Source organism: Haliotis cracherodii, unplaced genomic scaffold, assembly GCF_022045235.1.
Source record: "Haliotis cracherodii isolate W230 unplaced genomic scaffold, xgHalCrac1.p SCAF_14, whole genome shotgun sequence".
Taxonomy (NCBI): Eukaryota; Metazoa; Mollusca; class Gastropoda; order Lepetellida; family Haliotidae; genus Haliotis; species Haliotis cracherodii.
Genome location: NW_027266269.1, coordinates 33,433,162 through 33,577,340, shown reverse-complemented (window position 1 = coordinate 33,577,340; position 144,179 = coordinate 33,433,162). Strand labels below are relative to the sequence as shown.

At 41.4% G+C, this 144,179-nt stretch overlaps 4 protein-coding genes and 1 pseudogene across 6 annotated transcripts in view; all 5 read right to left on the bottom strand.

Moving 5' to 3' along the window:
* Window positions 1-6,310, bottom strand: part of LOC139460752 (fibroblast growth factor receptor homolog 1-like) — a 34,605-nt gene extending 28,295 nt beyond the window's left edge. The window contains exons 1-3 of the mRNA XM_071242223.1: window positions 6,250-6,310; window positions 3,127-3,241; window positions 1,200-1,348 (exon numbers count right to left, since the gene is read on the bottom strand). Coding sequence (XP_071098324.1) covers window positions 1,200-1,348; window positions 3,127-3,241; window positions 6,250-6,310 — 325 coding nt within the window. The remainder of the gene's footprint in view (window positions 1-1,199; window positions 1,349-3,126; window positions 3,242-6,249) is intronic.
* Window positions 6,311-15,326: 9,016 nt separating this feature from the next.
* LOC139460751 (retinaldehyde-binding protein 1-like) lies at window positions 15,327-23,300 on the bottom strand. The gene is made up of 5 exons (XM_071242222.1): window positions 22,499-23,300; window positions 19,896-20,011; window positions 17,896-18,117; window positions 16,957-17,067; window positions 15,327-15,578 (listed from the first exon to the last, which is right to left on the bottom strand). Exons 1-5 carry the CDS (start codon window positions 23,268-23,270, stop codon window positions 15,420-15,422), a joined length of 1,380 nt encoding a protein of 459 aa, XP_071098323.1. The 5' UTR covers window positions 23,271-23,300; the 3' UTR covers window positions 15,327-15,419.
* Window positions 23,301-46,989: 23,689 nt separating this feature from the next.
* LOC139461201 (phosphatidylinositol 4-phosphate 5-kinase type-1 alpha-like) lies at window positions 46,990-117,935 on the bottom strand. 3 transcript variants are annotated; one of them, XM_071242796.1, is made up of 19 exons: window positions 117,645-117,935; window positions 107,443-107,480; window positions 106,074-106,193; window positions 104,304-104,434; window positions 102,949-103,066; window positions 101,661-101,813; window positions 100,557-100,616; window positions 99,079-99,318; window positions 97,824-97,901; window positions 97,116-97,218; window positions 91,911-92,019; window positions 91,136-91,268; window positions 90,327-90,414; window positions 88,715-88,861; window positions 85,291-85,450; window positions 76,875-77,074; window positions 73,714-73,889; window positions 67,147-67,620; window positions 46,990-54,884 (listed from the first exon to the last, which is right to left on the bottom strand). In XM_071242796.1, exons 1-19 carry the CDS (start codon window positions 117,733-117,735, stop codon window positions 54,873-54,875), a joined length of 2,631 nt encoding a protein of 876 aa, XP_071098897.1. In that variant the 5' UTR covers window positions 117,736-117,935; the 3' UTR covers window positions 46,990-54,872. The 3 variants fall into 3 exon arrangements, with proteins under 3 accessions (XP_071098897.1, XP_071098898.1, XP_071098896.1); XM_071242797.1 differs by lacking the exon at window positions 67,147-67,620; XM_071242795.1 differs by lacking the exon at window positions 46,990-54,884 and having other exon boundaries at window positions 66,138-67,620.
* Window positions 71,012-73,049, bottom strand: LOC139461274 (uncharacterized; annotated as a pseudogene).
* Window positions 117,936-125,059: 7,124 nt separating the features above from the next.
* Window positions 125,060-139,907, bottom strand: LOC139460750 (uncharacterized). Its single transcript, XM_071242221.1, has 7 exons — window positions 139,859-139,907; window positions 136,947-137,010; window positions 136,160-136,242; window positions 134,651-134,722; window positions 129,538-129,769; window positions 128,834-129,004; window positions 125,060-125,399 (listed from the first exon to the last, which is right to left on the bottom strand). Exons 1-7 carry the CDS (start codon window positions 139,883-139,885, stop codon window positions 125,143-125,145), a joined length of 906 nt encoding a protein of 301 aa, XP_071098322.1. The 5' UTR covers window positions 139,886-139,907; the 3' UTR covers window positions 125,060-125,142.
* Window positions 139,908-144,179: the final 4,272 nt, after the last annotated feature.

Below are 144,179 nucleotides of genomic sequence, written 5' to 3'. Positions count from 1 at the left end.
GCGTCAATCGAACAGTGACAGATCAACAACATGCCAAGATTAACAGAAGTGCAAAGAAACAACGTCATAGGCCGGGGAATCCCGAACAACTGTTGCCATGGTTTTCAATGTAGCTCCCAGCACCATCACAAGGCTATGGGATCGGTTTCAACAGCATGGATTAACACGTGATCGGTCGAGGTCTGGACGACCAAGAGTAACCACCCCCACCAAAGATCGCTACACCCGACTGCGCCACCTACGTGAAAGGACGACCACAGCCACCTCAACCGCATCCCAAATTGCCGGACTGCGCAGAATCTCCGACCAGACCGTACGAATCCGTTTCAGAGCAGCATGTCTACGAGCAAGAGGTCCTGTTTGACGCGTCATATTGAGTCGACAACATCGTCAATAACGACTGCGTCAAAAAAGGAGTATGCCTCAACTGCGATGGAGTGATTTCTGTTTCAGCGAAGAATAAAGATTTCTCCGTCGAAGGGATGGAAGAGCACGGGTCTACAGACGTCGGGGAGAACGTTACGCCGGAAACTGCGTACAGGAAGTGGACAGGTTTGGTGGGGGTAGCGTTATAATGTGGGCGGCTATCTCTCAGCATGGCAGGCCAGGATTGGCCCATATCCAGGACAATCTTACGGCTCAACGATACATCAACGAAATTCTCCTACCACACGTCCTCCCAATTGCAGCCAACGGTGTATTCAAGAAGGACAACGCTCGACTGCATACAGCACGGATCACAAGAACCTGTCTACACAACAACAACGTTGATGTTCTCCCCTGGCCCTTCAGATCCCTGGATTTGAACCCGATTTGGGATGATTTGGATAGACGGCTACGCCGATGTCAACCACAACCCCAGACGTTGCAGCAGTGGGTTTTTGCGTTGTCGGCCGAGTGGGCTACCATTCCCCAGGATGTGATTCGCATACTCGTCTCTTCCATGGGCAGGAGATGTCAGGCCTCTTTCTTTTCCAACGGGGGACATACGCGTTATTAGCTGACCTTCACCTTGGATTTTCCCTATGTACCGATAACTAAGATGACTACAGTCACCAAGTGTTCTCTCCACAACAGTTTGGTTCAATACCTTGAACGGTTCTTCGTATAAATGCATTTTCCTACCTCACACAAATCTGGCTTTGTGTTTCTTTTTTGACGAGTATAACTGCACCAATCACTCACTTCGTGATACTCACAAACATGCCTGACATGGATGTTGTCACTTCTAGCTGTGCCATACTGGTTCTCAGCCACGCACTGATAAGTGCCCTCAGCGACGTTCTGGAAAACTCCCTGGTTGGTCGTGGTCAGGTTGAGTGTAGTTCTCATCTGGCTCAACTTTACCCTAAAAGCAATGTTTAGTGTAGTTCTCATCTGGCTTAACTTTACCCTAGAAAGCAATGCTACGTGAGTGAGTTGGGAAATACGATACTTTGAACAGTATTCCAGTCTTATTACGGCGTGTAAGATTATTGTGGGGGGAAAGCCCGACGTGATGAAGGTCATAGACATTTACCACTTCGGTGAAACCCACGAGCACGGGTATGGTGCTGACAAACCGAGAAACATAATCGGGGCCAAACGGGATTCGATCCCACAATCATAATTTTCTGGCCTACCCAAGGGGCACAACTGTGCACAGCGACTTGTTGCGCCTTAGGCGACTGGGCCATCCGTGCGCTCAAGTACTACGTGTTAATGATATTGATATTTCTTGTATATAACGCCAAGATTTATTTAGTTCCACACTGACATTACAGTCATTCAGTCAGTCGCCGAAGACCCGGGTTCGATTGCCCCCTTTTCTGGTGTCCCCCGCCCCGATACTGCTGTAATATTGCTCAATGCGGCGTAAAACCATACTCTCTTATTTGCATTCGCGAGGATTCCAGAGTAGAATTGGCCTAGAGCAACCTTTGCTGGTCGTAAGAGGAGGCCAAATTGATTGGGTGGTCAGACTCGGTGACATGCTTGTGTGTCAATCACCAGATTGTCTGGTCCAGACGCGATTATTTACAGACCGCCGTCATACATATGGAATATTGCTGCGTGTGATGTCAGTTAGGCAGATGAATAGGCATGCTTGAAACTAGGTCAACACAAGGTCACGTTGCAAACGTCTTTAGTGAACGACGTCTTTGGCCAAAGTGTGATCAGCAGGGCATGGAATCGATACCAGACGTTTGGATCATCTACCCCGCGACATGCAGATGGTCGACAGCTTTCCCCCACACAGCGGGAAAACAGGTTTCCGCTGTTCGCAGCAAGACGTCATCAGTTCGTGACTGCCACCACACTCAGAAATGAGTGGCATAATTGGATTGGGCTGAAGATCACACCAATTGGACAGACCAGGACAAGGCTCCAGCACTTTTCACTGATGAATCGAGACACTGTCTAGACTTCAGGATTCCAACGTAGCCGAACATAACAGCTATGGAGGGGGCTGAATCATGATTTAGGGTGGGATCAGTATCACTGGAGGAACAAATCTCCATGTTCTACAAGGGGCACGATAACAGGTGCGCGCTACAGGGATGACGTTGCTGGTGCAATCGGACTTAATCCTCATAGACGATAACGATGATAGTGTTTGGGCCAAATACACTCATTGGCGGGTGATCTGACTAGTTGTTGGTCACATGTTGTTTGTTGGCATTGTGTTGGCACAGTAATAATTGCGCTTAAATAGCCCTGTGTGTGTGTGTGTGTGTGTGTGTGTGTGTGTGTGTGTGTGTGTGTGTGTGTGTGTTGTAACGAATTTCCGTTAACCCATTAAACACAGTGAAGTAAAATGTATTAATTTATCTTATTCTGATGTATGACTTTCTATACAGTAAACTACGGTTATAACGAACTCAAAGGGACTACTTATTTTAGTTCGTTATAACCTTTATTCGTTATAAGCATATATACAGCATAACTACAGCATATAATCGGGACTAAAATGTCAGTTCGTTATATCCGTTAGTTCGTTATAAGCGTGTTCGTTATAACCGTAGTCCACTGTATATGATTTTGTATCAAGTGTTATATTTTATTGTTTGTCTACGTGTTTTAGTATGAAGTGTATATAACATGGGACACTATAATAAACATAACTCTCTCCGGTGGGCTACTCACATAGGGCTTGGGTTTCCGTTCGCTTCGCAGGTGACTTGGGCCCCGTCACCAGAGTAAAACACCTGCGTTGGACCAATAGCAGGGTCTGGATTAACGAAAGATGGCGGGGCCTTACCTTGGGATAGAGAAGAGAGATGTAATGTGAGAAACCAGAATATCAGGTCCAGAAGCTCACCTTTATTAGATGTTATAGAGTGAGTGAGTGAGTTGGTTTAACTCCACTTTGATCAGCATTCCAGTAATATCACAGCGTGTCAGCTTTATGTGGATGGAATTCCCGAAGTGATGCAGGTCTTTTACCACTTTGGTGAAACGAGAACGGGTATGATTTGGTTGGTTGGTTTGCTGTTTAACACCGCACTCAGCGATGTTCCAGCTATATGACGGCGGTCTGTAAATAATGGAGTCTGGACCAGACAAGCCAGTGATTGATATCATAAGTATCAATCCACGCAATTGGGATCGATGATATGCATCAACTAAGTCAGCGAGCCTGACCACCTGATCCCGTTAGTCGCCTCTTACGACAAGCATAGTCGCATTTTACGGCAAGCATGGGTTGCTGAAGACCTATTCTATCCCGGATCTTCACGGGTCAGGTTTGTGGCGTGCCCAACTCAGCACGACAAATTGCGGCGCCTGGGCCACTCGTGTCCCCACTGCACGTGACAGGGGAGGATGTGATTGACTAAAACCATACTTCCCAACACTGCAATTTTTCATTGATGTTATTCGTGTTCTCATAATGTCATCATGTACTTTGTATTGGCTGTAATCCCAACATCGAATACTCAATAAAACCCGAAAACATTCATTTTTATTTTCTATTTATGTTAATTTCCCGAGTGATGATTTTCTTCAATGGCCTCACCATTTCAGTGCTGTTTATCTTTACTACTAATGTAAAACAATGACTGCGAAGCGTAATTCAACAGTGATTCCTGATACTTATTATTAATAAAATCAACATTTTTTTCAAGACGAAAAAAATGGTTGTAACGGGCGAGCTAATATACTGAACCAAATTAAAAACTTCACAATCCTAAAATTTTAACATTTTGACCAGTTATCATTGTGGGCCCTTATTGTGTATTTAAACAGTAATGGCCACGTATTGTCTTCAGATAACACCCGTTTTTGTGCAGGTGAATCGATCAAAATCATGTGCACAGCACTATAGTGGAAAAAGTGTTTTTTCACGTGCAACTGGTCACGTGGCCATAATACCGCACGTGTTTTCAGCCATACTTGTTAGCAGTCATTAACAAAAAAAGAAAAACACAAGAAAACAAAAATCATTTGTCATGCCAAGCCTTTCAAATATGCAACGTGAACGTGCCATCGGCATGTTGCAGACGGGAACGACCGTAGCTGAAGTCCCAAGGACGATGGGTTGAGTCGACGGACTGTTTATGATTTACAGACGCGTCTACAGCAAACGGGTACCACCGCTGATCGCCCTCGGCCAGGTCGACCACGTGTGACGTCACATGCAGATGATCGTCAGATTGTCTTACGTCACCTCTGTAACCGATTTTTGACGGCTACATCAACCAGAAATGAACTGTTTAGGGGTAGACCGAGTGCGCAAACTGTTCGAAACCGTCTGAGAACTGCTCACCTTCAAGCACGACGGCCACACTGCGGGCCGACTCTGACTCAATTACACAGACGTCAACGTCAATTGTGGGCACAGCGACACTTACGATGGACTCAGAGGAATTGGAATCAAGTCGTGTTCAGTGATGAATCCTCATTTAATCTTCGATTTGCTGATGGTAGGGCGAGGGTGTGGAGGCGCCGTCATGAACGTTACGCCCAGTGTTGTGTACTGGAAGTTGACAGATTTCGAGGCGGAAGTGTCATGGTGTGGGGTGCTTTCTGTGGCAATGCACGTTCCAGGCTTCTTGTCATGCGTGGCAACCTCAACGCTGCTGCTTAGCGCGACCAGGTACTGGCACCAGAACTTCTGCCTTTTATGGCAGCACATGGACCCGGTTTGATCTTTCAACGCGACAATGCCAGACCCCACACAGCAATTTTGACAAGGAATTTCCTTCAGAATGCGGGAGTCAACGTCATGGACTGGCCGTCAAGGTCTCCCGACCTCAATCCCATCGAACACGTCTGGGATGCTCTTGGCATAAGTCTGGGCACTCTCCAGAACCAACAACAGAATTTGCAAGATCTTGGCACCATTTTGCAGCAACAATGGCGTTGTCTTCCCAATCATGTGTTCACAAGCATCACAAGGTCCATGCAGAGGCGTTGTGTGGCAGTTGTCAACGCACATGGTGGCCATACACGCTATGGAACTTGTGTGCCATCAGATTCTCGTGCTTGGGATTTATGATTTAAACTGTTGATGTTATTACCGAATACCGTAGGTGCTTGGAACAAATTTAGGGTTACCACCGTTATTTAAAATCCTTCCTTGGACATTAATGAATAAAAAATACCTACTCTGATACATTTGTCCGTTGCATATCATATATGGGATTACTTTTTAAAATGTGAAGTTTTTAATTTGACTCAGTATAGATCGGGTGGCCAGGCGCGGTGACTTGGTTGATTGTGTGTCAACGTTGCTCACAATATCGACCACTAGGTTGTCTGGTACAGACCCGATTATTATAGCCGTCATGAATTTGGACTATTACTTAGAGCGGCGTTAAGCACCAAATGAATAAACAACAAACGTATCAAGAAACAAATTGTTCCAGAAAATTCTTGCAAAAATATTATGCTTCACACTGTTGAACAAAATATATGTCATGAACTATATATTGTTGCAAGATGTTTGAAAAAAATATAAATTTAGGCTCTTTGTTTTGTCAGAAAAATAAGTGGTTTTGCTGCTGTAGATAACCTCAGTGTTGAGGGCAAACATTTACCTATGTCATTTTCTAATAGTATTGAGGGGCGGTCGGGTAGCCCAGTGGTTAAAGCGTTCGCTCGTCACGCGGAAGACCCAGGTTCGATACCCGACATGGGTACAATGTGTGAAGCCCATTTCTGGTGTCCCCGCCGTGATATTTCTGGAATATTGCTAAAAGCGGCGTAAAACATACTCACTCATTCCAACAGTATTGAGATTCAAACAAACATTGATTTTGGTCTCACCTTGTCCCTCAAGTTGTCCGCTCGACACAGCAACGACGCACAGCAACAGCAGCGTCTGCATCGTTGTCTGCTTGGCACAAATGCAACAGAGTGACAGTAACTTCACAAACCCCGGTCACTGCATCGGATTCGGGTGGATTTTTTTAGAATGTTGGAAGTGCTGCAATAATATATCAATCCACGGAATCTATAAACTGGCTTCAATGTTCGGAATCTATAAACTGGCTTCAATTTTCGGAATCTATAAACCGGCTTCAATGTTCGGAATCTATAAACTGGCTTCAGTGCCCGGAATCTATAAACCGGCTTCAATGCTCGGAATCTATAAACCGGCTAAAATGCTCTGAAAGTATAAATCGGCTTCAAAGCTCGGAATCTATAAACCGGCTTCAATGCTCGGAATCTATAAACCGGCTTCAATACTCGGAATCTATACACCAGCTTCAATACTCGGAATCTATAAACGGGTATCCATTATCAGAATCTTTGAACCGATTTCAATGCTCAGAATCTATAATTTATTTATTTGTTGTTCAACGTTGCACGAAGCAATATTCAAGCTATAAGACGGCGGTCTGTAAATTATCGAGTCTGGACCAGACAATCTGGTGATTGACACACAAGCATGTCACCGAGTCTGACCACCCAATCAATTTGGCCTCCTCTTACGACCAGCAAAGGTTGCTCTAGGCCAATTCTACTCTGGAATCCTCGCGAATGCAAATAAGAGAGTATGGTTTTACGCCGCATTGAACAATATTACAGTAATATCACGGCGTGTCAGCTTTATGTGGATGGAATTCCCGAAGTGATGCGGGTCTTTTACCACTTTGGTGAAACGAGCACGGGTATGATTTGGTTGGTTGGTTGGCTGTTTAACACCGCACTCAGCGATATTCTAGCTATATGACGGCGGTCTGTAAATTATCGAGTCTGAACCAGACAATCCAGTGATTGACATCATGAGCATCGATCCACGCAATTGGGATACGATGACATGCATCAACCCAGTCAGCGAACCTGACCACCCTATACCGTTTGTCGCCTCTTTCGACAAGCATAGTCGCCTTTTACGGCAAGCATGGGTTGCTGAAGATCTGTTCAATCCCAGATGTTCACGGATCTCGACAGAAGGTGCAAGACTTGGCTTATTGTGTGTCACCTTACCCCTTGGGCATGAGTAGTGGTAGTAGTGGTTTATTTCAGTAAATCAGGCCACAGGCCCATTTTACAATATATATTCAAGCATTCAAACATGTTGCGCCACAAGTGCATGTAGTAATATCAATACTAATCAGTACAAGGGTATCTGAGACCATATACATATGGTGGTAGAATTAGTAGTTTATATAATGGACAACTGCTTGCTCCTCATTTTAAGAGCAAAGAATGTAAACTTGGGAAGATTATTAATTGTGAAAGCATTACTGGTGGTAAATAAAATAATAAAATTTATGCTCTGATGGAGATGTATAATAACAGCTTGGCAGAAAGTTTCTTCTAAGATCGTCATAAAACGGACAAACTAAACAAAAATGGTATTCTGTTTCTACATTTGGAATGATACAAAATGGACAAAGTCTTTCACATTTTGGAATACCTAACTTTCTACCCTGTGAAACCATAAGATCACTGCTCGACGTGCGAAACTGTGAGAGAGTAAACCTAAATGCAGCAATATTCACAACACTTAAATCATTTTCATATTCATTTGATAGCTTTATTGTTTTATACAAATATAATGAAGATAATTTGTCAAAAGATTCAAAGAGACACTGGTTATCATGAGTTATAGCTATGGCGAAGACAAGGAGAAAGAATTCAGATAATTTACAAGCCAAATGAAGAGACTCGAACCAAGACCAGTTTGATCCGAAATCAAACACCTTGTCCACATGACCAAAGATGCTAACCCCGTCAAAGAAGACGCCATCTGTGGGATGACTCCAGCAAGCCGACAAGACAAGGATGCCATCCACTTCCTACTACAAAGGTTACTTACCACGACTGGACTATATCACCTTCTGTTGTCTCTATACTGCTGTCGTGTACGACGGGACGACCATCACACATAGAATGCAACGAAACTTTTCACAATAACCAATAACATTCAATCGTCATCGATGTTGGAAAGGATTAAGATAGATGGCTCACCACGCCAGAATGGCATTTGTCATCAACAGAACCCGAGGCCAAAAAAAGTACCATGTTTCTGGTCCTTGGTTTGGTGCGGGTTTCCTGTTTGCATAATACACTAACACGAACGCTGGTGGAAAAATACTGTTTTTATATGTATTAAAATACATTTTTTCGCAGCAATACATACATGATCAGTAGATTGATGCCCAAACGGTGTTTTAATACCTGCATCAACTTCACCCTATACAACCTGCATACACACTACATTCATCGTTCGTCGTGTGGAATTTGTACTTTCATTTCTGGTAAAACAGTTGAAATGTCTTTGGTTAAAACTCCGGGAAATAAAAAAAAATTCGACGCGAGGGTGGAAAATGTTTGTTTGTTGTTTAAGAAATCACTCAGCATTGTTCCAGCCGTTGCATCAACCAAGTCAGCGAGCCTGACCACCCGATACCGTTAGTCGCCTCTTACGACAAACACAGTCGCCTTTCAGCGCAAGCATGGGTTGCTGAAGACCAATTCTACCTCGGATGTTCACGGGTAGGGGGGACGGGTGGAAAATTAGGCCCAGAAACATGATAAATACTGTTGTGGCCTTTCGTTCCGAGGATCATGCCATTGTCGACTGATGTCAGCGTGGTCGTGAAGAGCACAGCAAACAACATTAGTCAACATCACGATGCTTTTCCACAGAACCCGCACACCTGAAACAACTCACGTAATCACAGGCTTAGCTATTTATTTGTCAAACAGTGCTCGTGGTGACTATCCCGGGATGACTACAGTGATCTGGTTAAACCAATCATCAGCTTGGAGCTGCAAAATGTCAAACTTCCATGCTAGCGTGGCTATAGAATTTGACCGCCTCCGTGGTCTGGTGGATAGAGTTGCCTTCGATCCCCGGCCGCGTCATACAAAAAGACGTTAAAAGATGGCACCTGTTGTTACCCTGTCTGGCGCACGGCATTAAGGTGCTAAAACAAGGACTGGTTAGTTCGGAGTTAGTATACTGTGTGTGAGTAGGGTACGCATGTTACGTTGCGGCAGAGACCATATGATAGATCTATCATATGGTCTCCGGTTGCGGTGACTGGGGTATGCATGTTACGGTGCGGCAGAGACCATATGATAGATCTATTATATGGTCTCTGGTTGCGGTGACTGGGGTATGCATGTTACGGTGCGGCAGAGACCATCTGATAGATCTATTATATGGTCTCTGGTTGCGGTGACTGGGGTATGCATGTTACAGTGCGGCAGAGACCATCTGATAGATCTATTATATGGTCTCTGGTTGCGGTGACTGGGGTATGCATGTTACGGTGCGACAGAGACCATGTGATAGATCTATTATATGGTCTCTGGTTGCGGTGACTGGGGTATGCATGTTACGTTGCGGCAGAGACCATATGATAGAACTATTATATGGTCTCTGGTTGCGGTGACTGGGGTATGCATGTTACGTTGCGGCAGAGACCATATGATAGATCTATTATATGGTCTCTGGTTGCGGTGACTGGGGTATGCATGCTACGTTGCGGCAGAGACCATGTGATAGATCTATTATATGGTCTCTGGTTGCGGTGACTGGGGTATGCATGTTACGGTGCGGCAGAGACCATCTGATAGATCTATTATATGGTCTCTGGTTGCGGTATCTCAGTGGGATGGCATTGTAAAACTGACATACGTCTTGATAAATACAAGCAGCCACACAGACACAGACACACACACAGACACAGACACCCACATAGACACAGACATAGACACAGACACACACACACAGACACACACATAGACAGAGACAGACACACAGAGAGACAGACAGACAGACAGACACACAGAAACACACAGACAGACACACAGAGAGACAGACACACACACAGAGACAGACAGACAGACACACACACACACACAGACACACACACGCACACAGACAGACAGACACACACACAGACACACACAGTCATACACACAGACAGACACACACACACAGACAGACAGACACACACAGACAGACACACACACACATGGCTATTTAAGCGCAATTATCATAAAGCAACGTCACCCATTTCACCTTATCCCGAAAAGTGTTGACCTTATCTAGGTGGACATTGGTTTGAACACGTGACATTTGAAACCATAGCAACAGAGAGTTTGCCAAGGTTGTGACGTAGTTGACAAATCTGTACCACCAATCATCAGTGATTAGAGGGTGGCCATAGGCTCAGACGGCGTGTTTCATAGTGACAACGGTTGCCATTGTAAACAAGGAAAGACAAAACCGGAAACAAATATAATCCTATAATTGGATGCTCCTAGTCTGTTATACAGATCCTGAAACTAATATATCCAATACAGTACATTCAAGTCTATGATATTTAGCAAGTCTAGATTACTGCAGTTTCTGAAAATAAAGAAAGTCTCTTGGCTCCTTTTTATAATATTTTATAACTATGATTCAACAACTGTCTTTTTCCGTATAATATGTTAATTTCAGAGACAAGATGTGAGTACCCGGCTCCCCGTTATTGTATTGTCATGATCAGAGTAAGTTCAAGTAGAGCATGGCATGAAATAGACATATAATTTGCATATGTCATGAATGATTGGTATTCGTTAAACCATAGTGATTATCACACCATTGTTGTTACAGCTGATTCCGAACCAGGAATTAATTCTCTGAAAGTGCATTTTGTGGAAATGAACATTGTAGGTAGGTCATTCTGCAAAATTACAGAGAAATTATATATCAACCATTACACATCTTCCCGAGGCAAGTGAGTTAACTGACTTATAAAAGTCCAGTTTCCTCCCTTGCCGAACTAGGCTGGTATTATGGAGTTACATTTTGGCTGGACTAACGAGTCTATGCATAGTCCAATCAAAATCGCGCCCCGAAATCGAAATCCGGTTCGTAAAGTGTCATGCAGATTTCGGTCGACTGCAGGATTTGCAAAGCATGTGCACCGCTAACTCGTTGGCAACATATATTTTCTAAATCTTTTCATTTTTTTAATCAAGGTGCTCACGTGATTTGATGCACTTCGCGATGTAAGACTCGTATTATCACAATATAGATCTTGGTTATCAATCAGATCGCCTTGACTGGGCGCCACCGTTTTGTTTGAAGCAAATGAAAGTGATACGAGAGGTTGAATCTGATTGGTCAATAGGAGAGGCATAGAAAGGACAAAACTCGTAATAGCCACTGGTGGCGCTACGATCGAGCCCAGGAATTCCAGCCTAGTTCGGCAAGGGTGGAAACTGGACTTTTAAAGTCAGTTAACTCTCTTGCCTCGGGAAGATGACCATTACATGGTTCAAGCAGGAAACTATCAATCAAATCTGTTCTGATGCTTTCTCCATGACGGGGTGAGGTGAAATGGGGTTTAACGTCGCGTCCAAGATTATTGCACTTATATAGCGACGTGCATGTACGCGTGTGTGTTTGTGTTGCTGCTTGTACTAGTCCGGACTGATGCCGATTCATAGTGCTAGCCACTACCCACTGAGATACCATGGTACAGTTTAACATGAATACCCCACTCATTCACATTATACTGACTCCGAGCAGACAAGTCCATCTTTTAACGTCTTTTGGTATGACGCGACCGGGGATCGAACCCTGGACCTTCCGCTCTCCGGGCGGACGCTCTACCACTAGACCACGGAGGCGGTCTCTCCATGACGGAATCGTAATCAATATCAATCCCATTTATAGTATGTTTTATCGTTTTATCAGCGAAAAAAAAGATATATAGAGAGAGATTATTGTGAATACTATTTATTCCTATATATACATAAAGTGGTGCACACAGGTGTACATATCGCATATGAAAAGTTCCTTGTCTCCCTGAAGATAAGGCTGAAACATGTAGAACAATTTGTCGTGTAATTATTTTGTGAATTTCTGAATATATATTCAGTTTCATTATTTACATTTCATTTTAGCAATATTTATCATTACCTCTTCGGTTCCCGACATGGGTACAATGTGAAACCCATTTCTGGTGTCCCCGACGTGATATTGCTGGATTATTCAAAGCGGCGTAAAACCATACTCACTCACTCACTCACTAACATCACCTCGGTAATCAACATGTTGAGTTGAGGTTCATGTTTCCATCTTGTTCCATTACAGGGTACAGCAAACAGACTGAACACAGATAAGAGATAATCACTGCTATTAATATAGGTCTTCCGACCGAGGTAATAGAAAACACGTTTGTTAAACATCGTGTTGATCAATATTTCAGTTTTATCATGGCGTGTCGGCTTAATGTGGACGGAAAGCTCAACGTGACGGATGTTCTTTAGCGATTTAATGAAACGCTCGATCACTGGTATAGAGCTGCCAGACAAGAAGCATAGTCGGATCCTGGTACAAGTAAGGGACACAACTCTCAACAGCTAATTCTATTGCCTTTGACGACTAAGCCTATTTCTTGATCACAGATAAACATTGTTTTCATTCGGTTTTAATCACATTCGGTTTAATCTCATTAAAACAATGAAATGGTTACTGGGGTTTTTTCTGTCAAACATTCCCATCTTTTTTGTGGTATTTCAATGAAATAAATAATACAAACGGCAATTTTACGGCCAGGCGGTCTTTGATGCTCATGATGTCAATCACTGGCCTGTTTGGTCCAGACTCGATTGTTTGAAATAAATAATACAAACGGCAATTTTACGGCCAGGCGGTCTTTGATGCTCATGATGTCAATCACTGGCCTGTTTGGTCCAGACTCGATTGTTTACATTCCCATCTTTTTTGTGGTATTTCAAATAAAATAAATAAATAATACAAACGGCAATTTTACGGCCAGGCGGTCTCTGTATCAGTTTGATGTTGCGACCGCTTCACTTGACCCAATCCCTCACCCAATGTGTTTATTGCACCGACTATGCTTGTCGTAAAAGGCGACAAACGGGATCGAGTGGTCTGGCTCGCTGACTTGGCTGATGCATGTCATCGTATCCCCATTGCGTGGACCGATGCTCATGATGTCAATCACTGGCCTGTTTGGTCCAGACTCGATTGTTTACATTCCCATCTTTTTGTGGTATTTCAATGAAATAAATAATACAAACGGCAATTTTACGGCCAGGCGGTCTCTGTATCAGTTTGATGTTGCGACCGCTTCACTCGACCCAACCCCTCACCCAATGTGTTTATTGCACCATCTGTTGCGCGACATTCGCACATTTTGTTTCTTGTCCAAGAACCCATGACGTGATGGCGTCACAAACTTATCATCGCCATCAGTGTTGACAGTTAAAAAAAGTCGGATTTTGGTGTTTCCGAACAGGAAACAGGAAGAGCTTCGACAAGTCCACTCGCGAAAAGTATTCACTATGTCCATCAGTCGTTACACTGTCTAGCTGTTGTTACACTGTCTAGCTGTTGTTACAGTGTCTACCTGTCGTTACACTGTCTAGCTGTCGTTACACTGTCTAGCTGTTGTTACACTGTCTAGCTGTTGTTACACTGTCTAGCTGTTGTTACACTGTCTAGCTGTCGTTACCCTGTCTAGCTGTCGTTACACTGTCTACCTGTCGTTACACTGTCTAGCTGTCGTTACAGTGTCTAGCTGTTGTTACACTGTCTAGCTGTTGTTACACTGTCTAGCTGTCGTTACACTGTCTAGCTGTTGTTACACTGTCTACCTGTCGTTACACTGTCTAGCTGTCGTTACACTGTCTACCTGTCGTTACACTGTCTAGCTGTCGTTACACCGTCTACCTGTCGTTTTACAGTCTAGCTGTTGTTACACTGTCTACCTGTCGTTACACTGTCTAGCTGTCGTTACACTGTCTACCTGTCGTTACACTGTCTAGCTGTCGTTACACTGTCTACCTGTCGTTACACTGTCTCCCTGTTGTTACATTGTCTAGCTGTCGTTACAATGTCTACCTGTCGTTACACTGTCTACCTGTTGTTACACTGTCTAGCTGTCGTTACACTGTCTACCTATCGTTACACCGTCTAGCTGTCGTTACACTGTCTACCTATCGTTACAGCGTCTAGCTGTCGTTACACTATCTAGCTGTCGTTACACTGTCTACCTGTCGTTACACTGTCTAGCTGTCGTTACACTGTCTAGCTGTCGTCACAGCGTCTAGCTATCGTTACACCGTCTACCTGTCGTTACACTGTCTAGCTGTCGTTACACCGTCTACCTATCGTTACACTGTCTACCTGTCGTTACACTGTCTAGCTGTCGTTACGCTGTCTACCTGGCGTTACACTGTCTACCTGTCGTTACACTGTCTACCTGTTGTTACACTGTCTAGATGTTGTTACACTGTCTACCTGTCGTTACACTGTCTAGCTGTCGTTACACTGTCTACCTGTCGTTACACTGTCTAGCTCTCGTTACACCGTCTACCTGTCGTTACACCATCTACCTATCGTTACAGCGTCTAGCTGTCGTTACACTATCTAGCTGTCGTTACACTGTCTACCTGTCGTTACACTGTCTAGCTGTCGTTACACTGTCTAGCTGTCGTCACAGCGTCTAACTGTCGTTACAGCGTCTAGCTGTTGTTACACTGTCTAGCTGTTGTTACACTGTCTAGCTGTCGTCACAGCGTCTAACTGTCGTTACACTGTCTAGCTGTCGTTACACTGTCTAGCTGTCGTCACAGCGTCTAACTGTCGTTACAGCGTCTAGCTGTTGTTACACTGTCTACCTGTCGTTACACTGTCTAGCTGTCGTTACACTGTCTACCTGTCGTTACACTGTCTAGCTCTCGTTACACCGTCTACCTGTCGTTACACCATCTACCTATCGTTACAGCGTCTAGCTGTCGTTACACCGTCTAGCTGTCGTTACACTGTCTACCTATCGTTACACTGTCTAGCTGTCGTTACACTGTCTAGCTGTCGTCACAGCGTCTAACTGTCGTTACAGCGTCTAGCTGTTGTTACACTGTCTAGCTGTCGTTACACTGTCTACCTGTCGTTACACCGTCTACCTGTCGTTACAGAGTCTAGCTGTCGTTACACTGTCTACCTGTCGTTACAGTGTCTGAGCTCCCCTCTGTAGAAGGCTGTCCCGGAGTTCGTCAATCAGCGGCTGAGGGTCGTAGTCTTCCCCGATACCTCCGTACTTCTCCGGCAGGTGCTCGGGGCTGATCCATTCATACAGCTTCTTCAAATTGTTACCGTGAACGAAAATCTGAAGTGAAAAGAGTTATCATTGAACAAGTAATTACCCTTGCCCAGATTAAAATGCGAATACAAGGACCCTATGTGCTAGCGTGGCTATAGAATTGGACCGCCTCCGAGGTCGATCCCCGGCCGCGTCAAACCAATAGACGTTAAAAGATGGTACTTGTGGTTACCCTGCCTGGCGCTCGACATCCAGAGGCTAAAACTAGGACTGGTCAGCTCAGGGGGTCCGGTCAGACCGCCTAAGGGGTCGGGTCCTCGGGTCCTTGTTTTCCCATATTTACCTCGTCAAGAGAAATCATTCGTTTGGTTATTCCGAAATTAACTTTGAAGTTTAAGTCTATAAACCGCTCTCATTACATTACAGTAACTCAGCTGAGAACCGTGAAATGTTCGTACCAGACGCCATCTTGTTTTCTAGCAGACGAGTATTCATCACGTGACGAGTCACGTGATCGTAACTCGCACGCTTTAACATAGACTTACGACTGTTGTAGCTCTGAGGTGATCGTATCTCCCATACTTTAACATAGATTACGACTGTTGTAGCGCTGAGGTGATCGTATCTCCCATAATTTAACATCGATTACGACTGTTGTAGCCCTGGGGTAATCGTAACTGTCATACTTTAACATAGACTTACGACTGTCGTAGCGCTGAGGTGATCGTATCTCCCATACTTTAACATAGATTACGACTGTTGTAGCCCTGGGGTGATCGTAACTGTCATACTTTAACATAGACTTAAGACTGTTGTAGCGCTGGGGTGATCGTAACTGTCATACTTTAACATAGATTACGACTGTTGTAGCGCTGATGTGATCGTAACCCACATACTTTAACATAGACTTACGACTGTTGTAGAGCTCAGGTGATCGTAACTCCCATACTTTAACATAGCCTCACGACTGTTGTAGCGCTTCAGTCACCTTGTGAAAGGGTGTCCTGGTCATTATTTTTCCATCAAAATTGCAAAATTGCAAAATTATATATACATGTATTACATCCCATTTTGCCGTAAAAAGCGACTATGCTTGTCGTAAGAGGCGACTAACGGGATCGAGTGGTCTGGCCCGCTGACTTGGCTGATGCATGTCATCGTATCCCCATTGCGTGGACCGATGCTCATGATGTCAATCACGGGCCTGTTTGGTCCAGACTCGATTGTTTACAGACCGCCGTCATACAGATGGAATATTGTTGAGTGCGGCGTTTAACAAACAAAAAAACAACAACAAAAAACAAACAAACAAAAGGGGGTAGCTGGGGATGCGTACCCCGGCACTCATCTTCCCGAGGCAAGTGAGTTAACTGACTATAAAAGTGGAAACTGGACTTTTAAAGTCAGTTAACTCTCTTGCCTCGGGAAGATGCCCGGTACTTACCCTGGACGCTAATTTGTTCCTCATGAAGGGTCTTGCCAGTGCCATCACCATGCTAAAGTACCATGGCTGCCGTATAACGTGGAAGCCCTTGAACCGACCCGGGAATGCTCCCTGAAAACATTAGGTTAATTCGTTTTATGAATTGTTGTAACTAAGAGGGTTAAAGATTTAATTGGTTTTACTCAGTAATATGACTTTGTTAGGTAATACCTTGCTGTTCAACAACAACAACAACAACAATATTCCTGAATGCGGCGTTCAAGAACAAACGAACAAACAAAACAAGTTCTAACAGCAGCATGTTTAATTACATGGCATGCATTAGTGACACAGCGATCTACATCACCAGTGGACATCTTCTCGAGGCAAGAGAGTCAACTGACTATGAATAGTCCGGTTTCCACACTTCCCAAACTGGACTGTTCTTCCGGAGTTACATTTTGGCTGGACTAACGAGTCTCTGCATAGTCCAATCAAAATCGTGTAACGAACTAGACACCCGGTTCGTAAACAATATGGTCAACATGCAGATTTTGACAGACTTCAGGATTTGCAAAACATGTGTAGCGGTCAATCTGTTCATAGTTTAATCAAGGTGCTCAAGTGATTTTGATGCACTTCGTGGGGTAAGACCCTTTTTATTACAAAATAGATCAATTTTTGTTTGAAGCAAATGCAGGTGATATGAGAGGTGGAATCTGATTGGTCAATAAGACGGACATGGTAGGGACATAACTCGTAATAGCCACTGGTGGCGCTACGATCGAGGCTGGAATTTCGTCAAGGTTGGAAGCTTGACTGTTATAGGGAAGATGCCAGTAATTATCACCACCACCACCACCAACAACAACAACAACAACAAACAACAACAAATAAACACATCAGCAATAATATTGCCGAATACGGCATTCAGCAAACAAACAAACAATCAAGTTCTACCTGCAGCATATCCACAAGCTTCTTGATGTCCGACGCTTTCATCCGCATTGCTTGGGTGATGTGGTAATCTTCATACGTTTCCAGGACAACAAATCCCCGGATCTGGTTCTCCTCATTCTCAACCAGGTTCTCGAGGAGGAACAGGAAGCTCGCCAACATCTCGTCAAAAGAGAGTTTGTCGTGGTCCCACGACCCAGTGTCATAAATGATCACCACGTGGCCCTGGAACGGAGGGAAGGTTCTCTAAAGCGGTAGTCAGGAACATTACTTTGTAGACAATAAACAAGGTGACCACTTAGTTCGTTATAGCCGTGGTTTCTATTGTAACACCGTTGCATTTATTTGATACCGCCCGCCTCCGTGATCTAGTGATAGAGCGTTCACCTGGAGAGCGGAAGGTCCATTTCACCTCACCTGTTTTGATAACAGATAGGATTCCAAATCATTCAGAAATATTGAAAAGTGCAAGGGTGATGGATTTCTCCATGACGGACACCAGGGTGACTCGGGAAGAAGTCTGATATTTCATTGTTAAACTTAAGACATGATTTAATATTACTGTACATATATTTTTCTCGCGAGTGAGAAACCTCCCCTCTATACCGAAATCTGTCATTTTAAACCTAAGACCGACTCTCCAAATTATGATTGCACGGTATGATTTTGTATGTATACGGAACGTACCCGATCGAACCATAATCGTACCCTGGCCGTACCCTGGCCGTACTTTGATCGTACCCTTGCCGTACCCTGGCCGTACCTTGATCGTACCCTTGCCGTACCCTTGCCGTACCTTGATCGTACCCTGGCCGTACCATGATCGTACCCTGGCCGTAGCCATGCCGTACCCTGGACGTACCCTGGCCGTACCTTGATCGTACCCTGGCCGTACCCTGGCCGTACCTTGATCGTACCCTGGCCGTACCCTGATCGTACCCTGGCCGTAGCCATGCCGTACCCTGGCCGTACCTTGATCGTACCCTGGCCGTACCCTGGCCGTACCCTGGCCGTACCTTGATCGTACCCTGGCCGTACCCTGATCGTACCCTGGACGTACCCTGGCCGTACCCTGGCCGTACCTTGATCGTTCCCTGGCCGTACCTTGATCGTACCCTGGCCGTACCCTGGCCGTACCTTGCAGCACATTTACCTCCAAATCCCAGTCTCAAAAATTTTCCATAATTCTCAATAGAATCTGGGAAAGACGACTTTCTTTCTTCTCAAAATCTCCAAGGATTTGCTTGAATTTTGCAATTCAGAAAAGAACCAAGTTCAATTATGTCAAAACATTTGATCTTTCAACTTCGTACACTGCTATCCCCCATGACAAACTTAAGGAAAATACTTCATTCCTTGATCCATGGGAAATTTGTCACCATGTTCAGGACAATTGTCTAAAATGGAAGCAAATGGCATCTGAAGTTTACAAAGAAAACAAAATGTGAAATGTTAAGACTTCCTCATTATACCCCCACCATGTGGTGGTAACATGTAGGCATGACGTAGGCAAGACGTAGGCAAATCGTAGGCATTCCTATTGGCACAAATTGTGTTCCTCTCCTTGCTGATCTGTTTCTTAACGCTTGTGAATCGGACTTTCTACTCGGATTCACAAAATCAAAACACGGGAATTTGGCCAAGAAGCTTAACTTAAGCTTCAGCTATATCAACCCGTGGAATTTCCAAATTGACGCAGTGACAAAAATGATGTCAAATGAGGACACCAGAAATGGGTTTCACACATTGTAACCATGTACCCGGACCCGGGCCTTCGGCGTGACCAGCGAACGCTTTACCCACGAGGCCACCCCACGTGGGTGAGTGAGTGAGTGAGTGAGTATGGTTTTACGCCGCTTTTAGCAATATTCCAGCAATATCACGGCGGGGGACACCAGAAATGGGCTTCACACATTGTACCCATTTCGGGAATCGAACCCGGGTTTTCGGCGTGACCAGCGAACGCTTTACCCACGAGGCCACCCGACGTGGGTGAGTGTTACCTGTTTGTCTTTGACCGGAAGCACCCCGGGGAATGATTCCTCAAGGGCGTGACGCACCCCGTTGAAGGTCAGCTGGTCAGTGATGGACTGGTATTTCGACCTGAACTTCACATACGCTGCAGAATCAAAACATCAATATTACACAGTGAGTGAGTGAGTGAGTGGGTTGGTGGGTGAGTGGATGTGAGTGAGTGAGTGAGTGAGTGGGAGGGTGGGTGAGTGAGTGACTGGGTTGGTGGGTGGGTGGATGTGAGTGAGTGAGTGAGTGAGTGGGGTTTTAAGTCGGTTCAGCAATATAACGACACCAGAATGGTCTTCACACATTTTACCATTATTGGGAATTGAACTCGTGCCTTCGGCAAGGCGATCGAACGCTTTAACCACAGGGCTTCAGCACTGTCCTCGGGGATCCCAGTAATTGACACACGTGCCCATTTTTAGAATCGAACTACATACATAATTCCACCCATCCCTAAAATGTGTTAATGACGTCATTAATCCTGCCGGAGAGAAAATAAGGTTCTTTTTTTCTTCTTTATTTATATTTTATGTCGGCAGTTACATTTATACTGGAAACGAATAAGGGAACAGTGAAAATTATAGGAAAATAAGCTTTACTGTCAGTCTCTTCTGAAATTGCTTGCATCCAAATTCAACGCGTCAGAATCAAATGATGTGTTTGTGTGCATTGTGTCCAACGCGTATTTGGTAGACAAGGCTGGGAAACCCATGAGAGCATATCATTTTACTGTGTCATAAACATAAAATATCATAAACTGAGTGTTCCCTTATCCATGGCAGTCGTGCGTACACGATGATCAGTGTTCAAGTGGTCAAAAACCACCTCCGTGGTCTAGTGGTAGAGCGTGGTAGAGCGTCGTCCGCCCGTACCAAGAGACATTAAAAGATGGTACTTGTTGTTACCCTGTCTGGCGCTCGGCATTAAGGGGCTAAAACAAGGACTGGTCGGCTCGGAGTCAGTATACTGTGTCTGAGTGGGGTATACATGTTAAACTGCGGCATGGTATCTCAGTGAGCTAGCACTATAAATCGGCATCAGTCCGGACTAGTACAAGCAGCCACACACGTACATGCACGTCGCTATATAAGTGCAATAATCTTGGACGCGACGTTAAACCCCATTTCACCTCACCTCACCTCAAGTGGTCAAATGGGTTCTGTATTACCCGCGGGCAAGGTGTGTTTGCAGTACTGTTTACAACGTTAGTCCTCAACAGAAAGAAGCGCACTTATCCTCATAGTAGTTTCATATGCATGCCCCGATCTCCGTGGACTTGCTGATGACAATCATGTGATTGTGTGTAGGGGTGGTTTGCTCCACAATATCCCAGCTATATGACGACGGCCTGTAAAGAATACATTCTGGACCAGACATTCCAGTGATTGATAATTTGACCACCGAGCTGACCAAGTCACCGTTTTCTGACCAACTGACCTATGCCTTGCCTCATACGACCAGCATAGGTTGGTGGGGCCCATCGCTAACCCGGAACTGGTTGAGTGGTGGGTAGGGAGGGGTCGAAGATAGGGGTAGGACTCGACTCTCTTCTTGTCCCTAGTTTGGGTAGATATATTGGGAGATGTTTATTTGATTGTTTGATGAAGGCGGTCTGTATTTAATCGAGTTTGGACCAGACAACAAATTGGTGTGAATGTTCGTGCGTGCGCGCTTCACATTTTCTCTTCTCGTTTTGATAGAGAAATATCGTTCAGCGAATTACGGATATATTGTAGCTATCAATGACCTGGTGGCAATATACAGAGTCCACATATCAAAGGTTAACATCGGTATGACTATCCATAGTAGAGGTAGAGACTATCCATAGTAGAGGTAGATGAGCTGAAATAGTGTCGCAGTACTATTCGATGGCATCCCAAAACACGTGATCACACTATCGACCATTGTTTACGTGTTCCCGGACAGATACAAATTGTGCATGATTTTTTACGGTCCAATGCCACTCATAATTATTCCATATTATTATATTTCCCTTTATATCAATCTATTACACTCAATGGGGCGGTCGGGTAGCTTAGAGTTAAAGCGTTCGCTCGTCACGCCGACGACCCGTGTTCGATTCCCGTCATGGGTACAATGTGTGAAACCCGTTTCTATTGTCCCCCGACGTGATATTGCTGGAATATTGCTAAAAGCGGCGTAAAACCATATTCATTCACTCACTCACTATGTCACTCTATGTCACTCTATCAAACATTGGTCTGCATGTGACTGACCCAATGCTGGGATATAGATGTTAAAGTGTTGTCATCTGTGTTGTTCGTGGATTTTACACATCGACCTTCGTCAGTCTTCCCACATCAACCTTACACGCCTCCATAAAACTTAAATAGAGTTCAACATGGCCACAACCCCAAGGAACTCACTCACTTAAAAATCAAGGGGACGGCGTGGATTGTTGCTCACAATTTCGATCACTGGATAGGCGCGAATATTTACTGGGCGCCGTCGTATAGCTGATATATTTTTGAGTGCGGCGTTAAATAAGAAACATAACAGAAACTTAAATATAAACTTACAACAGAACCTTAAATAAAAAATAAATAGCGTGTAGCTTTATTACCTTCCATCATGTCATACGTCTTCTTCACGTCAAACTTCTTCGTCCGGAGGAACCTCATTAAATATTTGTCCTCCTTTCCCCCAAAGTACTCCGACACAGCGTCCCCCTTCTCCGTGTCATCCTCATCCGTCAGCATCTTCCTCAGTTCCAGCATCTTCTCACTTCGAACAGAATCTGTCTCATTCAGTTCCAACTCGGCCTTCTCCTTCAAGGCTTGAGACAATTCCCCACACGGTGACAGGATCTCGCGGTAGAACTCTCGCTTCTCTTCCAAAGACTTTGTAGGCACGGAGATGTGACGCTGGAGGGCCGTCGGTGAGGGTTCATTCTCTACGGGCAGGGGTTGACCGTTCTCTATAGGATTATACTCCTCTCCATTTGGAACAGAATTGGAGGAATCTGTAGGACGAGGGTCTGTCGTTTCTGTGACGGTTGTTTCGGTACCTGGTTGATTGTTTGGGTCTTCTATTTGTTGTTCATCTGGTGGAGGGTTAGAGGTTACTTCCGGTGATGGATGAGTGGTTACTTCCGGTGTGGGATTTGAGGTTACTTCCGGGGTTGGATTAGAGGTTACTTCCGGTGTGGGGTTAGAGGTTACTTCCGGTGTGGGATTAGAGGTTACTTCCGGTTTGCGATTGGAAGCTTCCTCTGTTGGGATGGTATCGTCCTCTTGCTTTGCTGGGTTTGGAGTACCCTCTGGGACGGGAATACTGTTTTCTTTTGGGTTTGGTCCCGTAGTGTTTGTTCTGGTGTCTGGTTCACTCATTTTCATCGACGAATGGTACTCTGCCCACAAAGAGTCCCTTCACTGTTCAAAATACAGCAATTATTTGATTATTGATTTAGTTAATTTGTGTTAATCGAATACATCATATAGATGCCTGAACGGTGAGTGAGTGAGTGAGTGAGTGAGTGAGTGGGTGTTGGTTGAGTGAGTGAGTGAGTGAGTGAGTGAGAGTGAATGGGTGGGTGAGTGGGTGAGTGAGTGAGTGAGGTCTTTGAAGCGTAACACTTTAGTGAAACACATGGCACAGGTATTGTTCTTACAAACAAAAAGCATAATAAGATCAAATATGGGGTTCGAACTCACGATGATAAAATGAATGAGCGAGTATTGTTTGTCTGTTAGTTTGTTGTTCTACGCTGCAATCATCAATATTCCCGCCATATGACGGCGGTCTGAAAATAATCGAGGCTAGACATCATGAGCATCAATCTACGCAATTGAGATGCGATGACATGCATCAACCAAGTCAGTGAGCCTGGCCACCCGATCCATTTAGTCACCTCATACGACAAGCATGGGTTGCTGGGCAGCTATTTTCTTACCCGGAAATCCGGATTAGACTAGGTCTTCAGCAACCCATGCTTGACATAAAAGGCGACTATGCTCGTCGTAAGAGGCGACTAACGGGATCGGTATCAGGCTCACTGATTTAGTTGATGCATGTCATCGTATCCCAATTGCGTGGATTGATGCCCATTATGTCAATGACTGGATTGTCTGGTCCAGACTCGATTATTTACAGACCCATATAGCTTGAATATTGCAGATTGTGGCGTTAAACAATAAACAAACAAACAAACAAATCTTACCCGGAACCTAAGTCGGATAGGAAACGCGAGGACCATTTGGAGTGTCATAAAATACCTTAAGCGGAGCAGTCAGTGAAACGAGTTCAACGTCGTGTGTGATGGCTGAGGGTTTGACTTACATGTGCTGTCGATTTATGACCATAACAGAGTTGTGGGTTAAATATGAGTGCGTTGATCAGTATTCGGAGTTTATTGCTGACTCATCACAGCAAAGTATACCAAGCACTGGCTTAACTCGTTGAACTCTTTAATAGGAAAAAATAGATTCCTTTTATAAGTATTGGCGGCCATTCGGACAAAAGAAAAGGACAAAATTACGCAATAATAGTCAAATGTTACGAATAAAGAATGAAAATAACACCAAAAACACCACGTTCATCGTTGGCAATAAAGAACACCAGAGAGCGCTGCAATTTGTAATATGTTCCGAGTTTATCGGCTTTTTCCGCAGAGTATATGATAAATGTATGCTGAAGTGCTGAATGTGTTACGTCACTCTGGTCGTGACGTCAAGCTGTATTTTGTTTGACTATCCGGAGGTCACTGTTATTTTTATCTGTAAGATATTGATAAATGAAAAAAAAAAATCAATAAAATTGTTATAAAAAATAATTAATTTTGAAAAGTGATATCTCAGTCAGAAACTACTGAAACTCTTAGATATGGGGCGGTGGGGTAGCCTAGTGGCCATGTCGAAGACCCGGGTTCGATTCCCCTCATAAGTACAATGTGTGAAGACCATTTCTGGTGTCCCTGACCGTGGTCTTGCTGGAATATTGCTAACAGCGGCGTAAATCTATACTCACTCACTCTTATAAGCTATGTTTTACAGGAACATAATTTTACTTGATATATACAGGGTACTTTCTAACACGCAGACAAATCTTTTTTCTTTTTTTTAAAAGACCAAATATTTATCTATCAGAATAGACAGTTGTGTAATATGTTATAGATATATACGCAATCTGACCTTGCTTGTGTATGGGAAGCTACTGATGCGGTTACTACATCCCGTTACTATGACGACCAGTAGTCAAGAGGAATGAGTAGACTAGCGAGTGATAAGACTTGATATAGGCTGCCTGGACATGTATATAGCCTCGCCGCTATCTACTATACTTCAACATTGACGTTATCGTGTTTCAGATATGCATTCAAGCAACAGCTGGTGGACATTGATCTTCCGATAACGCTGTAATAACAATGAGATAACTTGCAGGCTGCAGAATGAATAAATAAATATACGAACGAACGAGCGAATGAGTGAGTGACAATGGTTTTACGCCGCTTTTAGCAATATTCCAGAAATATCACGGCGGGGACACCAGAAATGGGCTTCACACATTGTACCCATGTCGGGAATCGAGCCCGGGTCTTCAACGTGACAAGCGAACGCTTTAACCACTAGGCTACCCGAACGATCGAATGAATGAATAATAATTACGAAATAAATAAATAAATAAATGAATGAATGAATGGACGAACGAACGAATGAAAAATAAATAATTAAATGAATGAATGAATGAATAAATGAATAAATAAATAAATAAATAATTAAATAAATAAATAAATAAATTTAAAAAAATGAATAAATGAATTAATCAGTGGGGCTTAGTTGATATCATGTCGGGAATCGAACACGGGTCTTCGACGTGACAAGCGAACGCTTTAACCACTAGGCTACCCGAACGATCGAATGAATGATTAATAATTACGAAATAAATAAATAAATAAATGAATGAATGAATGGACGAACGAACGAATGAAAAATAAATAATTAAATGAATGAATGAATGAATGAATAAATGAATAAATAAATAAATAAATAAATAAATGAATTAATCAGTGGGGCTTAGTTGATATCATGTCGGGAATCGAACACGGGTCTTTGATGTGACAAGCGAACGCTTTAACCACTAGGCTACCCGAACGATCGAATGAATGATTAATAATTACGAAATAAATAAATAAATAAATGAATGAATGAATGGACGAACGAACGAATGAAAAATAAATAATTAAATGAATGAATGAATGAATGAATAAATAAATAAATAAATAAATAAATTTAAAAAAATGAATAAATGAATTAATCAGTGGGGCTTAGTTGATATCATGTCGGGAATCGAACACGGGTCTTCGACGTAACAAGCGAACGCTTTAACCACTAGGCTACCCGAACGATCGAATGAATGATTAATAATTACGAAATAAATAGATAAATAAATAAATATATAAATGAATGAATGAATGAATGAATGAATGAATGAATGAATGAATGAATAAATGAATTATTCAGTGGGGCTTAGTTAATATAAGCTGCTATCTATCAGGTACAGACTAACAGTGGGTACGGTACTTCATGTACAGCATGGCGACCTACCCATGAAACGTTGTTTAGTGTGCACCCCGTGTCTTACAATGGACTTGACATATTTTCCTGCAACACGTTTTCCTTGTTTATTTCAGTGGGCGCAGCCGTATACATTATACAGCATGGGCGTAAACAAGTCGTGGTGCGAATGCGTGACGCGTATGGCGTGGATCTTCCCCATTAATCAATCACCCAAGGCTGTTTCGTGCAGTGTTGTGTTATTGTAAACCGTATGCCTCCTTGATATTGCAAACCATATTTAATCATTTACGACAATGCGTTGATATGATGACATGTATCTGTGGTCGTCTTTGCAAACAATGAAAACATTAAACAATTGGCCTGAACTAGCCAAGAAATGTAATACCCAGTGTCATAGTAGATCGATGCTCATGATGTCAGTCATTGGTTTGCCTGGTCCAGACTCGAGTTCAAATTTTACATCGCGGTGGCAATATTACGGCCATAACGCAAGGATAATACTTGACTTTTCTTGTCACATGTTTTTCTCAAAGAGTAACCCGCAAAGTTGATCTTTTCATTGTTCCATTTACTATGTATTTTCTTGAATAAATTTTATCATATTTATCTGAAAACCTTAATTTCATTGAGGCAGATTGAATACATGGAGGTCTTCAGCAACCCATTCTTGCCATAAAAGGCGACTATGCTTGTCGTAATGCGTTATAATCTATAACAGATACTTATACACAAGCATACCTTGATGATATTTTTTCACCTTTGCTGTAGGATTTACGGTAATTCGTCTAAATGTGCAGGGACGAACACAGGCTATTAATAATAGTATTATGTGTGGTATAAAAGAGCGTGTCCTTGAATGAACAACACATGTCAGTCGTCATGGATCAACACTTCTATATTTGGCTGAACTGGTTCACGTTATGAATGTGGTAACGGTGCTTTATAATGGCAATGCTCACAGCTTACTCTCTCATTGACAGCCATTCAGCGGCCATGACAGGCGCTTCACAAATCGTGGGATTGGTTCAAGGTCGTCTTAAATTGTTAACACGTAATTTCCGATCTTGAAAATGTCAAACTGACCTAGCTCTGTAAACTCCCTCCTACATATTGGTCTTTATGGCAGTCACCTTAGGTCTGACAAGGATGTATAAACATGCCTACGACAGTTCTACGGAGACCTCTTAGGGCCACATGCTTTTTTATTTTTTTCTTGATATTTGCGGATGAAATGTTAAAATAATACATAAGTTGAAATTCAAGACAATGATCATGAAATTTCAAGATAATAAGGTGACATTTTGTCACCGCTACCACTACTTCATAACTTGCCGTCACCATTGTACATGTTCACTATATAAATGCATTTCGATTCTGTTCCGGCTTATTATCTTGAAATTTCAAGATAAGTTGAAATTTCAAGTAATTATCTTGAAATGTAAAGACATTAACCTGAAATATCAAGAAAGTGTCATGAAATTGCAATATAATAAGTGGGAATATCAAGTTAATATCCTGAAATAATAAGACAAAAATTTAAAAAAGGAAATGACCCTTAAAGGCTTCCGTACTGTTCTCATATTTCAGAATAACGTTCAGAGTAACTTCCGAATATGTTTTAATTCTGAGAATGTTTATCACTTCGGCCCCAGTTTCACAAAGTTATTTAGCACAATGAGTGTTGCAAGTTAATTTAACATAGACTGAAGTTGGTAGTATAATACTAAGAGCGTTACCAGGGTCCCAGGACGAAAATAGGCTAGTGTAAGTAAGAGCATTAATTAGCGGTGATGTGAGGTGAGGTGAAATGGGGTTTGACGCCGCGTTCAAGGTAACTGCACTTAAAAAGAATAGCTGTACCGTAAATGGTATACTAGGTGAGGTGAAATGGGGTTTAACGTCGCGATTATTGCATGTATGCAACGTGTGTGTGCGCGCGCGCGTGTGTGTGAGAATTGAGCTGAGCACACACACACGCACGCACGCACGCACACACACTCGCTCTCTCTCTCTCTCTCTCTCTCACACACACACACACACACACACACACACACACGTTGCATGCAGAAATCGTGACGTTAAACCCCATTTCACCTCGCCTATTTGAACATTTACGGTACAGCAAATTCCCAGTCCTGTTCCACGCTAATGCAGCAAGGAAGTCAAACACGGACGACAGCAAAAGGATTGATATGAATCGCTGAGGATTACACTTGCTATACATACATGGATCGGACACCATCCCAATCAAATCGTGGAAGCAACATACTCACATATATATATATAACCCTTGATGCACCTCGCCCGGACTCACATACTCGAAGTCTCAGGCCTTGATCGTGTCACAACACGGAACTATCAGCTTTCGACAATACTAAGCCTATACTTTGATCGTACCACGTGACAACTCACAGTATCATTTGCTAGGCGAGCGAGATAAAAAGTATTAATATACCTGCGTCATGATCACTATATAGTGAGAAGCCTGTTTGATTGATTCACGTTTTATGCGTATGCGGGAATGATTGACGTCAACATCAATCAATTGATGTTAGCATCAATCAGATGGGTTATGATTTTGCGTGAAATCTGTGAATATGCTTTCAGCCAGTGTGTTTTGTTTTTTGCGTTTGTCATGCAGACGTACCAGTGTAGATGAAAAATGCTATACCGCGTCCTTCATTACAGGGGTGGGTGGGGTCAGAGGGATTCACTGATGGGGGAGGGGGGGGGGGGGGGGGGGGGTGTTCGGGGGCGGGGTCATCCCCACAATATGCAGTCTCTAGTCTTTAGGGGAGGGTCATAACGAATAGTGCCCATATTTGGGGAGGGTAGTGTCAAAATGAACATTTTATATTAAAATATAAAGTGTTTTGCATCTTGTGTTTTTGGGAGGGTTATGAAAAAATGTCCAAATGCGACAAGCATTGGGGAAGGGTAATTATTTTCAGTACACACAGTAGCGCATAAAAATAACAATAAAAGTGAACTCTTTAATTAATTTAATTATTGAATAACAAGAATGTCTTTATAGCGTTCACAAAGTCTTGGAGTAAACTATGTGTATTTTTTCAAACTATAAAGGGCCAAGACATTAAGCAAGTACAACTAACTACCTCAGTGAGGCAGAATTAACCGTGGGAATTCTGGGGAAGAATAAAGGTCCCCAGCAACCTCTGCTTGTCGTAAGAGGCGACTAAATGGATTGGGTAGTCAGGTTCGGTGATTTGGTTCATTATAAGTCACCAAGTCCTAATTGTGTGACGATCCGGGTAGAATAGGTCTTCAGCAACCCATGCTTTCCGCAAAAGGCGACCATGCTTGTCGTAAGAGGAAACTAACGGATCATTTAGTCAGGCTACGGAGGCGGTTGTAAGATCAGGAGATGAGGCTCCTTGACTTGGTTGTTGTATGTCAGCGTATCCCAATTGCCTAGATCGATGCTCATGATGTCAGTCACTGGGTTGTCTGGTCCAAATTCGATTATTTACAGACCAACATCTGATTTTAATGAAATTGTGCCTGTTTTTATTTTTTCAGTGATCCATTCATCTCATTTTCACCACTATTTTGCCTTTATGGCCATTGGAATTTGTTTCGGTGGATAATCGAGACTGGTTATTCTCAGGCGTTGGCCCTTTATATTCATAATGTCTAGTGTCTCTCAGTCAGGAATGTCAGTATGTTTGTGTGCAGTGACGTGCTACGAGAAAGTGAGTGAAAGAATGTTATTTTACCCCGCAGTCAGCAATACTTCAGTTGTATCACAGAGGTCTCTACATAATCCAGTTTTGGTCAGGAAAACAAATGGTTGACATCATGAGCAATAATCCACGCCCACTGGATGTTCATCGCATCAGTGGTGTACGGGTGGCCCAAACGTCTGAGGGATGCAAGTCGCTGTGCTGGGCCCGCATCACTTTAGCCTTTCCGTCACGTTGAGATGTAACTGACATACTTTTCAACGTTGCGCCAAATCACTCACTCACTCACGCATGCACGCACACACACACGCACGCACCCACCACCACCACTCACTCACTCAGACCGCCTCCGTGGTCTAGTGGGAGAGCGTCCGCCCGCAGAGCGGAAGGTCCGGGGTTCGAGCCCAACCGGGTCATACCAAAACACGTTAAAAGATGGTACTTGTTGTTACCCTTTCTGGCGCTCGGCATTAAGGGGCTAAAACAAGGACTGGTCGGCTCGGAGTCAGTATACTGTGTCTGAGTGGGGTATTCATGTTAAACTGCGGCATGGTATCTCAGTGGGCTAGCACTATAAATTGGCATCAGTCCGGACTTGTACAAAGCAGCCACATACACACACACGTGCATGCACGTCGCTATATAAGTGCAATATTCTTGGACGCGACGTTAAGCTCAATTTCACCTCACCTCACCTCACCTCACCTCACCTCACCTCACCTCACTCACTCACGTTCCATGGTGGCTAAACATGAAATAAACAAAGTGCTAATGACTATTATAGTTGTCTTTTGGACCTAAGTTTGTTTCGGGGACTGTGTTTAGCCTAAAAACATTTGATAACGTTGGTGATTGTTTTCGTCAAATCCAATTTTCAAGTGTACACTGTCTTTCGCCTGGAAGTTTCTAAAAATCCATATATAAAATTACAGATAAATAAGATAAATATCTCATGTTCCAGCTATATGACGTCCCTAAATAATCGAGATTGGACCAGACAATCCAGTGATTGACATCATGTGCATCGATCCACGCTATTGGGATACGATGACATGAATCAACTAAGTTGTCGAGCCTGACCACCCGATTCCGTTAGTCGCCTCTTACGACAAGCACAGTCGCCTTTTACGGCAAGCATGGGTTGCTGAAGACCTATTCTACCCCGGATCATCACGGGTCTAATATCTCATTGTTTTGCAGGGCCCGCGAAACGCATTGAAAGAATTTTCATTTTGGCTTCAGGATATTTTCGTAGGGCTGGACTTTGCCTGTGGTTCGTGACGTTTAGAGAAGCAAACATAAAATCAGAACATCATCGCTGAAGCTGGGCTGTTGTCGTTTGTTGTCAGACTTGACTGGGCTTCTGTCTACCGATACCAGTGGTAAAGTAATAAACGCCGAGCTTGATGCGGCAAAGAGTGGAACCAGTTTATTTTAACGCTTTTCAGTCTTTACCTTTCATTGGAAGAAACCTCAATGTTTCAACCAATCCATATAATTATACTAAATACAATACCATCATAGTGAGCTCAAATGTGATTGGCTTCTTTGTTTACGTCAACCAATCACCGGTAGCAACACAACGCTCACTCGTTTTTAGTCAAGATCAAGCAAGATGGTGCTCGGACAGGCTGTACGTTCGTTTGCGAGGAAGTTTTCCACCAGTACAGTGGCTAGAAGCCAACACTGGCAACAAGAAGGCGTTCCCGGAGCGGTAATTCATTTAAAAAACAAATCAGTAAAAAATACGGGGAAATTTCGTTCGAATAACTCTTATTTCTGTGTATTTATGTAAGCGGCGATTCTTGTCCTTGAAGGTCACGACATGTGATGATATGCCGGCTCGGGCCATGTTCAGATCTCGTATATGTCTTCTTTGCGTGTAGTTTCGTTTATGCTTAATGCGATAAATACCATTACTGGCTGTAGTGATAATCGGGTATTTTTCCAGCATTGCAGATATAATTCTGGGAAGGGCCCCTGGGCTTTTGGCCCATTGAATTGTTCGAAATTTCCCTCTAATGGGCCCACATAAGAAAATTACAGGAATGATCTCTGACATTGAAATCCCGCGAGTGATTGACTGTATCCATAGGAACGAACACGGCATTGATGAGAACACATTGATCACACCACTGTTCCTGTAATCACCATCATTTTAAGTTGCTTGCCTTACAAATTCAAACATAATTTTTTTTTAAAAAGTTTACGGTGTATAATGTGACAAATTCTATACTAACCCTACATCTCGCTTATTGTGACGGGGGGAGTGGGGAGGAGATATTTTCCTTTTCCCGGTCACGAGATGCGAGAAACATATTTCATGGGACACATGGAATATCCTATTTACTTTTTGTGTGTTAAATCAAGTTATTTCATTACAAATAATTCGTTACAAAACTTTGAAACGTAAATTCTCACTAACTAATACGCATGGACGGTTCACCACCCCTAGTATTTGCAACTAGAAAAGTAGTTTCGTGTTTGCAAAAATCTTATAAAATATAAACAAAAGTAACATAAAATATTTAGGGTCCCGAAAGTTCTGTATCATACATATAGATATGATTTTATACAAAATCAACTTTAACAAATAATATATGAAAACTACGAGACCGCTGTAGGGAGCAAAAGAATACACGCTTGTCAAGTAACAAACATGGCGCTTTGCAAAACAAACAGTCTCGATTGACAAGTTAGGTGAGAAATTTACAGTTTATAACAAAAATATTTCGAGAGAATAACAAACGTCATGAAGCGATATTAACTTCATAAATGACCATCTGTCATTATTTTGCCTTGTGAATGACGAACAAACTGAAAAAAGAAGTCAACACTTTGAGTACGGGCCAGACACGATAAAGGGAGACAATTTGAGGGCAGGTTTATCAAGCGTTATATTAACTGCAGTGAAATATCAAGCGTTATGTTCGATGCAGTGAAATATCAAGCGTTATGTTAACTGCAGTGAAATATCAAGTGTTATGTTCACTGCAGTGAAATATCAAGTGTTATGTTCACTGCAGTCAAAATATCACTTTTCGAAACCTCTGAAAAACTCAGTCTTTCACACTTAACTATATTATAATAAAGACCTTGTACAATATATAATGTTATATATGAATTCCATGTCATTATCATTATCAGTGGTTCAAGAATCCAGCTGCAGTTTTAACTCCATGGCGGAATGACTTCCATATGAATAAATGATTGAGATAGCTATTTATTTTTATGTTTATTTCGACCAACCTTGTGTGGAAAAGCTGGAATAAATCCATGAAACCTAAAACTAAGAAGGTGTGGCCTTAGCACTCTGATGATTTAACTCCCATACTAGGTCCTACAAATTTACAATAGTGTTAACACTAAGATCTAGTGCTGGAGCAATACATCGAATGATCGATTGATTGATCTATATAGGAGCTTGAAATGTTTATCGATAGTAGTTCTTACTAATCAATTTGAAACACATATCTTCAATAACACTAAACATACTGTTTGAAATTTGTATCTTGGATATAATTCAACATCTTTCACTCGCGAGACTTGCTAAAATTGTACCAGTATTTTAATTTAATACAGGAAGTGTTGACACTGATCCACGTGAACGTCTTGTGTTCTTAGCTTGTAGGCCATTAGCCAATCACAAAGCAAGTTTATTATAGCTTCTGACAGCTATTTTCTGATTGGTTGAGATAGAGGGAATCCCCGGTGTAGTGATATACAGTCGTCTGTCAGTACATAGCTGAGCGCACTTACATGTGCCATTACCAATTACAAAGGAATGATTACGATGTCTTGAAATGGAAAATGTTTTATAAATCTATTCTCAGGGGTAACCAATGAACAGAGATACATTATGAAGATGTATTTTATTCAGTAGAAATTCTCTGTCATGAACTGTTCACCGATGTCAACCAGGAAGTGGTTGTCATTCGTAACCAGTCCCGTTTCAAAAGACATGTTTGCTTTCCCAAGTTATCGATATGTGAACAATTTTAACGATTATAATGGATTAACTATCAACCTAACAGATCTGATTATCGATATGAATTTTTAAAACAGTAACCAGCACAACTGAGATCACTCTGTGCAGCAGGGGCCCTGGTCCTGTATTATCCTGGTCCTGTGTAATCCTCAAATAGCCTGGGGCCCGTGAAGATCTGGGGTGGAATAGGTCTTCAGCAACCCATGCTTGCCTTAAAAGGCGACTATGCTTGTCGTAAAAGGCGACTAACGGGGTCAGGTGGTCAGGCTCGCTGACTTGGTTGATGCATGTCATCGGTCCCAATTGCGTGGATCGATGCTCATGATATTAATCACTGGATTGTCTGGTTCAGACTCGATTATTTACAGACCGCCGTCATATAGCTGGAATACTGCTGAGTGCGGCGTTAAACAACAAACCAACCAACCAACCGTAAAGATTATGCTTTTCATAAAAGGCGACTAACAGGATTAGGTGGTCAGGCTTGCTGACTTTGATAATGCATGTCATTGTATCCCAATTGCGTGGATCGATGCTTATAACGTCTATCACTTGATTGTCTGGTCAAGGCTCGATTATTTACAGACCACCGTCATGTAGCTGGAATATTGCTGAGTGCGGCTTTAAGCAACAAACAAACCAAACCAAACAATCAAATAGCCTGGATAACTAAATAAATGATCCACTGTTTCAGAATTTGCCTTTTGGCATCAACAACCGCTACAAGCTGACGGCCTACTTCATCATGTTCTTCAGCAGCGGGTTTTCTGTTCCCTTCCTCCTCGTCCGGCACCAGATACTGAAGAAGTAGATTTAGTGTCCAGGCTGTATTTATAGGTGAGCAGCTCAAGACTTCAGGCAACAGATTGGTCAGGGGTAGACAGCAACTTATTTTGGACCAATGGTTTATGTAATAAGATTTGTTTGTTGTTTAACGCAGTATTCTATGTATATGACAGCGATCTGTAAAAACTCAAGTCTGGTTTCCGTAAAAGGCGACTATGCTTATTGTTAGAGGCGACTAACGGCATCCGGTGGTCAGGCTCGCTGACTTGGTTGATGCATGTCATTGCGTGGATCAATGCTCATGTCAATCACTGGATTGTCTGGTCCAGACTCGATTATTTACAGACCGCAATCATTTTGCGTGGATTATTGCTGAGTGCGGCGTTAAAACACAAACAAAACAAACAAACAAAACCCAATGTTTTCACTCAACAAATACATCTAATTACTGGGAGAAGAATGTCATCTTGACTTTATCCCAGGTTGTAGTTATAAATGTTCTGCCCAAAACATGAAAGGACATCATACCTGTTCATAAAAGTATGTCTTTTTTTAATCTTTGTAATTTTTAAACTTATCCTTTCTCACACTATGCGTTTCTTGTTATTCCTCGATCCTGGTGTGGAAATGTCCTGGAACAAAGTTTCCAGCTTCAAAACCACAACTCGCCCCATACAACACCAAGTCACCACTGTGATCATCGGTCATGCACCACTGCAATCCTGTGCGATGCGACCCCTGCGATCTGGTCACCTGACATATCCAGCAGCCTCATTCTCCGTTCTATCGCCTGGTGTACTGACATATATCTGAACAGAGAATACTTTTTGCTTTTGGGTACACGCTATGTTATTGAGTCGTCACGCCCCCTCTGCACTGACTGCAATCACCTGTCTTCTCTACTTGACCCCCATGTTGTGACCGTCATGGAGCATGGATCTTCACTCATAGGATCGCCATACTTCATCAAGTCGCTGTTCTTCGATTGACTCGGGTCATGATTAGTCCTGTCGTCTAAGGCGCCGCAATTCGTTGTGCAGAGTTGCGTCCCATGGACACGCCAGAAATCTATGATTGTGGGTTTGAATCCTGGTTTGCCCTGATTATGTTTCTAGGTTTGTCAGCATCATACCCATGCTCGTGGGTTTCACCATAGTATTAAACGTCTGAGATCTGCATCACTTTGGGCTTTCCTCCCACATTAAGCTAACACCCTGTGATATGTATGACTGGAATACTGTTAAAAGCGGCGTTAAACACAACTCACTCTTATGCAGGGTGAGGTTAAAGTCGTGACTGAGAAGGTTTTGCCTGGCTCATGCTTACATGGTCGATCTTTGGACTGGCATCCTGTATGAAACCACGGAACACATGATTACCTGATGTCATGCTGTGTCTTTCTTTAATAGTAGCTCAAAGAGGGTTTTGGAAGCAACCTTTACACAGGTTTCTTTATCACTAATCCTTGTACAATCCTTTGATTTAATCGTGGTAAGTTCCAGCTTCTTCGTGTACGTCTCACGGTTGAGGCCCTTACAGTATACCCCCTTCTATCCCCCCATCCAACTGAGGGAGACTATATATACTTGTCTGTTGGGACTTAAAGGGGCACTGATCTAACGCAATTCCCCGGGACTGGTTGTTGCCTTTGTTATTGTTTTTTTCCCAGTGAGTACCCGGATGTATAGCAGAAATCTAGACTAGTTCGCGACCTCTGCTGCGCCATTCGTAAGCGCATTAGTCACTTTTATGGGTAGTAATAAGGGCGTATGGTCACATTGATCAACAAAATGAAATACAGTTTTCGAGATAATAAGGAAATGTTGGTATCTTTGTGGGTAGCATCGGTAATCGTGACGAAGTTTTGATAATTCGCTGGCTTGGTAATTTTGCGATTTTCGTTTACACTATTTTGACTTGCAACACAAAGTAAATATTTCACCTGAGCATTGCTTTTTTTATAGTGTGTATATTTTTTTACTGTCAATTGTGTAACAAATTTATTAAACGTCTAAATATTCAGTTATTTTACAAAGTGACTGAAAAACATTTCCATCTGTATTATTATGATAACGAATTCCAAACATTTTGATATTTAATGTCATCACCAAGAGACTGAAAATGTTACGTTGAAAAGTACATTTCTATGTTGTTTGGCTTCTTATCCTACATAATAATCTGTTGTGATGTTTGTAGGCCCTTTTGATCGTCTTAATCAATCTGGACAGATTTTTTAGTCAAAATGATTGAAATATTTACACGTTTTATAAATTGCCTGAGGGAATCACATTTTACAAATTGACGGTAGTATATACACGCTTACAAAGGAAATGACCTGTGAAAACAACGTCTATCGCGCATTGAAGAATTTCCCAACCAAGACGAATCGGTTCAAATGAAGGAAAACAAAATGCAAATATCATAATTACAACCTACCAAATTTATGTGTATAAATTTTAGGCAGCTTCCTTGTTCGAGGAATGTATCCGTGAATATCCATACAAAGGAACAATATCCCACTCGTCTGCAGCTGTACAAAGAAACTTATTCGATGTCACGTGTCTCAGTAACAATCAAATATTTTAAAATATATATACTTGGATTGTTTCAGGTGTTTTACATAGGTGTCAAGTCTCAATGGTCGGCTGAGAAAGCCCACGTGACAACTATTTTCATAACGTCCACGGTTCCTAGTGATAGATAACAATGATCAATCAATCAACGTATTATCAGTTAACCCTCTGAACAAAGAATGTTGTTTTTACATCGGCACTTCACGCCATGATATGAGTGTATTCCCTTTGTTTTAGTAAACCTAGACATGTAAACACTCACTCTTGACATATCCACTGCGCAAGATAACAGGGATTAATCAATCAACGTATTTTCTGTTAATCCTTTGATGACTAGGATCGATCCGTTGATTTACAAAAAAAAGTAAATCAACTGATCATTCATCTCTTGCTGGGCTGCCACGTGCATATTACATAACACACATTTCACCTCACTTCAAACCTAGATTTAGATTGAATAATTACCCCAGACACAATAAATGCCAAATGGGCACCTACGTTAGGTAATCTAAGTGGTGCTACCACTAATTGTACCTGTAATAAATTCATTATCTGAGCATCAAGTGAATGACGACAAATACACAAGTGTAGGGTTATACCAGAAAACGTGGATGACAACAAGGGAGTAGTAATCGTATTATCGACGCAAGCCGAAATCCGAAAATGCTTTCACTGCATTGATACTTTTTTTAGTATTAAACCATATATAACCATCTGGGGTATTTCCAAATGACGACATCCTATGAGCTCCGCTGTTCTTTTTTGTCTGTTTGTTTAGACTGAAGAAATTAATTAACATGGATGCATGCGCCCTTTGTCGAAATCTTTATAGATCACAGATAACCAATCAGTGTTTATGCAAAAATGCGTAAAACAAATATTGCCTCCAGCCTCCAAGTTTATTTAGCTGTCCTTGCAGACGGTAGCCCAGTCTCTGGTCACGCTCAGTTGCGTTGCGTATCATCCGGGTACTCACGGGGGAAAAAACAATAACAAAGGCAACAACCAGTCCGGGGAATTGCGTTAGATCAGTGCCCCTTTAAGTATGCATAGAAGCCACCATCCGATGTGCCCATGTGTTCCGGTGTGTCCATTTGTTTTCATGGTGTGCTGATCCTGCTCACCTCTGTCTTGTGCAGAGTGAGAGAGGATAAGTTTAAAAATTTGTAAATTTTCAAATAAATTGTATATTCATATACTTATCCTATCTCACAATCTAAACACCCACCCAACCATCTCCGCATCAGTTACACCAGCTTGTACGCTCAAGATTGAGAATTGGGGCCTGGATATGTCAGGTGATCAGATCGCAGGGGTCGTGTTGCATGGGATTGCAGTGGTGACTTGGTGATGTATGGGGTGTGTTGGGGTGAGTTGTGTTTTTGAATCTGGAAACTTTGTTCTGGGACGTTTCCCCACCGGGATCAAAGAATAACATGAAATGCACAGTGTGAGATAGGATAAGTATATCAATATACAATTTATTAGAAAATTTACAAAATTTTGCAAGGAGTTATTTTTGTAGGCGTGTGTTGTGTAAATGTCACACTAAGTAATTATTGTTATATATGTGATCACTACTCAGGCAAGTAGACAATTATTTCCATCGCTGACATTATTTTCTTTCCCAGTGCCACATCAATGTTTATTCCATGGCTGTTGTAAAAGGCGACTAATGGGATCGGGTGGTTGACTTGGTTGACGCATGTCATCAATCCCAATTGCGTGGATCGATGCTCATGATATTAATCACTGAATTGTGTGGCCCAGATTAAATTATTTAGACCACTGTCATATGGTTGGCATTCGGAGAACAAACAAAAAAACTTTCCTGGAATCTAGCAGGTCCATCAAACTTTTGTCATATCAACTCATCCTGTCTTCTGTTTCAGCTGCTGTGTGAAAGGAATAGACGATTTGGTCATGAACAACCTCACAACTCTGTCATCTGTAGGAGTTGCATCTTAGATATTATGGAATCTCACTATTTTTCCGTGGCATCGCACAAATTGCCCTCAGGACGTCAAGACCGTGGAGATTCAATTTTCTGAATTTTTGTTTTGTTTTATTTCAAAACATTTACCCTTGGAAGATGTATTAAATCTTATGTAAATGGAAGTGGTGTTGTCTTTTGTGACTATGGGCCCTGTGTCTTTTTATTCTGTGATTTATCAACATCTTGGTTTAATTGTTGAATGACCTCTGTCATCTTCTAATTAGGCCATCGATAATTTCAGTGTGTTCTGGAGCGAGGAAGGTCGGTGGTTCGATCCGCGGATGCGTCAACCCGAAAGAAGTTAAGATTTGGTACTTCTTGTTATCCTCCTGCCTAGTTTTCTGCATTAGGAGCTAAAACAAGAACTGGTCGGCTCAGAGTCAGTATACTATGTCCGAGAGGGGTATCCATGTTAAACTGCGTTGTGGTATCTCAGTGGGCTAGGGGGCGGTCGGGTAGCCTAGTGGTTAAAGCGTCCGCTCGTCACGCCGAAGACCCGGGTTCGATTCCCGACATGGGTACAATGTGTGAAGCCCATTTCTGGTGTCCCCCGCTGTGATATTGCTGGAATATCGCTAAAAGCAGGGTAAAACGATACTCACTCCCTCACTCACTCAGTGGGCTAGCACTATTAAGTTTGTTTGTTGCTAAACGCTGCACTCAGCTATATTCCAGCTATATGACAGCGCCATAAACCTATGATTGTGGGTTCGATTCCCGGTTTGCTCCGATTATGCTGTTTGGTTTGTCAGCACCATACTCGTGATCATGTGTTTCACCAAAATGGTATTAATATATTTAATCATATTTAAATCATATTTAAAAATATTTTAACATCCGAACCCTGCACCATTTTGGGCTTTCAACAAACTTTAAGCTTTGGTTGGTTGGTTTGTTGTTTAAGGCTGCACTCAGCAATATTGCAGCTATATGACGGGGTCTAAATAATCGAGTCTGGACCAGACAATCCAGTGATAAATATCATGAGCATCGATCCACGCAATTGGGATCGATGACATGCATCAACCAATTCAGCGAGCCTGACCACCCGATCCCGTTAGTCGCCTTTTACGACAAGCATAGTCGCCTTTTACAGCAAGCATGGGTTGCTGAAGACCTATTCTACCCCGGAATCTTCAGCTGACATGCCTTTACATGCGAGGAATACTGTGAAAATAACGCTTAACCCAACTCACTCACTGAAGCAATATATCATACAATACAATATATACACACGGTGCTTTACATCAGCTAGTTGTAAAAGAAATTACATAGCTTATAATACAATTAACTACAGGGGAGATCGCCTCCGTTGTCAAGTGGTAGAGCGCCCGCCCGGAGAGCGGAAGGTCCGCGGTTCGATCCCCGGCCGCGTCATACCAAAAGACTTTTAAAGATTGGCGCTCAGCATTAAGGGGCTAAAACAAGGACTGGTCGGCTCGGAGTCAGTATACTGTGTCTGGGTGGGGTATTCATGTTAAACTGCAGCATGGTATCTCAGTGTGCTAGCACTATAAATCGGCATCAGGCCGGACTAGTACAAACAGACACACACACATACACTTGCATGCACGTCGCTATATAAGCGCAATAATCTTGGACGCGACGTTAAACCCCATTTCACCTCAACTCACTTCACCCACTGTTTGTCATTGCAGATAAAAGACACATCGCAGCAATGGCGTCCACTGAAAACATCATCCTGTTGATAGCTCTACTTCTGCGTGTTAGCCTTGTGAACGCCAACGTGCAAACTGAAAAATACCACAATATTCCTATTCACGAGCTGAAGGGCTTTTGGGTTGTTTAGCAAAGGTACTTTCCCACGTACCTGTCGTGCGCAACGTTTGTGTCCAAGTCCGGCTTCCGTTAACATGGGTATCAAAGGCACACTGGTTTGTGTGTAACATTCATCTTGAAGTCACGGCCTCGTAAATATCGCGCTAGACGTTTGAGAGTGTACCTTAGCGTTGGCAACCAACGGTGTAAGTTATATATATTTCTTTTACAACTTTCATTGGCGATTTCCATAAAATGGGAAAATTGAGTTGGGTGAATGAAACAGATTGTTGTATTTTGTATAAGGGTTAAAGAAATACCGCAATGTGTATATTGAATGAGTGAGATATTTCAGCAAAACATGAACATCAGCGCGGACAGAAATTAACAGAATCCATGGTACGAGGGGCGTTCAATAAGTTTTGCAACTTGGGCTTTTGTGTTTACACAAACAATGTCAGCTTGTGGCAGGTGTGACACTATAATAACATCATGCTGACACGTGTCATAACAAGTTCCTAAACCCAACAATAAGTTAGATGCGATGGCTTCATACACCCAGGGGTGGTCACAATCATGGATTCTCTCAAACATGAACGCCGCGCTGTAATAGTTCCTTACCAAGGAGGGATGCAAAGCCCAAAAAAATCCATTATCGCATGTGTAAAGTGATGGGTAAGGATACTCCTGACTATTCCACAGTTTGCCTCTACAGTTTAAAAGGGGTAGGGAGTCCATAGACGACGACCCAGATGCCACCCAACCGGAAACCATTGCTGCTATAGAAAGAAGAATTTTATCTGACAGACGAGTGAAAGTATCTGAACTTTCTAGGGAATTCCAAATATCAGTTGGAACTGTTGGAACCATTGTTCACGAGCATTTTGGTATGTCTAAGGTATCTGCAAGATGAGTACCTAGAAACCTCAGAGCTCAAGATCGCCATAAGAGAACTGAAAGTTGTCGAGACCTTCTGGATCTCTATACTGCTGATGAAGCCGGATTCTCTTCTAGTGACAGGTGATGAAACATGGATCCACCACTGGGACCCAGAAACTAAATTGGAATCCATGCAATGGAAGCACCCCAATTCTCCGCCTCCGAGGAAGTTTCGCACTCAACCATCGGCTGGAAAGAGTAATAGCCACCCTATTTTGGGATGCAAGAGGCATATAACTGATTGATTACATGTCACCAATAACTACAATCAATGGACAGTATTATGCTAATGTAATGAAAGAATTGCGAACATCTATTGTTTACACGTGGTATTCTACTTTTGCATGACAACGCTCCAGTTCACAAGTCGAGAATTGCTCAGGCCGCCATATGTGAATGTGGATTCGAACAGTTAAATCACCCACCCTACAGCCCAGACTTAACCTCCAGTGACTATTTCCTGTTCCTGCAAATGTAATCTGCCCTACGTGGAATGGGTATGGTGCTGACAAACCTAGAAACATAATTGGGGCGAACCGGGACTCGAACCCACAATCATGGGTTTCTGGCGTGCCCAAGGGACGTAACTCTGCACAGCGAATCGCGGCGCCTTAGACGACTGGGCCACCCGTGTTCCCCCCTCCCCTCCCCATCACTTCATTAATTACGTTTACCACAGGTGAGTACAACATGAATTTCAAGTAGCAAACGAACATACGAACAACTCGTACCAGACTGTATGTTTTTGAAGCTTCACCTCAGTCCTTGCTTAGCACATCGTGAACATGTACATCGTGTGTAGGACAACCGAGGTAAATACGCTCTGCATGGCAACAATGACATGTTATTGTGCACTCACGCTGTTCCGCTAATAAATGTGTATCCTGGATTAGACTTGTTTGTTTCTTTGCTTCTTTGTTGTTTAACGCCGCACTAAGAGTTGGGGCAAACGATCCGGTGATTGACATCATGAGCATCGACCCAAGCTCGATTGTTTAATTATTCACATTGTCAAGATCAAAGGTCGATTCACTCACTCAGCAATGTTTGCAATATAGTGTGCCCTACAGCGGACTGACGCAACTTTGAACAACGAATTATGTCACCTTACACAATTTGGCCGAACGTGTCCACAGGTCAAGGAACCCTGGTCAAGGTCATGGGAACTTGCGACACGCACAGGGTATCGGGATGCATCCGGCCTCGCTCTGATCCAGCAGACCCGTGAATATCCGGGGTAGAAGAGGTCTTCAGCAACCCATTCTTGACGACTATGAGGCGACCATGCTTGTCGTAAGAGGCGACTGACGGGATCGGTTGTTCAGGCTCGCTGACTTGGTTGAAGCATGTCATCGTATCCCAATTGTGTGGATCGATGTTCATGTTGTCAATCACTGGATTGTGTGCTCCAGATTCGATTATTAAGACCACCGTCATAGAGCTGAAATAATGCTTAGTGCGTCGTTAAAGAAAAAAAAAACTTTCCTGGCATCCTGCTGTTCCAACGAACTATTGTCATCTCGACTCATCTTGCCTTCTGTTTCAGCTGCTGTGTGAAAGGAGTAGACGAAGTAGTCATAAACAACCTAACGACTCTGTCATCACTTGTTTTTACCTTGTGTCGAATTTAATGAGTGTGGCAGAGGGATTTGTTTATAAATATTGCCAAGTATTGAAGTGAGTGAGTATGGTTTTACGCCGCTTTTAGCAATATTCCAGCAATATCACGGCGGGGGCACCAGAAATGGGCTTCACACATTGTACCCATGTCTGGAATCGAACCCGGGTCTTCGGCGTGACGAGCGAACGCTTTAACCACCAGGCTACCCGACCGCCCCCCAAGTATTGAAGACCCAAATATTCAACATCAGAGCCAACAGACCATCCAACTGAATTTCGCAGGGATAATCCAAGAAATGGTTTCTCAAAACCTTGCAAATGCAATTCCAATGTTGAGAATGTAATTACTGTTTCATTTGTTGGGTAAACTGGAGTAAAAGTGAGGCCCTTGAGGTCGATTCCACGGCAGAAGAGGTTCCCAGTATCCCACGCTCGTTGTAAAAAGTTGATAAAAGATGTGGTGAGGTTAAATGGGGTTTACGTCGCGTTCAAGATTATTACCCTTATTCATCTTCCCGCGGCAAGGGAGTTTGCAGACTATGAAAGAGGCTATTGCGAGTTACGTCCCAATTGACTAATCAGATACAACATCTTATATTACTTGCATTGGCTTCAAACAAAATGGCGGCGCTCAGTCAAGACGATCGAATCGATAATCAAAATCTTCATTGTAATGAAACGGGTCTTACTCCGCGAAGTTTATCGAATCACTTCACTTCATTGATTATAAACATGAAAATATTTGCCAAATATCTGTCGACGCCCAGTTGGCCGGTACACAAGCTTTGTAAATCCTGTCAGCGACCAAAATCTGCACCTTGAAATCCATGTTGTTAATGAACCAGATGTCTAGTTCGTGATGCTTTTTTGATTTTGACTGTGCATAGACTCTTTAGTCCCGCTAAAATATAACTCTGGAATTCCAGCTTAGTTCGGCTAGGGTAGAAACTGGACTTTTTATAGACAGTTAAGGTTCTTGCCTCGGGAAGATGACCTAATGTAGCAATGTGTGTGTGTGTGTGGGGGGCTGCTTGTCCGGACTAACGCCGGTTTTGTAGTGCTTGGACAGGGAGATACATTCCACTCAGACACAGTATGCTGACTCTGAGCCGACCAGTCTATGTTGTAGCTGAATGCCAGACAGGGTAACAACAAGTACCATATTTTAACATCTTTTGGTATGATGCGGCCGGGGATCGAACCCCAGACCTTCCACTCTACTACCAGACCACGGAGACAGGCTACTGACTCTGAGACGACAAATCCTTGTTTTACCAACTTCAAATGTCTGTGCTCATGATGTTAACCATTGGCTTGTCTGGATTATTTTACTAATTGCCAAATTTCTTGCCAGTCAACCAAAATACTACCAATTGAGCTAATAAGGATGACACAAACCAGTGAAAACATGGTTTTCTGTTATTAATGCTTGCCGTAAAAGGCAACTAATCTTGTTCTAGATCGGGTGGTCAGGTTCGCTGACTTGGTTGGTGCATGTCATCTTATCTCTATTGTATAGAACAGTGGTCCTGATGTCAATCACTGGATTGTGTGGCCCTGACGGCCGTTGTATTCTGAAATTTTGCTGATTGTGGCGTCAAAGAGTAAACAAACAAGACCTTAATAAGGATAAGAAAGCAGTTAATATTCGGACAGTTTTATTTTACATGGCTATGTACATGGCAGATTGAAATAAAGAAATATCAAATGCAGTCGGATATGTACACGCTTTGTGGGAAAATTGGCATCAATGATATGAAGGTATTATTTCATACACTATTAAATATATGTCAGAATGTACATACATCGTCTCCTCATCCCCTGGTCATACAGGGATGAACAATTCTACTCCGCCTCACAACTCTGTAATTGCACTAAGATACAATCTTGTGTCCTGTTTTCACAAAATACATACTTTTCAAAACAAAGACACTCACTCTCATGTATTTGTTCAGACAGCTGATCACAGTTGCACATTTCCTTGTACTATGTCCACAAGTTATGTTTCTAAGTGATGCAACTAAAAATGTTTTGAAAAAAATATTTTTGTAATTTTTTTCCAAAGAAAACATGCATAAGCTTCTCATGTTAGTGAAATTTGATTATCCTTCAAATGAAATACCACATGCATGATTTCTTTTTGGCGTTTTTTTCACTACATTTTGTGTGGGACAACTTTCAACTAAAGACATTTTTGATAGTTTTTCAGTATGTGTGTGGATAGAATATGTCCATATCACAGGCTAAGGATATATTCCTGTAGCTTTTATTTGTTTGTTTGTTGTTTAACGCCGCACTAAGCAATATTCCAGCTCTATGACGGCGAACTGTAAATAATCGAGTCTGGACTAGACAATCCAGTGACTGAAATCATGAGCATTGATCCGTGCAATTTGGATACGATGACATGCATCAACAAAGTCGGAGAGCCTGACCACCCAATCCCGTTGGTCCCCTCTTACAACAAGCATAGTCACCTTTTACGGCAAGCATGGGTTGCTGAGCTAGAAAAATATTCCTAAGTGCAATATACACCATGACAACAAACATTTCCCATTATCAACACCCTATGATTACCATGACAACACTGTTTGTAGTTACCATTAAACCCACATATTGAACAGGCCCTCAACTATCTTGGAAGTTTGTTTGTTGTTTAACGCCGCACTCATTCCATTCCAGTGATTATCATCATGAGCATCGATCCATGCAATTGGGATACGAGGACATGCATCAACCAAGTCGGCAGGCCTGACCACCCGATCCCATTAGTCGCCTCTTACAACAAGCATACTATCTTGGAAGTAAAAGGATGAAGCAGGTATCATGAGAATAATTACTAGCAAAATTACACATTAAAAAAACGTCCTATTTGCCAATAGTACTTCATTGAAATTGCACTTCAGTCATCTGGTCCTCTCACACAATTCACCCCCATCCCACCAAATTGTCACTTTTCAATAGGGATAGGACGTCACTCTATTTAAATATACACTTGACATGAGAATCATTTTTTGTATCATGGAGAGATATATATATTCCTATCAAAAATTGAGTAGTAGTACCGTATTCGACGTAATAGGCGCCCAGGGCGCTCTCAAAATTAGAAATAAGGGGCTCTCAAGAATATTTGGTGAAGAAAAAACCAGTTTATACTGACAACCTGAAATGTTTATGTACGACAGATAGATACTGTTTTTTTGCCAGAATTTAATTGCCCATAATTAAGGGTGCATATAACACACGAGTGCATATTATACGCGAATATATAAGTCTTGTGTACATTGATCAATTGGAAGGGGTGCTCATTATGATTGTTCACTAGCAAATATCTTTGCAAATGTCGCTGTGGGCGCTTATTACGTCGAATACCGTATGTCAATCTGAACCGAAGAGCAACTTGCACCAACAACAAAGATAGTTTAAGATACACTCATTAAACAAGATCATCATAATTGCAGAAGTAGTCATTGAAAATACTCCCCACGGTGAGGTTGCTGACAAAGTCAGATATTTTTCAAGCTGTTTTCCCAGAAACGATGATGCAATTCAGGCTTTGGCAGACAGACATATAGTAGTCAAAAGTTAAGGAATCCCTGATTTCTTGAAATGACTAGTTAATTTGTCGCGCCATGATTAGTCATGAAAAAATCCGGTGCTCTTTAACTTCATTTCAATGGTAAAAATAACATTAACCATAGTCACATGAAAAACAAAAGAATTTTCTTTTGACTTCTTTTGAGGAGCATAAATGAACTTTTCCAGCATGTTTTTCAAAATGTGGCAATTTTTGCCAGTAATTATCTGATGATGCTACCTACTGTGACGATCCTTTTAGCTCCAACAGCCCAAGGGCATGATTGATTAAGGACAAGTACTTATTAATGGGAGTATGACAGTAAATATGTATGCTTGAAATGTAATGTGTATGTTAAAGCCAAACACCCAGATTATCTTAAGGCTTTGTTGTGGATGAAACCAAATGAGTGAAGGACGACCCACAAATAGTACCAGAACTTCTTCAAGTAGTATATTTACTTCAATCTACAAAGGCAAATGAGTGAGTGAGTGAGTATGGTTTTACGCCGCTTCTAGCAATATCACGGCGGGGGACACCAGAAATGGGCTTCACACATTGTACCCATGTCGGGAATCGAACCTGGGTCTTCGGCGTGGTGAGCGAACGCTTTAACCACTAGGCTACCTGACCGTCCCCAAGGCTAATGTGTTAAAAAACATATACTACTCAACATCTGAGAGGGATATAGGGCTATTTTATACTGTTACGTAACTAGGAGACAGCAACTGGTGTACTTGATTATTTGTTTGTTGTTTAACGCCCGCCACACTCAGCAATATTCTAGCTATATGACGGCGGTCTGTAAATAATCGAGTCAGGACCAGACAATCCACTGATTGACATCATCAGCATCGATCCACACAATTGGGATACGATGACATGCATCAAACCTCGTCAGCGAACCTGCCCACCTGATACCGTTAATCGCCGCTCACGACAAGCAGAGTTGCTTTTTACGGTAAGCATGGGTTGCTGAAGACCTGTTCTACTCCGAATCTTGAATTGTGTACTTATTTAGCAACTATTAACAAGGTCGAACATGCTCTAGTTGCATAGCAATATGGGATAACATTTTTATGACGCCATCTCCAAGCAACCAATCACACACATTCAGGTCCCCCACTCAGAATATCCCTGTTAAAGATTGAGTAGTATTTGTTGTGGCCTTACCGACCTGCCACAAAATGAACACTGGTTTTGGGAACAAGCTTACCTTAAACAATAAACAGATTATTCAACAGGTTAATTGTGGTCTTTTAAGAACAAGATTTTACTGTGAGACATTATTATGTTATATGGCAAACCAAGAGTAAACAATGAATAAAAAAGTGATGATTTCATTTCAAACTGACATTACAGACATTTATAAGACATTTCTTCCACAAGATAGACACAAAACATATTTTGGAATGTTTGGTCTATTTACGCTAAACATTCTTAGTGCTCATGACATTATCTATACGGTTAAGATTACAATTTGTGCAAAATAATCATATAACAGTATATCAGTCTGAAACTAATGGTCTTGGTGAAATCATACTACAGTATTTGTATACTATATATGACAATGTGTACATAAACGAGCGCAACACTCGGCAGTGTTTGAAATTAGGGGGTACCACGATGTTGGGGGCTGGGACGGGTAGCTCAAGTCGTTCCTGATTAGAACCTGGGAACCCTCATGACATGGACACATGCTCTAGTTTAATGACAACAATAAAACTCCATGGTTACTATACAATTCGCTAATGTTCGCATTACTTCTGACTTTTATATGTTTGAGTAAAGACAAAGCTACAGTCAACTTCAGTGTATGCATGATCAGATAGTTTTATCGAAAGGTTTTAAGAAGGGCTCCGGTAAGACAATTCCGGAGTCTTTTGTACCCAACTTGTGAGACCTACATTGGGTAGTAAGTTTGCGGCTCGTCCCAGCCCTAGTTTTAACATTTGGGTTTTGACAAGGACCCCTATTCTTTCATGCTTTATTTTGACAAACTGAATGGATAATTGATAGTCATTTATTACACTTGTCACAAATGATGCTGGAGAGGGATTGGGAGTTGTGTTTTATTGCTTCTTTGAACATTATTTTAGATATATCATTGTGTATTTTGAAGGGTTGGTTGGTTGGTTGGTCGCACTCAGCAATATTCCAGCTATATGATAGCGGTCTGTAAATAATAGTCTGGACCAGACAATCCAGTGATTAATAACATGAGCATCGATCCATGCAAGTGGGAAATGTTGAGATGCATCAACCAAGTCAGCAAGGCTGACCACCTGATCCCGTTCGTCGCCTCTTACAAGCATAGTTGCCATTTACGACAAGCATGGGTTGCTGATGATCTATTTGAGGGGAAAAAAACACACACAGGTAATACATGTGATCGGGAAAATCTCATGAAGGGAAACTTAGATAAGCTGCATTTATTTCCACATGCACTAAAGCACTGTAGCTCACCTGGTCATATTCAAATGAGTGTGAGTAAGTTTGTATTTCAGATCATAACATGAAATTTTCACCACATTGACTGAAGGAAGGCAATAAATAGTTTTTCAATATGGCCGTCATGGCTTCCATATTTAAAATATAATTGAAACCTCTTGAATATTAAGGTGTCATCATTCTTGAGATGAAGCAAGTGCAGTTTCAGCTTCATTGGTCCATTAGTTTCTGAGGAGATGACTTACACAGTGTCAGGAAATACATTTTGGGAGAATTGGGTGAATTGAAGGAGCTTGGTGAAAGCGCAAAGGTTACATTAAGGTCAAAATTTAAAATATCACAAAAACAAAACAGAACATGGATGTTGAATTGCGCCGCGAGCTAAACACATACCAAATTTCAAATTAAGGAGTCTTCATTTGTGGGAACAAGCATGTGAAGTTTCAGCTTCAATGGTCCTGTGGTTTCTGAGGAGGTTATGTTTGCAGACACCAATCCCGGACAAGCAGGCCATGATATATACTCTCACTTGACTCTCATTCAGGTGAGCAAAATATGAGATTCTCAAAGTGGTTGTAGTGTAAGCCAATTTTGAATCAGGAGATAGTCCCGAGTCTGTGTTACCCTCATTCTCTCAAAGTAGGTCTAAAAGCTGTGGAAACTAAAAAGCTAACTTTCCAACTACCATTTGCCAAGATGTTTTGCATGGTCAAATCACAAAGATCAAATCTCTCCTTAAATTTAAAATATGGCTAAATATTGATAACACACTTAAATTCTTATACTATACTTCTGTCATGTTGAAATGCCTTTAAAATTTTGAAAAATTCTTGTGTCATTTGTAGTAACATGCTTGCCAAGCTAGAAAGAGTGAGTATGGTTTTACGCCACTTTTAGCAATATCCAGCAATATCACAGGGGGGTAGAGAGACCAGAAATGGGCTTCACACATTGTACCCATGTCAGGAATCGAACCCGGATCTTGGCGTGACGAGCAAACGTTTTAACCACTAGGCTACCCGACCGCCCCTTGCAAAGCTGGAACTTCATTGGATCAACATTTACTGGAGAAGCTCACTTTGTCTTACAATCAAGGTGGGAGCATGGGCCAATTTTTTGTGCGTATTTTGCATTTACATCACACTTGATATATATTTTAACTTTATTTTGGAAAACTGGAAAACAAAACAAATGAACAAAACTTGTGTCTATCTTGACACTTGTCCAGTCAGAATGCACAAAAAAATGGTATATCCACATTTGTTTGAGGTGCCATTGATTTATCCTGGAAGTTGGGCAATCCCCCAGTTAAACATGGACACCCTACTCAGAGTACAGTGAGTGAGTGAGTGAGTGAATATGGTTTTACGTCGCTTTTAGCAATATTCAAGCAATATCACAGCGGGGGACACAAGAAATGGGCTTCACACATTCTACCCATGTCTGGCATCGAACCCGGGTCTTCAGCGTGACGAGCGAACACTTTAACCACTAGGCTACCGGCCGCCCCACTCAGAGTACAGAGACTCTGAGCCAAGCAGTCCTTGTTTTATTCCCCTAATGCTGAGCGTCAGGCAGGGTAAGAGCAAGTGCCATCTTTTAACATCCACTGACCATACATTCTCTGGCAGACACTTTAGACACTAGACCTAAAAAAACCCTGGAGAGATACCCTGACTATCTGAGAATTATCTCCTAATACTGAAATGAACCTGTTGGATAATGGTTGGAAAAAAACAAAAACAAGATTAGACTTTCATATCATTTCCATTCAGGGTCAAGGTCAGGGTCAGGATCAGGGTCATGGTCATGGTCAGGGTCAGGGTTACCAAATAGTATAAAAAGAAGCGTAAGCAAGACTACTTTTTATAAAGCTTTCTTTTATAACCTCTCCGTTCCACAACTCCCTTCTGACTAGATCCACTGAACAAAGCACATAGGACTCACTAAAAGAAACAGTGGTTGTCTGGGTTGGTGTGTATGATATGCATTGTTACACAAGGCTAAATGCACTGCTTCTCCGAACTCTGAAGTGTTTGTGTACAACTAACAGTCCTCGGCAAATTTGTTCCCTTTTCGTGAAAAGGTGTAATCAATGATTTTCAGTGAACCATTTATATAATTTTCACTGCCAATTTGCCTTTTACACCTAAACAGAATCTGTTTTGGCAGAGAACCCAGACAGGATATTCTCTTTCGTTGACATTTTATATAAAGGATGTCTGTTGGTATGGTTTGAGTTCACTGCACAACCGTCATGAATTGAGTGCGCCTTATGTCATATTCTGAACCAATCGCTGAGAAGCAGTACACTGGGAACCAAACATCATAAATCAAATTGTCAAAGATACACATTACATATGGAACAAAAGATGCTTTAATTCCATTATAATTGCAGCGTGATGTCATAGCACTATGACATCATCAATGGAATGTAGCTGCATGTCAGAAACTGTGTGTTAGAAATAAATTCAAGTGAAAGTATTTATCAATTTGTAAAGCAATAATTACACACTAACCTATCATTTTTTTTTCTTGAGATTAACGTTTTATCCATGTGATTAAAACATTTTAAAAGGTTGAATACTGTTAATTATACATTTAGGCATAATTGTTACCTAGGGAGAGATTCAATGCAATATTTCATAAGCCTGTGTGGCAAAACAGAATACACACTATCTAAAATTGAAAGTTACAGTAAATCAAACAGATTTTATAATCATGAATGCAGATCAGTAGACATCCTTGTGAGAAAACATGTTTCATAATTCATGTTTCCATAAATCCATTGTCTACATTTCTAAATATATATGTTATTCCTAATGTCAAATATCTGCTAGCTGAGGGATTGCTAGCCAAAGTGTTTCTATTGTGAAGTTTTGTAATTGTTTATCAGATTCAGCTATATTCAAGTGTTACTGAAGAGCACAATTTAACAGATTCAACAGCGTTTACGATGTTTCTGCGAATTTCAATTTGCCATGGAGTGACAATAAAGTCCAAACAATTCTTCATGCACACGTATTAGGACATCGTCAATACGGTCTATATACACTATATTCCTCCACTGCCCATAAAATACTAACCACTGTGCAATGTCATTGTGACAAGCGTCTTTTTTTAATCAGCTAAAGAGTGAGTGAGTTTGGTTTAACGCTGCCTTGAACAATATTCCAGTTATATCACAGCGTGTCAGCTCAATGTTGGAAGAAATATGATGCAGGTTTTAGATGTTTACTACTTTGGTCGAACTCACGAGCACGGGTATGTGCTAACAAACCTAGAAACATAATCGGGGTGAACCGAGATTCGAACCCATGATCATAGATCTCTGTTGTGCCCAAAAGGGAGGTCTGAAAGCTCTGAAAGGCGAATTGTGGCACCTTACACGACTGTCTGTGCCCCACTCTGTGCATGAATGTGGTGTGAGTCCTACCACTGACATTAAGGCAATGCGTAGAGTGAGTGAGTAAGTTGGGTTTCACGCCGCTTTTAACAGTATTCCAGTCATATCACAGCGTGTCAGCTTAATGTGGGAGGAAAGCCCAAGTGATGCAGGTCTCAGACGTTTACCATTTCGCTGAAACCTACGAACAGGGGTATGGTGCTGACAAATCTTGATACATAATCAGGGCGAACCGGATATCGAACCTGTAATCATAGGTTTCTGGCGTGCCCAAGGGACGCAACTCTGCACGACAAATCGTGGCACCTTAGACGACTGGGCCACCCGTGTCCCCGGCAATGTGGAGAGCAGACAAGGCTAAGACATATCCTGGACAGCAAGAAACGTTGTCGATGCAAGCTGTTGTGTTGCTGTTTTGCTAAACGAGTCATACAACAATGAGTTTTTCATTGTTGTTTGACTCTTTTAAAAAACCCAATGACATCACATAGTGGACATGTGTATTCACTGCAATGGAGGAACATGGTGTACACCAACCCATGAAGTACTGACGCTGGTATTAGGAATGCTTTGAACTTTAAAACCTTGCAAGTCTCATTACATCGGACACATTGCATAATTTCTCCATCAGTCAATGATCTGACCCAAAATCGAGATAATGGCAGCAATTTGCCAGGTAGAATGTAGCCATTGATTTTAGGGGGACATAACTCTGAATAGTTCAAGTATAAAATAAGCAGAGTTGTCTTCCATGTCTTGATACCGAATCTCGGAAGGCCATGTGTACGTGTGTGTATCATCACAGACGTATCCCTTTCCAAAGAATTTCGGCAAGTCATGTTTTGGTATGTGGCGATATTGTTCATGGGAGTCGAAAAATGTCACATGACAGTCTGGTTCTCTCTCTCTCCACACAGTTCTTCCCTTCACTGAAAAGTAAACACACAGGCACAAACTTCCAAGGTCATTTGGATGACATTGAAATCTGACCTCCTTTGATCCTTGTCAGTTGAAAATAGAAAAAACAAATAAAATGACCTTGACCTCAACCAATCCAGATCACCAGTTGTTTTTTTCCTTATGACCTTGACCCACATCCAAGGTCAAAGTGACAAGGTTCAAACGTTTAGTGTAAATGTCATACATCGATCGATTGTCTTCCTTCTGGCATAAAAAATGATTTTTTTCCCTTATTGTGAAAGCATCACAATCCACCATGCATATTCATCGACATTTGTTTACTTAGTCTTCCTCCAGCCTACATTTACACTCACAGGTGTATCCCAAGAAAACATCTTGTCACAACAGAATCATACAAATCCCATGCCTCACTGTATGAAAGGCAGTTCTGAATATCACATAACTCACTTGTGATTTTCCAAGAGCTGAACATTTTGACAAAATGGGATTGACTTGCAGAAAATATTCAGTCTCAGTTACACGCTGACCTCAGACGAATACGAGAAACATTCTGTAACTGGTGTGAAGTGTCAACTTAGGAATATTGAAACTTTGGAATACGGCTTCAGTCTTCACTTGGAACAGTGTGGTCGTTTTTCCAGGTATTCATCACTGACTTGTTCCGAAAGGGCAACAGTCCTTATTATAAATGAGTCTGAAACGAGAAAAATACTTTTTTTAAACAAGATTTGACAAGCTTGAGTCAACTTGTGAACGGATATAGGTTCAATATATACAGGTTATTTATACTCCGGTTTAATATTGTTTCTCCCATATCAAACATGTTAAATTCTTTAAAAAAAATAATAAAGCTTAAATTAGTGAAAGGTCACAAATGAAGTAAAAATAAATTGAAATAAAGTGAGTGAGTAAGTGAGTGGGTATGGTTTTACGCCACTTTTAGCAATATTCCAGCAATATCATGGCGGAGGACACCAGAAATGGGCTTCACACATTGTACCCATGTGGGGAATCGAGCCCAGGTCTTCAGCGTAACGATTGAACGCTTTAACCACTAGGCACCCCACTGCCCCATTGAAACAAAGAACCAAAGCTAAATAGAAAATATAGAAATAAATCACCACATGATCCATGTTTAAGAATTAATAAATATAAGAGAAAATGATTTTAAAACAAAAATTCAAGAATAGAATAGATATGGTCACTTGGCAGAGTTGCTTCTAGGCTAAAAGAGGCAGCATCAATTTGACAAGTGTCTTGCAAATGAAAGTGATTCTAAGCAGGCTAAAGCATGATGAAAGCAAAGGGATCATACTAATCATACAGTTAATGGGTGTTAAGGAACATCCAAATCCAAGTGTCTTTGTTGTGGAACGCCGCAGCAGTATTCCAGTCATATGACGGTCGGTAAATCATTGCGTCTTGACCAGACAATCCAGTGATAATCATTGTGACCAATGATCCATGTTTTCGGGTCACGTGACCCCCCGAGTCACGAGCCTGGCCACCGATCCATTTGGTCACCTCTTACTTATGACAAGGGACCTGTGAAGATCTGGGGCAATATAGGTCTTCAGCAACCCATTCTTGCCATAACAGGTGACCATGCTTGTTGTAAGAGGTGACTAAAGCGATTGGATGGCCAAGCTCGCGAACTTGGTTGATCCATGTCATCGTGTCCTAATTACGTAGATCTCTGCTCATGACCTCAGTCACTGGATTGTGTGGTCTGGACTTGATTATTTACAGATTTCCGTCGTACAGCTGGAATATTGCTGAGAGCGGCGTTAAGCAACAAACAAAGTTACACCAGGATCGGCTGCTTGGGAGTGATTCTGACATGGAATCAGCATGGAGGCTTTTTGTTCGTTCTGGGACTTGGGGGATTGTAGACGCCTCTATTACTCCCATCCTGTCTCACCCACTGAATACTCCTTCACAAAGAGCAGGAAAGAGTGAACACAACTACACTTGTTTTTTAAGCCATAGTCAGTAATACTACACAAGGATGTGTGTGTGTATTGGGAATTGGACATATTTGCCTGACAGGAACCGGACCATATTTGCCTGATAGAAACTGGACTATGAAAAATGGACCATATATATGCGTGATAGAAACTGGACCATATTTGCATGATGGAAACTGGACCATATTTGCATGATATAAACTGGACTATAAAAACTGGACCATATTTGCCTGATAGAAACTGGACTATAAAAACTGGACCATATATGCATGATGGAAACTGGACCATATTTGCATGATAGAAACTGGACTATAGAAACTGGACCATATTTGCCTGATAGAAACTGGACTATAAAAACTGGACCATATTTGCCTGATAGAAACTGGACTATAAAAATTGGACCATATTTGCCTGATAGAAACTGGATCATATTTGCCAGATAGAAACTGGATTATAAAAACTGGACCATATATGCATGATAGCAACTGGACCATATTTGCCTGATAGAAACTGGACCATATTTGCCTGATAGAAACTGGACAATATTTGCCTGACAGGAACTGGACTATAAAAACTGGAACCGAACCATATTTGCCTGATAAGAATGAGTGAGTGAGTGAGTGAGCGATCTGTTTTAGAGTTAGAAGGGTTGAACACAAGAGAGTGAGTGAGTGAGTATTGTTTTACACTGCTTTTAGCAATATTCCAGCAGTCTCATGGTGGGAGACACCAGAAATGGGCTTCACACATTGTACCCTTGTCGGGAATCGAACCTGGGTCTTCGGCGTGACGAGCGAACGCTTTAACCAGTATTTGGCAGAGACAAATCAGCCTTTGGGATTCAAGACGTTATTCTTATGTCAAAAGGTCCACTTCTTAGTCAAGCTTTGCTGCCATTTACACAACAAAAGTACCACACAAGCTGCACTAGAGCTGAAACACTGAAAGCGTGCCGCCAGGTAGCTTGTGTTGTGTGGGCAGCATGTTGCCATCATCTACATTGTTCATGGAACCTTCACAGAACATGTAATATCCTCTGTGATATACAAAATAACCTCAATACAAATGAATTCATTTTGAATCGTAGAACAATCTCATTAAAATCAGATCTCTTACTCTGATACGATATCTGTCTGCATAAAGGTCTGAGAACACCACAGGGGGTCAAGTGAACATTCTCATCAGCACAGAGGCTTCATGATCCTCAGTGCCAGTGAGCTACACATTCAGACTGGTTTTGTTTTGTTTGTTTGTTGTGTAACGCCGCACTCAGCAATATTCCAGCTATATTCCTGTGCTCTGATAATGATTGAGTCTGGACCAGACAATCCAGTGATTCGTATCATGAGCATCGATCCATGCAATTGGGATACAATGACATGCATCATCCAAGTCAGTGAGCCTCACCAACCAATCACATTCGTCACCTCTTACGACAAGCATAATCGCCTTTTATGGCAAGCATGGGTTGCTGAAGACCTATTCTACCCCGGACCTCCATTAAGACCGGTATCTCAATTCTGTTTCTCAAAAATAAACTGGATCAGGGAGTTCTGAATGCAAAGTAATAAAGCCAACCTTTAATATTGTTCTAGATATTTTACACATCTTATCCAGGTGTCCTCATATCAGAGTAACAGATCTGATTTTAATTATAATATTATCAGTAAATTTTGACATGAAGTATTTCATTTATGAAAGCAAATCTGACATCTTTTGCATACATAAATAAAATAACAAATTCGAAAGAAATATCTAAAAGAAAAAGATGAAAATAAATTTCCACCTGAAAAAACAACAAAAGTTAATTCTAAATATTGCCATTGCATTACCACGATTACATATTTTACAGTGTTTGAAAGTAAAGCGAAAAAGCCAAGGTCCTTGTGGCCCAAATATTAAAAGTTAAATATTAGGGATCCTTAGATTCAAATACTAGAGGAAAACCCTATCTAGAACCCCTTAAATTTCAAACACTGTTTCAAACCAAGTCAACAAAGCAACTCTTTTTCAAAACTATTTAGTGCAAGTTGACATAAAGGTGAATCTCTAATCTCAAAAATATCAGAAATCATCCCTTTTCCATCATGCATGCAGTTCTCACAGTGTTAACAATCTACGACTCGGAAGCTCCCCCTAATTCACCGAGATCCAGGTGCAATGTCCGAGGTTGGTAGGTAGGGTAACGTCGATGTGATGGCTGTACAAAAACAAACATGGACTACAAACGATGCAGCTACTTCTACGACAACCTGTGCTTATTCAGAAAATGGGAACAGCACAATGCAGAGGATAGGCCAAAAATGGAGTTGAAAGGGCGAATTGGCATTAATACACAGGCATTTACCAGAACAGTCATGCTTCAAGATAATACAAAAAAAATTACTTAAATAATTTCTACTATAATGGTTAACTGTCACTATTATGTTTTTTTTTGTTGGGGCTATAAGATTATTATGTTTCGAGTATTGAAGCCTATATTTTTGTCATAGGAGTGAGGGAGTAAAATTTAACCTCGCATCAGCAACATTTCAGCAATATCGTGACTTTTGTCATAAGAATCATGGGTGGGGACGTTATGCACTGGTAATGAAATTTTTGTTTAAAGTGAATGGAGTGGAACCCCGCTTATCCGGACACTTGCATGAGTGAGTGAGTTAATATTTAATGTCGCATCGGCATTATTCCAGCCATATAGCGACCCAGACAATTGCATTGTTCAAGGAATTGTCTTGATGTTTCTATGTTGTTTTGTTGTGTAACGCCGCTCTCAGAAATATTCCAGCTATACTAATGCAGTCTGTAAATAATCGAGTCTGGACCAGACAATCCAGTGATTGACATCATGAGCATCGATCCACAAATTTGGGATACGATGACATGCATCAACCAATCCCGTTAGTCGCCTCTTAGTCGCCTTTTACAGCAAGCATGAGTTGCTGAAGACCTATTCTACCCCGGATCTTCACGGGTCTCTCCGGTAAGAAACCACAATAGTGTGCAACCGAATAGTTGGTTAGTGACAGTAACGTCTGGTTCCTGAAGATGAGCATTGATCATTGTCAAATTTTCGTCTGATAGGTGGGGCTCCACTTTTAATGTGGTCAGGGCTGGATTCTGAAAGATATCGGGGGAGGGGAGGGGAGGAAGGAAAGACATATATATATGACAAACCTATTTTTTTGTCCTGTTATTTTTATGCTGTACATATATGCTGTACATGTATGCTTATAACGAACTATGGTTATAACAAACTACAATTAGTTGCCCCTTTGGGTTGGTTATAACCGTAGTTTACTGTAGCTTGAAATTCGTATATTGTGTCCATGTGGGAAATCTAACCTTTGTGTGAGAGATGAAAACTCATACTTAAGCTTTAAAGTTCAGGGTCCTGTTCCCCTCATTTATCTATTTGTTGTGACTTATAACTGATCTTCAGACCCTATAATTCAGAATAATTCCCGTTATTTTCTACGTCCTCTCAAGTTACAATCCATACTCAGCCCATTTCCATGTAAGTCCGAATCGATTTTGTTCCTACTTATGCCTGTTTTATTTCTCACCCCCTTCCTTCATAATGTGAGCTACTCACACATTTCAATGCCATAGTCATGTGTATTTTCAAGGCAAGTGATCCTTAATTTACAGTAAGTGAAAACAATGGTTTATCAATTTTGTTTAAACCCAAGAACTATCACAGCAGCACTGTAGCTCACCTGCCACTGGTTTCAACAGTTTGGCGAGTATGATGCAGACAGACCAACGATCAAACCCACAGAAAAGTGGATTCAAACCCATCAGGGTAAGTGAGCTAGTTAAACGCCTCTTTGAACACTATTTCAGTTATAACATGGCGTGTCAGCTTGATGTGGGAGTATTTCAGTTATATCATGGCGTGTCAGGTTGATGTGGGAGTATTTCAGTTATAACATGGCGTGTCAGCTTGATGTGGGAGTATTTCAGTTATATCATGGCGTGTCAGGTTGATGTGGGAGGAAAGCTGGTATAGTGATGCAGGTCCTTACCTCTTTGGGGAAACCAAAGGTGCTGACAAACCTAGAATCATCATCAGGTCAAATCTGGGATTCAAACCCAAGATCATAAGATTCTGGTACAACTCTGCACACTGCCACCAATCAGACTGGGTTTAACGTCGCGTCCAAGATTATTGCACTTATATAGCGACATGCATGCACGCGTGTTTGTGTTTGTGTGGCTGCTTGTACTAGTCCGGACTGATGCCGATTTATAGAGCTAGCTCACTGAGATACCATGCCGCAGTTTAACATGAAACATTTAGAAGACCGTGACAAGGTTACTGACTAATTACTTGGGATCATGCAACTCTCCCGTGCACCAGTTAGGAATACTGCTGTTGACTGGACTACCTCTAAGGTTAAGGATTATGTTACTGACATGTAAGAGTACTCACTAGAGGATAGAGAGAACAGATAAGACACAGTTGCTATGGTAACAGATCTAGAGAGAAAGCGTAAAATATGATACAGCATGTTGAACAGCTGACTGAAATTTTCATTTTCTCCCCCTCCCCACAAAGTAAAAAAAGAAAAAATGATTTGCATTGGAAAGTTTTATCAAGGCTTTGATGATCAGAACAGTGATTTGGGATAAAATTATTTTTGAATGTTTTTGAATTTGAAATCACGATAAAAATTAGTAATTGAAACACGGAATATAAGTAGGTATACACAAATATTTAGATGGCAGCAACAGAGAGTCAAGAACACTGCCATCAAGATATATTCAGGATAATTTAACGTTCAAACATTCCAACTTTCCCTGTTTAGTTTAACAAATGCCATAAAAGATTTCAACAGACTTAAGAGCAAATGAAACTTTCAGTCATTCATCAACAAGACAACAGAGTGTTCTCCCTTTACCTGATTTCACTGAAATTAGCAAAAAATACGGAGATCAATCAAAATGCAACAGAAGTAAGGATTATGTCAAGGCAGATATGAGTCAAATAAAATACATGGGGTTCTAACGTAAAGTAATCATCATAACTAGTGCCCAAAATGTTTACTAAGTCAGAGGCGTTTGATTCAAACCGTCATCCATTACACAAAAACCTAAATGTGATGATTATATAAAACAAGAAATTTCCTGTCTCATCCAATAGTCACATCTTATTTTCTGTAACAGGTGACAGTTTTTTGTATATGACCATGGTCCGAAAGGAATCGAATTTGGACCATCCTGGGTAAGAATAAGATCCTAGCAACCTATGCTGGTCGTAAGATGCAGTCAAATTGATCATGTGGTCAAACTTGCCGACTTGATTGACTGATTGCCAGTTGATTGCATGTCATCGTATCCAAATTGAGTAGATTGCTGCTCATGATGTCAGTCAATGTTTGTTTGTTGTTTAACGCAGGTCTGTAATTGAAACTGGACTAGACAATCCAGTGATTGACATCATGAGCATCAAGCCATGCAATTGGGATACAATGACATGTATCAACCAAGTCAGCTAGCCTGACCACCCAATCCCGTCAGTCGCCTCTTACGACAAGCATAGTCGCAATTTACGGCAAGCATGGGTTGCTGAAGACCTATTTCCCCCCATATCTTCACAGGCCGCTCATTATAATGATTACAGTACATCTATACATTTTCTAAAAGTAAAGACATATGAATAATGCATGAGGCTCCATTGTAATCTAAAGTTTGACTAGGAATACAAAGTTATCGGTGAAGACAAAGCAAATACATTTATAAAATTAACACAAAAAGCTGTTGCCCTGTAATTATGATTATATGAAGCTAGTGATATAAAAAAAACCCCAAGTGATATAAGAAAAAACATGTCAACAAAACCATGCCATGAATGTATCTCTTTGTTTGGGCTGAAACAAACTGATCCAATTTCGCAAAGACCAAACATGTCCTGCTTTTGGCTCTTGATGAAAGGTTAAGGTCATCAAACAGACCAAACATTCTTCATCTTTTGCCTTTCGAAAATAGGACAAGAATATTTAACCAGGGTTAGAAACTAACAGTTTTCGTCCACTAGTCCTTATGATAACATATAGCAAAACCTTTAAAAATGGCAAATTTCTACTAGTCCTTAAGATACCTTTACTATTGGGCAGTTTGGCAAGGACTACAGGACTAATGCCAATTTCTAACGCTGCCGCTTCTCACTTCGGACTAGTGGTCATGGACAATGCATAGAGTTTGTCCAGATTGTTACCAACCAACGGATTAGTGGATGTGAATACCTGCTTTATAAAAAAACAACTGGATCTCCACAACTTTAGAAACACCATATAATCTGAGTGAGTGAGTGAGTTGGGTTTAACGCCGATTTTAACAGTATTCCAGTTATATCGCGGTGTGTCAGCTTAGTGTGGGAGGAAAGCCCGAAGTGATGCAGGTCTTAGACATTTACCACTTCGGTGAAACCCATGAGCACGGGTATGGTGCTGACAAACCTAGAAACATAATCAGGGTGAACCGAGAATCGAACCCACAATCATATGTTACTGGCGTGCCCAAGGGACGCAACTCTGCACCACGAATTGCAGCGCCTTAGACGACTGGGCCACCCGTGCCCCCCCCTATAATCTGACATTTCTAACACGCCAAAAATGTCCTTATGGCACCTTGTCTTTTCAAAGTGAGTGAGTGAGTAAGTTTGGTTTTACGTCCCTTTTAGCAATATTCCAGCAATATCACGGCGGGGGTCACCGGAAATGGGCTTCACACATTGTTCCCATGTCGGGAATCGAAACTGGGGTCGTCGGCCTGACGAGTGAAGGCTTTAACCACTAGGCTACCCGACCGCCCCTGTCTTTTCAAAAGTTAATTTCATACATGAATCAATCTCAAAACTGAAGCTCAGTGAAGGAATGAAGAAACACAGGTAACCTAAGTCAACCATAAACAATTTTTAAAAAAGAAAAAAAAACCCCTAAGAATTAGTATTAATAAAATGCTAGTGCAATAAATAGATTCAAATGTGTCGTGCTCAACAAAAGAAAGCAAATAGGTTAGATTAACAACTATTTTATTCAGTTACAAACAATGCCATGGTTCAATATGTAAACAATATATACACACAAATATGTTTGATGTTGATTAAACACGCTGTAATTGCAGTGCATGTTTTATATAGATATAAGTGAGTGGAATATGTTCCATGTCTTGACTCAACAGTGCCTTTTTTTAAGTGAGTTAAGTAGCACAGTCAAAGCCTCCTCATAAACATAAGGATCAGAGAAACAAGGCTTACAACAATGGATTTGGTATATAATCAGATTACATTTTTCTGAAAATCTTATGATTCATTTGCATACTTTACAAGCATATTTTGCTTTTTACACATACTACTGAAAAGAAGTTTCCCAATGAAAGAATCAGGTGTTCCTTAACTTCTTTCGAGCAGTATATAACAGAAGGTGACGGTTACATACTTGTACACAATGGAGGCTAAATCTAGAAACACGTTTGGCAAAATTGGTGGAGTTTTGATAAATAACCAGGACAATTGGCAACGTTTCACTCCATTGAAGCTTCACTAATCCCTACCCATCGGAGAAAATCAGGATCAATCATTTTGCACAGCCATTTATAAACAGAACTGACAAGTCTTGAGTCTTGGCAACAAACCCTGAAGCAAACCGAGAAAATAAGGAATCATCATATTACATACACTACTCAAAAGAAGTTAAAGAACACCCGATAATTTCATATTACTATAGTTAATCTCTCATGGCATGACAAATTAACTGTAGTAATATCAAAGAATTGGGGGTTGAGTAGTACACTATTTAAGGGTGAGTGAGCGGGCAAGCATGGTTAATCAGTATTTTGGTCACAGAAGTAGTTGTGCCCTCAAATTTGGGGGGCAGATGCTGAAAATGATGCAGGTTGTAGAAACATAGGTGCCAACTTTCCCAAGTTGCAATCAATATTTTGTTACGGTCTTCAGGCCAGTCAATTTTTGTATATTCGTGATTCTGGAATTCAGTTGATAATTTTATCTCTTAGTTTCTATTTCGACTCCTGTAACATCCATTAATGAGAGTAGTGTCTCAATTGGACAGATGCTATAAATAGACTTCATACCAGTCGATAAACTAAATGTGCTTGTGTTTGTAGCCCATGGTGTAAGGCTATCCCTTCTTTACTGGTGTGTAAGGAAATTTAGTCCTTGTGATTTCTACTTGTAGATTTGTAAATTTTTATGAATTAAGGAAGAAAAGATCAAATCTTTGTATTTCAGTTGCAAATGTTTGACAGTTGGCAACTATGTAGACATTTATTACTCTAAAACCCACAAGCATTGAAACAGGGCTTTCAAACCAAGGATCACGATCAGGAACACGACCAGAATCAGGATCAGGAACACGATCAGAAACAGGAACACGATCAGAATCAGAATCAGGAACATGACCAGAATCAGGATCAGGAACAGGATCAGGAACACGATCAGAATCAGGATCAGGAACACGACCAGAATCAGGATCACGACCAGAATCAGGATCAGGAACACGACCAGGATCAGGATCAGGAACAGGATCAGAATCAGAATCAGGAACACGACCAGAATCAGGATCAGGAACACGACCAGAATCAGAGCAGGAACACGATCAGAACAGGATCAGGAACACGATCAGAATCAGGATCACGATCAGAATCAGGATCAGGAACACGATCAGAATCAGGATCAGGAACACGACCAGAATCAGGATCAGGAACACGATCAGAATCAGGATCACGATCAGAATCAGGATCAGGATCAGGAACACGATCAGAATCAGGATCAGGAACACGACCAGAATCAGGATCACGACCAGAATCAGGATCAGGAACACGACCAGAATCAGGATCAGGAACACGACCAGAATCAGGATCAGGAACACGACCAGAATCAGGATCAGGAACACGACCAGAATCAGGATCAGGAACACGACCAGAATCAGGATCAGGAACACGACCAGGATCAGGATCAGGAACAGGATCAGAATCAGAATCAGGAACACGACCAGAATCAGGATCACGACCAGAATCAGGATCAGGAACAGGATCAGAATCAGGATCAGGAACACGATCAGGATCAGGAACACGACCAGAATCAGGATCAGGAACACGACCAGAATCAGGATCAGGAACACGACCAGAATCAGGAACATGACCAGAATCAGGATCAGGAACACGACCAGAATCAGGATCAGGAACACGATCAGGATCAGGAACACGACCAGAATCAGGATCAGGAACACGACCAGAATCAGGAACATGACCAGAATCAGGATCAGGAACATGACCAGAATCAGGATCAGGAACACGACCAGAATCAGGATCAGGAACACGATCAGAATCAGGAACACGACAAGAATCAGGATCACGACCAGAATCAGGATCATGACCAGAATCAGGATCACGACCAGAATCAGAATCACGATCAGAATCAGGATCACGACCAGAATCAGGATCAGGAACACGACCAGAATCAGGATCAGGAACACGACCAGAATCAGGATCAGGAACACGAGCAGGATCAGGAACACGAGCAGGATCAGGATCACGACCAGAATCAGGATCACGACCAGAATCAGGGTCAGGAACACGACCAGAATCAGGATCAGGAACACGAGCAGGATCAGGAACACGAGCAGGATCAGGAACACGAGCAGGATCAGGATCACGAGCAGGATCAGGATCAGAATCAGGATCAGCAACACGACCAGAATCAGGATCAGGAACACGACCAGAATCAGGATCAGGATCAGGAACACGACCAGAGTCAGGATCAGAATCAGGATCAGGATCAGGAACACGACCAGAATCAGGATCAGGAACACGACCAGAATCAGAATCAGGACCAGAATCAGCATCAGGAACACGACCAGAATCAGGATCACGACCAGAATCAGAATCAGGAACACGACCAGGATCAGGAACACGACTAGAATCAGGATCAGCATCACGAGCAGGATCAGGATCAGGAACACGATCAGAATTTTGACCGGGATCATGACCAGGAACATGATCAAAATCAGAATCATGATCAGGAACACAATCAGGATCACATTTGGATTTCTTACCAGCCAATACTGATAGTAAAGGGAAGTAACCGGACTTATACCCCTGAATCACCAGTTGTATCTTAGTAACCGACCATAAAATATCCAGGAGAAGGGTCTAGGATAGTTGTTTGACAAAGAATATTTTTTCAATTAAATACCAGCTGCCACCCCGAAGAAAACAAATGCTCAGAGCCTTGACACACAAGGTAGAGGGGACCAACTGACTTTTTCACCCTGGGCCAATCAGAATTTTGATAAACAGAATCATTCTTCATGAAAGTTAAAAATTCCTGAACCAAGATCAAGCGATCTTAAGAAATGTTTTTCTCATACAAAATCTGTGTAATATTCAGTATGGCTGTGCAAACATGTCTGATTTTCTCGGATGATTTAAAATTGCACATAAAATGAGGTACCCATCAGCTCCATCACTCACAGATCCAGAACACACATATATCACAGAGTTTGTCATCCCTAACAGCTAAGGCATTTAAGAAATAATTATAACTTGGTAAACGGATCTGCTGAGACAATAATATTCACAAATGTGAAAAAAATGAACATTTGTGAAAGTTAATGTTTCCTTCTAAAAAAAACTTAGTCAGGCCAATTATTTAAATAAGGCAAGGAAAGCACATTTTGACTTTTCATTAAAAATAACAACCCTTTCTTTCATTACTCTTATCACATCAACCACCAACTATTCTTCCGAGAAATCTCCTAAAAGACATGATTAATGTTTTATACACCAAGCTAAAAAAACAGATGCCTACATTTAAGCTAAAACTGTCAGTATAGCAGAATGACAAGGTGCTATTATTAGTCCAAATATAGCTCAAGCTAAAAAAGCCCGAACTTATTTACAAGCAAAATTTTCTACTTTCACGTGTTAGTGTCAAAGTCGTGTTATTTCAACAATCCTGTTTTTTACCCCATCGTCTGCTGCTTCGCTGATGTTCGCCTTATTTGGAACAACATGTCCGTATAGCTTGCTTGACCCTGGCAGTGACATCCGTCCAACTGCATTCCGTTGCCACATATTGGCAACATTCGGCTCCGAATTAGGTCTTTGTAATTCGGTAGCTACAGCTGGCTTAAGCATTTCTTTTGTACTGACTGGTTTCCGTTTTGAAACTTTGCCTCTCCGAGAATAATTCGGCCCCTCATCGTCTAAATCTTGCAATGATGCTGCTATGGTAACCACGTCAGTGTCCGTGTCACTGGAGCTTGTCACCGTAGTTACAGAGTTTTCGGAATTAGTAAAAAGCGAGCGGTTTGACTGGCTTGTGTCTGATTTTTGTTGGTTAGATGGGCCAAGGCTACTGTTGCTTCTCTGTGAGTGTGTGTGTGAGTTTGCAAGGACTGATGAGGAATTGATGGATACCTTGGCCACCGACACCGAGCGCTGTAGAAACAAAAACAACACATGCAGCATGCAGAGGAACAAATGTACAAACAATAAGGAATTGCCTGGTTCTTCTTGGTGAACGCTAGCAGTGTTTCTGTCTCATAATCATTTGTTTTACTTTGTAATGCCACAATATTCTAAACCTTTAGTCACAACATCCTGTTGTTTTTACTGGGGCTTCATTTCATAGAATAATTTTTCAGCAGGGACTTTCTCTACAAATAACCCTCTGTTCCAGGCAAATTTTTCATAAAACACCTGTCCCAGGAACATTCCATCGAGTTTGTCTGTTTTGTTTGTTAGTTGTTTCACGCCGCCCTCAGCAATATTCCAGCTATATAAAGGCGGTTTGTAAATAATCGAGTCTGGACCAGACAATCCAGTTATTGACATTATGAGTATTCTAGAGAGAGTGGTTCTGTCCAAGGGATATTTATTGAAAGTCGGTCTTGGGTGTATTTTTCTGAAAGTTTCTGAAAGGATATTTCATAGAAAGTCCCTGGGTTTGTTTGTTGTTTAACGCCACACTCAGCAATATTCCAGCTATATGACCAGACAATCAAGTGATTGACATCATGAGAATCGATCCACACAATAAGGATATGATGACATGCATCAACCAAGACAGCGAGTCTGACCTCCCGATCCCGTTAGTCGTCTAGGATCTTCATGGGTAGATGATCCACCATCTTCCCATGGCAAGGGAGTTAACTGACTATAAAAGTCCAGTTTCCACCCTTGACAAACTAGGCTGGTATTATGGAGTTTTGGCTGGACTAACAAGTCTCAGCATAGTCCAATAAAATCGCGCAATGAAATCAAAATCAGGTTTGTAAACTGTCGTGCAGATTTCGGTTGATTGCAGGATTTGCAAAGCATGTGCTCGTTTTCAACAGATATTTTCCAAATCTTTTCATGTTTTTAATCAAGGTGCTCAAGTGATTTGATGAATTTCGTGATGTAAGACCCATTTTATCACAATATAGACCTTAATTATCGATAAGATCGTCTTGACTGGGAGCCACTGTTTTGTTTGAAGCAAATGCAAGTGATACTAGAGGTGGAATCTGATTGGTCCATAGGAGAGGCTTAGAAGGGACATAACTCGCAATAGCCACTGGTGGCACTGCGATAAAGCCCAGGAATTCCAGCCTAGTTCGGTAAGGGTGGAAACTTGACTTTTAAAGTCAGTTAACTCTCTTGCCTTGAGAAGATGATGATCTACTGGCCCAGTTTGACAAAATACATCAATACTGTCATTCCAAAAGAACCAGACAATTACAAACTCAACATAGACAAGCACAACACACAAGGGACGGCTTGGCTAGCAAACAAATGCAAGTAAGTCCACAACAACTTTGTAACTTTTCCTTGGGTGTATTTTGGCAAAGGCTGAAGGGGATACAGAAATATAGCTTGTGTGTCTGTTAGCCCGATGCCCATTTTCAGTATATTTTAGTGATATTATATGGTTATTAATAGCTGAGCTTACAAGACAGAACAGTTTTCTTGACTTGGGCGAGTGAGTGAATATGGTTTTACGCCGCTTTTAGCAATATTTCAGCAATATCACGGCAAGGGACACCAGAAATGCGCTTCACACATTGTACCTATGTAGGGAATCGAACCCAGGTCTTCTGCATGACGAGCGAACGCTTTAACCACTAAGCTACCCCACCGCCCCCTTGGGCTTTGGAGTAGTGGCAAAAGTCACAGACCTCATCAGTGAACAACATATGTGCTAGGACTACCAGTCTGTGACTATAGCTATTTGCTATCGTGCTGTGCCAAAACCTTTTGTTTGCTTGTTTTGATGTTTAAGACTTCACTCGTCAAACTTTTATCGATATGACGGCGGTTTGTAAATAATAGAGTCTGGACCAATCAACCCGGCAACTGACACCCCATGCATTGATTTACACAACTGGACACAATGACATGCATAAACCAAGTATGACCACCCGATCCTGTAAGTCACCTCTTACGAACAGCATGGGTTGCTGAAGACCAATTCTAACCCAGATCTTCACAGAGCATTTCTTGCTTAGTAGATTTAACATCTTACAGGTTTTCAAACTAATCTTACTAGACTTTGGTTTTGTACTAGTGGTCTGGGATTATGGTAGAGAATGGTAAAGTCATGAAAATGTATACCGTATTCGACCTAATAAGCGCCCCGTTCTAATAAGCGTGCATGGCGATATTTGCTAATAAATTGGCTAGTGAACAATCCCATTTAGCAACCCTTCCGCTTGATCAATGTACACAAGACTTATTTATTCACGTATAATACGCACTCGTGTGTTATATGCATCCTAAAATTATGGGCAATTAAATTCTGGAAAAATATATCTGGCGTATATAAACATTTCAGGCTGTCAGCATAAACCACAAAATTTATCTTTCAACTCTGTTTTTTTCACCAAAATAATATTCTAATAATAGCCCCCTATTTCTAATTTTGAGAGCACCCTGGGCACTTATTACGTCGAATACGGTAGCTGTCCTGCTATGAATTTGAAGATTATCTCTGAGATTCCTTCATAAACATTTTTCTTTTCTCAATTTCTGACAGTCTAACCATGGGAATTACACACACAAAAATAAAAGGAACTTGTAAGAAGTTATTAAGTGAAACTATGAAACATCTCTTGCTCATGGAAGAACTTAGCTACAAAAACACATTGACCATGCTTTTTTATAAACCATCCTATTGAACATGCACCCTGAAACACTGATCATGCACATTTAAGTCTGTGTTCGGGGTGAGTGAGTGAGTTGAGTTTAACGCCACTTTCAGTATTCTGGCGGTGTCCATAAAATTTGTCTGGGTGTCCAACTCCTTGTCACTATCATTTGTTTGTTGTTCAACAACTCACTCAGCAATATTCCTGCTATAGTATACCACCAAGTATGTAAATAGTCAAGTCTGGACCAGACAATCCCGTGAATGACATCAAGAGCATTGATCCCCACAATTGGGATACAATGGCATGCAATCAACCAAGTCACTGAGTCTGACCATTCGATTCAACTATTCAAGACCAAAAGATCCAGGGTAGAATAGGGATCGGGTGGTCAGTTTCGCTGACATGGTTAAAGCATGTCATCAATCCCATTTGTGTGGATCGATGCTCATGATATTAATCACTGTCTGGTCCAGGCTCGATTATTTACAGACCGCTATCATATAGCTGGAATATTGCTGAGTGTGGCGTTAAGTTAAAAAACAAACAAGCAAACATGGGTTACTTGAGATCCTTATTCACACCAGGAATCTGCATGGGTTCATGCAAATTTAGTCTGTTCTGGTGTGTGTGTTTGTCCGACACACCTCATGCAAATTTAGTCTGTTCTGGTGTGTGTGTTCGTGTTTGTCTGACACACCTCATGCAAATATAGTCTGTTCTGGTGTGTGTGTTCGTGTTTGTCTGACACACCTCATGCAAATTTAGTCTGTTCTGGGGTGTGTGTTTGTCTGACACACCTCATGCAAATATAGTCTGTTCTGGTGTGTGTGTTCGTGTTTGTCTGACACACCTCATGCAAATTTAGTCTGTTCTGGGGTGTGTGTTTGTCTGACACACCTCATGCAAATTTAGTCTGTTCTAGAGTGTTCGTGTTTGTCTGACACACCTCATGCACATTTAGTCTGTTCTGGTGTGTGTGTTTGTCTGACACACCTCGTGCAAATTTAGTCTGTCCTGGTGTGTGTTTGTATTTGTCTGACACACCTCGTGCAAATTTAGTCTGTTCTGGGGGGTGTGTTTGTCTGACACACCTCGTGCAAATATAGTCTGTTCTGGGGTGTGTGTTTGTCTGACACACCTCATGCAAATTTAGTCTGTTCTGGGGTGTGTGTTTGTCTGACACACCTCGTGCAAATTTAGTCTGTTCTGGGGTGTGTGTTTGTCTGACACACCTCATGCAAATTTACTCTGTTCTGGGGTGTGTGTTTGTCTGACACACCTCATGCATATTTAGTCTGTTCTGGGGTGTGTGTTTGTGTTTGTCTGACACACCTCATGCAAATTTAGTCTGTTCTGGTGTGTGTGTTTGTCTGACACACCTCATGCAAATTTAGTCTGTTCTGGGGTGTGTATTTGTCTGACACACCTCATGCAAATTTAGTCTGTTCTGGGGTGTGTTTTCGTGTTTGTCTGACACACCTCATGCAAATTTAGTCTGTTCTGGGGTGTGTATTTGTCTGACACACCTCATGCAAATTTAGTCTGTTCTGGGGTGTGTTTTCGTGTTTGTCCGACACACCTCATGCAAATTTAGTCTGTTCTGGGGTGTGTGTTCGTGTTTGTCTGACACACCTCATGCAAATTTAGTCTGTTCTGGGGTGTGTGTTTGTGTTTGTCTGACACACCTCATGCAAATTTAGTCTGTTCTGGGGTGTGTGTTTGTGATTGTCTGACACACCTCATGCAAATTTAGTCTGTTCTGGGGTGTGTGTTTGTGATTGTCTGACACACCTCATGCAAATTTAGTCTGTTCTGGTGTGTGTGTTTATCTGACAGACCTCGTGCAAATTTAGTCTGTCCTGGTGTGTGTTTGTATTTGTCTGACACACCTCGTGCAAATTTAGTCTGTTCTGGGGGGTGTGTTTGTCTGACACACCTCGTGCAAATATAGTCTGTTCTGGGGTGTGTGTTTGTCTGACACACCTCATGCAAATTTAGTCTGTTCTGGGGTGTGTGTTTGTCTGACACACCTCGTGCAAATTTAGTCTGTTCTGGGGTGTGTGTTTGTCTGACACACCTCATGCAAATTTACTCTGTTCTGGGGTGTGTGTTTGTCTGACACACCTCATGCAAATTTAGTCTGTTCTGGTGTGTGTGTTTGTCTGACACACCTCATGCAAATTTAGTCTGTTCTGGGGTGTGTATTTGTCTGACACACCTCATGCAAATTTAGTCTGTTCTGGGGTGTGTGTTTGTGTTTGTCTGACACACCTCATGCAAATTTAGTCTGTTCTGGTGTGTGTGTTTGTGATTGTCTGACACACCTCATGCAAATTTAGTCTGTTCTGGGGTGTGTGTTCGTGTTTGTCTGACACACCTCATGCAAATTTAGTCTGTTCTGGTGTGTGTGTTTGTGATTGTCTGACACACCTCATGCAAATTTAGTCTGTTCTGGGGTGTGTGTTCGTGTTTGTCTGACACACCTCATGCAAATTGAGTCTGTTCTGGGGGGTGTGTTCGTGATTGTCTGACACACCTCATGCAAATTTAGTCTGTTCTGGGGTGTGTGTTTGTGTTTGTCTGACACACCTCATGCAAATTTAGTCTGTTCTGGGGTGTGTGTTTGTGATTGTCTGACACACCTCATGCAAATTTAGACTGTTCTGGGGTGTGTGATTGTGTTTGTCCTTGTGCAAATTCAGGTCTATTTTGACCACTGCTGTATGTGTTGCACATTTGAATCCACTTTAAACTGCTTTGTAGTAAAGGTATCTATAGGAACACCTTCACCTATAAAACCTGAGCATAACCACCACAGTAACTATTTGTCAACACCTTACTTTTTATCTAACTTAGGCTAAACACATAAACACACTGGTTCTCAAGCACTGGCTTAAAAAAAACAATGTTTTGATTGTTAAGTGCTAGTCATGGTCAAAATTAGTACAAAAACAGTATTTGGATACATAATGGCATTTTCTGCGGCAGTATGACTGAGAATCAAGAAAACACTCTTTTTTCAGCCTTAACCATGATATCATAATGAGTTTCAATAAACTAAATGGAGCCTCTTAAATACCTACAACATGCTATCAGTTAACACTAAACACACCCAATCAATGAAAGATAACATATTTTAGCAGGGAATACACTACAGGGTCTGTCTCAAAAGCATAGCTAGCTGAAAAAATTGCTCATGAACAAAATGCCAAATATTTCAGTCAGTTTCATAACCGAAAATAATACTTGTTCCATTAATTAAATAATTATTGTTTCAAAGACTAAATTGACCACAAAAAAATGTCTTAAATTCTGAAGTGGTAAAAGAGACACAAGCTTTTGAAACAGTCCCCTAAGGGTTCATAATAAGAGAAAAGAAAATTCAAGATGGCCGACTTACCACTTCCTCTTTGTCCACAGTGGTTCCTTGCCCCGGCGAGGTTATCACCGGGTTTTCAAATGCACTTGAGTAAGACGCATCTGTGCTGCTGTTGGTTTTCTTAGAAGGTGATAACTGCTCTGGACTTAAGGACATAGGTGATGGACCGAAGTCTCTATCACTATTCATCACAGAATCTGAAACAATAAAAATATGAAAAAAAGGGTTCTGATACAAAACTTGTGTTTCGAATAGAGGGTATAATATCCATGAACAGGATTTAGTGTTTTTTGTACCGTAAATCTTTTCTAATAAAATGAGAAAATGTTAACAGGCTTTCCGGTTGGCTTATATTTAATCAATTTCACAGCCTTTGTCAGAAACTTCAAGACTACAAGCCTGAACTATTTTGGCAAGAGTTTCAGTTGATGCTAGCCTTAGTATATGAACCAGTCGAGTTTATCTTTCAAGACCATAAGAGATTTTACTAGACTGGGGCTTTGGACCAGTGGACAAAGTCGCAGACTGTCTACAAGCAGTTGTCTTCTGAGTAATTATCTTGTTCAATAAAATAATAGAGTACTGATATTGTGAATAGGATCGCCATCTCTGTAACTCATTATCAATATTTCAGATGCATTTCATACACACAGCAAAAATACTGGAAATTTGAAGTCGAAAATTGCAGCTGAAATTTCCAAACATTACCAATTTATTGCACAAATGATGTACCAGTTTTCAAATAGTTACAGAAAATATAGCAATACAAACATAAATTAGGTTATAGCTAGTCTAACTTACACCAACTTTACTTTAAACATGGAAATACATACATGCTTCTATACCCTACACTGCTTGGTTACAGCAAGACTATATTTCATGCACAGCAATCCTTTTATCTCTTTGATGACAAACTAACATACATACATGTATTATAATGAAGCTCATCGTTATCTAATAATTCTTAACTTTGTGTAAACTAACATTGAATCCCAGAAATAGAAAGTAATATTGTGCTTAGTTTTGCAGAAGTAGTGAGTGAGTGAGTATGGTTTTATGCCGCTTTTAGCAATATTCCAGCAATATCACGGCGGGGGACACCAGAAATGGGCTTCACACATTGTACCCATGTCGGGAATCGAACCACTAGGCTACCCGACCGCCCCTTTTGCATAAGTAAACTGTCGACAGGGGATGTAGATTACGAGATTTACCAATGCTGTGATAAACTAGAGTCATACTATATCTGAAGAACAAACAACTACATTGGCTTGCCCTCAGCACTGAAAATTGTCTGGATTCCCACATTGAATAATGTTGATGACATTTTTTAGATGATTCTTAATCATCCAAGCCACGCTTAATTTTTCCACACCTTTTTCACACAAATCAAAACTCTTTGCAAGGTAAAAAAATAAATATGCCATTGTCCATTTAGAAAGCTTAAAATGTAAAGCATTATCTTTGAAACGCACTCCTTAGGAAATGACCCATACTAACTTTATTCAGTTTGATATATCAAAAGATTTGATTACACACAGAGGATACTTTAATTATAGCATAACAAACTGTTTTCAATGTTCCTTTTCCAAATACTTAAAATAAACAGGAAATAATCACACAAATGTTTAGAAATTTAAGTCAGGAGAAATATGTAACCAATTTTTAAATATCACTCAAATTCATGAGAAAAACAAGAAAGAGAGAGAGGTATGAGAACAAGATTATTGCATTCTATCTACATTTAAAGTCTACAAATAAATATGATATAAAATTAGGTGAAATAAGAGGAAAGACAAATGTGTTAGGCTGTGACTGACAAGCAACTTGATTCAATCAATCATTAATGCTTAAAATTCCCTGTTTAGGATATAATATAACATATGAGGATAGTTTTTGAAATTGGATAATATTGGTCAATATGGCTCCTGGAAATAACCTTTCATCTAGAAATGGCAGTGTCTTGTATGAACAATGATTTGGTCTTCCAAGGGAGACCATTCTAATATTATGACACGGGAGTTATCTCCCCTCACATTATGACCCCCTTGATAAATGACAATTTTCTATATCTGCTAACATAAAACCAATCATTGAATAACTGAAATATTGTGTGACTTACAATATCGAAATAGTATTTACTCATGCTAGGATTAAATAAAATGAAAGTTAAGACTTAATTCGTTTAACCTAAACCCAAGGTAGAGCATCTTTTCCAATCCACTTTGTGTGGCAGAGTCAAGTAATGGTGTACGTTAAATGTATCTCACAAGATGCCAAGCAGTAATTCCTAAATTACTCAAAACTCTTTGCATGGCCTTACATCTGTCCAGGATGTTTCGTTAATAATTAAATTTAGAGAAATAACACAGAGGATAAGACCATACGAATCAATGTTGAAAATGTTATATATTTTGTATCTGTATTTGAATCCAATTCAAATTGGTATTATTCATAATGTTTAACGATATGGTTGTAACAGTAGGCCAAGCGTTTAATATTTTTTAGGATTACGGACCCGCTGACTAATTCTTGAGAAAATGTGAAAAAATAAATCTGATTTCCATTTTTTCCCCCGCCGATAGCCATGTAGTCAATTATTTTATTATTTCTCATCAGCTTTTAATAAAAAAAACATATGAATTACTACATAATTGATCTTTGTTGATCTTGAAGCAGAACATGAATAGCCTCCTTTGACAATTGTCCGTGTTGTAAGTAGTAGAATTTTTATTGTTACAAGGGGCTTTATCGTCACAAATGGTGGTCTTTTGAGCACAGAATAAGTTCATAAAGTATGCCAGAGGCATTCTGCATTAAAAAAAAAATGCATCTGGCTTTTTTATATTTTTCCCCCCTCCTCCAACCCTGGACTTTTGGCTGACAAATCCGTAATCCTAAAAATAAAAAAAGCCTGGCCGTGTATAAGTATTGAGAACTTTTCAAAACAATCCTTCAATTTTTTAACACCATGTATGTTAATCCTTCATAACACACATGTGAAACAAATGTTTTCATTCAATGTTTCATTTTTAAACATACAGCAGTAAATATATGCACATATTAAGAATTCATACAGACAACCATCTAACTTTCTTTTCCCCTTAAAAACATGGCTATGTCCCTCCAACCTATGTGTGAATCAAGTTGCAAGTCAAATTATGATATCAAGCAGAAATTACATGTGCAAGTGCTGCCCACATTACCCAGAACATCACTGGAACAGCTGGGACTGGAAGCTGTGAAACTGGGCGTTCCTTCAGTGTGTTCCGTGTGCGTGGGAGTCGACTCAGACAGACTCAAGGGCGGAGAACTCCGTATTGTAGTCATGTAGCGTGGTGTCACGTCGTCATGAGGATATGTTGTTGTCATCAACTCTGATCTGAAAGGGACACTCAGGAATATAACATCAGTTGGTTGGTTGGTTGGTTGTTTAACGCCGCACTCAGCAATATTCCAGCTATATGATGGCGGTCTGTAAATAATCGAGTCTGGACCAGACAATCCAGTGATTAATATCATGAGGATCGATCCACACAATTGGGATGGATGACATGGATCAAACCAGTCAGTGAGCCTGACCACCCGATCCCGTTAGTCGCCTTTTACGACAAGCATGGGTTGCTGATGACCTATTCTACCCCGGAATCTTCACAGGTCTAACATCAGTTGGACTAGTAACTAAGTGACAATGAGAGTGAGTGTGAGTAGCATTTTATACAGCTTTTAGCAATATTTCAGCAATATCACGGCAAGTGATAAATAAATGGGCTGTGTTACACAAGGCTTAAGGTGATTGATTGAGTGAGTGAGTGAGTGTTTTACGCTGCATTTAGCAATATTTCAGCAATAGCAAAGCAGGGATTTGGATGGTTTGTTGTTTAACGCCGCACTCAGCAATATTCAAGCTATATGATGGCGGTCTTTAAATTATCAAGTCTGGACCAGACAATCCAGTGATTGACATCATGAGCATCGTTCCACGCAATTGGGATCGATGAAGTGCATCAACCAAGTCAGCAAGCCTGAGCACCTGATCCAGTCAGCTGATGACAATTAAACTGCCGGGTCAAAAAACGTATACACTCATGTTTGATGGTGTCTAGAACTGAAACAAACAAGAAACGGTCTGCGAGCCTAACCACCCGATCTCGTTAGACACCTTTTACAGCAAGCATGGGTTGCTGAAGACCTATTCCAACCCGGATCTTCAAGGGTCAGATTAACAGTGTAAGTACGACAGTCCAGAAGAAAGTTCTATATATGAATGAAACATGCTAGCTTAAAAACTATTTTTCTGGGCTCCTTTCCACAAAGTAATCGTAGTGCTGCGACTCTGTCGTAACCCCCATAGTTAAACACTGACCTATGACAGTCGTAGAGCTACGATTGCTTCATGACATTGGGCCCTGGGTATTGGAAGTATGAGTAAGTAAGGTCGAGTCGGGTTTTATGCAGGAAAGTAATTCAAGAAACAATTTTGCAGTGTGGCAGCTAAAATATTTTACTCATTACTCAACCTGATTGAATTAATGTTGTTTTACACCAAAGATAGAATTATGAAAGCTATATCCAACCAGCCTGTGTATAATCAAAGATGGGATTGGAAAACCAGTGGTTGACAGCATGAGCATGAGTCCATGTTGTAAGGTCACTGTGACACACAGTCAACCTGGTTACAGATGGAAACGACTTGATCGTTATTGCTTAGCTGCATTAGGTACCGGGGACTGCCCTGGAATCTCTACAGGCATTCCTTATTCAGCAAACACCTACTCTACACACAAGAGAGTTACATATCTATTCTACCCAGTTAACCCGTGAAATTGAATAACAGCACAACATCAACGCAAAAACTAAGGGGCCAATTAATTTAATGTTCTAACCCTTTTGTGTGAGTGAGTATGGTTTTACGCCGCTTTTAGCAATATTCCAGCAATATCACGACGGTGGACACCAGAAATGGGCTTCACACTTTGTACCCATGTCGGGAATCAACTCGCGTCTTCGGCCTGACAAGCGAACGCTTTAACCACGAGGATACCCGACCACCCCTCTAACGCTTTTGAAGCAAACAATTGTGATTTTTTTCCTAACACACTTTCTTCAGGATAAACATGTCTAACAAACAATATCATTTTTTATTAAAAAAAGGTGACCCATTCAACTAATTTTCCAGCTTTTCTGGTCATGCTGGAACAAATATGTATTTCCTGATTACTCCCTGGCCCTAGCCTGAGTATTAAATGGATGGGACCTTAATTCACAGAATAGGAAGAAAAGATAGTACAACCCTACCAGCACATCAGCATTATTATCATAGACAGCCCTGTTGTTTAAGGATAAAACAGTACAAAGTGAGTGAGTGAGTGAGTTGGGTTTGACGCCGCTTTCAACAGTTTTCCAGTTATATCACAGCGTGTCAGCTTAATGTGGGAGGAAAGCCCAAAGAGATGCAGGTCTCAGACGTTTACCACTTCGGTGAAACCCACGAGCACAGGTATGGTGCTGGCAAACCTAGAAACATGATCGAGGCGAACCTGAATTCAAACCCACAATCATAGGTTTCTGGCGAGCCCAAGGGACGCAACTCTGCAAAGCAAATTGCGGTGCCTTAGACAACTGGGTCATCCATGCTCCCAAACCAGTACAAAAACTGAATTAAGGAAATCCCCTGAAAAGATCCTTTAAAGGACGGCAATGGAGTTCATGCAAGGATCACATCTATGCAAAGACAACTAAAGACTTGGCATTCATGCTGAAGGTCAACTGTGTAATTCTGTTCTTCCTATATACTGACCTGCAAAAGAAACGCATCATGACATTTGCTTCTTAGCAAGATAGATTTTTACTTGATCAAATGGTCCATTTCGAACAGTGAATGGTTTTGAGCTGACGACTTTAAAAGAAAATATATTCAAAAATGGAATATTTCTCAATTGATGCGATGTTTGTGGAGCACTTTCTTTCTGATCATTCACCATAGCACAATAAATTATTCCTAAGACCATAGTTTGTTTGTATGATTGGTAAATGTCGGTGAATTTTATCATGACAAATGGCACTGGGGACACTTGATAATTTTATCAACTTTTGATCATGTTGATGAGACATTCTTCCAAAAATTAATAAATTATACAAAATAAATCTTTGAGATATTATGGATAACAGTGAGTCAGTCAAATGAACTGATCTGAAACCCCGCTATACAATAGCTTGAAAATTTTACATTCCCCACTCTTTGTCTTTGTTTGTTGTTTAACGCCGCACTCAGCAATATCCCAGCTATATGACAGCGGTCTGTAAATAGTCTAGTCTGGACCAAACAATCCAGTGATTGATATCATCAGCATTGATCCATGCAATGGGGATACGATGACATGCATCAACCAAGTCAGCCAGCCTGACAACCCGTTCCCGTTAGTTTCCTCCAACGACAAGCATAGTCACCTTTTACAGCAAGCATGGGTTTGCTGAAGGCCTATTCTACCCTGGATCTTCATGGGTTCATTTCACCAATCATTATTCAAAGTTAGCATATATTGCACAAAACTGTGACATGTTTCTATCTGATGCGTTTGTTTTGCAAGTCAGTACATCTACAAAACACAGCTGTCATGCAAGTTAACATAAGACCATACCTGTACCACGGCCTGTTGACAAACAAAACAACAACGAAATAAGTCTCCGCTTTCGATTGGCAACAATAATATCATGAGAAGTTCTGCAATCAAATCAAAGCAGAGCGAAAAGAAACAAAATCCGTCAAGGGGGGCCCCCGTAATTCTTGAACCGTCAGGGTGGCCTCTCGTTTGAATGGCTTTTCTAGGGGATTAATTTAAATAACTCTGTGTTGGAATTCAATTAGAGCATTTCAGACCTGTTTTTAAACATTTCATGGCCTTGTTGATTTCAAAGAGGTGCCAACTCACTATAGTGAGTGAGTGAGTGAGTGAGTGAGTGAGTGAGTGAGTGAGTGAGTGAGTACGCCACTTTTAGCAATATTCCAGCAATATCACGACGGGGGACACCAGAAATGGGCTTCACACATTGTTCCCAATCCCATGTAGGGAATCGAAACCAGTTTTTCGGCGTGACAGCGCTTTACATGCAGATCATTTTTGTCTTGGAGAGTATCATTGAAGGTTATTCATTATTTTCCTCTGTATTTGAACCATGTTAGTTTTTTTGTTTTTTTTGGGTGGGTGGGTGGGGTTGGTTTGTTGTTTAACGACGCCCTCAGCAATATTCCAGCTATTTGACGGAAGTCTGTAAATAGTCGTCTGGACCAGACAATCCAGTGATTGACATCATGAACATCGATCCACGCAATTGGGACACGATGACATGCATCAACCAGGACCACCCGATCCCGTTCGTCGCCTCATACTACAAGCATTATCGACTGTTACGGCAAGCATGGGTTGCTGAAGACATATTCTATTTGAACCAACCGACCATCTTGGAACCTTTGCCTGATGGAACACACTATGTAGTGTGTTGTACCGCCGTCATATAGCTGAAATATTGCTGAGTGCGGCGTTAAACAACAAACAACAAACCAAAAATCATTACCAGCATACAGAGATGAGATTTGATATTTTCCTTTTCAGTTGAAACTTATTTGCAATGGAGCGTGGTCCAAAATTAGGGGAAGCCATCAGATTTTAACAAATTTGTGGTCACTAAAATTTGTGGGATTCTCATCCCTGAACATCATAGGCATAGAACATAAGCGATTACAATCAATTACTGGACGAGAGACTAGATTATTGATTTGAAAATTCCGAACAAAACCAGCACTAGTCTTCACATTGAAACAAAATGAAGCCCTTGTTTGCTTGGTATTTTAATCCAAGAACGTATATATTTTTCATCATAAGGGTCACGACAAAGACACAGACATTTTTAATTTCAACACCAGGAGACTCCCGGGAGGTAATGCCAGTTTAGTAGCCAGATAACTGACACGTTATTTAAGAAACTGCTTCTGCTTAAAATAGTCGTGCTGCACATGTAAAACTTAAAACTGCTCCATCGGCACAACAGCAAGACAAGCCAGCACCAGCAACACAATATCAGCAAAGCATGCATGTGCGCCTTGAATTTCAGTGCTTCATCAGCCAAGTGAGACTTGATGGATGATTCATGTCGAAAAAATGAGTTTAAAGTTACATAATATCACAGTGGATATACCAGTGGTTGTTTGAGATGGAGCTTACTTTCTAGTCCACTGACAGATTTGATTTCCTCCATAATGAACCCTCAACCTCGGTGACAAATCCTTAATGTTGGTGACAAATCCTTTATCACTGTGACAAATCCTTTAGCAAGTGACAAATCCTTTATCTTGGTGACAAATTAATCTTGGTGACAAATCCTTTATGTCAGTGACAAAATCATTTATCTCAGTGACATATCATTTATCAGTGACAAAATGATTTTTCGCAGTGACAAAATCATTCATCTTAGTGACAAATCATTTATCACAATAACAAAATCATTTATCTCAGTGACAAATCATTCAGCAAAGTGACAAATCATTTATCACATTACATACACATTGTGTAAAACAGAGAAAATACTTTACCAGAGTCATAAATCAATTTGCCAATGACAAAACATCTTCCATTGCGAGTTTGTTGTGTTTTCACCTCAGTAAATGAACTGGGACCAGATTACACTGAACAACCTTGCATGAATACTGGATGCTATCTCCAGCGAGGGAGTTGGGTGAAACGCCGCTTTAAAAGGGGCACTGATCTAACGCAATTCCCCGGACTGGTTGTTGCCTTTGTTATTGTTTTTTCTCCCATGAGTACCCGGATGATACGCAACGCAACTGAGCGTGACCAGAGACTGGGCTACCGTCTGCAAGGACAGCTAAATAAACTTGGAGGCTGGAGGCAATATTTGTTTTACGCATTTTTGCATAAACACTGATTGGTTAACTGTGATCTATACAGATTTCGACAAAGGGCGCATGTTAATTAATTTCTTCAGCCTAAACAAGCAGACAAAAAGAACAGCGGAGCTCATCGGATGTCGTCATTTGGAAATACCCCAGATGGTTATAGTTTTATACTAAAAAAAAGTATCCATGCAGTGAAAGCATTTTCTGATTTCGGCTTGCATCGTTAATACGATTACTACTCCCTTGTTGTCATCCACGTTTTCTCGTATAACCCTTCAGTTGTGTATTTGTCGTCATTCACTTGATGCTCAGTTAATGAATTTATTACAGGTACAATTAGTGGTAGCACCACTTAGATAACTTTATTTATTGTGTCTGGGGTAATTATTCAATCTAAATCCAGGTTTGAAGTGAGGTGAAATGTGTGTTATGTAATATGCACGTGGCAGCCCAGCAATAGATGAATGATCAGTTGATTTATTTTTTTGTAAATCAACGGAACGTTCCTAGTCATCAAAGGATTAACAGAAAATACGTTGATTGATTAATCACTGTTATCTTGCACAGTGGATATGTCAAGAGTGAGTGTCTACATGTCTAGGTTTACTAAAACAAAGGGAATACACTCATACCATGGCGTGAAGTGCCGATGTAAAAACAACATACTTTGTTCAAAGGGTTAACTTATAATACGTTGATTGATTGATCATTGTTATCTATCACTCATGGATTTTTTAGGAACCGTGAACGTTATGAAATAGTTGCCACGTGGGCTTTCTCAGCCGACCATTGAGACTTGACACCTATGTAAAACACCTGAAACAATCCAAGTGATCAGTTGAGAAACGAACACGGGTTATAACATCCCGAAACGACATATATCTTTTAAAATATTTGATTGTTACTGAGACACGTGACATCGAATAAGTTTCTTTGTACATCTGTAGACGAGTGGGATATTGTTCCTTTGTGTGGATATTCACGGATACATTCCTCGAACAAGGACGCTGCCTAAAATTTATACACATAAATTTGGTAGGTTGTAATTATGATATTTGCATTTTGTTTTCCTTCATTTGAACCGATTCGTTCTTGTTTCTCTACGTCTTGGTTGGGAAATTCTTCAATGCGCGATAGACGTTGTTTTCACAGGTCTTTTCCTTTGTAAGCGTGTATATATTACCGTCAATTTGTAAAATGTGATTCTCTCAGGCAATTTATAAAATGTGTAAATATTTCAGTCATTTTGACTAAAAAATCTGTCCAGATTGATTAAGACGATCAAAAGGACCTACAAACATCACAACAGATTATTATGTAGGATTAGAAGCCAAACAACATAGAAATGTACTTTTCTCAACGTAACATTTTCAGTCTCTTGGTGATGACATTAAACATCAAAATGTTTGGAATTCGTTATCATAATAATACAGATGGAAATGTTTTTCAGTCACTTTGTAAAATAACTGAATATTTAGACTTTTAATAAATTTGTTACACATTTGACAGTAAAAAAAAATACACACTATAAAAAAAGCAATGCTCAGGTGAAATATGTACTTTGTGTTGCAAGTCAAAAGAGTGTAAATGAAAATCGCAAAATTACCAAGCAAGTGACTTATCAAAACTTCGTCACCATTACCGATGCTACCCACAAAGATACCTACATTTCCTTATTATCTCGAAAACTGTGTTTCATTTTGTTCATCAATGTGACCATACGCCCTTATTACTACACATAAAAGCGACTAATGCGCTTACGAATAGCGCAGCAGAGGTTGCGAACTAGTCTAGATTTCTGCTATACATGCGGGTACTCACTGGGAAAAAACAATAACAAAGGCAACAACCAGTCCCGGGGAATTGCGTTAGATCAGTGCCCCTTTATAACATTATTCCAGTTATTTCACGGCATGTCAGCTTAATGTGGGAGGAACGCCCGAAGTGATGCAGGTCTCAAACGTTTACCACTTCGGTGAAACCAACGAGCACGGGTATGGTGCTGACAAACCTAGAAACATAATCGGGGCAAACCGGGATTCGAACCCACAATCCTAGGTTTCTGCACAGCAAAACGCCGCGCCTTAGACGACTGGGCCACCCGTGCCCAGCAAGGGATTTTGAGATGGTAGTTATTTGACCTTGCTTGTGATTATTCATGCCATCGTATACATCACGATATCAATAATTATTTAATATTGGTGCTGTATCGAATATTGATACAAAAACAATAATACCACAGAAATATTTGTATTAATTAAGATTAAAATAACATGGACAATGAACATGATTAAGGCAGATACTAAAATTTCCAATGAACACCCCACATGTGATAAGCATTCACTCAATACGATAATCATAAATTAGTGAAAGCAGGGATGGAAATTAACAAAAAACTTCTACTATCTCAAATAGTGATGCCCGGTAAAATGTTTGAAATTCTATCAGCCATTAGGGTGCTTGTAACATTAACGAAACGGATGTGGGCTTGTGGGCTCGTACTAATTTCCATCCCTGGAAAGTCAGCTGAAATATGTCTTGAAACTGATATTATGAATCATAGTTATCTGTGAGCAGGGCTACAGTAGTCTTAAAATAGTTCCCAAGCCACAGGTTAGTATAAGATTCTTTCCTGGGTTTGAAATCTGATTCTATGATCTAATAACCAACAGAACAAAACTAACCTTCGGCCATCCCCGCTTCCGTCATTATTGGGTGAGCGCGAGTCCAAGTATCGTGAGGTATTTGATGAGTTTTGATTGGTGACAGGTGAGAAGTGACCTTGAGGCGGCGTTGATGTGTCCGGGAGAAGGTCAGGCCGCCCACTCATGCCAGATAGAGGAGCTGGAACAGCACAGAAGGATTGAGTGAGTGAGTGAGTTGGGTTTTACGCCACTTTAACATTCCATTTATATCGCGGCGTGTCAGCTTAATGTGGGAGGAAAGCCCGAAGTGATGCAGATCTTAGGACGTTTACCACTTCGGTGAAACCCACGAGCACGGGTATGGTGCTGACAAACCTAGAAACATAATTTGGGCGAACCGGGATTCGAACCCACAATCATAGGTTTCTGGCGTGCCCAAGGGAGGCAACTCTGCACAGCGAATCGCGGCGCCTTAGACGACTGGGCCACCCATGCCCCCACAGATTGCTTGAACATTGGAAGTCGTAGCCATTTTCCTTACATAATATGGTTTAATCTACCCCGTGTGACCGTGTGACAAGGGAGGGGGACACAGACACACACATACCTCTATCTCCAGGGTTCACATTTTCGTAAGACTACACCCACCCCTGGATTCATTCGCATGGTTGTCGCAATATCAAATTACCCGCCCTTGCTTTTTAATAACATTTTATGGACCAATCAAACGTAGAGATAAAGAAAAAGGAAATGGTTCAGGGAGGACTTGCCACCGCCAGTTTAAATGGACAAGAAGGAATCCTTTTGCAAAAAGATTTTTTTAGGCCTTTCTTTTGCGTGTCCGTCAGTTTTGCCATCATGAACTATAGGAATGGCTGCCATGTTGTTGATACAGCCAACCCAACATTGAGGTTGTATAGCAACTTGCGTTGTTGATGTGACTTGTGCATCTATCAGTACTCACCACTTTCATCTGAGAAGCTGATGTGACTCGTGCATCTATCAGTACTCACTACTTTCATCTGAGAAGCTGATGTGACTTGTGCATCTATCAGTACTAACAACTTTCATCTGAGAATCTGATGTGACTTGTGCATCTATCAGTACTCACCACTTTCATCTGAGAATCTGATGTGACTTGTGCATCTATCAGTACTCACCACTTTCATCTGAGAATCTGATGTGACTTGTGCATCTATCAGTACTCACCACTTTCATCTGAGAATCTGATGTGACTCGTGCATCTATCAGTACTCACCACTTTCATCTGAAAATCTGATGTGACTTGTGCATCTATCAGTACTCACCACTTTCATCTGAGAATCTGATGTGACTTGTGCATCTATCAGTACTCACCACTTTCATCTGAGAGGCTGATGTGACTTGTGCATCTATCAGTACTCACCACTTTCATCTGAGAATCTGATGTGACTTGTGCATCTATCAGTACTCACCAGTTTCATCTGAGAGGCTGATGTGACATGTGCATCTATCAGTACTCACCAGTTTCATCTGAGAATCTGATGTGACTCGTGCATCTATCAGTACTCACTACTTTCATCTGAGAAGCTGATGTGACTTGTGCATCTATCAGTACTCACCACTTTCATCTGAGAATCTGATGTGAATCGTGCATCTATCAGTACTCACCAGTTTCATCTGAGAATCTGATGTGACTCGTGCATCTATCAGTACTCACCACTTTCATCTGAGAAGCTGTTGTGACTCGTGCATCTATCAGTACTCACTACTTTCATCTGAGAATCTGATGTGACTCGTGCATCTATCAGTACTCACCACTTTCATCTGAGAAGCTGATGTGAATCGTGCATCTATCAGTACTCACTACTTTCATCTGAGAAGCTGATGTGAATCGTGCATCTATCAGTACTCACCACTTTCATCTGAGAATCTGATGTGACTTGTGCATCTATCAGTACTCACCACTTTCATCTGAGAGGCTGATGTGACTTGTGCATCTATCAGTACTCACCAGTTTCATCTGAGAATCTGATGTGACTCGTGCATCTATCAGTACTCACCAGTTTCATCTGAGAAGCTGTTGTGACTCGTGCATCTATCAGTACTCACCACTTTCATCTGAGAATCTGATGTGACTTGTGCATCTATCAGTACTCACCACTTTCATCTGAGAGGCTGATGTGACTCGTGCATCTATCAGTACTCACTACTTTCATCTGAGAAGCTGATGTGAATCGTGCATCTATCAGTACTCACCACTTTCATCTGAGAAGCTGATGTGACTTGTGCATCTATCAGTACTCACCACTTTCATCTGAGAATCTGATGTGACTCGTGCATCTATCAGTACTCACCAGTTTCATCTGAGAAGCTGTTGTGACTCGTGCATCTATCAGTACTCACTACTTTCATCTGAGAATCTGATGTGACTTGTGCATCTATCAGTACTCACCACTTTCATCTGAGACGCTGATGTGACTTGTGCATCTATCAGTACTCACCACTTTCATCTGAGAATCTGATGTGACTCGTGCATCTATCAGTACTCACCACTTTCATCTGAGAATCTGATGTGAATCGTGCATCTATCAGTACTCACCAGTTTCATCTGAGAATCTGATGTGACTCGTGCATCTATCAGTACTCACCAGTTTCATCTGAGAAGCTGTTGTGACTCGTGCATCTATCAGTACTCACCACTTTCATCTGAGAATCTGATGTGACTCGTGCATCTATCAGTACTCACCACTTTCATCTGAGAAGCTGTTGTGACTCGTGCATCTATCAGTACTCACCACTTTCATCTGAGAAGCTGTTGTGACTCGTGCATCTATCAGTACTCACTAGTTTCATCTGAGAATCTGATGTGACTCGTGCATCTATCAGTACTCACCAGTTTCATCTGAGAAGCTGATGTGACTCGTGCATCTATCAGTACTCACTACTTTCATCTGAGAAGCTGATGTGACTTGTGCATCTATCAGTACTAACAACTTTCATCTGAGAATCTGATGTGACTTGTGCATCTATCAGTACTCACCAGTTTCATCTGAGAAGCTGATGTGACTCGTGCATCTATCAGTACTCACCAGTTTCATCTGAGAATCTGATGTGACTCGTGCATCTATCAGTACTCACCACTTTCATCTGCGAAGCTGATGTGACTCGTGCATCTATCAGTACTCACCACTTTCATCTGAGAATCTGATGTGACTCGTGCATCTATCAGTACTCACCACTTTCATCTGCGAAGCTGATGTGACTCGTGCATCTATCAGTACTCACCACTTTCATCTGAGAAGCTGATGTGACTCGTGCATCTATCAGTACTCACCACTTTCATCTGCGAAGCTGATGTGACTCGTGCATCTATCAGTACTCACCACTTTCATTTGAGAATCTGATGTGACTCGTGCATCTATCAGTACTCACCAGTTTCATCAGAGAAGCTGATGTGACTCGTGCATCTATCAGTACTCACCAGTTTCATCAGAGAAGCTGATGGTCCTCTGTGTTTTCTCGATCAGCTTTCTCTCATACGGGCCAGGTTCTGGTTGTTCAGGAATTGTTGTCTGCGCTCGAGCTCGACCCGCCTGACCTTTCTTCTTGGAGGGAGAATGCTTGAGAGCTGAAAATTTATAAAACTTATCTCAATCTAGTCTTGCCAAGACTCACAGTTCTACATCAACTAACCAACTGTGAGAGAAATGATTTCAAATAATCTTGCCGCATATTCGCTCTGCCCTGTTCGATCCCCAGCCACATCAGAACCAAAGATGATAATTGTTGTTTCCCTGCCTGGCTCTCGGCATTAAGGGAAAAAACAAGGCATTCATCTCTGAGTCGGTACACTGTGTCTGAGTTAGGTATCCATGTTAAACTCGGCATGGTATCTCAGTGGGCTAGCACTATAAAAAACACATTAATCCTGACAAGTACAAGCTCTCTCTCTCTTTCTCTCACTCACTCACACAGTCAGTCACACACACATACACACACACACACACACACACACACACACACACACACACACACACACACACACACACACACACACACACACACACACAAAATATAAGTGCACTAATCTTTTAGGCGATGTTAAACCCTATTTCACCTCACCTAGAGTATTGAACAATCAACTGAGCAAACAAGACAATTAAGGATTGACTGTGTATTTTTTTCGGTTCATTGAGGTATGAATCGAAAAACCGATGTGCAAACTGTATGAATCTGTTTGCACATCGCGGATTCATACAGTTTGCACATCGGTTTTTCGATTCATACCTCAATGAACCGAAAAAAATACACAGTCAATGCTTATAATTAAATTCGACAACGTAAAACATGTTTTATCTACAATAGTTTAACCCAAAACAGTTGCATATATCAAAACAGACAAAAATGACGGCATTGATGAACATTCCAGGTGTAGGAATACATACAGTGGCGTGACATGAATCAGGTGATCGTTTAATTTATGCACATAACTTGACACGCCTACACAGTCAGTAGCCAATCAACGGAGAGTGGGATTAAAACAATGTTCATTTGACCTGTCAATTAAGGCAAGAGGCGAAAAGACTTGCAACAGTCAGACTGTAACGAACCGGAAGAAATATGTCTGAGAGAAGGCGGCTGTTTCAAATAACATGGTCATTTACTGCGTGATTCAAACATTACTTCTCTGATTACGGTAAAACAGTTGGAGAAATGCTCGTTAGAAATGAAACGCGAAGACATGAAAGTTGAACCGAGGCGAGCGGGAAAAAAAACTGGCGAGCGAGCCTGCACGTTTGCTGTTTCATTCATTCTCGGCCTTCGGTTTCAAAGGGTAGTTTGGACAATGAATATGCATGAAAGTCGCTAAATGTCCTGTGCATGACGATACACGTGATCAGAAAGGGAATTCCCTCGACTGTAATATTGGGATTCCCCGACATTCCGCAGTAATAAAAGTAGTGCGCAGCGGTGGGCATGGCTTAATTTTTTACATTCATTGGGAAATGAATGCAATAACACGTGACCAATTCAGCTAATCAGAATGCAGGAATTTCCATGAACACAACGAAAATTTAATTATTTATACTTACGGGTTGGAATTTTCCGGAATACGCGATTTGCGAAAAATGACAGAAATCTGTTGGCGTAGTAGCCGGGTCGATGAACGGATATGGTGTCCTGAAACAAGATAAACATGTGTAACCATCTTGACTGGCATCAACATGTGTCTAACCATGTCAGTCATAACAGCTCCAGTACAGCAGCAATGGGATAACATTCCAACAGGGATGCAACATAACCTGAAACATTTACTTGCCCTGAGCGAGCGAGTGAGTGAGTGAGTGAGTATAGTTTTAGAAATATTCCAGCAATATCACGGAGGGAGACACCAGAAATGGGCTTCACACATTGTACCCATGTCAGAAATCAAACCCAGGTCTTCGGCGTGACGAGTGAACGCTTTAACCGCTAGGCTACCCGACCACCCCTTATCCCTGTGAAGATCTGGGCAGAGAATAGGTCTTCAGCAACCCATGCTTGACTATGCTTGGCGTAAGATGCATGTCATCGTACACCAATTGCAATATTCCAGCTATATGATGGCGGTCTGTTAATAATCAAATCTGGACCAGACAATCCAGTGATTGACACGATGAGCATGTTCTAAACAATAGGGATGACATGCATCAACCAAGTCAGCAAGCCTGACCACCTGATCCTGTTAGTTGTCTCTTACAACAAGCATAGTTGCCCCTGAGAGCAAGCATGGACCGCTGAAGACCTATTCTACCCCAGATCTTCACTGCTCTAGCCAACAAGTGTTAAAAACTTAAGTTAATGGTGTCCTGGAGTCTTAGAAGTCTTTTGCAGTGACATTTCAATCGCCTGTGTTACTTACCCCATCTATAACGATTGCCTTCATGGTATGTTCAAGTTTCTTCTTTAGGCGATAAGACTGCAGAATATCGATGATACCAAGATACAACAATATTCGTTCACCCTTGGAATTTTTGGCTGGGATGCCACCAGGTCTGAAAATCAAACAGATGCAACAAAATATCAGTATCTGTGGTGCTAAAGTTCTACAGTTAATCTCACTACCAGTGATAGCAGGTACAGAAGCCATGTTTTTACCACTTCGGTGAAACCAACGAGCATGGGTATGGTGCTGACAAACCTAGAAACATAATCGGGGCGAACAAGGATTCGAACCCACAATCATAGGTTTCTGGTGAAGCCAAGGGATGCAACTCTGCACAGCGAATTGCGCAGCCTTAGACAACTGGCCCACCTGTGCCCCCCAGCAATGATAGAAATTGGCACTAGTCCCCTAGTCCGTGCCCCAAAGTAAGGGTATCATTAGGACCAGTAGACATTTGTACATTTTTAAGGGTTTTGCCATACGTTATCATCATAAGGACCAGTAGACCATGTTAGCTTCTATCGCTGTCACTTACGACAAGGCCTAGACTAACGGGGACCTATATTCTTACCCGTAATCCTCACGTGTTGAATGGTATATCGAAAACACTATCCACTATGACTATGTGAGAATCTACAAAATGTGATTTTAGGTCACATCAGCTTTACTTCAGCCATAGAAGGCTTTACAAAATGAGATGCGGATTATGTGCCTTAAAGAGTTCATTTAACAAATGTGGCCAAAAACCTACGGAACATCTTCATCTTCAAAATCATCTGTTTCTGCATTCAATCGGATTGCCTCCATTGCTGTGGAATACTGTGCAATCTTCGTTTTGAAAGACTTGCCTCGTTGGAGAGCTGGAAAAGGAAGTACGGAAATAAATCCCCTGAGAAGCAATGCACAGAACATGAGTCAAAGCAGGGTAGACTGCACCACCTCATCTGACTCATTTTGGACTAGTCACTGTTTGTAATTAAGGGAGATCCTTGGCCCCATCCACAAAGTGATCATAGCTCTACAACTAAGTCTGTGTTAAATTATGGGACTTTTGATCGTCTTAGATACAACCATTGTGAGTATGTTAAATTATGGGATTTTTGATGGTCTTAGTGCTATAACTATCGTGAATCTATGATGAATTATGGGAGTGTCCATCGCTTAGCGCTAAGACTGTCAGGAGTATGTATATTAATGGGAGCTCCGATTGTCTAAGCCATACAACTGTAGTAAGTCTATGTTAAATTATTGGAGTTGCGGTCCTCTTAGTGCTAAGACTGTGGAACAGGGATCCTGGGGTCCTTGATATTTGCTTCTATAATATCAAATCTGGGGACTCCTAAATCTTTACCTTTAAGGCAATAAGAGTGAGTGAGTGAGTTGGATTTAATGCCGCTTTCAACATTATTCCAGTCATATCGCTGCGTGTCAGCTTAATGTGGGAGGAAAGCCCGAAGTGATGCAGGTTTCAGACGTTTACCACTTCGCTGAAACCCACGAGCACGGGTATGGTGCTGACAAACCTAGAAACATAATTTGGGCGAACTTGGATTCGAACCCACAATCTTAGGTTTCTGGCGTGCCCAAGGGACGCAACTCTGCACAGCGAATCGCGGCACCTTAGACGACTGGGCCACCCGTGCCCCCCTAAGGCAAAAAGAGGGACCCCTTGACTTTCATGACTAACTTTGAACATTGCTATCCAGGAATTCATATACACCTGCTGGTATTCAACCTCAAATCTGCAGCAAATGTCAGTAAAAATTCCCAAATTGGAATTAAAATATTCCCAATTAATATAGCTGTATCTAAAGTGATGGTTTAGTATTTCACTGATATCAGGACAATCAAAAAGGCTTTACTGCTTCAGTTTACATTATTGAATGTAATGTTAATGTACAATGTTACAAAACCTCTGATCACGCTGATTTTAAGAAAACAGGAACTTCTCAAATATCCCAATTTTGCACAAAACAACATCTCTTTCCCCTATATCCCAGATATATCCCAGATATATCCTTGATATATCCTTGATAGCGGTTTGTGTAAAATAACTAGATCTGTGGAGAAAACAACAAGGCATATCTCGGTTTGTGACCAGTCTTGGTCTGGCGGCTCTTTGCAACTGGTTCACTCTCCTGGAGTGAGTGAGTGAGTGAGTGAGTGAGGTTTTACGCCGCTTTTAGCAATATTACAGCAATATCACGGCGGGGGACACCAGAAAAATGGGCTTCACACATTGTACCCATGTCGGGAATCGAACCTGGGTCTTCGGCGTGACGAGCGAACGCTTTAACCACTAGGCTACCCGACCGTCCCTCACTCTCCTGGACAGTACATCATCAGAAAGATAAGAAATCACATTCAATTTGAAACCCAAGGGAGGTTATCCTATCAATTTTAGCACAAATAAAATCTTTACGAAATAAATTATCAATAATTGTTTGTCATATGGACGTCAACTGTGGCAAGTGTTCACAATCGATCAATGCCATGTTAAGGTATTAATAAACATCTTGATTCATTGAGTGCATTCTCCAAAACACCAGAGTCCATCATAGTTCAGGTTAGCCATGTTACAAGAATAGGATGACACAGTCAGTGAAAGGGTTTGGATGTTATTGATACTTGATTGTTAACATGGTCAAGGGTAAAACAAAAGAAAAGTACTGTTTCTGGTCTTTTGGTCTGGCTTTAAATTATGGCACAAAGCAATTATTCTTTTTGCATGACCACTACAATTATGGTACAGGGTTCACTCAAGGAGTGACATTAGCCCTATATGTGAAAATTTCAAATATTCCAGAGGTACACCCATACAGCACAATGTTAAAATGCCCCATTGTATTTGAAAATGTTGGCCTTTTTTCAAATTTAGGGGCTAAAAGCACAAGGCCCCACCCTAGAATTCTCCCTGATTGTAATCCATAGAAAAAACATAGAGCGCACGCACGCACGCACGCACACACACACAAAAGTCTGACATGGGAAGATTGACAATAACGCATAAGGAGACCAGAAACAAAATTCCTTTATTTTGACTATCGGATTGAAATTTTCAAAATTCAAAAAGCACAATTAATAAACTTTTGATATACTCATGAACTAAATAAAATTTAGTTGTTCAAGTGAAGCAAATGTGAAATGTTGTAGACTTGTTATTTTTAATCAAAGGTCCAAAACTGCAATTTTCGCAAATTTCTCAAATTCACTGGCAATTGTATATTTTCTTTCTAGTTGATTTCTTATCATAAAGGAAACTTGGGATCACTGCAAGTCAATCATTCAAATAAATCAATTTAATAAACATGCAAGGAAACAGCAAAGCCTCATTTCACAGGACAGATACTTTCCATCAATTTACCTAACTACAAATATTATATCAGAGTGAGGCACGTTTTCACGTTTCTGTCAATCTCATTAAAATCTGGTCTTAGTTCTAGCAGCTGCCAAATAAAGATATGACTCAATTATGAGGACATCCCATTACCTGATTACAGGTCATGTCAGATTTGTTTGTTTGTTTTAATGCCGCACTCAGCAATATTCCAGCTATATGATGGCAGTCTGTAAATAATCAAGTATGGACCAGACATTCCTGTGACTGACATAATGAGCATCGATCTACGCAATTGGGATAGGTGAAATGCATTGACCAAGACATCAAGTCTGACCACCCGATCCCGTTAGTCACCTCTTACGACAAGCATGGGTTGCTGAAGACCTATTCTAACCTGGATCTTCATGGGTAAAATATATTACCCTTAATGAGTGACTTGTCATTTTCTTTGGTAACATATCATTTGGTAAAATGAGGTGAAATAGGGTTTAACATCGTGTTCAAGATTATTGTTCTTAAATAGTGACATACACAAGTGTGTATGTGGCTCTAAGCATTTTTTTATGTAGAAGTAAGTGTTATAACATGTACCATATTAGACATAATAAGAAAAAATAAGGTGCTCTTATTAGAATAAAATTTTGTTGAAAAAAAAACAGTTGAAAGACCATAAATTTCGTGGTTTATGCCGACAGCCTGAAATGATACAAAAGGAAAGTCTGTGTGTATTATTCACGACAGATATATTTTCCAGAATTCAATTGCCCATAATTAAGGGTGCATATAACACACGAGTGCGTATTATACACGAATAAACACGTCTTGTGTACATTGATCAATTGGAAGGGGTGCTTATTGGGATTGTTCACTAGCAAATATCGCTGTGGGCACTTATTCATCTAATACGGTACTTGTATTAACTGAGCTTACTGGACCAAAAAGAATATTTCTAGACTCTAGCTTTGGACTAGTCACAGGATGAGTGTGCACTCAAGTTTTATTATCAGCTCCCTGGGTAGTATACAACCAACAAGATTATTTAAAAACAGAAGGTATTCAACAGGTTAATGATCAAACAAGAGCCCACTCCAGATTAACAAGGCTCCGCTGTGTTAGTAAATCCAGATTAAAAAGGCCCCATTGTAAGCTGATTGAGAAAGGAATGGATAACATGGTTAGTAAACTAGAAAATAACAACCTAACAATGAAGGCAATAAAAAATGACACCCTGAATATTGGACCTGACCCCAGATAAGTACAGGGAACATATCTGGAGCAGCGATGCAGGTGAAAACACCTGTTACTTGAATAAACGCCAAGATTATCCTGTGAGGGTTTGAACTCTCACACATAGAATTTTACCAAAGTGTTTTTCAAAGCATCGCTTCAAATGACCATGATTCAGGCAATTTTGAAAAGATTGACCAATATCTAATTTTGTGAAATACCGTATTGACATAATAATTAGAAATGGGGGGGGGGGGGGGCTCTTGAGTTGAAACATAAATTTCGTAGTTTATGCTGACAGCCTGAAATGTTTATGTACGACAGATATATTTTTCCAGAATTTAATTGCCCATAATTAAAGGTGCATATAAGACACGAGTGTGTATTATACACGAATAAATAAGTCTTGTGTACATTGATCAATCGGAAGGGGTGCTAATTGGGATTGCCAATATATTAGCAAATGTTGCCGTGGGCACTTATTGCGTCGAATACGGTAATGGCTCCACTTAAAAAATATTGACCTTATTGCTTTCATTGTAATGATTGTTACATAATGAGACATTCCAATGGCACGGACTCCCTTCCAGTAGGACCTAGGATTTCTTATCTTGTTTAAATCTACATTACAAAAACATGGACTCTGATCTGTCAAGAGTTGTGCATCTTCTTTATCCTTGTGTGTCTTTGTGTCACTACCTGCCTTTCTGTGCTAAATATTCGTTTTTACGTCTTTCTTATCTTTGTCAAATTGTGTGCATGAGTGCATCATCATTTTTACACAGATGCCACCCCAAGCAGACCAGAGCCCACTTGCACAAAGCGATCTTAGCCCTAAGACTATCATAAGCCTATGTTACAGTATGGGAGTTATGATCATCTTAGCGCTAAGATCGCTTTGTGCAAGTGGGTCCAGTCCTTGATTTAACCCATTTATGCCAAGCACCAGGCAGGGTATGACAGGTACCATCTTCTAACGGTTTTTGGTATGCCTAACTAAAGCCTAAATATGTCATAGGCAGTGGTAGAAACTAACAATTATAGTCCAATAGTCCTAATTTTGATAACATATAGCAAAATCCTTAAAAATGGCAAATATCTTTATTCTACAAAGTAGACACAATTTATGGATAAAAACTTCTTTAATACTGTAAAGGCGTATTAAAGAAGTAGTTTTCATAAATTTTGTCTACTTTGTCATCCGTCAACTTCCAAGTAATGCCTATCCAATAATTCAGTCCTTATCTACCTTAACTATTGGGCAGCTTGGTAAGGGCTACAGGACTAGTGCCAATTTCTACCGCTGCTAGGGTGATGCAGTGCCAGTGAAATGTCTGTCGACAGAGATGGAATTAAATCTGTTTCCCAACCACCACAGATTAGTCCTACATTTACCACCACCACCACTAGGAGCCGTGCTGCTAGTACCGTCACTCAGGGCGCTGGGCGTGTCAGGCGGTGCCGACCTGCTCTCCCCTCGGGATGGCATTCCCTGAAACAAAACATTGGAAACGGTCATTTCAGTGAGTAATTGGGATTGTTCACTAGCCAATATATTAGCAAAAATCGCCATGGGCGCTTATTAGAGTGGAGCGCTTATTATGTCGAATACGGTAATCTTTCATACCATGACAGATTACCTATATCCCTGCATTTTCAAGGAAAGAACTTCCCCATTCATGTTAATATACTTATGACTACTGTTTGTTTATTGTTTAGCAATATTCTAGCTATATGACAGTGTATCTGTAAATAATCAAGTCTGGACTAGACAATCTAGTGATTGATATCATGAGCATTTAATGTTTAGTTTGACATTATTGCATGTTAATACACCCCTTAAAATACCTCGAACAAAATAATGTTTTTTCCCCAATATTCCTGCCAAAGGCACTAAATTTGAAATCCTAGATGAATTCCTGCAATTTTTCTGGATGAAGCTAAGCCTCAATGTGTTACATGATAATCAATAAAACCTTTCGATATTTTTCGTTTGTCACTATTATTACAAATACTAAAATCATCCAAATAATTTCAATAGTACAATCAATCCTTGCCAGAATGCAATTAAAAATATATGTAAGAACATTATCAAACCTTTTCTCGTAAGGACAAATCAAGATTATGCACCCCGACCAATAAGCTGTAGTCCATGATCTTAAAGCTTTCAAGTACCTGGAATAAACCAAAGAAAAAAAACAAGTAAGTTTGGATAATATTCATACTTCTTGTAGCCAGGAAAAAGGACACTTCTGTACAATCCACATTCCTGTTAAAGATTTGTGTGAGACAAGTGTGGGGTGAGTGAGTGAATACAAGTTGTTTACGGTCAGTACCATTCTGATATATCATCTCTGCTTGTAAATAATCAAGTGTTAGCCCAGCAGCAGTTAACAGCACAAGCAAGAAACTTGTCGAGTCTGGACCAGAAAATCCAGTGATTTACATCAGGAGCAATCATCTGTTTGTTGTTTAACGCCATACTCAGCAATATTCTTGCTATATGGTGGCGGTCTGTAAATAATCGAGTCTGGACCAGACAATCCATTGATTGACAACATAAGCATCGATCAATGAAGCAATGATCTGTGCAACTGGGACACGATGACATGCACCAGTCATGTCAGCAAGCATGACCCCACGATCCCATTAGTCACCTCTTACGACAAGATTGGGTTGCTGAAGACCAATTCTAAACTGGACATGGCCAGATGTCATGGTATAAATCCATGTATCGCTGTGCTGATTTAACATGCATGTTTAACAGCTTAGCGCCTTAGTTGACATTGACTGCAAGGCCGTATGTAACTTTTTTTGACGGGGGGGGGGGGGGGAGAGAGGCGGCGGCAAATATTTACAAGTACTCCTATAAAAAATCCAGGAGGGGCAACTGCACCCCCCCCCCCCCCCCCACCCTCCCCCCGCTGGGTACAGCACTGGACTGACCAACGTCATCAGCCTTTCATTTAAGCATCCATTACCCCATAGCTTTATTTCTGTCATACACATGTTGTGCACAGGTATCGACTATAGTTCGTCTCAGATTAGAAGTAATATCAATTTATCAGTTAAGAACTTTATTTGATATTCTTAAAATTCACATTTTTACCTGGTTTAGTAGTCTGTGTTTTTTTATTCAAACTGCGTAGGAACTACGGAAAAAGTGTAGGAATAAACAGTTCTTGGTGTGAAATCCAAGTTTAATTCGAGGGGTCAATTCCACAAAACGATCGTAGAGCTAAGGTGATCGTAACTCACATACTTTAACAAAGACTTACTACTGTCATAACTCTACGAATGCTTTGTGGAACGGGAACTTGTGGAGGTATCTTTGAATAATGTCAGCTCTCACCCTGCAGTCTCTCTGTAATGTTTTTATCAAGGCATCGTAGGTTTCTTTCTCCAGTAGAATGCCCTCGGGGTGGAGATCAATGAAATCCAGGTCCTTGTAGGTGGGGCTTTCTTTCAACCGTTCGTGTTTCGAGGCTTTCCGCTTGTATGTACTGCCCTTCAAGTCGTACTTCTCGTGGATTTTGATCGAAGATGGTAAGAGATTGTTCATGACTGTAAATCGAATGTTTTTACCTCCACACTGAAAACAACAAACTAAGTGTTAGAGAGTTGAGCAACCTCGATTGTCCTGTAGAGATGTAGCGATAAAGTTACTCCTCCCTTATTTATCAATACTCAATCTCTTAGATTTACAGTCAAGTCCCGTTTATCCGACATTGTTGGTTGCATATGATTATGTTGGATTACCGAGTATGTCGGATAAACGAAATTAGGTATTATCAACTTTCGTGATCGAAAATTGGACAACTACACGATAGACAACGACTCAAACATGCTGTAATAAAAAAAGGAAAAAGGAAATATTCATATTGTTGTGTTACATTGTTCGCGGAATATGTTTTCTAATCATGCAACCTCTTAAGTTTAACACAAAACACAAAGTTTATCTCTGCAGCCGTTTAAATATGCAGCTACTCGCCGACTGGTCTTGCATCAAAACACGGGGCTATGTACTCCCGGGCAGATGACCATGGAGTACGCTGATCACCGTGTCAGATTAACGAGGCTGATTAATGAGTGATTTCAGCAAATCGTTGCAAATTAGGTGTGTCGGAGTCGGAGTGCGAGACTGTCGGATTAATGGGTCTAAACAGCACTGATTTAATCGGTTTCCATCATTTGTGTCGGATAAAGCCGATTGTCGGATTAACGAGTGTTGGATAAACGAGACTTGACTGTATATCGATAGCCAGCACTAAAGTACTCACGGAAATGAAAACAAACTGTTTTTCTCAATTTAAAAATCGTCACAAAGTGTTACGTAGCTGTAAATACGAAATAACAAAACAACTCGAAAAGTACTAGTCTGGATTTGCTAGTTTGATCTCCGTGAACAATACAAAATGTACTTTACAGGAGGTAATTTGTCGGCACTTTCAACATTCAAAAATAAAACTAAGTCCAAATTGACAAAGCAGAAACAGACTATAGGCATTATGCACCTGTTCTCACCTGTCGTCAAGGTGTCATAGGTCAACTTGATCTACTTACACCTGGTTATGCCCTGTTTCACAATAGTCTGTTTTATTCACATTTTTACACACTTTTAATGTAAAAAGGCATAAAAACATTTGATACGCTATATTTGTGCCACGGCCCAATTAGTACTAATTTAGTTGTTTGAATATTTACATATTTTGTATATTAACTGCATTTATTTAAGATCTGAGGTCGAGGAAAACAGTTTTTTTTCATTTCCGTGAGTACTTTAGACACTTTCCATCCCTGAATCAACACGGATATCTTACACATACATACCTGGTAACAATATAAGCCATAAAACTTGGGCAACAAAGTCCTTGGGTTTTGGCTTATGTTCTGGAAAAGAAGAAAATGTCAAACTTAATGACTGGATCCATAACACACATTGATCGAAGACTGGTTGAATCAGGTCATGAGTGAGTGAGTGAGTATGGTTTTACGTCACTTTTAGCAATATTCCAGCAATATCACGGCGGGGGACACCAGAAATGGGCTTCACACATTTGACCCATGCGGGAATCGAACTTGGGTCTTCAGCGTGACGAGCGAACGCTTTAACCACGAGGCTACCCGACCGCCCCCTAATCAGGTCAATAAAACAATGTGGCATTTAATCAGTGTCACTGGATGTCAGCATCTCTTATTTTTCATGTCATGCACAAGACGAAAAAGTTGTTTATCTTATGAAGAAAAAATATTTCATGAATTTACTAAACAATTGGAGTGAGTTGTGCATTAACTTTGCTAAAAAATAGCCAGAAGTCTGTTACAGAAAGATATCTTCAGACATTATGACCTAACAACCTTCAACTCATGGCACTCACTGCATCATCCTCAAAATATGGATATGTTCAAGACGTGTTTAACGTGTTTGAAACCGCTTTGAACAGTATTTCAGTCCTATCACGACATGTCAGCCAGTGATGCCAGTGGTGCCAGTCATGGAATTACACAGCTGATCTGGAGCTCTGTTATATTCCGTTTTAAGTAATATTCCAGCCAAGGCATCAAGAACAGGTCACACACTGTTTTTGTTTGTTTGTTGTTTAACGCTGCACTCAGAAATATTCCAGCAAAATGACGGCGGTCTGTAAATAATCAAATATGGACCAGACAATCCAATGATTGACATCATGACCATCAATCCACGCAATTGGGACATGCATCAACCAAGTGAGCGAGCCTGACCGCCGATCCCGATTGTCGCCTCATACTACAAGCATAGTTGCCTTTTACGGCAAGCATGGATTGCTGAAGACCTATTATACCCCGGATCTTCACGTGTCGTCACACATTGAAACCTAGTTGGGAACAGAACCTGGGTGTTTGACCACTGACCACACTGACCACTGGGCTACTACATCCCCTCCTTGCTCTTACCAGGAAGTAACCAGGGAGCAGTTTAGTCAAGAAGTCCGCCTCCTTGTGTTGGACTGTCTTGATGATAAACTCATCGTCCTGGGTGATGTAGAAGATACTACCGCTGGCTCCTGGGTTGGACAACTCTTGCAGCACTTCATCACATAGTGATAACTGAAACCAATTCACAGGCATAACTGACAGAGTGGCGTCAAGTACCATATTCGATGTTATAAGCGCCCTGCTCTAATAAACCCCCATGGCAATATTTGCTAATACATTGGCTAGTGAACAATCCCAATTAGCACCCCGAATTGATTAATCAATGTTCACAAGACTTATTTATTCGCTCATAATATGCACCCTTAATTATGAGCAATTAATTTCTGGAAAATATATCTGTCGTGTATGATACGCACATACTTTTCTTTTGTATCATTTCAGGCTGTCATCATAAAGTACAATATTTACGATCTTTCAACTCACCCAAATTATATTCTAATAAGTGCCCCCTATTTATAATTTTGAGAGCGCCCCGGGCACTTATTACGTCGAATACGGTACATCAAATCTTCACACAATCGTCAAGTACAAAACATAGGGGATGCTTTAATACAGTTAATGTTTAAGGTTAGATGAGGTTTAACGTTGTGTTCAAGGTTGCTGAACTTATACAGCAACATGCGTGCGTGTTTGGCTTTTTGTATTAGTGAGGACTAATGCTGATTTTATAGTGCTAGCCAAATGAGATACCATGCCCTAGTTTAACATGAATACCCTAATCAGACACAGTATACTGACTCCGCGCCGACCAATCCTTGTTTTAGCCCCTTAATGCCGAGCGTCAGGACTACCTCGGACCTTCCGCTCTCTGGGCATACACTCTGTCATTAGACCACGGAGGTGTTAAGTTAATGTTCACGACCCTTCTGGATAATATTGCAATAACTAGTGGATTCCGTAACGGAGAAATCATGAGAATCTGTTGATTCTACTTCCGAAAGCATCAAAGCTCATCCCCAACCCTTCCCCATCGCAACAAATCTCCAATATATAGCATATTTACCATCAACAAATCATGAGTGAGTGAGTGAGTATGATTTTACGCCGCTTTTATCAATATTCCAGCAATATCACGCCGGGGGACATCAGAAATGGGCTTCACACATTGTACTCATGTCAGGAATCGAACCCGGGTCGTCGGCGTGACGAGCAAAGGCTTTAACCACTAGGCTACCCGACCGCCCCAGCAAATCATGAACCATTTTGATAGTTACAGTCCTATTATACAAATACATTTGTCACTCACCATAAAGTCATCGGGCTGAATATTAAACAGCTCTCGAAAGTATCGGAAGGCGATAGGTGCATACGTCTTGAACCTGAAGTCACTACAGTGGTGGGCCGGAGTTAAGTTGCTTCCCTCACTGAAAACACAAACACACAATAGGTAGGGCACAAGGACAACTGGCTTGATTATTTCAATAAACTGTATCAGGGTGCAAGTCAACAGTCACTGTGAAATGTTTTGAGTCTTCTAGACTGAACGCGGCTCTCATCATCATTTTGGGTTGATATACTATGAACAGGGATTTTTTTGCGACCGTTTTATTATTGCGAGTTTTGCGAACAAGACTCAATCGCAAAAATTAAAAACGCAAAAATAAGTATAAATAATACATACATACTTTATTCATTGCAACACGTCATCAAATGTTGAAATCATCAACCAGAACCACAAGTTACTCAGTAAGTTAAAAACACAAATGAATGCAGAATGGTCACACAATACATCACAAATGACAGTGTAAATAGACCAATTAGTGTCACTGTTGCCTCACAGTAATCCTGCCTTCTTCCAACCTCGCTTGATTGCGTCAGTGTCCTTTGCAATTTTGTCCACACAGGAAACAAGCCATCTTGCGTGAATCGGTTTCATGACACTGGTCAACTTTCAAGTTTTGTTTGTTTGTCTGTTGTTTAACACCGCACTGAGCAATATTCCAGCTTATGATGGGTCTGTAAATAATCGAGTCTGGACGACAATCCAGTGATTGATATCATGAGCATCGATCCACGCAATTTGGATACGATGACAAGCATCAACCAAGTCAGCGAGCCTGACCACCCGATCCCGTTTGGTGCCTCTTACAACAAGCATGGTCTCTTTGTGGGTGTCAAGATGAAGGTAACTCAGTGCAGATAACTACATCTAATGCAGCAGTGATTGAACCTGGAAATGTCTAGGGACAGGATGACTAAAAACACATTTTGGTTGACGAGTTCATGAAAACACAGGACTAATAGTCAACTTGTTGGACAAGTGCAGGTTACTCTGTCAGACTACTCAAAGTGCAGGTAACTCTGTCAGATAACATGAACTGTCCATGCAGTGAGTGAGTGGGTGGGTGAGTGGGTGGGTGGGTGGGTGAGTGAGTGAGTGAGTGAGTGAGTGAGTGAGTGAGTGAGTGAGTGAGTGAGTGAGTGAGTGAGTGAGCGAGCGAGCGTTTTATGACGCTTTTAGCAATATTCCTGCAACATCACGGCAGGGGACACCAGAAATGGGCTTCACACACTGTACCCATGTCGGGAATCGAACAACAAGCGAAGGCTTTAACCAATAGGCTACCACCCCATATGAGTAATGAGATCCTGTGTACAAACCTTGGGTAAAAGACACTCTCAACAACAGCGAAATCTTGCATGAGGACATCACGTTCTGCTTTTGAACTTAATGCTCCAACACTTTGTCCAATTCCAAGTTGGATGGCTGTCATCAACTCGGATGTCGGTTTCTAGAACAAGAAACGAGATGGGAGTATGAGTCACAGTGACCACTCCCTTATTGCCTTTTTTACAGTATTTCAGATTTTATAACAGCATGTCAGCTTGACGTGGGAGGAAACCCCCCAAAGATACTGGTCTTAGACAGCTTACCACTTGGTGAAATCCACAACTATAAGTGCTGACAAACACAAACATGATCAGGGCAAATCTGAAATTGAGGGCCCCAAATCATGGTCGTTGGTACAGGGTTACACTTAAAAACAAATTCATATGTAGCCAGCTGGTCTTGCTCCTTTTCCAAACTAACTGGCCCAAAACTAAATGTTGGAGGCCATGATTGTGTTACCCAGGGGGCCCCTGAAACTTTTAGAACTCCTTACCTCTAAAACGTCATTTCCTGCACTCTTTCAGATTAGTGAGCGAGTTGTGTCTAACACCACTTTTAACAGTATTCCAGTTATATCACGGCGTGTCGACTTAATGTGGGAGGAAAGCCCTAAGTGATGCAGGTCTGAGACGTTTACCACTTCCATGAAACCCATGAGCACGGGTATGGTGCTGACAAACCTAGAAACATAATCGGGGCGAACCGGGATTCGAACCCACGGTTATAGGTTCCTGGCGTGCCCAAGGGAAGCAACTCTGCACAGCAAATGTGGCACCTTAGACATTTGGGCCACCCGTTCCCCCTAAATTATCATGTAAATGAAATCTTCTTTACTAGACATCTGCATGTTTAGCTCCAAATTCAATTTAGTGTGGTTACATCTACAGGTAACCTAGCTCTACCTCAAAAAGAAAGCATGTTTATCTCTTAAACCTATGAATACCACAAACTACTCCCATAACTCGAAAATATATAACATATTTTCTGCTCTTTGTAATTGGATCAAAGTCAAAGTCCAAAACTTCGGCATATATCTTAATCTATACATGTGATTCAGCATTCAAAATGAATGCCTGCCCTCTATCCTGTGACCAGTAGTTTTCTAAGGGGCCAGTAGTCTTTCGAAACCCTCTATCCCCCATGTCTACCGCAACTTTTCAAAACTTTAAAGTTTGAACAATTTGATTGGAAGAATGAGCTTAACGAATCTCACTACCGTATTCGTCGAATAAGCGCCCAGGGCACTCTCAAAATTAGAAATAGGGGGCCCTTATTAGAATATTATTTTGGTGAAAAATAAATTTCGTGGTTTATGCTGACAGCCTGAAATGTTTACGTATGACAAAATATTTTTCCAGAATTTAATTTCCCATAATGAAGGGTGCATATAACACATGAGTGCATATTATACGCGAAAAAATCGTAAAGGGTGTCAATTGTGATTGGATAGCAAATATCGCCGTGGGCCATTATTACGTTGAATACGGTAATTGCTATTTTCTCTATCAGCTATGTAATCACAGTTACTAGGCCTTGTCTAAATATACGCTAATCAAAACAGCGTAGTAGTACATAGAAAAATAATTGGTTTTGTAGAAATCCTATTGCACTTATAACAGTATTAAGAAATTCAATTTTCAGTTTGTACTCCTGAAATGAGGACCAGTTATCTTTGCTGTGGAATAGTGTTTGTGAAAGATAACTAGCCCCTCAAGCCAGTTGTAATTTTGACAGGTGTGTTGCAGTATCTGAAAACTTACCTTCTTATATGTGACGATGCCATCCTCGTCCACTCTTCTGTGTCCGATCTTCTTTTCTTTCTCACGGACAGACACGGACATCGGTGTCCGCGGACCCATCCCTGTGCCCACTGCATTTGTCTGTCAACAATCCATGACATACCATCATCCACGGTTAGAAATTAACATTGATTTTCACTAGCCTGAAAACATTACCAGCAATAGTTTGAGGTGTCACTGATTGGAAATGAATGTATTGATATATCGACTCAAGAGTATCATGATATATGGAGAATCTCACCTAAGTGTCTTTCGATATCAAATATATCTACACACAGCAAGCCTTGGAGTTTTAAACTTTGATCGAAGAGTAATGATATATTTGATATCAAAAGACACAAGGGTGAGATTCTATTTATCATCCAACATCATTCTTCCAACTTTTTCCATCAGCTTCAGTGGCAGAGCCATTAGTGATGTCATCTGATTGTGACGTCATGGTAACCAATGACGTCACAATGGTCTGCAAAGCATTGTGATGCAATTTTATTGCAGCGATATCTACAATGTAGATTTTTGATCACATGGTAACAATAGGACTGAGGATCTGCAGTCAGGTTACTGTGCATGACTATAAAGTGCTATTGACCCAGGTCAGTGCAAAAGATAACTGCTCACAGTCACCTGACTGTCGATTCTGACCTGGTTTGTAACCTGGTGATCAAAATCAGTTATGATGATTATTGCTAAGAAAACAGACATTTCTTGAAAAACGCACTTTGCAATTTTTGTCATTACTGTAACTAATATTCCTTATCAGCAGAATGGCTTGTCTTCACTTAATTTGTTTTAGCACACATGCAGCTATGCAGCTAAGTAATCATTGCAGAATTTCGTGATTCTATTTCAAGTGGTTAGGACCAAAATACCCCCCTTCAGGCCTCAAAGTTGCGACTTCAGAGGTAGCCAAACTACCTTGAAAAATATCTTGTGGCGACTAAACTCCATTGCTTCACATACATAGACACAAACATAAATTATCTGATTGACATTTGCGACGCCATTTTCTCAATCAGCAGTGTTTTCACGGTCGCAATTGAACGGATATACCGTTCTCATCGTCTGTTTCATTAACATTCTCATCAATCAATGCAGCATTACGAGGGATTCAGTTACGTAAACTCTAAAGCCTTGTGCTATGACTTGTACATATTATAATGGTTATTTCATAATTTCAAATATTTTTGGCTACCTAAAAATTTGGCTTGTCTTGTTGATTTTACCACTGGCTACTTGGAAAAAAAATACTGGCAGCCACATGGCTACAAGTTAAAAAATTAAACTTTGAGGCCTGCCCCTATCAATGTTAGGGTTATGTTGCTATACTTACATCTATTGGTGTAACTTTGGGCTTGGCGCTGTCTTTCGCTGAAACAGAAAAAGGAACACGTTGATAAGGGCTCGATTTAAGAAACTTGACTAAACTTGAACCAAATTGCACCAGACAAAACCAGATTGCACCTTTGTCCCATAAATTTATCAAAGTCGAAACATAGATTTATAAACAGAGAACTTAGATAAAATCTTAGATCTCTGAGGACTGTTTCAGGATTTTACAGAACAGTAAAGGGTTAGTCGGACATACATTTGTATTTGTTTACATGAACCTGATTCAGCTACAGAATCTGGCACCAATGCAAGTTGCAACTCAAAAGTGTAACCTTATATTTTTGTCTACATGCACCAAATGAACTGTTTGATGGGCATTGCTTAAAAGTTGACGGATGACAAGTCAAAGTAGACACACATTTTCAGGAGTGAAATGATACAGCAACATCATGATACGATATGTATCAGGATACAAAGGTCACGGTATGATATGTATCACGATACAAAGGTCACGGTATGATGTGTATCAGGATACAAAGGTAACGGTATGATATGTATCACATAACAAAGGTCACAGTATGATATGTATCACGATACAAAGGTCACGGTATGATGTGTATCAGGATACAAAGGTAACGGTATGATATGTATCACGATACAAAGGTCACGGTACGATATGTATCACGATACAAAGGTCACAATACGATATGTATCACGATACAGAAGTCACGGTAGGATATGTATCACGAAACCATATGTATCACATACAGAGGTCACGGTATGATATGTATCACGATACAAAGGTCACGGTACGATATGTATCACGATACAAAGGTCATGGTACGATATGTATCACAATACAAAGGTCACGGTACGATATGTATCACAATACAAAGGTCACGGTACGATATGTATCACGATACAAAGATCATGGTGCGATATGTATCACTGTACAAAAATCACGGTATGATATGTGTCACAATACAAAGGTCACGATACAATATGTATCGCGATACAAAGTGAGTGAGTTGGGTTTAACGCTGCTTTTAACATTATTCCAGTTATATCACGGCTTGTCAGATTAATGTGGGAGGAAAGCCATATGTGATGCAGGTCTAAGACGTTTACCACTTCGGTGAAGCCCACGAGCATTGGTATGGTGCTGACAAACCTAGAAACACAATTGGGGTGAACCGGGATTTGAACCAACCATAGGATTCTGGCGTGCCCAAGGGCGCCTTAGACGACTAGGCCACCCGTGCCCCCTCGCGAAGATCGCAAAGATCAAGGTATGATATGTATCACGATACAAAGGTCACGGTACGATGTGTATCACGATATGCATATTTTTACGCCAAACTGTGAGCAAGGTGAGGAAACATCGTGACTAAAATATTTCAGGGCAGGTTCAAACATGTCAAAAGGAAAAGCTGGCTGTTGGAGCATGTTTGTTGTGGCTATTTATTGGATAGAACATAATTACATCACATTTTGCGATTTCTGAATGACAAACACGCCGGGAGGTCATTCAATGAGCAGTAGCATATTTTAGCAAGTGTTTGGTCTTGAACCGATACAGACAAAAATGTATCGTGTATCATATCGGCGCATGAAAACTCACGAAGCACAGATGTATCGTTGATGTCATTTAACTGTGGGTAGTGTTGAGATTATTTGCACGTTTCAACACTGATAAATTTATGCTTTTCTCTGGCGCAACTAGGTTTTCTCTGGTACAACCTGGTTTTCTCTGGGGCAACCTGGTTTTCTCTGGTGCAACTAGGTTTTAATGTCAACATGGTGCAAGACCGCCATCATATAGCTGGAATATTGCCGAGTTTGGTGTGAAACGATAAACAAACAAACACGCCAAATTTGAAGTAAAGATCTTCATGGCATTTTATATGACAATGAGCATGATCAGTCAGTGTCCTAGAAAAAGAACCGATCTGACACCTTGGGGGCCCCGTGGTCCTCGCGTTGAGCTCCTTTAGCATCTAAGGACATGACAAATCTTAAAACTATTCACATGAAGGTTCTGACAAGGACTTCCAAGGTTAATTTCAACCCATTACATTTTTCAGTAATGCGTCAAATAATATGAACTAAAAAGACTGTTTGCAGTGTTACAAACATCTTGGTATTTTAATCAAAGGATCCTTCTCGTTTGGAAACATTGGCATCATTGCAAGGACTCATGGAGAGATATTTCTCAAATAATGTTTTCCTACTCTTCTACGCAGTAGTATTCATAAAATCAAGGTAATTGAGGTCATGGATATGTGTGTATAGGTATATGTGGGCAGATGTGACAAATCAATGATGTGCACTCAATGGCCTGTTAACATCTGTCACTGCAGGTATGCAGCTACCAACATCACTTTAAGCATGTGAAGACAGGCAATGATGGCGATTTACCTCCTTCAGACTTTATGAAGTTTGGCTGAAATAACTGCCTGCCCGTGGCTAGTAACTTTTCTGTCGGGCTGCATGATGTTTTCCTCCACCTGCCCGACTGTCTGGCAGATAATTCTAAGAATACTTATGTATCAATTTTTAAAATACACTTCTTCTAGATTCTCAAATGATTGTTTGCATTATTTCAACTGAATCAAGACGTGATTTGCAGCTCAGTTTTTTGCGATTTTTCAATATTTACAATGCCTGAAAAGGGGCAGGAAACTTTGAAGACCGGCAGGCAACACTTATGGGTCACCTGTCCGACTGTCTTGTTGGGATCTCAAATTATTGCAAACACTGGTTTGGCTACATGTAACATTTCAAGTTCAAAACAGGTCAGAATATAAAAAATACCTTCAGGGATATATTTATCTGGGATTCCAAAATAAAGGCCCGTGGCCAGCAAATTGGGAAAAAAATTATTTTGATTCAAATTTGGGATGTTTTTCTAAGTTATTATTTTCCCTAATTGAAAGGTATTTACAACAGTGTATTTTGATTTTAAAACTGCATTCGAGGCAATAATGTGAAACTGAGCATTAAAGATTCAAGCATCTTTTCAAGTGACCTCTACAAAACAACATTAGTTCTGACTATAATAGCATGAATTAGGATATTTTTAACTCCAACTGAGGAATTAATACTAACATCAGCTGAATATCGGTTTCTGAGGTCAAGACAAATGCCTGTCCTTGGCATCTTGTTTCTTTGTAAAAGATGTTTCTATCCCAAATTCCCATATTCTATGTGCACAAATTCTTTTTTATTTTTGAGATGAGCATGGTGAGCATGCAAAATATTCCTCAAATGTAAAAATATACATGCAAAAATAAACCTTTACAATTGTGACAATAATAACATGCTTTGATCATGGTGATTAAGAGACTGAAAATATTTTTTTGAACATTTTTTTTATCATAACATATTTCTCAAACAGGTATATAAGAATCAACTTTAATGCAGCATGAGTTCACTGGGGTGAACTCTACATGTGCAAATGGACTTGCTCAAAGTGAAATTCAAAGTAATCTCAACAGATGAATATACACACAGTTTGATTTGGTACATGTGTCAGTTGACAGCCATACAACGACCAGCTCTTTGACACAAAACTTAGTTCCTCAAAACGAGCTTAACCTACTGGACCAAACAGAATTTGACTGGACTTGGGCTTCATACAAGTGGCTAAAGTTGCAGACTGGCAATTTAGTGCAACTTGGTAACCTACTCACACAAATCCAACTAGTCTGCAGCTCAATTTGGATGAGCAGTCCATGTAAAATTAAATAGATAGATTATAGGAGAAATCAACCAGTCCCTGAAGATTTTTACTAGTCTCTGACCAACAGACTACTGTCTGTGTCTATCCCGGAGTCGTGAAGATCCGGGATAGAATAGGTCTTCAGCAACCCATGTTTCGCATAAAAGGTGACAATGCTTGTCATAAGAGGCAAGTAACGGGATCGGGTGGTCAGGCTCGCTGACTTGGATGATGTATGTCATCATATCCCAATTGCGTGGATTGATGCTCATGATGTCAATCACTGGATTGACCGGCCCAAACTCGATTATTTACAGACCGCCGTCATATAGCTGGAATATTGCTGAGTGCGGCGTTAAACAACAAACCAACCAACTATCACTGGCAAGCAAGCTAACGCTTACTTCTATCTGTGTACATAAGCACGATAAGTATTGTGTTATATTTTTTTTAACAACCCGCCAAGCACTCTGATTTTGTACTTCATCTTCTTATGGTAAAGTGGCAACAATTTTTTGTTGGAAATATGAATCAAGAATATGATTTATCACTTCTCTTTTAGACTGACCTTATCTATGAGAAATATGGACACACCTTTTCCTGTGCAGTTGTGTCAATACACAACTCCAATACTGTTTAATCAAGCCCAGCTACACAAGCAGCCCAAATGTATTAATCACAGTAGCATTCACATAGGAATTATAATCGCTAGCAGGTTGGATCTGCTCCTGCAGCTGACACTCAATATGTGTCAAGAGTTTTAAATTAGATCTCCTACAAATGAACTTCTGCCTGAACTCATCAATTAAAAATGTTCAGAAAGAAAGAGTTTAACTAATTATAACCTCTATATTTGTGCATGGGGTTTAACGTCGTGATTATGATTTTTGTACTCAGAGCGATGTGCATGCACATGTTTGTGTCAGCTTGCACTAGGCAGCAGACCGGCAAACTAAGTGGAATCCATAGAAATTCTCAAAAATGATCCGTTTTCACTTGCTCATAACTTTCTTATTTATGGATTAATGATTTAAGGTCGATATATCAATTAATCACGTTAGTTTAAGATTACATTTATTCTGGATGTGTACAGATACAAATCACCTATATAGACCTATTAATTGATTTAATTCTAGTTATAAACTAGGCTGATCAAAAAAATATCTAAAATTGAATTTCTGCCTTTTCATTGTCCATCTTAACAATGGTAATGTCAAATTATATAAATCTTTCTGTGGCACTGTATTAATTTAGTATTGATCTAAATCAATTTGTATCGATGCACATTGACATTAAAACTTTACTAATACATGGATTTTGCAATTTCGATTACATCCCCAATATACCGCAGCAGCAACTGCAAAGATGGCAAGAATTTAGAAACCTGCTTTTTTAACCCTGGGTGTACTAAGCCACTTTGCCAGAAAATCGGATTTGATTGTACGTTATTCCAATGAAGAAGCCCTGGAAGGGCCGATGAGGGGGCCGATGAGGGGGCCGATGAGGGGGCCACAGCCATCATGATGATCCCTTCAGTTGATCTCCTTGGGCTGTTGGGCAAGGAACTAGTTTACAGAATGCATCACACAAAAACATCCAATTAGCTCAGAAGTCAACAAACATGTCTGAAATGGTGCTTGGGCCTTATCAATGATTCAAGGGTTTTCACCAGGAAATCAAATCACTGCAAAATGTACTGCTTTGTTGTCATGGCAACAAAATTCGATGAATGTGAGTCAAATGACCAACATGTAAAACCAAAGCTTTTGATTTTTATGATAAATTTACGAGAATACTTCAAATTAAGTTAAGGGTCAAGTGGGCCATTATCTTGGGAAATAATTTTCCAGGTATACAGTATAGAAATTATATAACCAGGTATCAGAAATATAGAAATGATTGGCTTGATATCAGATATGTAGGACATGATTGTACAGGTGTCAGGTATGTAGGGCTTGATTGTACAGGTGTCAGGTAAGTATGTAGGACATGATTGTACAGGTGTCAGGTATGTAGGACATGATTGTCCAGGTGTCAGGCAGGTATGTAGGACATGCTTGTATAGGTGTCAGGTATGTAGGACATGATTGTACAGGTGTCAGGTATGTAGGACATGATTGTACAGGTGTCAGGTAGGTATGTAGGACATGATTGGCCAGGTGTCAGGTATGTAGGACATGATTGTACAGGTGTCAGGTATGTAGGACATGATTGTCCAGGTGTCAGGTAGGTATGTAGGACATGATTGTCCAGGTGTCAGGCAGGTATGTAGGACATGATTGTCCAGGTGTCAGGTAGGTATGTAGGACATGCTTGTATAGGTGTCAGGTATGTAGGACATGATTGTCCAGGTGTCAGGTATGTAGGGCATGATTGGCCAGGCATCAGGTTGGTATGTAGAACACGATTGTACAGGTGTCAGGTATGTAGGACATAAATGTACAGGTGTCAGGTATGTAGGACATGATTGTCCAGGTGTCATGTATGTAGGACATGATTGTACAGGTGTCAGATATGTAGGACATGATTGTACAGGTGTCAGGTAGGTATGTAGGACATGATTGGCCAGGTGTCAGGTATGTAGGACATGATTGTCCAGGTGTCATGTATGTAGGACATGATTGTACAGGTGTCAGATATGTAGGACATGATTGTACAGGTGTCAGGTAGGTATGTAGGACATGATTGGCCAGGTGTCAGGTATGTAGGACATGATTGTACAGGTGTCAGGTATGTAGGACATGATTGTCCAGGTGTCAGGTAGGTATGTAGGACATGATTGTCCAGGTGTCAGGCAGGTATGTAGGACATGATTGTCCAGGTGTCAGGTAGGTATGTAGGACATGCTTGTATAGGTGTCAGGTATGTAGGACATGATTGTCCAGGTGTCAGGTATGTAGGACATGATTGTCCAGGTGTCAGGTATGTAGGGCATGATTGGCCAGGCATCAGGTTGGTATGTAGAACACGATTGTACAGGTGTCAGGTATGTAGGACATAAATGTACAGGTGTCAGGTATGTAGGACATGATTGTCCAGGTGTCATGTATGTAGGACATGATTGTACAGGTGTCAGATATGTAGGACATGATTGTCCAGGTGTCAGGTATGTAGGACATGATTGTCCAGGTGTCAGGTATGTAGGACATGATTGTCCAGGTGTCAGGTATGTAGGACATGATTGTCCAGGTGTCAGGTATGTAGGACATGATTGTCCAGGTGTCAGGTATGTAGGACATGATTGTACAGGTGTCAGGTATGTAGGGCATGATTGGCCAGGCATCAGGTTGGTATGTAGAACACGATTGTACAGGTGTCAGGTATGTAGGACATAAATGTACAGGTGTCAGGTATGTAGGACATGATTGTCCAGGTGTCATGTAAGTAGGACATGATTGTACAGGTGTCAGATATGTAGGACATGATTGTACAGGTGTCAGGTATGTAGGACATGACTGTCCAGGTGTCAGGTATGTAGGACATGATTGTCCAGGTGTCAGGTATGTAGGACATGATTGTACAGGTGTCAGGTTTGTAGGACATGATTGTCCAGGTGTCATGTATGTAGGACATGATTGTCCAGGTGTCAGGTATGTAGGACATGATTGTACAGGTGTCAGGTATGTAGGACATGATTGTACAGGTGTCAAGTAGGTATGTAGGACATGATTGGCCAGGTGTCAGGTATGTAGGACATGATTGTACAGGTGTCAGGTATGTAGGACATGATTGTCCAGGTGTCAGGTATGTAGGACATGATTGTACAGGTGTCAGGTAGGTATGTAGGACATGATTGTACAGGTGTCAGGTATGTAGGACATGATTGTACAGGTGTCAGATATGTAGGACATGATTGTACAGGTGTCAGGTATGTAGGACATGATTGTACAGGTGTCAGGTATGTAGGACATTATTGTTCAGGTTTCAGGTAGGTATGCATACATCATTCTGGAATTGTGACATAAGAATTCTCTGGATAATCGAGGAGCGAGTATTGTTTTATGCCGCTTTTAACAAGATTTAAGCAATATCATGACTGGGGACACAAGAAATGGGCTTCGCACATTACACCCACGAGGGTGGGGAAAAGATCAATGTGCATGATGAAGAAAACCTGTGCCCTTGCCATAACCTGCAACAAGGTGATGCTCTTTGTCAGTATTTATTATTGAAACAGATGTTTTAGTTTGTTTAGCATATTTAACAGCCTCAAAGAGAGTGTTTGAGCATGTTGAGAACATGGACAGATCAAAGTTTGTCACAATATGACACCTAGGTGAACTGTGACAGTGTATCCCATGGTAACCTAAGAGATGACATACATATTGCAGTGAGGTTAGCTTAGACTGCAGGTGCACTTTAAGAGCACCTGCCAGAAATCTTTGTCAGAAAGCTATTTTAACACCTCTCGTCATCAGTTTACATGTTTACACCATATATATATTAAAATATTGTGCCCACAACACAGCTACTTAAACCACTAGTCTGAAGCCCAAGTTTAGTCAAGTAACTTTTGGTCAAGAGTGTCTAGTAAGACCACATATCAATAATCAGTGTCCAAAACATATAGGGCATCCTGGGGTTTCGTGCTATCAGTATCAGGGGATTTATCTGGGAATCCCCCCAAATGCCCTTGCATGCAATTTTTAATTTTTTGAGGATTTAGGCAAAGTTTTTACTTCTTAAGTTCAGGGGAACTCTTACATTGCAGTCTGACAGGTAGAAACTAAAAGTTTCAGTCCACTAGTCCTTATTATGATAACATACAGCAAAACCCTTAAAAATGGCAAATTTCTACTAGTCCTTATGATACCTTGACTATTGGGCAGTTTGGCAAGGACGACAGGAAGAGGGCCAATTTCGAACACTGATTTATGCATAAATGCAGACACTATGGGGATAGTGACAATGGCTACATCGCAACCTGAGAATAAAAATAAAAATACTTTTGGGTCGTGGGCTCCAGATCGACCAGGAAACATAGTTATGTTGTCATAGCCTTTGAGTGAATTGATATGCCTTCTTTGTGTATCAGCATCACGATACTGGAGTCACATTACAATATGTGTGTGTTTGTTGTTAAAGGCTGCACTCACCAATACTGTAGCCATATATTCAACGAGTAATAAACACTCGGGTTCAGACAAACAATTCAGTGATTGATATTACGAGTGATGATTGACACCACCAGGGAATGTTCATAGCAACACGCCACCAAACAAGCCTGGCCATCCAATTCATTCAGTCGCCTGTTACATCCATGATGGGTTGCAAGGGACCTATTGTAACCCAGGGCCCCTACTTTTCTGTATTACAGTGCATAATTTGCACTGCATTGATTTCTTCAGGTTTGATATGGTTGGGCCAGCAACACAGGGTACAATTACATTCTGTTTTACCACCTGCACCAGGTGCAACCAAGTAAATTAATCAAGTTGCACCACCAAAATATTGGCTGCACCATTTTATCAAAAATTGAAAGACTATTTTCAGTTATTTTGAATATTAAACAAATTCAAAATATAAAATATTTTTAACCCCTCAAAGATTTATCTTCATCATAATACATTTCTCAATGACAGGTAAATCGTCATGGTCATGAACATGATGAATATGGTTTTAACATGTTTAAAATTAGGTATGATCATATTTCACTTCCTGAGGAAAACCCTGCCAAGTCAACAAACAACCAATGGGATCATTTGAGAACAAAGAAGCAAGACTTTCCTAATATTTTTTTAAGTAAACAAAGTTCCTTGAAATATTCTTGTGTGTGTATGATTGTGTCATATCTAAATATGCCATGCACTCATAAGATAGGTGCATCATTAGTCATTGATAAAACAAACATTTCTCTTCTCTGCAAGAGATGTTTTTCATCTTAAACATGTCTTATAAGTACAATTCCATGAATCTAAACTGGACATTCACACAGGGATTTTAGATCCTGTTTATGCATTATGGGCCTAGTCACAGAAATTCTTGACAAACACATAAAATTCTGTCACTTCTGCCCTGATATTTTTGTGTATCATCTACAATTCTATTGTCCATAAAGGAATGTGGTAATTTTACAAGTAAGAAGCACAACATACTCCTTCACTTTTATTTTAGATTGTGCAAAGTAATAAAATGTATTTATAAACACCTTTGAACATGAAATTGACATGTGGAATCTAGCATGTGAAATCGTGATTGCTGGTATGTTGTAATGTCTGCTAAACACACATTGAGACATTTCTTTAACGCCACGAAACATTTATGAGAATGTAGAGAATTCTTGGTATTAGCCTTCTGGCAAGATCTGAACATGCGACTATCATTCCATCATTAGATCCATGGTTCACAATCAATACGATGACATTGACAATGAATATTCTTGCGACACACCTACTAAAAACTTTGCATCCGGAGTACTTATTGCTCCCGTAAAAAGATATAAACTTCAGTTGACACCATCTCCATGCATGTTAGTATCTTACCAGGCCCTGTGGTGGTTGTTTCACTCATTTCTTGTCGTTCACAACGAGCGAAATTGGTTTCAGAATGGCTAACTTCAGCAGCAGTCGCCATTTTCTTGGTCCGATCATCACAGTCAGTCCGCCCAAAATGGGCGTCACTGTTCTTAATCTTGCATCACAGACAATTGATGAAATATTTCAGCTACGAAGACATCTACCGAGTACTTCCGATATCCCAATTAACAACAATTATGAGTAATTAGCAATCAATTCGGTGCCTTTTTTCGTGTTGTACGACAGTCTTAGCAGACACGGGGCATTGCGCATGCGTTGAGCATATGCTATTACAAACACAACTCATTACATGTGTTGGCAACGACTCGTCTGCTAGTGGTGATTCGTCCGATCATCCGACATCGATTGTAGAATGACAAATAGTTTTCAATTCATTCAACAATTAAAGTGTGTGTGTGTGTGTTTTGTGTGTGTGTTTTGTGTGTGTGTGTGTGTGTGTGTGTGTGTGTGTGTGTGTGTGTGTCCGCCCCTATATAACAAAGCACTCCGCCCCCATATGACACAGCAGTCTGCCCTATATACGATACAACAGTCCGCCCCTGTATGATACAACAGTCCGACAGAATTGGACACAACAGTCCGCCCCTGTATGACACGACAGTCCGCCCCTATATGACACAACAGTCCGCCCCGAAATAACACAACAGTCTGCCCTATATGACCCAGCAGTCCGCCACTGTATGACAAAACAGTCAACCTTTATATAACACAGCAGTCCATCCCTATATGACACGACAGTCCGCTTCTGTATGACACGACAGTCCGCCCCTATATGACACGACAGTCCGCCCCTGTATGACACAACAGTCCTCCCCGGTATGACACGACAGTCCACCCCTGTATGACACAACAGTCCGCTACTGTATGACACGACAGTCCGCCCCGGTATGACACGACAGTCCGCCCCGGTATGACACGACAGTCCATCCCTATATGACACGACAGTCCGCTACTGTATGACACAACAGTCCACCCCTGTATGACACGACAGTCCGCTACTGTATGACACGGCAGTCCGCCCCGGTATGACACGACAGTCCGCCCCGGTATGACACAACAGGCCGCTACTGTATGACAAGACAGTCCGCCCCGGTATGAAACGACAGTCCGCCCCTGTATGACACAACAGCCCGCCTCTATATGACACAGCCATCCGCCCCTATATGACAAAGCCATCCGCCCCTATATGACACAGCAGTCCGTCCTATATGACACAGCAGTCCGCCCCTATATGACACAGTAGTCCGCCCATATATGACACAACAGTCCGCCCCTATATGACACAACAGTCTGCCCCTATATGACACAGCCGTCCGCCCATATATGACACAACAGTCCGCCCCTATATGACACAACAGTCTGCCCCTATATGACACAGTAGTCCGCCCATATATGACACAACAGTCCGCCTCTATTTGACACAACAGTCTGCCCCTATATGACACAACAGTCCGCCCCTGTATGACACAGCCACCCACCCCAAAAGGACACAACAGTCCGCCCATATATGACACAACAGTCCGCCCATATATGACACAACAGTCTGCCCCTATATGACACAGCAGTCCGCCCCTATATGACACAACAGTCCGCCCCTATATGACACAGTAGTCCGCCCTATATGACACGACAGTCCGCCCCTATATGACACAACAGTCCACACCTATATGACACAACAGTCCGCCCCTATATGACACAGTAGTCCGCCCTATATGACATAGCCATCCGCCCCTATATGACACAACAGTCCGTCCTAGATGACACAACAGTCCTCCCCTACATGACACAGTAGTCCGCCCTATATAACACAGTAGTCCGCCCTATATAACACAGCCATCCGCCCCTATATGACAGACAGCTTCATACACCTCAGGTCGTCTTTTGGTATGATGCGGCCAGGGTGAGTGAGTGAGTGAGTGAGTGAGTGAGTGAGCGAGTTGGGATTAACGTCGCTTTAAACAGTATTCCAGTTATATCACGGCATGTCAGCTTAATGTGGGAGGAAATCCCGAAGTGATGCAGGTCTCAGAAGTTTACCACTTCGGTGAAACCCACGAGCACGGGTATGGTACTGACAAATCTAGAAACATAATCGGGGCGAACCGGGATTCGAACCCATCATAGGTTTCTGGCGCTCACAAGGGACGCAACACTGCACAGAAAATCGCGGCGCCTCAGACGACTGGGCCATCCGTGCGCCCCGCGGCCAGGGGATCGAACCCCGGACCTTCCGCTCAAAGAAAAGAAAGAGAACCCTGTTATTGTTTAGTAAACGTAGTTCTCCCGTCTCGCAACAATGAGCTCTATAGGTAACACGTAGGTGTGTATTGGACAAGTTACACACATCCACTGTCAACGGATTATTTCAACATATAAAACCTGTACGGCTAAAGAACAACTTTTCAGGTCACGTGGGAAGCCGACATGTTATTTCTGACGTGATCAATAATCGATCAATAATTCATAAAGTTGTAGGCCATGAATGGTGACAATGGCCACGAGCAGGCCGGGCCACTGTAGGAAAAGGTAGAGATAGTTGTTGCGCAAATAGAACACGATCGGAATCCCGGAAGTGAGTCTCCCCACCGCTATCTAAAAATAGAATGAGTATATAAAACCTTGATTTGTTGCTGATCGATCATACCGCCGCAGAGGTTGCGGTGTAGGAACGTCAAAGCACGGGTCAGCACAGGTGGCTGAAGAAAACAAAAATCTTGCGTGTATTTTGGCTTTTAGAATGTCGAGATTTGTGTTGTGAATTTCTGGACAAATAATGTAAATATTTACTTTGGCAACTAGGCCAGGCCAGACCTCATTAACGTGGACACTGTACACGACCGGTGCAAGTGAACTTGTGTGCCCGCATTCCGATGTCCTTCTTGACATTAGGGAGAAAATACGCAAATATATAACTGACAAGAAAAAGGGACTAATGATTTGAATGTGGCTATCGATGAGGTGTACATTTACAATACCGTGGCTTTGCATCTGAACGCAACGTCTGATCTCAATGAAAATTCACATCGTCCATGAATAGCACGTGGTGCACGTGCACACTGAAGCGAAAGCGTGTGCGCCTGAAGGAGAACTCACCAGCACAATTGCAACTGAGCTAAGCACACGCTTAAAGATGGCTCCGAGACATGACGAATTGTGGGAAAGATATCCCGAGTTAAGTGTAATTTCTCGATTGTGCTGTCAAATGGACAGGGTTGCAATGAGACCTAGGTGTGACAAGCCTAAAAAAACACCTTGGCAAGATCGTCTTATTACATTCATTGACCCGTGAATTAGGTCTTCAGCAACCCATGCTTGCCGTAAAAGGTGACCATGCTTGTCGTAAAAGGCGACTAACGGGATCGGGTGGTCAGGCTCGCTGATTTGGTTGATGCATGTCATCGATCCCAATTGCGTGGATCGATGCTCATGATATTAATCACTGGATTGTCTGGTCCAGAGTCGAATATTTACAGACCGCCGTCATATAGCTGGAGTATTGCTGAGTGCGGCGTTAAACAACAAACACACAAACACTGCACTCAATTGGGATACGATGACATGCATCAATCAAGTCGGCGAGCCTGACCACCCGATTCCGGTAGTCGCTTTTTCCGGCAAGCATAGTTGCCCTTTACGGCAAGCATGGTTTGCTGAAGACCTGTTCTATCCCGGACCTCTCAGAGAGTACTCAATCCTATATTATACCTTCTTGTGACCATTTGTTTGTTGCTCCGATGTATACACGTCCATTTTAGAGTCTCGTATACCATTTATTGGCCGGATGTTATATTAATTATTATTATTGCTTATTTACACATTTATTTTTGCATACATTCTATTTAAACACGAAACAACGCTGAATATCAACTCACTCACTGAGCACGTTGAAAATGGTAACATCCCAAGACGTAAACCGCACCATTGATCCCTTGTGCAGAATATCATCCGTGCACCAAATTAGTAATAATCAAATTTTCTGTAATCATAAGATCGTGTTGCATTAATGAGCGCTACAATGTCCATGAAACGTATTTTACGTACGCTTAGCTGAATATCTAATATTGATCGAGCCAAGCCAACTACGAGTGTTGGCTGAAAACTTAGCCGAAGTCGCTACGAAGGTTGTGTTGAACACCCAATTTGCATGTATTAAGTAAAATATATTCCCATGCTTAAAGGCTGCACCTGAGTCAAATACACAACCAGGGAGCAGATTTCTTCAGGCGTCATAGTGGCTAGGTGGTCTCTGTCCGTGAAAATGGCCACGTCGCGGTGGTCAAGCATCTGAAAGAGCGAACGCCAATAGCGGCCCATGCGGACACGGTGTCACCTTTAGGAATGATGCCCCTTCCTTTGCTACCGTTAAGAGGTGGACGGCGGAGTTCAAGAGGGGAAAAGAGTGCCTCGATGGTGGTCCAAGATTAGGAAGACCTCTAGGTGCCACCACTTAAGAAAACGTTGATGATATACATGATATGATTGTGGATGAATTGTTCGATAGGCATTACTTAGAAGTTGACAGATGACAAAGTAGACACAATACCGTTGGACCCGTAAAGATCCGGGGTAGAATAGGTCTTCAGCAACCCTTGCTTGCAGTAAAAGGCGACTATGCTTGTCTTAAGAGGCGACTGACCGCCTCCGTGGTCTAGTGGTAGAGCGTCCGCCCGGAGAGCGAAAGGTCCGGGGTTCGATCCCCGGGCGCGTCATACCAAAAGACGTTAAAAGATGGTACTTGTTGTTACACTGTCTGGCGCTCGGCATTAATTGGCTAAAACAAGGACTGGTCGGCTCGGAGTCAGTATACTGTGTCTGAGTGGGGTATTCATGTTACACTGCGGCATGGTATCTCAGTGAGCTAGCAATAAATCGGCATCAGTCCGGACTAGCACAAGCAGCCAAACAGACACACACACGTACATGCACGTCACTATAAAAGTGCAATAATCTTGGACGCGACGTTAAACCCCATTTCACCTCAACTCACCTTAAGAGGCGACTAACGGGTTCGGGTGGTCAGGCTCGCTGACTTGGTTGATGCATGTCATCGTATCCCATTTGCGTGGAGACCCGTGAAGATCCGGGGTAGAATAGGTCTTCAGCAACCCATGCTTGCCATAAAAGGCGATTATGCTTGTCGTAAAAGGTGACTAACGGGATCGGGTGGTCAGACAGGCTGACTTGGTTGATGCATGTCATCGATCCCAATTGCGTTGATCGATGCTCATGATATTAATCACTGGATTGTCTGGTTCAGACTCGATTATTTACAGACAAATAGATGGACTATTGCTGAGTGCGACGTTATCAGTTAGCGAGCCATCAACCAATTCTTCTGCTGACCCCAAATCTGACAAAGTCATCACCTTTGTACGCAATCCAATACCCAGATCTGCGACCTCTTAACCCGAATCAGCGCCCTTCCAGGAAAAGCCTCCCACATCATCATCCGCCTCCTCAATCAACAAGCCAATATTGACACCTACTTCAGCAGTTCCACTGGTCCCACCTCCCTCATGGAACATCCTTTGTACCAATTGTACACCAATAAATTTTATGTGGCAGCCCTGGCTAAAGGCATAAGTACTTATGACTTCCCGAGCTACCGAGGTTCCTGGAGAGCGTATACCGATCATTTGCTTACGTCCAATCTTTTTAGTGATATCACAAGTACCACTCCATCCATATATAGCGGCGTTCTTTCCATGCTTTTTAGAAGCTGAAACAATGCCTCTGTCCTGCAACCAGGCTTGCACAGGTATTTCACTGGAACACCATCAGGATCCTGGATCCTCTCCAACCGGATCGGGTGGTCAGACTCGCTGACTCGGTTGATGCATGTCATCGATCCCAATTGCGTGGAGCAATGCTCATGATATTAGTCACTGGATTGTCTTGTCCAGACTCGATTATTAACAGTCCGCCGTCATATAGCTGGAATATTGCTGAGTGCGGCGTTAAACAAAAAACGAACCAGCCTGCTGGGGTGGCCGGACCGATTAGAGCCAAGATATCTGATGATGTCAGTGGAATCACTTTGGCAAAAAAACTGATGGCTTCTAAAGATAAATAAATAGTTTCTAACTGCATAAAGAGATAATTATTATTCTCATACCCCTATCATGGTATTATCTTAATCTTTTATAATGATATAATGTAAGAATATGGGTTATATACAAATATAATTAATTGCACTCAACCTGTGCAATAGTAGTCCCGTACAGCAATATGGTGGAATCTGAAATATTAAGATATCTCTGTATTTTAGCACTGCATGAACATACAGAGGATATTACTATTGCATGATTAATAGAACCAATCAGTTGTATACGATAGTCATTAAGCATATTCACAATCAATATGGGGGCACGGGTGGCCCAGTCGACGAAAGCGCCGCGATTCGCTGTGCAGAGTTGCGTCCCTTGGGCACGCCAGAAACCTATGATTGTGGGTTCGAATCCCGGCGCCCCGATTATGTTTCTAGGTTTATCAGCACCATACCCGTGCTCGTGGGTTTCACCGAAGTGGTAAACGTCTCAGACCTGCATCGCTTCGGGCTTTCCTCCCGAAAGGTTGCACGGGAATCACGCACGCACGAATACGGTGTTAGCGTTGGGCGTCTAAATGTGCACCCTTTCGAGTTGAGTCGATTAGTTCAACTGTGTCATATGAATGCTCGTCAATGAATGCTCGTTTCACCCGTGACGAACAGGTCTGGTTGTTGATGAAATATAGTGATAGCTAAATAGACAGATTTTTTATTCATGCACCGATTGTCTTTAAATGTAATATCCAGTTATGTATGACTGTTTACCAACTTTGACTGGAGTAGGTCCAATGGTTTTTCAGATATTGTAGTAAACGTGACGCAGGGGTAGCATTATGCAGATGGCTGTTTAAATGAATGCTCGTTCCACCCGTGACATCAGTATTAGTGACGACGGCACTACGGCAACTATCACAAGTGTTAGAATATCAGACTAAGAACTAGAACAAAACTCGATGAAGGTGCAGAATGTTTTGGCGTCCCCTATCCTCGAAACCCACAAGCAGCAATAAACGGGGGGCACGGATGACCCAGTCGTTTAAGGCACCGCGATTCGCTGTCGAGAGTTGCGTCCCTTGGGCACGCCAGAAACCTATGATTGTGGGTTCGAATCCTGGTTCGCCCCGATTATGTTTCTAGGTATATCAGCACCATACCCGTGCTCGTGGGTTTCACCGAAGTGGTAAACGTCTGAGACCTGCATCACTTCGGGCTTTCCTCCCACATTAAGCTGACACGCCGCGATATAACTGGAATACTGTTAAAAGCGGCGTTAAGCCCAACTCCATCATCATCACAGCAATAAACGAGACAATGTAAGTTTATTGAGCATGGTCGTACACACTACCAGCACAACAACTGAAACATTCACTGTTCAGTGAACAATATTCTTCAGAATCAGTGTCTGCTCGGCTGCTTCATTTCGCAAATAAAGCCACGTTTATAAACTGATCCTACATCCGACCCCCATGGCCAACCAGCAAACGCGGAATTAACAGCGGGGTTTATCACTACGAGACTGTACCCGGTCAGTCTTCTGGGCGAACCAGTCTTGAAGCGACCGTAACTGACGTCTGTTCCATCAACCCACTTGAACTTGTTATCTGCGTCGTCGTAGGTGCTACCAAGCCACATTCCTCGGACAGTGTCAGGTACTAAAACAACGATTAAATGTTACTATCTGAACTGTACTGAACTCTATTACACCGAGGCAGCTAACAGCGGCATTAGAGGTTTTGTTTGTTTGTTTGTTGTTTAACGCTGCACTCAACAATATTCCATCTATATGACGGCGGTCTGAACAATTATCGTGTCTGGACCAGACAATCCAGTGATTGACATCATGAGCATCGATCCACGCAGTTGGGATACGATAACATGCATCAACCAAGTCAACGAGCCTGACCACCTGATCCCGTTAGTCGCTTCTTACGACAAGCATAGCTGCCTCTTACGACAAGCATAGCTGCCTCTTACGACAAGCATAGCTGCCTCTTACGACAAGCATAGCTGCCTCTTTCGACAAACATAGTCGCGCATTAGAGGTACAGCATTGATACATCAACATATACATAACTATATACAAATATACAATATATATCAACAGATTTACTGAGCAGTGGCTTCAGTAAATATAGATACAGGGCAGGGTTCAGTTGGACATATTTATAGGTTTAATAGCAGGGTTGTAATTTTACAAAATTTCTAAGTGTTCCTAAATCTTTTGCTATTTAATAGCAAATTCATTTTGTACATGTTTGGTGAAATGTAAATATATTTTCTAATTAGCTGTTTTCTCTTATTTTGAATTAGTGGACAGATAAATACACTCTTCAAAAAAAGAAACGCACAGGTAGATTTTAAGTAAATGTATTTCACCTAATAAAGTCGATATATTTAATTCGATATTATAGATACAAGTATGCAATTTTACTGCTCGATAGACAAATGTTGTCGTTGTACAGAGGCATTGAAAACTGTTCATTGTCACGTCGCATAAGGCCACAAGGTAGCGCTGAACTCAGTATCTCGTGTGACCGCTCCGCGCAGCCATCACGGCTCTGCATCTCCTCGGCACTGACTGGATAAGTGTACGAATTCTGTCCTGCGGAATTCTGCGCCATTCTGCTTGTAATGTGTTGACCAGTTGTGGGAGTGTCTGTGGCGTGTTCTGACGTTGACGCACACGTCGATCGAGTTCATCCCAGAGGTGTTCGATTGGGTTGAGATCTGGAGATCTCGACAGCCAGGGCAAATTGTTGATGCTGGTATTATGAAGGTAGTCTACCGTGACACGAGCTGTGTGCGGTGGTGCGTTGTCCTGTTGAAACAGCTCCCTCTGGCGGTCAATGATTAGAAGAAGGTGAGGTGGAAGAATATGATTCATGTAGCGATTTGCTGTCAACCTTCCCTGAACCACAACCATGACACTACAGCCACTGGATATGTCGAATTCACGCACACAATGTGGGGCAAAACGCTCATTTCGACAACAATAAACACGTTGTCTTCCATCTCGCCAGTGAAGGAGAAATCGTGATTCATCGCTAAACTTCACTCGTCTCCAGTTTCTTAAATTCCAAGGCTGTAAAAAGGTATGGCACCAACGCAGACGTCCTGAAGTCTCCGTAGCTGTGGCATTGCGATGACGTAGGTCGAACAGTCAAATGTAGCGACCCTGTGAAGGGGTGGTAACTCTTGGTCGGCCGGTTCTCGGAAGGTCTGCAGTGGGATTGAACTGTGTGTATCGGTCACAAAGGTGGCAAATGGTGCTTTGGTGGAAATTGAAGTGGCGTGCAACAGAACACTGCGATTCCTCTCTTTGGATACGTTCCTATGGCGATGTTTCGATCGGCAGCGCTGATTCTCGGGATTTTGGAACTTGAAAAATGTTGACAATTGAATGACAAATTATTGGCTTATGCTTGCCTTTTTATAGAAACTACTACGAGTTACGAATGCCATAACTTGCACGTGCATTTTGCTTTAGTGTTTTCCTCCATGATATTTTTTAACAAGTGTGAAAACAATGCTGTTTAAGACATTCGACAATGGATGCATTTTGAGGCACCGTTGGTCGAATATCAGGCGACCAACATTTTCCAACATGTATCCAATTTATATTCCGGATTTTTTTGTGAAGTCAGGTTCAGTGAACTACATACTACCTGTGCGTTTCTTTTCTTATAAGAATGTAGATAGTGGAACTCATCACCTAAATCAAATGATTTACAAAATGGACATTTCCCCTCAGTTGAAGGTATTTTTTCCTTCTTCCAGTTTCAATCGGAAGTTCGAAATTTTAAGTCTCGCCAAATACTTACTTTCATATTAAGATAATTTTCGCAATTCAGGGAATCATATTTTACTATGGGATACCTGGATCTTTTGGAAGATTAATCTCGTGTGGCTTTCAAAACACTTTCCACTCAAACAACACGCACGAACGCACATTAAACAGAGACGCCACCAAGATACTCCTCGTTCAGCGTCGAGTACTTTAACAACGAAAAGGTGCCAAGAAGTGCCGTCAAACCACATTCCTCGTGCAGTATCGAACAAAACACGTACGCGTGCACGCACACTAAACAGTGACACTACCAAGACACTCGTTCAGCGTCGAGTACTCTAACAACGAAAAGGTGCCAAGAAGGTGCCGTCAAACCACATTCCTCATGCAGTATCGAGTACTAAAACAAAACACGTACGCGTGCACTCCCACTAAACAGTGACACTACCAAGACACTCGTTCAGCGTCGACGCTACCAAGACTCATTTCTCATGTAGTATAAGGTGCTAAAACAAAACAGGTATGCGCGAATCCGCACATTTAGCAGTGACGCTACAAAGACATTCCTCGAGCAGTATCGGGAACAAAACCGCGAAAGCTGTCAAGAGAGTGCTGTCAAGCCACAATTTTTGTGCTGTATCGGGTCATACAACAATACACATACGCGCGCGCGCTCACATTTAAATTTGACGTTACCAAGATTAATTTCTCGTGCAGTATCGGATGCTAAAACAAAACGCGTACGCGCGCGCACACACGCACCTATATTTTTGACGCTACCAAGACTCATTTCTCGTGCAGTATCGGGAACTAAAACAAGCACGTACGCGCGGGTGCGAACATTTAGCAGTGCCGCTACAAAGACACGTTCCTCGAGCAGTATCGGGAACAAAACCGTGAAAAGCTGTCAAGCCACAATCCTTGTGCAGTATCGGTGCTAAAACAAAACACGTACTCGGGAGCACGCACATTTAATTTTGACGTTACCAAGACTAATTTCTCGTGAAGTATCGGGTGCAAAAACAAAACACACACACGCATGGGCCGCTGAACACCTATTCTACCCCGGATCCTCAAGGGTATGGTATACATGTACAGTAAAGTACGGTTATAACGAACTCAAAGGGACTACTAATTTTAGTTCGTTATAACCGTAGTTCGTTATAAGCATATATACAGTATAACAACAGCAAATAGTCGGGACCATAAAAATAAGTTCGTTATATCCGTCAGTTCGTTATAAACGTGTTCGTTATAACCGTAGTTTACTGTATGTTAATAATTACGAAACAATATTACCTATAAGGTTTTCCAGCTGATTTGTTATAAAGGAATCTTCTTCCTGCGTGTTGATGGACACAAGATCAGCACCTTTATCCTGACATAGCTTCCGCCCATCATCCCAGATGACGTTTGTCTGGGAGAAGGAATAACAGGAGGTCTTCCAGGTCTTGAAACCAGAGGGACATACTGAAAGACAGATTTCATAACGACTGACTAGTGGTGACCCCGGGGCGGGCTGGTAGCCTAGTGGTTCAAGCGTTCGCTCGTCACGCCGAAGACCCGGGCTCGATTCCCGACATGGGTACAATGTGTGAAGCTCATTTCTGGTTTCCCCCGCGTGATATTGCTGGAATATTTCTAAAAGCGTCGTAAATCACTCACTCACTCCTTCTACCACGAAAAAGGGTGTTACGGCTGGCCCAGTCATCTAAGGCGCCGCGTTTCGCTGTGCAGAGTTGCGTCCCTTGGGCACGCCAAAAACCTATGATTGTGGGTTCGAATCCCGGTTCACCCCGATTATGTTTCCAGGTCTGTCAGCACCATACCCGTGTTCGTGGGTTTCGCCGAAGTGGTAAACGTCTGAGACCTGCATCACTTCGGGCTTTCCTCCCACATTAAGCTGACACGCTGTGATATGACTGGAATACTGTTAAAAACGGCGTCAAACCCAACTCACTCACTCACACCCATAACCGGTAGAATACACTAAAAAAACGTACCATAGTCTTTAGTTGTTGTTGCCGTGGCAGTCGAAGTCCTTGTTGGTATGCGGGGTGGCGTTGTACTAACAACTTGCGTTAAAGGCGTGGCTCCACCCCCATTGGGGGTACAAATAGCGGAGTTGCAATCATTTTCACTGCAACAATCAAAACACAGGCGTGCTTCGTCCTCGGAAAACACATCTCGGCGTCGCCCAAATATCGTTGCCGCATCTTTGTACAGGGAACAAATCTGTTGAAACATGATTTGCGAATTGCGAGTCCAATAATCATGTTACGTGTTAAATCCTAAATTGAGTTACATTAAACTACGGTTATAACAATCTCTAAGGGACCACTAATTTTTATTCGTTATAACCATAGTTCGTTATAACCATATATATAGCAAATGGACGGGAATCAAAAACAGTTCGTTACATCCAGCAGTTCGTTATAAGGGTGTTCGTTATAAATGTAGTTTATAGAACTATCGCGACCATCAAATGTTATACATAGTATAATACGATAAAGGCCTATCAACAAAGGACAGTTAAATAACTAGAATATCACAGTTTAATATTTAAAACTAACATATAACCATATAAAATATCACTATATATAGCAATACAATATAAAAACGGGCTATAGATCGCCAGGCACTGAAGGTAGATCACCATACTTGGGACCATGGGGACTCACAGTACCATACTACCTATATGGACCAGAAATCGGTACGAAGAAAACTACAGTAAAGTACGTTTATAACGAACACGCTTATAACGAACTGACGGATATATCGAACCTACTTTTTTGTCGCGACTATTTGCTGTCGTTATGCTGTATATATGCTTATAACGAACTACGGTTATAACGAACTAAAATTAGTGGTCCCTTTGAGTTCGTTATAACCGTAGTTTACTGTAGATTGTGAGATCAGCAAATAACCTCACAAGATCAATGAACAGTTAGCAAATCATATTGAAATACACAGGATACAACCATATAACGCAGCAATGGGTGAAATATACTGAACCAAATTAAAAACTTCACAATCCTAAAATTTTAACATTTAGACCAGTTATCATTGTGGGCCCTTATTGTGTATTTAAACAGTAATGGCCACGTATTGTCTTCAGATAACACCCGTTTTTGTGCAGGTGAAACGATCAAAATCAAGTGCACAGCACTATAGTGGCAAGAGTGTTTTTTCACGTGTTTTTTCACTGGTCACGTGGCCATAATACCGCACGTGTTTCCAGCCATACTTGTTAGCAGTCATTAACAAACAAAGAAAAACACAAGAAAACAAAAGTCTTTACGGCCATTTGTCATGCCACGCCTTTCAAATGTGCAACGTGAACGTGCCATCGGCATGTTGCCGACGGGAACGTCCGTAGCTGAAGTCGCAAGGACGATGGGTTGTAGTCGACGGACTGTTTATGATTTACAGACGCGTCTACAGCAAACGGGTACCACCGCTGATCGCCCTCGGCCAGGTCGACCACGTGTGACGTCACATGCAGAGGATCGTCAGATTATCTTACGTCACCTCCGTAACCGATTTTTGACGGCTACATCAACCAGAAATGAACTGTTTAGGGGTAGACTGAGTGCGCAAACTGTTCGAAACCGTCTGAGAACCGATCACCTTCAAGTACGACAGCCATACTGCGGGCCGATTCTGACTCAATTACACAAACGTCAGCGTCAATTGTTGGCACAGCGACACTTACGATGGACTCAGAGGAATTGGAATCAAGTCGTCTTCAGTGATGAATCCCGATTTAATCTTCGATTTGCTGATGGTAGGGCGAGGGTGTGGAGGCGCCGTCATGAACGTTACGCCCAGTGTTGTGTACTGGAAGTTGACAGATTTCGAGGCGGAAGTGTCATGGTGTGGGGTGCTTTCTGTGGCAATGCACGTTCCAGGCTTCTTGTCATCCGTGGCAACCTCAACGCTGCTGCTTACCGCGAACAGGTACTCGCACCAGAACTTCTACCTTTTATGGCAGCACATAGACCCGGTTTGATCTTCCAACACGACAATGCCAGACCGCACACAACAATTTTGACAAGGAATTTCCTTCAGAATGCGGGAGTCAACGTCATGGACTGGCCGTCAAGGTCTCCCGACCTCAATCTCATCGAACACGTCTGGGATGCTCTTGGCAGAAGTCTGCGCACTCTCCAGAACCAACCACTGAATTTGCAAGATCTTGGCACCATTTTGCAGCAACAATGGCGTCGTCTTCCCAATCATGTGTTCACAAGCATCACAAGGTCCACGCGGAGGCGTTGTGTGGCAGTTGTCGACGTTACTGAACTTGTGTGCCATCAGATTCTCGTGCTTGGGACTTATGATTTAAACTGTTGATGTTATTACCGAATAACAAATTATGGTTACCACCGTTAATTAAAATCCTTCTTTGGACATTAATGATTAAAAATTACCTTCTCTGATACATTTGTCCATTGTATATCATATATGGGATTACTTTTAAAAATGTGAAGTTTTTAATTTGACTCAGTATATATGCTACAATGATAACAACACCCGTGGAGATCCGGGATAGAATAGGTCTTCAGCAACCCAGGCTTGCCGTAAATGGCGACTATGCTTGTCGTAAGAGGCGACTAACGGGATCAGGCGGTCAGGCTCGCTGACTTGGTTAATGCATAAACATAATCCAATTGCGTGGATCGATGCATATAATGTCAATCACTGGATTGTCTGGTCCATACTCGATTATTTACAGGACATGTACCCTGGCGTGTGACATCAGCTATGATTTTGTGTAATTTTTCTCCAATCTACAATTTGATATGCTTGTCGTAAGAGGCGACTAACGGGATCGGGTGGTCAGGCTCGCTGACTTGGTTGATGCATGTCATCGATCCCAATTGCGTGGATCGATGCTCATGATATCATTCACTGGATTGTCTTGTCCAGACTCGATTATTTACAGACCGCCGTCATATAGCTGTAATATTGCTGAGTTACGGCGTTTAACAACAAACAACCAACTAACCAACAATTTGAGAGTAATCCCACTTTTTATGGGGTGGGGTGCGGTGCGGTAGGGTGGGGCGGGTTGTATTGATTCAAACGTTCACTCGTCACGCTGGAAACCAGGGTGTCCTTTTCTGGTGTCCCCCTCCGTGATATTGCATTAATATTGCTAAAAGCGGCGTAAAATCACACTTACTGTCTTTTCATTCCAAGAAAACATCAGTCCATGTTATAAACTAAATGTGACGTCATACAATGGTATCTTGTCATTAACAGTTCTTTAAACACTTTCCGCCACAAAGAGTGTCAGGTCTAGACTCGAATGTTTACAAACCGCAGCCCCATAGCTGGAATATAACTGAATGCGGCGTTCCACAGTAAACACAAAAAAATACAAAAGGAAAGAAACAAACAAAAGTTGGGAAACGCAAACATCGCATGACATTTCACTGATGATTCTCGACTCGCTACCACTTTGGCAATCCCCGTTGCGGATATTTTGAAGTGAAAAATCATTATTTGCAGTAAAAATCAATTTACAATATTTTATAAGATTGTAATCAACTGGTAATACTTCCTTGGTTTTCTAAGCTTTAGCTCGTCACGCCGAAGACCCGGGGTCGATTTCCGACATGGGTACAATGCGTGAATATTGCTAAAAGCAGCGTAAAGCCATACGCACTCACTCCTTTGTTTTCTTAAACCCTAATTTTCAACTAGCTTTGGATAGTAAAAGTTTCTTATATACACGTGGGCGAGAAACCAAATCAAGATAACTACAGTAAACTACGGCTATAACGAACATGCTTATAACGAACTTACGGATATAACGAACTAAAATTAGTAGTCCATTTGAGTTCGTTATAACCGTACTTTACTGTAGTATAAAACTAAACTTGTGTGAGATCGAGTTATAGGCCCATGAATGGCTACTTCATGGTGATGACCTTAGGTCAGATTAGGACGTACTACTTTCCTGATTGTAAGTCATTGATAAGTTACTCGTGCTTCGGTCAAATTCACTTACGTCTGTGTCAAAACTTTATATGTTTTTAGTGTGTTAATAAATGTTCTTTTGTCTTCTCTAGTTTGCATTATCGTCATCGCCTTGATGGCGGAATCTCTACTGTGGAGGGTTTATATGTGTGGGTAGTGCGAGGTAGGACGGGTGACGTCACAGATAACTGTTGTGTTATGTATTGAGGCGCCATTGTGACCATAAGAATAGACAAAATATGAATCGATTACATACTAATATGGTGTGATTTTACAGTGTCTAAGAAAGAGATAACGAAACTCTCGCTTTCGCTCGTTAGACACATAGGAAACAACTCGTTAGTTAAATAGTATCTGACAGACACTCGTGTAATCTGTTTTCAGTGACGATCCTGAGGGGGTGTTTCGGTGGTGCTCCCCCTTTTCGTTCACATCTGCTGACATATTGTATGCGCACTGTCTACAATCATAACACGTTGATTTGGTGGCATGCGACAGTTTGTGCGCGATAGTGTGTAGGTGTGTGCGTGCGAGTGTGTGTGTGTGTGGGCGCGTGCGTGCAAGTGAGTGTGCGTGCGAGTGAGGGTGAGTGTGTGTGCGTACGTGCGTGTGTGCGTGCGTGCGTGCGTGTGTGTGTGTGTGTGTGTGTGTGTGTGTGTGTGAATATCTTAATATATAATTTCATTTTTTCATGACCCTCCTCATATGTGTATTATTGTTTGTGGCCCTCCATAACTGGCGACCAGTTCTAAATAGGAACCCAGAATGTCCGAAATTGGGTTGGTACGAACTAAGGGTCAGGCGATTAGAAATCGTCTACATGGAGTTCATGTCCATGCCCGACGGCCACGTGTTGTGCCCCCTTACAAAGTGTCATTGCCAGCAGAGGTCACTGGTGTACACAATGTCGAAACTGGGGTATTCGTCGCTGGTCGCGTGTTATGTTTCCAGATGAGTCCCGAGTCACTTTGCACTTCCTTGATGGGCGTGGTCGTGGTCCTGGCCCTTTGTCCTTCGTGTTTTCACAAAAACATTCACAGGGCTAACTCCAATCAGAAGCAGTTTGACAACCCACATAAGCTCAAGGAAAATATTTTATCATTAAAAACAACGTAGAAACTGACATACCTGAGAACTTTGGCATCCCATCCGATAGGACTTCATGTCATGGTGGTCTATAAACTCCCGGGTGGAGCAAATCTACAATCAATAATTTTGCTGAAAATCAAAACCTGCATGCAATCTAATCAACAGGAAGAATTGCGTTAAAAAATTAATCAGCAAAAAATCAGTCATATAGCGGTGACAGCTAGCTACGCATCATTCAGACCTGTGAAAGAAAATCAGTAAAAAGTAACGACCTAATTACTTTAAAGTCATAAATAAAACACTGAATTACCTAGAAAAATGTTTCTTGCTATATCTTGCGAAAAGAGAAACCACCCTTCATCGCTGTTACAAGAAAGTTAAAAAACATCGTTACAACAGCCATTAAGTTGTAACCTGGCTCGGGGTAGAATATATCTTCAGCAACCCATGCTTGTCGTAAGAGGCGACTATGCTTGTCGTAAGAGGCGACTAACGGGATCGGGTGGTCAGGCTCGCTGACTTGGTCGATGCATGTCATCTTATCCAGATTTCGTAGATCGATGCTTATGATGTCGATCACTGGATTGTCTGGTCCAGATTAGATTATTTACAAACCTCCGCCATATAGCTAATACTGCTGAGTGAGCCAACAAGCAAAACAACCTCACGAATGACTATTCCAGTTATACCTTTGATGAAGGCCACTAAATAATCGAATCTGGACCAGACAATCTAGTGATTGACATCATGAGCATCGATCTACGCAATTGGGTTACAATGACATGTATACAAGTCAGCAAGCATGATCACCCGATCATCAGTTGCTGAAGATGTATTCTAAATCGCCAACCGGAATCACCATGGAGACTTTATGACATGATGCTATCAAATGAACGAATTCGGATATTCGGGCTGATGTCAAATATAGTTCGGCACATCCGAAGTGAACCCAATATGAAAATACAAACATTATATTCAAAACGTCAGCTCCAGAGAATAAGTTGGATCAGATTCCATTGGGCGTAAAACGCTAAAATATTAATTAATCAAATTAATAATTTTAAAAAATTAATTAACATCTGTGTACAAAAGTCCTTACTGTGGAGCACTGAAAATCAGTGATGACACCAGGTGTTCGTCAAAAGGGTAAGCGTGTAAAAACGCATGCAATTCCTTACATTAAATAATGGAGCATTGAAAATCAGTGATGACACCAGGTGTTCGCCAAAAGGGTAAGCGTGTAAAAACGCATGCAATTCTTTATATTAAATAATGGAGCATTGAAAATCAGTGATGACACCAGGTGTTCGCCAAAAGGGTGAACCTGTTAAAACGCATGCAATTCTTTGCATTAAATAATGGAGCATTGAAAATCAGTGATGACACCAGGTGTTCGCCAAAAGGGTAAGCGTGTAAAAACGCATGCAATTCTTTACATTAAATGATGGAGCGTTGAAAATCAGTGATGACACCAGGTGTTCGCCAAAAGTCGTTAAGGACATTTTCATTTTGATGCAATTATCGTCTGTCATGAACAAAAAAACATACCTCGCCATGTCCACATATGCTGTAGTCGTCGCAATCAGCCGGGTCAGAAACGTGGTCACATTGAAGGCACCGGATGTCACTGCCTGTCAATGGGAATATTGATAAACGGTGTTTGTTTGTTGTTTAACGCTGCATTCAGCAATATTCCAACTATATGACAGCGGTCTGTAAACAGTTTAATCTGGACCAGGCAATCCAGTGATTGACATCATGCGCATCGATCCACGCAAATGGGATACGATGACCTGCATCAACCAAGTCAGCGAGCCTGACCACCCGATCCCGTTAGTCACCTCTTACGACAAGCATGGTCGCCTTTTACGGCAAGAATGGGTTACTGAAGGCCTATCCTACCCCGGATCTTCACGGGTCGACCTATTCTGGGTTGTTAATTCTAACCCGGATCTTCACAGGGCTCCAGCCAATCTAGGAATGAGTTCAACACCGCCTCAAACAGTCGTTTAGTTAAATCACGGCTTATATGAGCTTTGTGTAGAAGAAAAGCTCAAAAGGATGCATGCCGCTTTACTGATTTAATTTGCTGAAATCCACATGTATCGTGCTGATAATATTCATGGTGGGCAAATTACGTCATCTGGGTGCGGCTGTTTATCAAACAATATCATTATCTAAGTTTGAAGATTTCTGAAAATCAAGCGATGTGATTGTGCCAAATAACTCAAAGATTGTCATACTTTTCCCACATTGATACTACTTGTCAGAAATAACCTAAGGATTAAAAACACTTAATGTTCCTTTCTTTTTAATAATTCAGTACACTACTTACTTTGTCGCCTCCTCAATGTTGATGCAGACAGCGCACGGGAGATGATTACAGCAGCACACGCCACCTATCAAAGCATGAGTGAGTGAGTGAGTGTTTCAATAATATTTGCGGGTATGTTTGAAGTGGAAGGGAAATCCGAAGTGTTTGTTTGTTGTTTAACGCCTCATTCAGCAATATTACAGCTATGTGACGGCGGTCCGTAAATAATCGAGTCTGGACCAGACAATCCAGTCATTGACATCATGCGCATCGATCCACGCAATTGGGATACGATGACATGCATCAACCAAGTCAGCGAGCCTGACTCCCCGATCCCGTTAGTCGCCTCTTACGACAAGCATAGTTGCCTGAAGACCTATTCAACCACAGTTCTTCACGGGTCGAAATTCGAAGTGGCGCAGATTTACCACAACGGTGAAGCCAATGAGAACGGATATGGCGCTACCCTAGAGATTACAGGAAGCACCTCTGAACAGCGAATTGCGGCGCCTCAGACAACTGGGCGACTAATGATGCCTCTGCCAAAGCATGATGAACATATGCTTGACGAATATCACCACACATGATGGATATGTGCTTGACGATTTTCACCAAACATGATGGATATATGCTTGACGATTATCGCTAAACATGGAAGCATGATGGCTATATGCTTGACGATTATCACTAAACATGATGGCTACATGCTTGACGATTATCACAAAACATGATGGACATATGCTTGACGATTGTCACTAAATATGATGGACACATAATTGACGACTATCATTAATCATGATGGCTATATGCTTGACGATTATCACTAAACATGATGGACACATACTTGACGATTATCACTAAACATGATGGACATATGCTTGACGATTATCACTTAACATGATGGATATATGCTTGACGATTTTCAACAAACATGATGGTTATATGCTTGACGATTATCACTAAACATGGTGGCTATATGCTTGACGATTATCACAAAACATGATGGCTACATGCTTGACGATTATCACAAAACATGATGGACATATGCTTGACGAATATCACCAAACATGATGGACACATGCTTGACGATTATCAATAAACATGATGGATATATCCTTGACGAATACCATCAACCATGGCGGATTAAGCATGACAGATTGAGGTTTGATGAAACTATCAAACACGGTGGATTGACGCTTGATGGATAGTATCAAACACGATGGATTGAGGTTCGATGGATACTACCAAACACGGTGGATTGACGCTTGATGGATGCTACCAAACACGGTGGATTGACGCTTGTTGGATATTATCAAACACGATGGATTGAAGTTTGATGGATACTATCAAACACACTGGATTGACGCTTGATGGATACTATCAAACACGCTGGATTGACGCTTGTTGGATATTATCAAACACGATGGATTAAGGTTTGATGGATACTATCAAACACGCTGAATTGACGCTTGATGGATACTATCAAACACGATGGATTGACGCTTGATGGATGCTACCAAACACGATGGATTGACGCTTGATGGATACGATCAAACACGCTGGATTGACGCTTGTTGGATATTATCAAACACGATGGATTGAGGTTTGATGGATACTATCAAACACGCTGGATTGACGCTTGATGGATACTATCAAACACGCTGGATTGACACTTGTTGGATATTATCAAACACGATGGATTGAGGTTTGATGGATACTATCAAACACGCTGGATTGAAGCTTGTTGGATATTATCAAACACGATGGATTGAGGTTTGATGGATACTATCAAACACGATGGATTGACGCTTGATGGATACTATCAAACACGCTGGATTGACGCTTGTTGTATATTATCAAACACGATGGATTGAGGTTTGATGGATACTATCAAACACGATGGATTGACGCTTGATGGATACTATCAAACACGATGGATTGACGCTTGATAATTACTATCAAGCATGATTGTATTTTCTTGACACAGTTATGCCTGTGCTCGTTCTACTTCACTACAACCACACCAAATCCTTTGGTTTACTGACAGGGGTTTGACTGATAACGACAGTTCTGAGAAAGTATGCTTTGTTTTTCTATTTCGGACTTGCCATATCATTGTACGCTAGTCAAAGCCACAAATATGCAATATAAACAAATCGAAACCAAATTGTATCAACCTATGTAAAGTCATAAATGAAATGTATGCATAACCTTTAATTCAAATTATGAAAACCCTAAGAAAAAAGTGACAACTCTGAGTATTCCAACTTCACTGAATCCTGACAATAAACATGTTTTCGGACTTTTATTGATGACTTTTAAATGACGAACCCAGAAAAAAATCTTCGTTATGAATACAACGTCAACGCTGCATACAAAAAGATAAGGAATCAACAGCTACACCTTGTCTATGTCTAAAACCAAGCAAAACGTGGAACAAATTATCGATATGAAACAGATGAAGTGAAATGGGCTTTACCATCACGTTCAAGATTGTTGTACTTATATATTATATAGTAACGTGTGCGTGTGCGTGTGCGTGTGCGTGCGGGTGTGTGTGTGCGTGCGTGCGTGTGTGCGTGCGTGTGTACGTGTACGCGTGTGTGCGTGCGTGCGTGCGTGCGTGCGTGTGTGTTTGTGCTTGTACTAGTCCGGACTAATGTCGGTTTTATAGTGTTAGCCCAATGAGAGACAATACCGCAGTTTAACACCCCACAAACATCATACTGACTCCCAGCCGACCAGTCCTTCTATCATCTAATATATGCCGAGCGGCAGTCAGGGTAATAGGTACCACCTTTGGTAGGCGCGGCCGGGATCGAACCAGCAGACCATGGAGGCGGTCTGACATCACAACCAACAGGACAAGACAAATATAGAGTTTAGGACAGCAACATAGTCTACCCTTTAGTGAACTATAGTACACTTTTTACCTGCAGTAATATCCCCGTCCTGGTCATTGTTTCCAACACAGCAGGGTCAGTAGATAAGATAAGGACTGCACAACATAGGTCAGGATATCTCTGATATCGCGGTTGCTATGTCTCTAGTACCACGTCATAAACAAGCAAAGTTTGAATGTGTTTAGGTCGTTTGTGAGTGAGTGAGTGAGTGAGTGAAAGTGAGTGAGTGAGTCAAAGAGTGAGTGAGTGGGTGGGTGTGTGGTTGGGTGAGTGAGTGAGAGAGTGAGTGAGTGAGTGGGTGAGTGAGTGAGTGAGTGAGTGAGTGAGTGAGTGAGTGAGTGAGTGAGTGAGTGAGTGAGTGAGTGAGTGAGTGTGTTTTTACGCCGTTTTAGCAATATTCCAGCAATATCATTGCGGGGACACCAGAAATGGGCTTCACATATTGTATCCATGTGGGGAATCGAACCCGGTGGTTCAGCGTGATGAGCGAACGCTTGAACCACTAGGCTACACCACCACCCATTCTTTTCGGGGGTACACGGGGGAATAAGGGGAAAACAAAGGGAACTTCCGGAATGAAGGATAATGCAGAGGAAAACGTAAACGTTTGACGTCCATTATTTGAAAGGTGAAGAAAGTGTATCATGACAACTACCTTGCTACAAAACGTGAAGTGAAATGTGCTTTAACTTCGCGTTCTAGGTTACTGCAATTATGTACTTATGTGCATTCACGTGTGTGTTTTCTGTATTCCAAAAACGATGATAATCGGCCTCTTCCGGATGTAAACAATATAGTCCACGCCATTATAGTGCGGTGTGGAGAATAGATAAATTGTCAGCTGCAACTGCGAAACCAGATATTTATTGAATTAAAACCATGAGCCGAAAAAGTTGATCGCAAAACCCATCTTGAAACAAAATATTTTATGTGTCAGACAATGTTATTTTTTCAACAGTTTGAATCATAAATTTGTTTTAAGCATTTCCTGGGATTTTTTTCTTTTTCTATAATATCAGTATTTCATAGTTGTTAGGAGACCGTCTCCGTGGTCTAGTGGTAGTGCGTCCACTCGGAGAGCGGAAGCTCCGGTGTTCGATCCTCGGCCCCGTCATGCCAAAAGACGATAAAAGATGGTACTTGTTGTTACCCAGTCTGGCGTTCTGCATTAAAGGGCTGAAAAAAGGACTGGTCGACTCGGAGCCAGTATAGTGTGTTTGAGTGGGGTTTTCATGTTAATGTGCGGCATGGTAACTCAGTGAGCTAGCACTATAAAACCGGTAGTAGTCCGGACTTGTACAAGCAAGCAAGCACACACGCACGCACGCACGCACGCACGCACGCACGCACTTGGAGGCGACGTTAAATCCCGTTTCAACTCACCTCACGTCACAGCGGTTATTATACACTCGCCATACCCCTCATGTTAGGAAAGCTCAAAATATTAACGCCAATGTATGTGCCATGTGTCACAATAGAATTGAGTACTCCGATACCAGTCTTCACTGATTCAAGAGGACACACCATAGAAACGGCGCCGGGTAAACTTTCTTACCTGACAGTAGTCCAGGTAAAAAAGGTTTCACTTGGAACAAATTGCAACAGACTATATGTCACCACAATGCATTTCTACAAAGTCCCGAAAACAACATACTAAAAGTCCCAAGCAGTCTTAGTTTGGGAAATATGTCTAATTTGCATAATGCAAAATGGCCACCAATTATCAATACATCTTCCATATTTCAAATGAGGTTTAATGTTTTGATGAAAAAAGCATGTGTTTTAATTCAGTATAGCCATATTATGTTTCTAAAAAGATATTCACAACTACTAAACGTTTTCGACTATTGACAAATCTGCAAAAATTCAAGATGGCCACCAATTCCAAGATGGCCGACACGTTTCCTGAATGTGTGTTTGCACTGTTGAATATTTTAACTCTAAAACAGTGTGCTTGGACTTAATGCATATAACTTGGCAAACTAACCCACTGAAGTACAGTTAACACTTTTAGATAGAACTCCGTCACCAGAGCCCCCTGGTGGCCCAAAATACCAAGATGGCCGCCAAGAGTTTTATGTCTAGACGTAGAATATCAATACACTGTTGGCCTCTGTTGACATATATGAGTGATTGGAACTTCTACATTGGGGTAAACAGACCCAAGGATGCATGTAGAATACTTAACCATTTCCATAAATCCACTATAACCACCACATATCAATATGTATCTCTTAAATGATATGTTTTGGCGAGTTTAGATATCAATGTTGATTGTTATTGTCAGAATTTACTTATCAACATGACAATAAACCCTATAACAAGTTTCGTTTTTATTCATGTAAATACTTGTTAGAAGCTAGTATGACATATATGAGGTCCTCTCAGAATTAATCCAAACCAGTTGCTTCACAATAAGTAGATGAGTTATCTCCCATTTGCGGAAATTCAATATAACCACCAATTACCAATATTTGGATATTAAACTTTTCATCCACTGCTCATTCCGTTACATGATTGTGTGATGTTATCCTCTTGGGCCAGCTAAGGAGCCATCCACCAAAACATCAGCGGTCCAACCGACCGATAATCAATAAAACCCGTCCATCTTGTAGATTCAAGGGGGCAGTCGGGTAGCCTAGTGGTTAAAGCGTTCGCCGAAGACCCGGGTTCGATTCCCGACATGGGTATAATGTGTGAAGCCCATTTCTGGTGTCCCCCGCTGTGATATTGCTGGAATATTGCTAAAAAACCTCACTCACTTACTTACTTGAAGACTCAAGCAAACTAAATCTTCAGTTTTTCAAATGCTGGACTATTTGAAGACTCAATATCTGCACGCAAACATTGACAAGTGATGTGTGTCACCAAACAGAAGACAACATACATAAAGAGAGAATATCAAGCCATGAAACCGAGTTACCGGCACACAATAGATCTAATTAACTTTGTACTAGAACATGACTAGAACGGAAAGTTTCAAAATGATTTTATTGATATTTGGAGAAGTATACAAAGGCTGAAATCGACACAGTTATTACATTCATTGATTGGTAGAGGTGTCTAAGTCAGTCAGTACGCTGTAATGCATATTTGAAGGGACTGATATTCCAAAATAGGTGCAATTTACAATCAATAAAAACACTTGTTGTCGCCCGTACAATCAGTGACATCCGGGGTAGAATAGGTCTCCAGCAACCCATGCTTGCCGTAAAAGGCGACTATGCTTGTAACTAAGGGGATCGGGTGATCAGGCTCGGTGACTTGGTTGATGCATGTCATTCTATCCCAATTATCCCAACTGCTTGGGATCCGTGAAGAGCCGGGAAAGAATAGCTGTTCAGCAAACCATGCTTGTAAAAGGCGACTCACGAGATCGGGTGGTCAGGCTCGCTGACTTGGTTGATGCATGATATCAATCACTTGATTGTCTGGTCCAGACTCGATTATTTACAGACCACCGTCATGATCGTATAGCTGGAATATTGATGAGTGCGGCGTTAAACAACAAACCACCCACCCAACCAACCAACCCAATTGCATGGATCGATGCGCATGCTCTTGTAACCATTATGCTTTGTGCCAAACTTTAGTTTTGCCTATTTCAATAAGTTATAACTAACTGATTCTATGTTTGCCTAATCTTGTTAAAATACCATTTCACTCTGCAATTACGTAAAGTAATACAAGTAAATTCAGTATGATATTTGACGCATATGTAGCAAATAAACAAAAAAATATTTTTTTTTTCTTATGAGTGACAACTGAATATATTCCTTGCATAATTAATGATATTAACCACTGGATTGTCTGGTCCAGACTCGATTATGGACAAATGCAGTCAGAATGGAACACAGAGGTAAAACAAGAAACACAAAACTCAGAACTTTTGGAATACAAGTATTGAATTAAATCAGTTTGCATTCGAAATCTATTCAGCAATCCAAGTGGTTGCAACAGTTCAAACCAATGGCGGTACAGTAAACTAAGGTTATAACGAACTCAAAGGGACTACTAATTTTAGTTCGTTATAACCGTAATTCGTTATAAGCATATATAAAGCATAACTACAGCATATAGTTGGGACTAAAAAGTTAGTTCGTTATATCCGTTAGTTCGTTATAAGCGTGTTCGTTATAACCGTAGTTTACTGTATTTAATTAATGATAAATGACAGACATCTTGTGCAAGAAGCATGAGTAAATATTCGTTTTTATGGAAAATTTTATTGGTATCGGGGAAGTAAACAAATGCTAATACTGTCACAGTGATTACATTCATTGATTGGTAGAAGTGTCAAAGTCAGTCAGTGCGCAGTAATACATATTTAAATGAACAGATATTTGAAAGT

Coding starts and splice junctions, on each gene's coding strand:
- LOC139460750 (XM_071242221.1), bottom strand. CDS start 139,885: ATGACCAGGACGGGGATATTACTGCAG. Junction 137,011..139,858: donor GGACGGGGATATTACTGCAG/GTAAAAAGTGTA, acceptor ATGCTTTGATAG/GTGGCGTGTGCTGCTGTAAT. Junction 136,243..136,946: donor AACATTGAGGAGGCGACAAA/GTAAGTAGTGTA, acceptor TCCCATTGACAG/GCAGTGACATCCGGTGCCTT.
- LOC139461201 (XM_071242795.1), bottom strand. CDS start 117,735: ATGGCGACTGCTGCTGAAGTTAGCCATTCTGAAACCAATTTCGCTCGT. Junction 106,194..107,442: donor CCAAAGTTACACCAATAGAT/GTAAGTATAGCA, acceptor GATTGTTGACAG/ACAAATGCAGTGGGCACAGG. Junction 101,814..102,948: donor TTCAGCCCGATGACTTTATG/GTGAGTGACAAA, acceptor AATTGGTTTCAG/TTATCACTATGTGATGAAGT.
- LOC139460751 (XM_071242222.1), bottom strand. CDS start 23,270: ATGAAAATGAGTGAACCAGACACCAGAACAAACACTACGGGACCAAAC. Junction 20,012..22,498: donor GACGTATGACATGATGGAAG/GTAATAAAGCTA, acceptor TTGATTCTGCAG/CGTATGTGAAGTTCAGGTCG. Junction 18,118..19,895: donor TTCCGGTCAAAGACAAACAG/GTAACACTCACC, acceptor CCTCCGTTCCAG/GGCCACGTGGTGATCATTTA.